Source organism: Nelumbo lutea, chromosome 4 (assembly GCF_056320005.1).
Source record: "Nelumbo lutea isolate HS-2025 chromosome 4, American lotus-T2T, whole genome shotgun sequence".
NCBI lineage: Eukaryota > Viridiplantae > Streptophyta > Magnoliopsida > Proteales > Nelumbonaceae > Nelumbo > Nelumbo lutea.
This window is the reverse complement of record NC_142687.1, coordinates 18295859-18440037: the sequence shown is the minus strand read 5'-3', so window position 1 is coordinate 18440037 and position 144179 is coordinate 18295859. Positions and strand designations below refer to the sequence as shown.

At 39.1% G+C, this 144179-nt stretch overlaps 3 protein-coding genes, 1 long non-coding RNA gene and 2 pseudogenes across 11 annotated transcripts; 2 read left to right on the top strand and 4 right to left on the bottom strand.

Moving 5' to 3' along the window:
• The first annotated feature begins 8007 nt into the window (after positions 1 to 8007).
• Positions 8008 to 17840, top strand: LOC148854314 (protein LIKE COV 3-like). 4 transcript variants are annotated; one of them, XM_088986632.1, is made up of 8 exons: positions 8008 to 8371; positions 9266 to 9318; positions 9592 to 9701; positions 13243 to 13410; positions 13702 to 13926; positions 14018 to 14701; positions 15199 to 15483; positions 17288 to 17840. In XM_088986632.1, exons 1-6 carry the CDS (start codon positions 8219 to 8221, stop codon positions 14131 to 14133), a joined length of 825 nt encoding a protein of 274 aa, XP_088842758.1. In that variant the 5' UTR covers positions 8008 to 8218; the 3' UTR covers positions 14134 to 14701; positions 15199 to 15483; positions 17288 to 17840. The 4 variants fall into 4 exon arrangements, with proteins under 4 accessions (XP_088842758.1, XP_088842759.1, XP_088842762.1 ...); XM_088986633.1 differs by lacking the exons at positions 15199 to 15483; positions 17288 to 17840 and having other exon boundaries at positions 14018 to 14246; positions 14550 to 14687; XM_088986636.1 differs by lacking the exon at positions 9592 to 9701 and having other exon boundaries at positions 8139 to 8371; positions 15199 to 15248.
• Positions 17841 to 20234: 2394 nt separating this feature from the next.
• LOC148854313 (actin-like) lies at positions 20235 to 23310 on the top strand. The gene is made up of 4 exons (XM_088986631.1): positions 20235 to 20506; positions 21699 to 21774; positions 21935 to 22942; positions 23094 to 23310. Exons 2-4 carry the CDS (start codon positions 21715 to 21717, stop codon positions 23157 to 23159), a joined length of 1134 nt encoding a protein of 377 aa, XP_088842757.1. The 5' UTR covers positions 20235 to 20506; positions 21699 to 21714; the 3' UTR covers positions 23160 to 23310.
• Positions 23311 to 30871: 7561 nt separating this feature from the next.
• On the bottom strand, positions 30872 to 32398 carry LOC148854312 (NAC domain-containing protein 2-like; annotated as a pseudogene). Its single transcript, XR_016112274.1, has 3 exons — positions 32096 to 32398; positions 31687 to 31970; positions 30872 to 31572 (listed from the first exon to the last, which is right to left on the bottom strand). The product of XR_016112274.1 is annotated as an NAC domain-containing protein 2-like (transcript).
• A 24292-nt stretch (positions 32399 to 56690) lies between these two features.
• Positions 56691 to 58933, bottom strand: LOC148854311 (uncharacterized). The gene is made up of 2 exons (XR_016094765.1): positions 58517 to 58933; positions 56691 to 57408 (listed from the first exon to the last, which is right to left on the bottom strand). It is a non-coding gene; the product is annotated as an uncharacterized LOC148854311 (long non-coding RNA).
• A 1838-nt stretch (positions 58934 to 60771) lies between these two features.
• Positions 60772 to 118479, bottom strand: APC2 (anaphase-promoting complex/cyclosome 2). Of its 4 annotated transcripts, none has more exons than XM_088986258.1 (17): positions 117672 to 118479; positions 117386 to 117475; positions 116694 to 116925; positions 88875 to 89167; positions 88599 to 88670; positions 69078 to 69322; positions 67458 to 67874; positions 67137 to 67338; positions 66910 to 67024; positions 66697 to 66776; positions 63302 to 63421; positions 63023 to 63111; positions 62868 to 62949; positions 62598 to 62786; positions 61802 to 61870; positions 61536 to 61713; positions 60772 to 61300 (listed from the first exon to the last, which is right to left on the bottom strand). In XM_088986258.1, exons 1-16 carry the CDS (start codon positions 117909 to 117911, stop codon positions 61591 to 61593), a joined length of 2658 nt encoding a protein of 885 aa, XP_088842384.1. In that variant the 5' UTR covers positions 117912 to 118479; the 3' UTR covers positions 60772 to 61300; positions 61536 to 61590. The 4 variants fall into 4 exon arrangements, with proteins under 4 accessions (XP_088842384.1, XP_088842385.1, XP_088842388.1 ...); XM_088986259.1 differs by having other exon boundaries at positions 60772 to 61309; positions 117672 to 118447; XM_088986262.1 differs by lacking the exons at positions 116694 to 116925; positions 117386 to 117475; positions 117672 to 118479 and adding an exon at positions 98627 to 98864.
• A 1400-nt stretch (positions 118480 to 119879) lies between these two features.
• Positions 119880 to 143884, bottom strand: LOC148854309 (putative complex I intermediate-associated protein 30; annotated as a pseudogene).
• Between the last annotated feature and the right edge of the window lie 295 nt (positions 143885 to 144179).

Sequence of the window (144179 nt, the reverse complement as noted above, 5' to 3'; positions counted from 1 at the left end):
GCATATTTATATTGGTAATAAGATATAAAAATACATCAATAAAAAAGAAATAAATTTGTATTCAACATTGGGCTTTTGATAAAAATATATGCTTTATTGAAATACGTATTTACATTCATTACAGCTAAAATTCATTTGATAAGAAGATAAATTTGTCAATGCAAAACTAATCCAACTTTTAGTAATAAGATATAAAAATACATCAATAAAAAAGAAATAAATTTGTATTCAACACTGGGCTTTTGATAAAATATATGCTTTATTGAAATACGTATTTACATCCATTACAGCTAAAATTCATTTGATAAGAAGATAAATTTGTCAATGCAAAACTAATCCAACTTTACAACTTATATGAACCATTTTACACTCTATATATTTGCATTCACACATATTTGCATCATTTCCAAGCACAGCCTTAGGGAAAAAAAATTAAAAACCACTGGACAGAATATTTTAAGAATAAAAGACACCCTTTTATATTCGCCAGAAGATTTTCATCTCATTTGGTTGTGATTATGTATAGAATGGCACGAAGGCCCTCTTCTTTGCTAACTTAAGAAAATAAATTATTCTATTTTTTATCAATGGGATGGTTTATGCTATTTTTTGCTTGCTTATATATATCCCTGTTTTGGTCACAGTGGTTCTCCATCTGATTAGATGTGAATGGTTTCGTTTCTAGACGAATTGTCATCGTAGCTTTTCTACTTTTGTGATTTTTTCTTGTTCATTGAATTCGTTAGAACAAAGAATAAAATCAGAAACGCATTATCGTCTAATTATAGACTTGAGATTTAGGTTTCTTCCATTTTTGACCTAACAGACATGACACTATTTATAAAAGTTATTCTTTTCTTTTGAATGAATAGTAATTAAATACATGCATTGTACATGATTTTTTTTTTCATATTAATTACTTGAATTTTAGATATATCATAGTCAAGATAGAAATTTATTTTCGTATTAAGGTGATGAAGTCACCTGAAAGACTCTTGGCTGTGAAATTTATATCAACTTGATAGAAATTTATAATTTGATTGTACAAGTGGTTGGTCCCTTTAGTTCTATTATATAGTTTGATTAATATTTTATAGTTTCATTTACATTATATAAATAATTTTTACTTATCACACTTAATTTTTTATTTGTTTATGATATCATTTGACCCAAATCAATAACCCACTACCCAAAAAGAAAAATAATTTGATTTTTAGATTGACATTAAATTTTGTATGACATTTTTTATGAGGGCGGATTTGGCCCTCCAATGACATCATGACACATGGCATCTTAGAACAGCTGGATGACACATAGACACCACCTAAGTGATGATTTGGAGTCCCAAATCATGGTTCGTCTGCGCTTCGACCTGGTGACTTTGACCACAACTTAGGTCGGCTAGGAACACCTCGTTCAGGGACAACATGTAGCACTTCGTCACTGGCCGAAGTGACCTCGATGTAAGAAGTGACCTTGCTTGAGGGCTTACCGGCCTAACTAAGGTCTAGGTGGCGACATGCGAGTTGTGCTCGTCGACAAATTCGGCATGCATATCCCGACACTCCCAAGTTTCTCAGAAGTTGGCCCACGTACTGAGCATTCCGGAGAATGGCCAACGTGTGTGGCGGTTATCTCCGAGGATTTATGACCAGTTAAGCACGACCTCCCAGAAATCTCAGATGCGGTGCATGAAGCCCACACCAAACAATGCCTATATAAAAGCACCAACCTCAGTGACACAGAGGTAGGTATGTGCAATTATTTGCTTACTAGCCTACTAGCATACATACTTTTAACTTGCTACATATCAAATACTGACTTAAGCACCGGAGAGACCTCGCCAGGTTAGCCACCCTGGGTTCTCTGATTTACTCTCTTTGTAGTTCGTTCGTCCAGTCAGTAATAGGCGTCCGAGCTGCCCTCCAACTAGCAGCATCCAGATCGCGCACCATCATTTGGCGCCATATGTGGGAAATGCTACAAGAAGCTAAGTTCTCACCTTCTAAAAGGCTAAGTCCTTATCTTCCAAAAAGCTAAGATCTCCCCTCTTAAAAAAATTTTCTCACTCTAATTTCCACTTTTTTATTAATTCAATGACATTTTTAAGCAGCACTAACAACAAAAAAAATGAAGAATCAATTACAAGGGGGCAAGAACACCTATGATGAACCTTGAGAACCCCCCATGACAATCAGATGCAAACATGGGAGAAGTTCGGTGCATTCGTGCCACCACAAAAAAATCAGCAATAGAATGACCTCAATAACCAACAGTCTGGTGACAAGCACCTCGAAGTAAGGCCGCCCCTGCAAGTCGAGCCATTCATAGTTCCCACAGGAGTTGATGGCCAACCAATTAAGCAGCTCTACCAACCTCATTTCAGCGTGGATGAGCCTCATTAGCCTTCTTCGCAAGGCCTACCCTACAGGTTGAACCCTTTGCGGCTCCCGTGGGAGTTAGCAGTTTATGGACTGTGCGAACGTCCTTGATGATCGAGCCTTTTAAGGCTCCCGCGCTAGTTGGTGACCTACATCTAGTCGGACTACCCCCACAAGTCGAGCTCCCTGTAGCTTCTCATAAGAGTTGACGACCAGTGTCTCCGAAGGCTGATGCATTGCAACCGTGGCATCAACTTATCATCTGCAAGTGGGAGTAGAACATGTAGCCATATGAGAAGTTACTACAAAATGACCACCCGCTTAGACAAAAAGAACAAGTCGCACGTCGGCTAAAGATTACTAAGGAGAGTGGACCGCGAGTCGCTCCCAAAACCTAAGGGCTAAGGTGCCAAGCTGATAAAAGACCTCGGCACCACATGAGACCCAGTCGCCTCTTCGGCATGGGCAAGATCAAGGATAAGGAGAGTGGACTGCGAATCGCTCCCAAAGCCTAAGGGCTAAGGTGCCGAACTGATAAAAGACCTTAGAACCACATGAGACCCAGTCACCTCTTCGTCATGGGCAAGATCAAGGATAAGGAGAGTGGACCACGAGTCACTCGCAGAGCCTAAGGGTTAAGGTGTTGAGCTGATAAAGCACCTCGAAACCACATAAGATCCAGTCGCCTCCTTGGCATGGTCAACATAGTCACTTCTGGAGTACGGGAGAAATAAAAAGTAGTTCTCATTCAGCACGAAAAATAGAACAAAGGAAAGACTAGTTCGCTTTCAACATCATGGTGGATGCAAACTTGGTTGATCTATTCACCTCGATTTTAGGCTCTACGTCGAACTTGCTGGCTACTCTTTGAGAACTAGTTTGAGTGACATAGAACCCCTTTCTAAGGACGACATGATGAGCTCTGCTCTTGAGGTAATAGGTCAGATTGCAGAACCCCCTGATGGTTGCATCCCTAATAAGGTAGATGTCCTTGGGGTACCTGTTTCACCTCTCTTTGAATGGATGAGTTCACTCACTTGCCCCGAAAATCAAGATAGTGAGGTCATGTGTAAAGTTGCAAACACTTGGATTCTTCTGACCTGAGGAGCAAATTGGATTGACGCCAATAACCACAAGCTTATCAAACAGTCATTCCGAGCCAAATGAGCAACCTACTCCCTTCGTTGAGCTGCCCTCAACTCAGGAGTGGGGGACAATTGATGAGGTCAGATTTGCCCCTCTAATGACATCATGACACATGGCATCTTAGAGTAGTTGGATGACACATAGATAACACCTAAGCAATGATTTGGAGTCCCAGATCGCGATTCGTCTGTGCTCTGACCTGGCGACTTCGACCACAACTTAGGTCGGCTAGGAGCACCCCGTTCAGGGCTGACCTGTAGCACCTCGTCACTAGTTGAAGTGGCCTTAACGCAAGGAGTGACTTCCCTCGAAGGCTTGCCGGCTTGACTGAGGTCTAGGTGGCAACATGCAAGTTGTGCTCGCCGACAAATTCGGCATGCATATCCCGACACTCCCAAGTTTCTCAGAAGTTGGCCCACGTACTGAGTGTTCCGGAGGATGGCCAACGTGTGTGGCGGTTATCTCCGAGGATTTAGGACCAGTTAGGCACGACCTCCCGGAAATCTCAGATGCGGTGCGTGAAGCCCACACCAAACAATGCTTATATAAAGGCACCAACCCTAGTGACACAGAGGTAGGTACACGTGATTATTTGCTTACTAGCCTACTAGCATACATACTTTCAGCTTGCTACATATTAGATACTGACTTAAGTATCAGAGCGACCTTGTTGGGTTAGCCACCCCGGGTTCTCTGATTTACTCTCTTTGTAGTTCATTCGTCTAGTCAACAACAGGCATCCGAGTTGCCCTCCAGCTAGGAGCATCTAGATCGTGCACCATCATTTTCCATCATTGATAAAATTATTTCTTATGTATAATACTTATTTTTGTTCAATACAATGTATGCATAATATTAAAGATGTACCCAATATTTTATTTTTTTATAAATGTATAACATTGGATATATGCTCAAAAATTTCTCTATCTTTTTTATTTTTGTGATTCTTTGTATTTTCTATTTTTAAAAATTTTATTATTTGATTATGACATCATTTCATTTCTAGGTAGGTTTTAAATTTGGCCTACCATTTCCATCATTAATAAAAATATTTTTTATTTATGATACTTATTATTGTTTAATATGGATGTTAAGTATGTTCCACTTTTTAATTTTTATTTATTTTCATTTTATTATTTAATCGTGGCAACATGGATTGACTCATTTGGTCCAAATGGTTTAATTTCTTACCACTTCCTAGGTGAAATCACTATTTTTTCTAGGTTGATTTTAAAAGCATAAGTTTTTATGTTATTGGAATTATTAATTTATTAAATATAGATTTAATTAATTAAACTTAATGATGAGAAAAACAAAAATGACTTAAATATATGATTCAATGAACATGAATGCAAGTTAACAACTTAAATGTTGGATTTAATGAGAGGATTGAATGCATCGAATATCCTAAAATTACTTCTTTTCAACTCATTTAATATCAATAATCGGTTATCCTATTTGACCTCATTTTTTTCAATAAATTTAAATATAGAAGAATAAATTTTGTCCTCAAAAAATTGTGGAAATATTCTTGAATTGAGAACATTCATGCTTTTTAAAGTAGTATAGATATAGATATCATTTAGCCCTTGTGTCAACTGTTAACCATCACTTTTCATCATCATCGCCAATTTGCACATTGAATTTGGATCCTTAGAGTATATATATTAGGGTAAAATACAAAAACCTCCCCTGATTTTTCTGACAATCATAAAAACCTCCCATATAGTTTTACTTTAGCAAAAACCTCCCCTTTATTTTTGAAATATTCAACAAATACCTCCCTTCTGTCAATAACCAAGACGGAAAACGATTAAAGAGATGATATTTTTTCCAAAATACTTATTTTACCTTTTTACAATTAATGTACATCTGTTTTTACTAAAATAGCCTTGTGTCAACAACTCCATAATCCCTTGAACAATGTTCATCTTCTTCTTCACGATGCATAATGACAGAGGAATCATAAGTCTATCCTTGGATGACCCCATCCCCAGATTGAACAGATTCACTTTGTGAGGCTTGCACTCCTATACTTCAACATTTGAATCATTCTCAACCCCTTCAACATCATACTCGTTGCTATTGCTAATGGCGAAAGATCCACTCCCCGCCGTTGATGACATAGGAGGGCAGCTATCAGGGTGGAGCTTCCTAGAAAATGCCTCTTCTTAGTTGATGATGGCAAGCTAAGTCGCAATCTCCTTCGCTGTCATCTTGTCTTGCAAGCCAAGGCATGAAGATTGTTGGAGGCTATGCTAACAGGCTTCCCCTTCTTCGGAAAGATTCCATAAACAAAGCCTTGACCTTTATAGAATCTATTATCTCTCACATATCGCAAGAAATCCAAAGCAGTTCATCAAATTGACCCATGAGCCTATCTCCCACCATGGTCTCCATCGACAACCGACCCACATCCATCTCCCCCCTCTTCGGTTCTAGGTTGGGGTTCCATCCTCATACCCATTCCACATCAGCCTCTTCAACCCACTTCCATCCAATCTCACCACATATAGATCACCACGTGGCTGAAATTCATTCGACATGGACGGCTCCACCGATACGTCACCCAACTAGTGAGAACTTGCAAGGCAATCTTCGTTGATACCGACAACTTTGAAGAATGAGAGAGAGAGAGAGAAAGAGAGAGAGAGAGAGAGAGAGAGAGAGAGAGAGATAAAGAGAGAGAGAGAGATCACATGATTCAGCATTCATATTGACGAGTAGAAAGAAAGAATTAATTTGCACTATAAATATACCTAATTGTCTTGTTCTGAGACAATGAGAAGGTACGAGAAAAAGGAAGTGGAATATTAGATGGCCGACTCTGTAATTTACTAAGATGGGCAATTTACTCATCCAAGAAGCAACTTTGTTGTTCGAAATGAAAGACCAAGTTGAGGGGCTTCAAATTGAACTGAGGAGGATGCAATGCTTCTTAAAAGATGCAAATACAAATCAAGAAGAAGACCAATGGGTCCATAACTGGATTTCAAAAATTCGAAAGGCTGCTCTCGAGGTGGAGACAACTGTCCTTGACTATATCCAAGCAGTAAAAGTAGCACAAAATAAGAGCTTTGTGAAAAGGTGTCTTTTCATCGTAAAGGAAGGTGTAGATCTCCACAACTTTGGTAAGAAAGTTGAAAAAATCCAACCGAAGATTGTTAATATCTCTAGTAGTCAAGAAAATTATGGAATTAGAAATATTGGTGAAAGAATATTAGAATGGGTAGGATGCTCTTCAGCTGATGCAACAACAGTTGAGATGGAGCTATTCACATGTTGTTGATGAAGATGTTATTGGATGAGATTGATCCTGATCTCCTTGTTTGCCTCTATTGATCCCTCCGCCCCTGCCACATAGACTCGTCGGAGTTCTGTTCCATTCGGACGGATAAGGTATATGCTGACGGCCTCCATGTTGCTGGGATTGTGTTGGTTGGACGAGAAGCCTATCAGTTTCCCGTTCGTCAACTAGTTGGACAGATCTCCCAGACCTGAACGCTACAAACTTGCCATCAGGTGAACACGACGGAAATGCATTGTTACAGGTTCGAGATGCAAATGATTGAGTCGTGGTTGAATGTGATCAGGTCACTATCGGGAGAACACGAAGAGATGATCCGTTAAGTCAGAGCATATGCAGAACGACTGAGTCCCCTGAGGCCGACTCACCTCGAAAACAACGGTATCCGAGAAAACCTGATTTCAGGGAGAAAAAAGGATTGTAGTGGTGAAATTTTGGGTTTACAGTCTCTGTTACCCTGCAAAACAACTCTAGCTCTAGATCAAAGATTTCGATGTGCCTAAAGTTATTCTCTCGCCACCGAGAAAACCTGATTTCAGGGAGAAAAAAGGATTGTAGCAGTGAAATTTTGGGTTTACAGTCTCTGTTACCCTGCAAAACAACTCTAGCTCTAGATCAAAGATTTCGATGTGCCTGAAGTTATTCTCTCGCCACCGAGTCGCAACATCGATTCGTTTGCCATCATGCATTGCTGCTGGAGTAAATGCGTGGAGTCCCAGTGGGGTAACCCAATGAGGAGCTTCACATACACCGGAAATCTAGAAATTTTTTGAAAGATGCTCCACCATCCGAAATTTGCAAAAGGGTATAGGAGAACAAACAAAATTTGTAAAAGGATAAAATAGGTATTTTGAAAAAAAATGATCGTCTCTTTAACATTTTCCATCTTGATTATTGACTCAAGGGATGTATTTGTTGAATTTTTCAAAAATAGAAGAAATTTTTTTATTAAAATGAAACTTTAAGGGAGGTTCTTATGATTGTACTATATATTCAAGAAACTTCAAGGGAAATTTTTATATTTTACCCTAAATATTAATATGTACTATATATTATAATATACTATATATTGTAATATATTATATATTATATTATATTATAATATACCCATAATCCATTAGCAGTGACAGCAGAATTTAAACCCAAGTCTCCGCTACAACCAGCAGTGAGAGAACTTAGCCAAGTGATCAGTAGGCATTTAGGGCTACATGCATGAATAATGAATAGTAGATCCATTGATTTCGGTTATAACTTACACGTCCCACGGTCCCAGTGTCCCCCACTGTACGAGTTTGTTACTTCCCGACTCCTCAGAGTCAGAGAGGAAGAAGAAAAAAATAAAGACAGAGAGAACATTTGAACATTACAAGGAATAATTAGGAGAATGGCAACGAGAGAAAGGGAGAGAGATCGAGAACTTCTGATTCCCGTGGCAGCAGGAAACGGTGCAGAAGATGGTGGTGGCTCCAACTTATCGTCACCTTCGCCCTCCCCTGCCACCTCTTCCTCCCACCACCACCACCTCCATACCAGAGAGGTTTTTCCATTTCTCCGGTCTTATTCTTAGTTTTCTTTTCTGCTTTGAGGAGATGTCCAATTACGTAATCCCCTGTTTCTCTGCCTTTTTCATAATGTTTTCGTCAATCGATCTGTGTTGTTGTTTTGAGAAATCTCTGGCTCCAGCAATGCCAGTGTTTTATATTTATCCAATTTCGATTGTGCCGAAAGATGGAAACAAACTGATAGTGGTGTTGTGTTTGTGGATTACTGGATTTTGTTTGCCTTTTCCTTGCGATGCTAATTGCATTATGAAGTCTTTTTTTCGGGTTCTACTAAGTCGGCCGATCTACTTTCAGATGTTGGAAACTTGTATTTCTTCTTGGTTGATTGAATAATTGAAATAAATGATATCAAGATTGTAATTCCGTCATGAAAATTGCTTAAAATAATACAACGTTTTCAATTTTTTTTTCCTTCTTGTTTCCTTGAAAACGACAATGACATGTTCATATTGAGAGTTGAGTGGCAAAATAAAGATGTGCCTTGAAAAGAGTAAATTTAAAAAGTTGCACTGAACCCCACTAAAATAACAAAGTGCATGAAACCCTCGAGCCTAATTGGAAATAATGGATTTCCAACACATGCTTCAATGTGGTGAAATGGTGTGAGCATGGTGGAGTTCTTGGACGTTCAAAGAACTCACATCTCCCTTGCTAAAGCATGACTGACCCCACCTCCAAAAGGAACTAATCTCATTGAAGATATATCAATATCAATTGCTGAAATTTATCCATATCTCTCCTTTGTCTGTGTGCATGTGTGATTTTGTTGTTACTGGATGTTCATGGAACCTAAATTATCAGAGAAGTTCTTGAACTCATAATTATTTCAACAAATCTGACTGAATAGCTATTTTCTTTTACCTCTTTAGGCATTTTCTAAAGTCATTCGTAGCTGGGCTTCCAAAAAGTTTATGTCTGGATGGTAAGTTTTCTGTACCCTGATCATTTATGTTTTTCCCTATTTCAGAGTAAACCATTTTTTGTCTTTATAAGTTTCATCTCAAAAGAAACTATCATTTGTTTTCTTCTTTCAACCAGAATGTTAAGTTCAATGTTCATGCATTGTTGTATATAGTTGGCATTCCTGATGCATATGCATGCATTTTTATAGCCTTTAGAATTCTATGATTAAGCATGTAATAAAATAGTATAAACATTTGTAACCTTCTATAACACATTTGCCATTGCTTTGTAGTGTCATACTTCTTCCTCTAGCCATCACATTCTACATCACTTGGTGGTTCATTCATTTTGTGGACGGATTTTTCTCCCCAATCTATGTCCATCTGGGGATTGATGTATTTGGTAACTATGTTCCACCCTTCTACTTTTAGTAGATCATTTTTTAACAAAATTGATTCTTAATCCGGCTTTCAGATGTACAGAATCTATTGATTCTTGCAAAAGAAATCTATTTTACATACAATCTGGTAAAAACTGTTACAGATTAAAAAAGTAATGGAAAAATCAAGGATACAAAAATGCAGTGTCTAAATGCGCACCATTTTAAAAAACCATATAACATTATCTTGGATTCTTGACCATTATATAATAATAAGAAAGCTGGAGAAAACAAAGATAAACCCAAACCTAGCAAAGTGTTGAATGACCAATCCGACTATTAGTGGTCTATGATTTTTTTTTTTTTTTTGATATTTTTGGTCTATCATGTGTTACACAAGGCATCACTACTAATTAACTGGATGTTCAAAAACGCTTCTGATTGCACCTAAGGTTGCAGGCTAAATGTTCAGATATAAGTAACAGAGAAATCCAGGATACTATCTTCTAAAAGAAGAGGTTGTCACTTGGAACCTTCTGCGCTTCAATAAAACACAGAGGGCTACTTCCTAAGATTCTTTATGAAGGGGTTTTACTTGTATGTTGCTGAATGTTTTACTTCTAAATTTTGTTATTAAGTTCTAGACACTTGAATCCCATAAGATTGCTTTTGTTTCTTAGCCTCCATAACCAAAGCTATAAAAGCATTTGATTTGAAGGAGGTTTGAGTAGAATGCTAATGGGATAATTTCTTTCATGGCAATAGTAAGTAAGATTGCCATCCGACTGTTAGTTATTGGATGTGGAAATAATAAAAAGGTTGTGTTTCCACCATAATAGGGTTATGACTTCATTTCATGAATCAGTATTGCATATTACTTGTTTCTTTATGGTAGAAATAATAATCTATTCCAATTCATGCATAACTAATTATAATTTTATCATGCATGTATGAATCAAAAAGAAGTCGCCTCATTAAATAGGAAAACGTAGAAGGTATTGAAGCTAATTGTTTTGATATGACTTGAATAAGCAGGCAAAGAAAAAAAAATATTACTTTTAGGTAAAGGTTTATTTGGGTTGTATTTGGATCAGATCCATCCGCAATTAAATCCCATCCAATTGTTGAAAATTTAAATCCGAATCTGGTCATCGAATCTAGGCAACAAGGCACCCTTGGAGGCTTCCCTTGCCTAATTTCCAATCAGTTTTGTACATTGTATTATAAAATAACTTATATTCGTAATTTTTTTATATTATAACTATAAAATAGACATTATTAAACTAAAATATTCATTTTGTGTGTTTATATACTATTTTTTTGTTGTTTTCTTATTTGTTAGGGTTTAATCAACACAGACATTGCTAAATGTTATATTGAACCCTCAATGACTTCAAACCTAAACCAATAAGTAAGGAAGAACTTAAAATTTTACCTAATCAAGACATTTTCTTCTTCTTCTTCCAACTTTTCTTTTCTTCTTTTCCCAAAACAAAAATAGGGGCTCAGCCCCTATATTTTTTGAGTGTTCTTCTTACTTCTTATTTCTTCTCATGAATATGTTGATTTTCTATACTTTAATATGAGGTCTATACTTCTCTTATGAAAATTATGGATAATTATTAAGGAAATATGGTTATGGAACCTAGGGAATTACCGTAGGATATATGTTTTTTACTTAAAAAATCCATTACCTAGGCGACACCTAGGCAGCTGGGTGACAAGGTGCTCCCCTGTTGCTTAGCCTCGCCTTAGCGGTTAATCCAATTCCACTTTCTTGTTTTTAGAAAAACTAAAAGAGATGAAAGAAGAAAAGTTAATTACTTTTTAACTTATATATTTATATATGAAATATGAATTTATTAACTCTAACTTTCTTGTAATTGTTATACATAATATTTAATTGGGCATGGATCTTAATTGGGTCGAATGGGATTTAGTCCATATCCAATCTAATTATTAAACTGATGAAGGTTCTAAAATCAGAATCAGATCCAATTACATAGGAAGATCTTCTGAATTCGAAATAATTGGATGTTAGATTGGGTTTAGACTTGTTCACGGGCCAGGCCGGGCTTTGTTTCTGTATCAACATAATACATTTAGGCCCAAGCCCGAGCTTGGCCAGAAATTTGAAAATAGATTTTTTTCTTTTTTTGTTCAATAAAAAAGTGTTTTATTTATATTAAAATCCCTCAAAACTAAAAAATAATAAAAGATCTCACTAATACTTAAAAAAGAGAAGAGGAGCAAAGAAAAAATATTGCACACACACACACATATATATATATATATATATTATTAAGTAAAATATGTTTTTAATTATATAATATATATTATCAAATCGGACTTGGGCCGGGCTTTTTTGAGAAAGCCCAAGCCTGGCCCGAAAAGAGGTTGGGCCCGGTGTTTTAAGTCCAAGCCTGAGCTCGTGGGCCTAAAATCATGTCCAAGCCCGACTTAGAACGGGTCATCAACAAGTCTAGTTGGGTTTCAGACTACCCGGCCCATGAATAGGTCTAGTTGGGTTTCAGACTTTCGAACCCCATTGACAGCTCTACCTTAGCTTTAGGTAGTTTTGTTTTTGCAGGTTTCTTATAAACCATTGTATTAGAGAGTCTAGATTATAATCATTTACAGAAAGAGGGTGGAAGGTATATACTACTACAGCTGTCCATGGGTTGGGTAAACCCAACAGAACATAACCAAACTGACCCAATTATATAGAGTCTGGCTCTATATTGTGTGTCCTATAAGTGAGCCGGTTTTGGGTTTTGATATTATGTGTCAATTATAATTGGATTGGGATTGGTTTTGGTTGTTGCAAACGTATTATTGTCCAAATGTGTCAATTTAACAAATGAGTAGTTTATTGTCAAATTACTAGTTAAAACTATAGCTGTGAATTATGATGATATTTCCAATCAATAATTGGGCTAGTTCTGGATCTGCTATCATAAATCCTATAGGGTCTAGTTGGGGACTTGTTCTGCACAGTTACATTGGTTCAGGACTGAGCCTACCTTGACCCAACCCACCTATTGACAGCACTATATATACAATGGTAACTTTTGAGAACCACTTTTGGCTTTTATATTTAGATTACCTTTGTGAGACAGGTCTAGATTTGGAGATTTTGATAAGGAATTTCTTAAGATTAGAAGGGCATCTATCTTATGGAGAAGGGGGTTTCTCTTTGACTCCTTTTCGATTTGTATCTCTTATTGTAACTTCCCCTTGGTCATTAGTGCATTTACTACTTCTTTTCACTTGTGAATATAGACAGTTCATCAAACCACTCAATTCTCATGTTTCTGTGTTTATTGGTTATGTTCTATTACTGCTCTCTATTTCTTATTGCTATCAAATCCATAATCACCTTTACACAGACACTAATATTATCTGATCATTGCCTCTGCATCTTCACAGTTCAAGCTGCACCTGGAACCTAAATGATGGATTTTCATCTAAAATATATTGATAAAAGAAGTTCGAGTAGAATCTGATTAATTCATCTATCACTTGGTATGATAGAGGCCTATATGAACTCATATTAACTTGCAGGTCTTGGTTTTGTCACCTCCATCACTTTCATCTTCTTAGTGGGTGTGTTCATGTCCTCATGGCTGGGAGCTTCTGTTCTTGGTTTGGGGGAATGGTTCATTAAGAAAATGCCACTTATAAGCTACATATATTCTGCCTCAAAACAAATAAGCGCAGCTATATCACCAGGTAATACCATTTATTTGAACTTTGTAATCTAGCTAAGGGGCAATTTGATTACAGCTGAAGTGGCTAAATGACTTATTGCTTTTAGTGAATAAGTTGTTAAGGAGGTCGTGAGTTCTTTAATGGCTGAAACTGAAACTAACTTGATTACTATACACTCAAATATTTTATTATTTAATTATTTATCCACTAAAACACAACTAATAAGTCATTCAGTTCAGCCATCTCAGCCATTAACAAACCGTCTATAAGCTTCTGTAATTTTGAAGTCTTAAGCATATAGCTTTTTAACAGATCAGAACTCTCACGCATTCAAGGAAGTGGCTATCATAAGGCATCCACGTATTGGGGAATATGCATTTGCATTCATCACATCGACAGTGATTCTACAGAGGAGTTCAGGCGAAGAAGAACTTTGCTGCGTTTTTGTACCCTCCAACCATCTCTATATTGGAGATATTTTCCTCATCAGTTCAAAGGATATTATGAGGCCAAATTTATCTGTTCGAGAAGGAATAGGTGAGTGTTCTGACAGATCAAAGCACATTGATCAAATCCATTTTCAGCATAAACATCATTTCGAATTTTTATTTTTTTTCATAAAATGCAGAAATTGTTATTTCTGGAGGCATGTCAATACCTCAAATATTGACTACAGTGGATGCACAAGCCATTCGGGCAGCAAGAATTGGCAGAAACCCAAAATTTGCAGTTCCACAATTCTAATGGATGTGAAGAAGTTGTTTAGTTTATTTGTTTCTATTCATTGAGAAAGCACAGGGGTATTGATCAATGAGATAGCAGGTGCTACTATTACTCTAATGAAGCAATTTCCAACGGTATGTACTGTATTAACAAGAGTTGCAGTTTTACTGTTAAAGGAAAACTCAACACCAAGGCCTTGGGTCGGGTGTTATTGGAGTAACTAGCAGCAAGTTCACTTAGACAAACCTCACCCCCGGATTCTCCTTTTCAACTACTAAAGTGTAAATTGTGACTATGCTGAAGTTGTTCGGTTGCATGACTTATTTGGATGGCTACGATTTGAAATTAATTTATGAAAATGAAAGAGCCCTACTAAGTTCCATCAAAAAGAGCTTTGGTTTTGGAGCATAAATATTAAAAGGTATTTTGTTGTACAGTTGTAGGGGAAGATGACCCCTGCTATGACTATGGCAACCACAATATTATGAATCTCACACATACAGAGACAGAAGTATATGATATCCATAATGACAGAGATTATTGTTGTGCAATGGCGAATTCCTTCACCATCACCATGACTGTTCAAGAGGTATGAATTTTCAATTATAAGTTTCTGCCGCATTAGGGACAGTTACAGAAGAGATGAGAAGAAGAAGAAGAAGAAGAAAAAGAAGAAGAAGACAAAGTTGGAGTCCATCCTGATCTAGTTATAACTAGAGAGATGACACATGGTGAAGAAAAGGGGAAGTGAAAATTAAAGTTTGCCAATTTTAAAAAATGAGTATGGTTAGACTCGGATGAAAATTTTGTCATCTATTGGGTCTTGGAATCATTTTCCCTACCAAAATGCATAAAAAACTTGAATAATCAGTCTACAACATTCAGATTATTAATATCAAAACACCAGTTTACATAGTCAACCATGTTTTGACTTGAGCCTCACTCATGTCCACTTTCACTCCATTTCTAAGGTTAACGTTTAGTTCTTTGTCAGACATAACTAAATAGAAAGAAAAATATCAGTGTTTTTCTAATGAAATTTTGGAATAACAAATTCTGATTCCTTACCTTCTTTAATTTATGAAGGATGTGTTCAACCTCTAAGTCTCGCACATGCTTCATCTCTACATATCGAGGTACACAATCAGCACCCAAGCAATCTGCAGCTTCTTGTACTTATAATCAAGTCTTCCAGTTGGAATAAATAAAGAACTCTGGGAGCAAAATTAAATACATCTTCACTGAGGAAATTGGAGATATATGACACAAGATCAATAGCATTAAAAAGCTTTACCTTGGAGATGGCAATTGCTGTTTCAATAGAGACAATCTGAGGACTGCATATTATTGAGCTCACTTTCAAATCTAGAAGTACTTCTGCAACTTTTTGGGACTGTAATACATGCATCATAGAAAATCAGACCATGAGAATAAAATTAATAAGATGCTCTTAAATGCAATTGGCAAATATGGCCTACTTGTATCTGTATGACTCCAAGCATGTTCATTGGCCTGTCTCCAGAAAGTGGAAAAGTATCCTGTAGAGAAAAACTATGAATGGTTGAGAGCATTTTATACAGCACTGTTAAAGTCTTGATTTCAAATTAAGTAGGAGGATCAATAATAGTGCTACTTCACAAAATACTTAAATAAGAACTTTTATTGAAGAAGAAGAAGAAAATTGTGGAAAGATGAATTATTATTGTTTACCATATTGCCCTGTTTTTATTTCCAGTTTTATATTCTTATTTGGGGTGTTAATGTTATACACCCAGGGGCATTCTGGTCATTTTATATCAATATAGATCTCCCTTATAAGTGAAATAAAGGCTGCCGCCTCATAATTTTTTGCCCTCTCAACATTCTTTTCTTCTTTGTTCTCTTCTGTCATCTCTTCCTCTTTTCTTCTATTTCTCTTTTAAATCTAAACTGAATATGTCAAATTTTATAACAAACAACTCTACATGAGAACTATGCATTGCATCCATTTGACTATACTTAAAGATCAGTATGATAAGAATGACTTTCTGTAGTCACACATCATGCTTCTTTATCAGCAATAGCAATTAAGGGAATTTTAATAATATAAGTAGGAATAACTTCCCCATCAGTCTTCACTGTATAGACGGAGATTTCAGGTAGTCTAGAGACAAAATAATAATGAAATATACCATATAAAAGAGTAAAAGGCCATAACTTAATAGCTAGAAATACTTATCCTTCCCTGGTTTCTTTTGCTTTTGTTAGTATTTAGCATGGAACCTAAGGCCCTGTTTGTTTGTTGTACAAATCTGAACCGAATATAAATTTTGCACATGGTCGGTTTTGCATTTGTTTGTTTGTAATTATGAATTGCACTCCTATCTGATACAAAGTTTGTACATTCTTGTCTCAATTATATTCATTGGCAGTGCAACTTTTGTTCTCAAAAATTGATGCAAATTAAATTTGCATCCATCTTCCCTACTACCTCAATTCCCTCTCATATAAAGTAGGGACCACATCATCTTGCTTCCTACCTCATCCCAAACAAATAACTCTCCTCCTACATTTATCATTTTATCCTCCTTCCTATAAGGTGGGGAGGGGACTACATTTATCTTTCTATTTTACCTCTCACAAAAAAATAAGTTACAAAACAAAGCCAAATCTGAAGCAAAAGTAAGCCACCCTGCCCATTTGCACTCCCATGCATTTATACTATTGCAAATGAAAATTGCAATGCAAACAAACTGAGCCTAAGATACAGAAAATGATGGCAAGAATTAGACGAAAGCTACATGGGAGGTTATTTCTTTTACCAACAAATCTTTTCTATCTCATTAAAGGATTTTGGCAGCTACCTAGTGTGCTGGTGCATGCCTTTTAAATCCATGTATTGTGATATTATGTTCAAAATGAGGGGTGATGGAACTTTATTCCCATCTACTTTGATTAACTGGACGCTACATATATAATTTAGGTAGTTCTCTTTCTTTAGGTTTCTAAGTTGATTCTTGGACCTTTTTGAATCCATGTGTGCTGCTATTGTGTTCAAACCAAAGGATGATATATCTTCATTCCAATTATTTTGATAAACTCTAAGCTGCCTAATTAGTGCACTGCTCTTTCTTCAGGTATTTTAAGTTAATTTTTGGGATCTAACTTGTCTTTCTTTTTCTGTTATTTATCATAGAATGCATCTGAGTTTGCACATCTTCATCCTGGTTGGTTAAATGGATTTGAAGATAGAATCATGTCAGAATTATGGGATCAGTCAGAAAAAGCTTGGAATTCACTTTTAGATGAATTGACCGAAGAAGAAGAGCAACAACAAAATGTGGTAGTTGTTGGACATCCTGCAGTTCAGATTGCATTGATAGGGCACTGTCTAAATCTGACAAAAGAATGGATGGGTTCGTTTCATCTTGAATTCTTGATGCTGCTAGCATTAGTGTCATTGACTTCCCTGATGGACCCACCGGAAGGGGCGTCATCCGATGCATAAATTACACTGCTCATTTGGATAGGTGGTCAATACCTGTAACAAGGCCAACAGTGGATGATGAAGAGTTTTAGCTGTAAATATGTACATGTTCAGAACACAACTTATCAACTTAAGGAGATTCTTCTGGTTCCCATAGTGAAATTTGAAAATGGGATTCAGCCAATAGATGCATTATAAACAATATTCATTGTAAGATTTGACATGTGATTCTTTTGGAAGGCAACATGGAAATTCTTGATAACTTTAGGCCCTGTTTGGTTTGCAGGAATAGGGTCTGGAATTGGAACGGAATGGGTTGTTTTGATTTCAGCTGTTTGGTTGGGCAGAATCGGAATCTCATTCCCATTCCTGGTGGAATGGCATTCAACCATTTGAGGGAATGGCCATTTCCTACCCCTCCCTTGGGAATGAAATCCCATTCCTACTGATTCCAATTTTCATTCCCATTTGTCTGAACTAAACAAACTATATAGTATTATACTAATGTACTATATAATATATTATAGTATACTATACTATATAGTATATTATAATACTATAATATACTATACTATATATAATAGTATATTAGTATAGTAATATACTATAATATATTATAGTATAATATATAATATTATAATACTATTATAATATATTATAATATTATACATATATTATATATTACAACATATAGTATATTATAAGTGTTTTCGTAAAAGTACTTTTATAAAAGTGCTTTCATAAAAGTACTTTCATATAAGTGTTTTATAAAAATACTTTTTTCATAAAAGTGTTTTTATAAAAGTAATTTAATAAGAATGCTTTCAAATGGTATATTTTGAAAACTTGAAAGAAAATGAATGACAAAATAGTTACAAATGCTTGTTTAAGTACTTATTAGAGAAAAAGACTACCAAATGCTCAATATAAAATAAGTGCTTATTTGAATAAGCACTTGTTTTTAAGCATTTATTCAGTAGACACATATTTTTAACTTAAGCACTCTCAAACATGGCCTTAGTCAACTCATTTATGATCCATGCAAATAAATATAGGCCAGTACTAAACCTTGGAGAAGACCTGATGTCTTTTTCACATGTGGTTTAACATTGGTTATTGCACCTTATATTATCTATAATGCATATTGGAGGTCCCTTTCTTTTTGAAGACTCCCTATATTATCTCTTCAAGTATTCTATCATATGTTTTAGATCAATGAACATTATATAGAGATGTTTCCTTTTCTTTCTAAACTTTCCTATTAATCATCTCTAAATAAAGATAACTTCCATCATATATTCTCCACAGCATAAATCCATATCCATTGTTACATTAGGAAACAAAAACATAAATATAAATGTTTAAATATGATCGTATATAATTAATTTGGATTTGTATTCAACCTAATAATAAAAGGATCAAATTTGGGTTGCTTTGATTGAGTCGTATTTGAATTCAAATTTGAACAAAATGATATGCCGTCTGCAATGCTATTCTTTTGTCCAAATTTCATATAGAATTCGATTCATTTAAAGGTGATCTGTGTTTAATCTATTTATAATTGGATGAAATATAATCCACATTATCCATGAAAAAAATATTTGTTCTGATATGATCAAATTCGATTATATTTAACTACGTGGTGCTTATATCTATACAAAATTTACATTGAATCTATCGATACAGTTGGACTAAATGTTATATGTTTATTAAAGTTATAGATTTAGTTAATGAATTTATTATTTTCAGTTCCTTTTATTCGTGATATATACTAAATAGTATCAAAGTTTTTTCATCTTATAATTTTTTTTATTAATTAATATTTACTATGATAAAGTGGATGTTTGTCTTGATTTTAATGCAGTTAGATTTAATATATATACAGCATTTACCATTTATTTGGTGCAATCACCGCACCGATTGATTGGTTACAAGTTTTGATATAATATTGGGCGGGTTCAAACCATCCATGGACTTAAATTAAGCCCAACGTAAATTTAGCTTGAGCTTGGATTTGGTCCATCAAAATTGCATCCTTAGTTATGAGGGAATTCGGATCGGCTCCCCACCCGGTGTTCTGGAGATCCTAACTCGCTTTTGTAATTTGGGTGCACACCAGAACACACATAGAAGATGCGGATTCAGAAACATCATCCCATTTGGAATCTTTCATGATGACGATTAATCGGAGTTGGGACTGCCAACAAAATATGTTGTGATTCGGAATCGATCAACCGAGCTACAATCAGACCAGACGGTGGAATGGATGCTTTGAAGCGAGATCTTAATGCATGAGATATTCCCACCGTATATTGAGAATATCTCCCAATGACATCTTAATGCACGCTGAGATATGCATGTTTCCTGGGTAAGTTTCTAAACTTAGGAACCTCTGTTTCCACTTTGGTTGAGGTAATTATTTACTTTTTATTATTATTATTTTTTTTGGTACGATAAAAAAGGGAGGTAAATAAATCTTAAAAAGGAGAAATCCAATTCAGCAGCTTGTTTCCAGCCGCGTGAAATCACATTTGATTTTACTTGACATGTTAGAGGAGGATAATTAGACACGTGTTTATGTCCCATCGATTCGTTGACCAAGGAATCGGTCAGACATTCTCCTCAACTCTCTCAACCTTTCACTCCATTAACATTCACTCTGAGAGTTTCCACTGCCAGTACAAAAGCCTGTCTCATCTCAGAATTCCGAACCAGCAACTTCCACCACCACCTTTGTGACGCGTTATCAGGGTCGTAGATCATTTTACCAAAACAAACGGCCGGGATCCGACAGTGAGAAATTTGAGGTTATTTCCTTTCTATAAATTTTAAGTAGTTTTTACCATAACAGAGAAAGAGAAGAAGAAGAAGAAGAGGGGAGTTTCAGTTTTAGAGTCTCCGACGAACAAAGAATCCGAGGCTTCAGAGGTAATTATTTATTCACTGTCGTCCATTTCAGAGGTAACAGAGAAAGAGAAGCCTGTTATGCATGTAAATATGCATAGATAGAGTATTATTTTTTTTTTCATATGTTTTTGTGATCTCGGTTCTGTTTTTGACTTTTTTTTTCTTTGGTTTTCAATGGCTAATACATTGTAGTTTTCAAAAAGGTTTCATATTGGTTCTCATTATGGATCTGCATTGGCTAGTAATAAAATTTGGTTCCTTCATTTCTTTTCCCGTTTGAATCTTGTTCGTGCATTTGCATATTCCAACCGGTTCATGTCGATCCATCTTTCTGGCTTGTTTTCTGAAATTGGAAGGCTTCATCGTCTGACATCCCTTCGATCATTGTTGAATGCTGATGTTAGAGTGTTTATGACTTTTATTTCCTGGATTTAATCAGAATTTGTCTTAGATAAACTGTCCATGGCTATCTGAGTATCTAGTGCTGAAAAATCATTTTGGTTTGAGATAAAATATATCTGGTCCTTTTTGCCCTATTCCTCAAACTCTCATGGCTCCCTTTCTCATCCAGCTTTGTTACGCTGAGTTCTTGTGTTGTTTTGAAATCATTGAACCTGTTTTTATTTTTATTAGATTTCCAGACAAGAAGTTGCATTAACAAGATAAAATATATGGATTCCCTTATCAATTGACCCTTCAATAAGCTGTTGGCTATAAATTATTGGAATTTGTATACTCTTGATGTATCTCATCCTCCACTGGCCTATACATACGGGTGTTTGCTGACCAATGCCCACAATTGTATAGGATGATCTTCATTGGTCACTGACATAAAAGAAATGCATCTTCCGGTTGATTAATGGAGCATTTGCAATATGTATGATTAAATTCCCTCTTTCAAAACAAAAGCAACTGCCTTGTTATGTTTTGAAAAACAAAATCATATATGTTGGTGAATACCTCTAAATGAATGACTATAAGTTTATTGATTGTTAAATGAAGAGGAATCAAGTAAAGTTGGTGGACAAAGAAGTGGAACCGATTACCGTGGGTTATAGGTTGGTCCTTGGTCTCCTTATGATTTTGAAAGGTTAATTGGGTCGATACTTGTTGGTAATTCAATCAAACTGGTGTAACAATGAGGAATGAGTGCCATTGTCTCCATGTTTCTTTAATTGTTTTAATCTAAATTTGGTGTCTTTTGGTGACTCAGAAGCAGGTAATAGAATATGGCAGATGGTGAAGATATTCAACCTCTCGTCTGTGACAATGGGACAGGAATGGTCAAGGTACCCAAACCGGGATTTATTGTATATCTAGATTAGATTCTATCTATATATGTTTGGCAATAGCTGCTTCTCAAGGAAGGTGTATTTAATGACAGTTGGTTTTTATGCTTACAAGTTTGGAACTCATGTGTTGATTCTTCTTGTAAAATTTTCAATTCAGGCTGGATTTGCTGGGGACGATGCTCCAAGGGCTGTTTTTCCCAGCATTGTAGGGCGGCCTCGTCACACTGGTGTGATGGTTGGTATGGGCCAGAAAGATGCCTATGTGGGGGATGAAGCTCAGTCTAAGCGTGGTATCTTAACTTTGAAATATCCAATTGAGCATGGAATTGTGAACAATTGGGATGACATGGAGAAGATTTGGCACCACACCTTCTATAATGAGCTCCGTGTGGCCCCAGAAGAGCACCCGGTTCTCCTCACTGAAGCACCTCTCAACCCAAAGGCTAACCGTGAGAAGATGACACAAATCATGTTTGAGACGTTCAACACTCCTGCGATGTATGTTGCTATTCAGGCTGTTCTTTCCCTTTATGCCAGTGGTCGTACGACTGGTATTGTCTTGGACTCTGGAGATGGTGTCAGTCACACAGTTCCCATCTACGAAGGTTATGCCCTCCCACATGCCATCCTGCGTCTTGACCTTGCAGGGCGTGACCTGACGGATGCACTGATGAAAATCTTGACTGAGCGTGGGTACTCCTTCACCACCACTGCTGAGCGTGAAATTGTGAGGGATATGAAGGAGAAGCTCGCCTACATTGCTCTTGACTATGAGCAAGAGCTAGAGACAGCCAAGACAAGCTCATCTGTAGAGAAAAGCTATGAACTGCCTGATGGGCAGGTGATCACCATTGGTGCTGAGCGTTTCCGATGTCCAGAGGTTCTCTTCCAGCCGTCCATGATTGGTATGGAAGCTGCTGGCATTCACGAGACGACATACAACTCTATCATGAAGTGTGACGTGGATATTAGGAAGGATCTATATGGCAACATAGTCCTCAGTGGTGGCTCCACCATGTTCCCAGGCATTGCTGATAGGATGAGCAAGGAAATAACAGCATTAGCACCCAGCAGCATGAAGATCAAGGTTGTGGCTCCACCTGAGAGGAAGTACAGCGTTTGGATTGGGGGATCCATCTTGGCATCTCTCAGCACTTTCCAGCAGGTATTTATTGTCTTCACTCTTCACTCTTCAGTAGTAGTACTAGGCTAATAACAAACATATTTATATATTAGCATTATACTTGGCCAGAAGGCAATTGTTTGTAGGTTGTCTGATTACATGATTTTATTTTATTTTTCTTCCCTTGCTCCAGATGTGGATTTCAAAGGGGGAGTACGATGAGTCTGGGCCATCTATAGTGCACAGGAAATGCTTCTGATCATGCCTGGGAAAGGCAAGAGGTTTTGAAGACAAATACCATACGTCCGATAAATATTGTTTTTGATTGTGCATGCTCGGAAATGTTTTGTTTCTTCTTTTTATTACTATCCCATTTTTCTCCCATTCCAAAATGGGACATTGACCTCAAAGGGGCTTTAAATCCCATCTTTTTCATTTTTTATTTCTTCCTACAAGCTATATGTATTAATAATTTAACACTTATTATATACTAATAGTATATAATAATATATTATTATATTATACTATATAATATAGTATATATATAATAATATATACTGTACTATATAGTATATTATAGTAATATACTATAATATGTATATAATACTATACTATATATATTATATTATATATAATATATAATATTACTATATTATAGTATAATATATATTATAATATATTATAGTAGTATTATAATATTACTATATAATATATTATAATATTATAGTATATATAATATACTATATACCATACTATATATTATAGTATACAATAATATACTATACTATACTATATGTTATACTATAACATAGTATAATATAGTATTACTAATATATTATAGTATAATATTATATATTATATTATATTATATATTAATATTTTATTAGTAATATATTAATATTATAATATTATAACAGTACTATGAATATTAATATTATAACGTTATTACATTTTATTAATATTAATAAGCTAATATTACACTAGTTATATGTATTAATATAATATTAATATTAATATTAATGTAGTACAATTAATATTAATATTAGTATTAATAACCATAGTAATGTAATTATTCTATTACATTAATAAACAGTGGTTATTAATACCTCTGAATTTATTAACCATTGTCAATAAATGGTTAATACACTGTTATTAATGGTTATTAGGAAATAACCACAGTGTATCAAAATATGGGGTTATGTTCAATAATAATGTGGACCACAATTAATTGTAGGCCCATTTATATTACACTCGTACTAAGTATTAGTAGTAACCTTAATAGCCATTTGATTATATCCTAATATACACTTGTACCATTGTGCATAATTGTGCTACAATTGATTTTGTAACATAAATTTATGTATACATTAGTTTATAGTGTGTGCTTATTGACAATGAGGATGGCTGAATGTACCCTTGAACATTTCCACTATAAAGAGAAAGCATTGGGTTCCACTTTTATAAATACATAATGTTTTAAAAACTAACACGGAGGCCGAATGGTTTTTGTGTCCAGGTCGCAGGTCATTGATTCGAGTCAAATGGGTCAGACCGTCTCACATGTATTTAATAACCCTCCTTAACCCGACAACTGCTACAGTGTTCACTTTAAGTAGCAATACAATAGCAATTAACAGTGGGTTTTTAAGCCCTAAGTCGGACTCTTTTCGCATATGTGCCATCATTTGGATGCTGGAAGTTGTCCCAAAAGCCAAATTCCAACATTAAACCACCAAAAAATAGCATAATAGATAAAAATGATCTCTGTTATATAAAAGAAGATTACGACAGATTGTGACTTGGTAGTGATTTACAACATTTTTGGTCCAATAGGACCCCATTGTTTAGTATGAAAACGATATTATGGAATCCGAAAATTATAATAAAAGAAGATTTTCAGCAATGTTTTTGTAAATACCTCGTTGGGATGAACCTGGGTGAGATGAAACCCCTGATTCAAATGAAAGAAACCCATAAAAAATGCTCACAATCCAAAAAATGATGTGAGATAAAAACACAGAAAAAACTTATATGGGTAAACGCTAAAGTTGACAACACTCCTACCTGTTCAGTGTATTAGACGCTTATGTTCTTTGATAGTGAGAAGACTCTGAAATTATGAAAACTCTGAAACGATGGAAAGAGTCCCCATAAATATTGCATGATTGGCAATGTTTCAATTTCCTAAGATGATACAATTTTCTAGATTGGAAGAAGGAAATGACTCCAATTCGTTTAGCCAAGTCCCCAGTTTTTTGGAAACTTCCCTCTTAAATCACGATTAGAGAAAATCGAAAATTACCATGCTAGGTGGCATCTCTATGGGCTTCTAGAGGGAATCTTGCACCCCCTCTAGAATTGCTTCCTAAAAGACAAGGAGGGGTGCTACATCCCGTGCATCACATAGGGCCTCGTTAGTTATAATTACTTTTGTGCTTTTGATAATTTTTTAAAGATATAACATAATTTTGTTATTTAATCTATTTTTTGTTTTTGAAATAATATATAAGATATGATTTATTTAATAATATTTTCATATTTAAAAATTTTAAAAATTAGTTATTTATAACATTATTTGATTATTAAAATAATTCCATTATTTAAAATTTTATAATATTAATTATTTATTAAATTTAATAATCCATGAAATTATAATTTATACCATTATTACATAATTTCACTATTAATTTTATAAAATATAAAATTATTATTAATTCAAAAGTTATGAAATCTATTATAGTTATCATTCTACTCTTAATAATTTTTTTAGATATTAAATAATGTATTATTATTCATTATTTAAATATTTAAATAATATATAAAATATTTAATCTTTTTTTTTGCAATTTAAATTTTGTTTCTTTAAAGTTATTATGTAATTTAAAATATTTTTTACATAATTATTTAGCTAATTTTAATATTTTTGTTATTTAAATAATTTTTATTTATGTTTTAAAATATTATTTAGTTATTAAATTAATTGAATAATCCATAAAATATATCTTTTATTGTTATTACATAATTTCATTATGAATTTCATAAAAATATAAAATTATTAATAATATGGATATTATTAATCCTATTATAAATATTTTGTGTTTTTATTAAATATTTTAAAGTTAATAACATAAATTCATTATAATATTTAAATAATTGTTAAATGTTTTAATTATAAATATTTAGGAGATAAATACGAATTAGGGAGAGATAGAGATAATTTAGGAGAAAGTAGGGGATGGTTAGTTTCCTAATAAAAATGAGAGGAAAAAAAAAGGTGGTAAGCCATGTTAGGTGGTAACTCCTAGTGCTTTTAGAGGGAATCTTGCACTCCCTCTAGAATTGTTCGATTTGGGTAATGGAGCAAGGAGATGATTGCTGACATGGCAAGCTCTATTTTAGTATATACTAGTGTTAGATAGTGTATGCCATTAGCTCCAATCAGATTGATGTACTTATTGTCATTTATTATCAATGAATAAAGTGCATAATTGATTCATTTTATTATGGTGTATTTCTGTGTAATACCCTTAAATTGGACACTTACGAGACTCGTGTTAGTTTAGAATCTTCATAGCCATTAGATAGATCTGAGAAGATTTATCTTGCTAAGGCTAACACTGATGTGCTGCCAAGTGGGTTGGGGTGGCTTGCCTCAACTACTAGGGTGAAACCTAAAGTACATGTAGTGTGGGTTTTCTTGAAACCCTGAACTGGACCAAATTTTAATATCACCCTGGACCTTGAAAAATAGATGGGCAAAACTAGAATGTTACACCTAACCCCTAGACTCGATTATGGTACTGCAGTAGGTGTCGGATTAGGTGTCTTTGATACGCCAATCAGTGAGATCCTTGACTGGGTCAAAACCTAGGTATGTTGAGATAGTTCGAGAATTCACCTGAGTGAGTGATCATAATGACAAGATCATCCCCTTTGTTGAACAAAGTGAATAATCGGGGAATGCACTCTCTCTGATTGAAACCTAAACTGCCAGCAGTTGATTTCAAACTTGTTGAAATATTTTTTACAAAATATATTTATATAGAGATATACTTATATATTATGGTTTCACAAAACATTTGCAAAATATTTTAATTCCCGGGATCCATGTGAGTAGAGAGTGCAACACTGTACATTCTACCTTGCAACCGATGGAGAGGTTCTCTCTTGTCGGACAGTGTATGATCACAAGATGGCTCGACCCAATGACCATTTAATGCAAATGTTGGGCCCATTAAGAACCCATGGTGATGGACTCAGGGATTTACTGTGACGTACAGTGAATTTAGCAAGGCCTTGTAACAAAAGCTGGGTTGAACCTATGTGGTTGATGTGTAGATCAATGCTAGGGTCCCACACCATACAAAGAGAACCAAACTAACTAGCATATAATGGGTTAAGTGAGCAATATGACTTAATGGGCCTAAGGCCCCTTTCGAACTGGGCTTAAGTGATTTAATTAAATTGGGTCATTTTGGGTTTGTAATTTGACTAGGATTAGCAATTGGATAAGATAGGTCTTATCAACTTAGGAGTCCAGATCTAAATACAAGATTTAGATTAGGAAATCTCATTCCTAATCAAATTAGGAAGCTGACCCTGAAAGGATTATAAATAAAGGGTGAATTCCATAGAAAGAACACATTCTTTTCTGTAGTCTTTTCTCTCCCTCAGCTCTTGGTGCCATCCCAGTACGATCTCCACCTCGTAGAGTGATCAAGAACCATTCTTGATATTATTTATTGGTGAAGAAACAATCTGAGTCGTGATCACACCACCCAACTCGATGCTTGGTGAAGAATCCCAAGTTCTTGTTGAAGAACCCTTCTTGCTGATCCTGCCTCTACATATGCTGTGTCATGTTCAATAGAGGCGGATTTGGTATCCTCTTTGGGCGTGAACACATATGTTGGGAGTTCCTTTTGATTTCGTATCAGGTATATCCATCTTCCTCTTTTGGTTTCAGATCTAGTTTGGTTTTGTTTCAAAAACGAACCTTGAAAATGTAGTTTTCTAAATCAAGGAATACGATTCCCAGATGAGAGAAAAAAAATTTGAAATTTTGTCTAACCTCCCTACAATGTTCGACCATCCATATGATGGATCTCCCATCCCTTCAACTAGTGGGGACAAGTGTGATGCACAAGCTTTGTTCAGTGAAAGTTAAACAATAGAAATACATAAAAGTATATAATTGTTTTATATTTTAACTTTTAATAACCAATCCGATCGAACTCGACCCAAGTTAGTCGGTTTTCTAGTATTTCCAATCGGCTTTGGTTTAGCAATTTTCCAACCCGACCAAGTTAGGTCAGTTTCAATTTGGCCATTTGTAAAATGATCAAAATTGAACCGGCTCGACCATATATTCTAAATTTAATTTTTAATACAAAAAAGTGGGATTCTCATATTTCTTAGTCTAAAATATTTTATATCATAAATTAATTTTTTAACTTATTTTTTAATAATACCACTATAATTTATTTAACTTAAATTTAATTTTTAGGTTCAAATCTTTTGAACAAAAAACCAAACGTCAAATAGACCCAAACGGATACAACTTGAGTTGGTGGATTTACACTAATAGCCAATCAATTTCGGATGATAAACTCTCGACCTAACCAAGTCAATTTGATTGGCGAAACAACCTCTTTCTTTAGGGTTGTTAGAAATAATTAAGCCTATGTGATTTGCTTATTTATTTAATGGGTAATTATGTGGAATTAAAAAATAAAAATTCAAAAAAAAAAAGAAATTAGAAAGGGGGTTTGGAGCAAAGAGAGGTATGATGACATGGACTGTATTAGTATATATATAGATATAGATAGCTAGAAAAGAAAAGGAATATAAACTATAAGCATGTAGGGATCATGTTTTTTCTTGAGGGAGGGGGTGATGGGTTTTCAGTTATTGCTGGAAGAAAATTTGAAATTGGTTTTTTGTGCGCCCACCATATTATATACTACCACATCCATCCACATCAATAAATAATATGGAGGGGGTCATGGGTTTTCAGTGTAAATTAGAAATCTGCCGGTATGGCTAAGATAAATTTTGATGGGGCCACTTCTTCGGTTCGTGCAGTTGTTGGTTGTATCATCAGGGACCATCATAGAAATATGATTTTTGCTCGAGTTGTTCCTCTCTGCTCGTGCTCTGACTTGGAAGCTGAGTCTTGTGCCCCTTAGTTTGCAATTTCTTGTGGCATTTCCAAGGCAATCTTTGAAGGTGATTGAGCTTCTCTAATTAATTTCTTGTTGGAGGATTCTGGTAAGCCTCCGTGGAGTGTGTTTACTCTTTTATAACTGTAAGAATATTCTGAATCACCACCCGGATTTTTCAGTAGTATATTCTCCTTGTACTTGGTCATTGTTAGTGTATTCTTGAAGAAAAATGTAAAAAAGGAGTCTACTAAGTTATCTAATGATTTCTAGGCTATTTGGCCTTTTCATAAAAAAAAAAAAAAAAATCAGAAATTTGCATTGGGCAAATCCATACTTCTCCCATTATATTTATATGAGGTCACACCGTACAAAAGCCTAAGGTTGGAATAAACTTTATTCAATTGGACTTCATTATTATTTAGGAAGAAATACGGATTTGCTGAATGCATATTTCTGATTTACACTACAGAAATACGGATTTGCTAAACATTCAAAAAGACCACAAAGGCAGAAATATTCCCTTCTAAAGAATCTTAAATCCATTTTACAGAAACAAACGCCAACCAAAGGAGAAAATGTGATAGACAAGGCTTATTTAGATGTTCTTCTTTATTGGATTTGAGATCCCTCTTCTTCCTTTGAACAGCAATAGAACCCTGATCTAGACTGTTATCCTCAAGTTTGGATCATCTGCCAATATAACCTGACATGGCACATCTCATACATGGCGAGTCCTACTTTTATAGTGGGTCTCAGTCTCTGAGATGTGCGATGTTAGATCAAGTTGATAGGGAAACCGGATTCAGTCAGTGCAGAATCTGTTCCAACAACCATTATAGCCTAGCATTGGGAATATCTCCCCATAAAATAAATCACAGAAGTAAAGAAATGTTCCCAATGCAAGGCTATTCCAATGGGCCTTGCATTGGCTAAAGCTGATCTTGATCGTTGATAGGGGATTGGGACCTGTTTTATTAGCAAGAGATCCCAACTCAGTCTAGTTCATCGTTATTAATCCTAATATTTAATAACTCATAGAGGGAGCCTCAATCTCTACTAGGAATGGCAATGGGGCGTTTCGGGCTAGGGATTATGTGTCCTCCATCCCTAACCCCTGATGGGGATGGATTCCCAGTGGGGATCCGAATCCCCAAAATATTTTTAGATAACAGTAGTTTTTTGAAAAATATATTTGCTTAAATAAATTATAAATGATGTTTTAAATATGGTGTGATATATAAAAATAATATAATAATATATATTTAATATAAATAACACATATATATATATATATATATATAATCGGAGTCGGGGTGGGGTAGGAACCTCAATCCCCATCCCCATCCCAATAATCTCCATCCCTGACCCCATCGGTCGAGGAAGTCGGGTTCCCATCGGGATGGAGAAAATTGCCATCCCTAATTAATCTCTACATTTTGATTTTCCGACCCAGTACTCAAACAGGTCGGAGTTTCCTCATTATTTTGTTTCGAAATAGCAGCGCGACTAGCATAAAAAACTCCATGAGATCTAGTTTTCCCTCTTCCGATTGTGGTTCAACTTATTTTATAAAGCTGTTAAAATTAAGTCAGCAACTAGAATCTTTTTTACCTCTTTGGTCATCACCGAATTTGGACATCTCATGTCATTATTTAAATATTATATAATATCAAATAGAGCAGTGACATCCACGATAAGGCTTTCAAATGAAAAAAAAATCCCATGATAAGGCTTCATATTTGCAAAACTTGATTAGTGGAATTAATTGTGAATCCCAACCATCCATTATATTCAAGAATAAAGACAATTACTGACAATGTCTGTTATCTTTTTCCTGGTAATCATGTAACTTCATTTGTTACATCCCGTAGTTTGATGAATGGTCACCTTCTATGATTCTGTGACACAAATTCATCTGCTCTTGCTAGTTATACAACATTTTACATTTCTTGTAACATGGTTTAATTTAATCTTGCACCTCCTAATTGGAAACGAGAAGCTAATAAGCGACAAAGAAGAGAAACAGATTTCTACAATTGTTGAGCTTGAACAGAGGAGGTCGTCATGATGCTATATAAGAAAATACATTTCCGCCCCATTTTAACCAAGCCCAGCTCACTGAAATTCAAATAACGGGTTGATGAATATCGGCGGGTTAAAGACAGTACTCTGGTTCACTTGAAACTTCGCCGTGCTCGGAAACTGGTGAGCCATGTCGCCAGAAAAAAGTTTGTCAACTTCGTGATTATTGTTTTCAGTTGTTTGGAACTGCATTGGCAAATCATCAAGCGGGTTGCCATCATTTAAAAGGTGCGACATGGACAGATACTCCACCTCCAGCATATGAGCAAGAGAACACGTCCTTGGAAATATCAAAGGTGGTTGTTGCTCACTGGTACCAGAAGAATTGATTTCTGTGTTCTCTCGAAAACATGGATCATCATTTTGCTCCACAGATCTTCCCAAATGCCTCTTCTTATAAATCCTACAGAGGGCCCAGTCATCCAACTGCAGTGGATGAAAATTGAAAACAAGTTTGGAATTAGTTGTTGGAAAAACCGAGATAGATTATCATTCATCAGGCCTAATCATGTTATTATATATCAACTGAACGAGACTTACTTTCATGGATCCATTGATCTTGGTCGGCTGTCTACAGTTTGAACCATCCAACCGATATTCGTGCATAATCCAATCCGTCTTAACACCCTTGGGCAGGCGGCCCTTATAAAACACAAGAGCTTTCTTCACCCCCACATACTTAGGCCCACTGCGGATTGCCTTGTCTGTGCCCGTGGCTTTCCAATAACCAGAGCCGGTTGCTCGATTTGGGCGCACCCCATTTGGGTACTTGCGTTCTCGTGGGCTGAAGAAATACCACTCTGTCTCACCAAATTCTGCCTTTTCTACAACCCACATACGAATAATTGGATGAACTTTAATTTACAGATCAACAACTAGCAGTAACCCATGAATATTTTTATATGAACCATCATCAAGAAATATGAGCTTAACAAAAATCAAGACTAACCAGGTAATTCCCATGGATCGAATTTATAGATATCAACTTCCGGGATTATAGATACGGGGCAGGGCATCGATCTCGCTTGTTTCGAAGATAATACATGATCAGTTCCTCATCAGTTGGATGAAACCTAAACCCCGGAGGAAGGTCAGAGCTCTTCTTTCTTCCATCCATTGATGTCTAGCTAGCTAGTACTGGTAGTGAGTGATCAACTGAAACAAGAAATTCAGAGCAACCAAATCTATGGGATTAGAAGGAAGATGGGTCAGGACTCAGGAGTGGAGAAAGTTTATTTTGCGAGCCTGAGCAGAAGAAGATGTGGCGTTTGAAATGTTTGAAAGGGTGGTGAAAGTAAGCCATTTATATTGGCTGGTTTTTTGTCGTTTGGCATAGGTGGGCTGTATTTTGACCCACCCGTGTAACTTTTAGTTAACCTCGGGTAGGCCCATCACAGGAATAAATTGGACTATCGACCTATTCACTATGACGACACGCGTCCTCTTCTTCTACAAAAGGATGATGATCAGTGATTGTGTGGTCACGCTGACCAATTGGTACGATACCTATCGTTTTGATCATTTATTGGCTTAAAAGAATCTTTCTATAGTTTAGTGCCTAAATTAATTTTCAGGCCAATCAAGGACTAACACGGTACGGTAGGGGTAGCCGGGTAGCCGGGTAGGGACTCTCACATGGTTTACTCAGCCTGACCACTCCCGCATGATCATGGATTGCCCCTTCTCCTTTGAAAAAGGAGGGGGAAAGATAAATAAAAGAAATCAACCAAACTCATGGATCTTATCTTGCCACCTCATCTACTTGGGCCCTGTTTGGTGCCCATGAGACCATTAATTTCTAACCTTTTAACAATATACGGTGGCCACGTGTTAGAGGGGTTGGAATTTTGGATGAGGATCAAGTTGTCATGTGTCATGGTTGCATTGAATTAGACTGAATCCATGATGTCAGGCTCTACCACAATTGTTAATCATCAGATAATAAAAAGAATATCCCAAGGATTGAATAAGGCATCTATTCTACATGTGGGCCCATGCGCCTACAATTTTGGGCTTCCCTTTCCATTTGGTCCATTGGTAAAGAGATGATTCAAGAATCTGAGTGCTGTAGACAGACAAACCCATTTACTATTTGAGGCTCCTGATCCATTGTTCAATGCGGCCCACTTGGGGTTGGGGATGGACAAGAACAACCCAGTTGGGGACCACTTCACATGTTGTGAGGCCCACTGGAGCTGTTGGCTCGAACCATTTGACTTATTTCTAGCAAAGAGGGTGTGACAGTTCTCCTATCATGTTCTGTGGCTTCTCTGCTTCGTAATCATGGGCTTCACTCTTGAGCTTGATCTTATAAAAAGTTTGGATGAATTATGGAAGGTAATGCGTCACAGATGTACCTCTCCAAACTCATCAAGTAGAATTATCCCGGCCGTTCTGTACTTTATCAATGTCGTGGATGTCACGTCCAGCCTACCGGCCGGAGCCCTACGGTTGGAAAGTGATGACATAGCTCCACAACCCCCCTTAGAAATGGCCTACTAGATTATTCTTTCTAAACAGTTCTGATGGACGGGGATCATTCTTTATCTCTTTTTTAAGAGTTTTTTCAAACATTCACTCTTCCTTTGCTGAGAGAAGGAGAAGAATGAATGAGAAGAAGACGAAGAAGAAATGGTTTTTAGTTTTTTTTTGACTGGTCCCAAAAGAATAGAGACCAAGGTTTCCAGCCCAGTTAAGACTTGGGCAGGCTTTGAGCATGACTAGTGTTTTGACTGCGAATGTTTAGACATAGATGACAAAATGAGGCATTTGAATACCAAAGAAAAATCTTTTGCCCATCTTCATTTTTTTTATTGTTGGGGAATATTTGTTGTTGTTATCCAATGGTAGGCATTCTCATGGAGTGTTATTTTCCATATATTCATTCATGCAAAATTGTTAGGTTTTGTTTCTACTATGAGCTAGATGCATGGAATAACAATTGTTGGACCTATTCAATAATTCAAATAAGAAGTTGAAATTTTGTAGGTTGAACAGCTAAACAGCAATTGCATTCAGCTAATCCTATCACACCTCTTCACTTACCATCTTTGATCGGTGCAGTCATTCTTTCCCTCTTTTACTTTTTTTTTTCCGCTTCTTGGATACAAAGTAGACTTTCACATCTTGGGTTAATGGAATATTTATAGATAAGAGAATAATAAGGTAAAGCAATGGAATTTTTTTCTTCAAGGACCAGTTTCTCTCTTTTTGAATGTCTAGCTTTAGATCACAAGTTCGACTATTCTGAAAACTTGAAAACCCCAAAACTTTGGGAAAAATCAACCAAAGGAAAGGTATCAGATGGTTAAACGGAATAAGTTTTAAAAAATGATCTGTGATTTCATTTAGAGAGATAGGTATTGATATTTAGGCTCAGCTTGAAAAGAGTAAAAATATGTAGAGTGCAAATATGTTTTGTTTCGTATGTATTTGAACCATAAATACATTTATATTTGTACTATTTCCAAATTGAGCCTTAAAATACATTTAACGCTGTTTTATTAGAAATTAAATTAATAAAAGGAAAAATGGTTGCATTATAACATAAGAATAGAAGATTTTTTATGCCAACATAAGAATCGGAGTGACCTTTAAGAAAAGCCACCTTTTGGGATAACAAGAGAAGAAAACTAAATCATCAAAAGAGGGGGGAGTTCTGTAGTTCTTCGAAAAAGAATACAACTAGATTAGAAAGATTACCTAATGAAGAATGATGGAGTACAATGAAAAATGAAAAGTTGCTTCTCATAATAGTGATGACTCCGCAACCATTAAATAATTCCTTATTACTAGAATGATGTTATGTGAACATTGATCAATATTATGATGCTTTTGAAAGACATGGAATGTTTGGACCAGGGCATAATCAATCTGAATTGTATGTCCAGTTTAGAGTTGGTCTTACTACTTGGGAGATGACTGTCGATACAAATTTTGTGTTAAATTTTAAACACAAAAAAAAATGTAGATAAATTCAAAGAAATTTAATTAATTTTCTTTTTTGCAGAAATGTTAGTGAGGTACAAACTCTTTTCTTTGTTTGGCAGAGAAAACCTTCTGATTCTAGTAATTTGATAAATCCCCCTCTTTCTTTTGTTGCAGCAGCACGAACACCAAAATATTTTAAATTGATTCTTGATCTTTCCTCCTGTACTAAAAAAACAAAACAAAACAAAAAGGTTTAAGAGCCAAAGAAGTGGGCCACTAGAGGGAGCCGAAGGAAGAACCGAAGAGGGGGGCCTTCCCCTTGTTTTCCCCTTAATTTATAGTGGCCTTTGTTAGGTGAATCCGTCCAAACATTTTAACTCAAATGAGAGGAACCATATTAGGTCTGTTATGGTTTCCTTCTTCACTTGACAGCAATTTTGATCCTATTATAGGTAATGAGTACCATTTAAATGGAGAGCCCCACAAGATTGATTCCAAAGACATCCAACTTAATGAGATTCTCTTAATTAAAATTTGTATTATTTTGAAATTTTGGCTGGTTTGAGATCTCCAATTAACAAATCAGTGATCTTTGTATAAGGTTGATTGGAAGGGCTTTGTAAAGTTGCCACTTGACAAGAAACTAGGGCCCATATAAAGGAAGGAAATCCATTAATTGGACTAAGCTAATCCTCCTTGAATCCGCCAATCATATTTTCTTTTTAAACAAATTATTAATTAGGCATCGCTGCAATCAATTGGGCCCCACTACATTGATCAGAGAAAACCTCTCTAATTGATTTGTGAGAAAAATGAATGGTGGGCATGTCTCCATATTCAATCCTTAACGTGACAAATGTAAATTTCCCCTACTCAGTTTGGCTTGTAGTAGGCCCTACCCAATACATTCTTGGGTTTGGATTTAATGGTACCTGCCCGCTCAATTCCTTTTGTGGGAATACACTAGGGGTCCATTTTCTAATTAGACTTCACATTTGATCCTATCCAATATGTTTATTGGGCCCAAATTCTGTTATTCCTTTATTAGTGGGTCAATAGCTCCTTTTCATTCAATCTTATATTGGGCCCTATTTACTTTGCTTCTTGGGCCAAAAATTTACATATCAAGACTGGCATATTGCTTGGGCTCAAAACTCTGCCTCATGCTCAAAATAAAATTTTGTACCTAAGGCTGTGTTTGGTTGCAGTGCAAATTTATTTGTACTAATACAAATGCATGGAAGTACAAATGTATAAAATGCAAATTCTTGTTTAATTTTGTTTTGGATTTTACTTTTTTCTGCTTCATTTCTTAATTTACTTCGTTCATATTGCAATCAAACAAACTAAAATTTGAAACAAAAATGGTCAGCATTTACACTCAAATCGTTTGCACTGTCATGATTTTACATTAGTGCAAATTTATTTGCATTGCAACCAAACACAGCTCAAGACTCGGCTTGGAAATATTACAAATACAAATATGTACAAAATACAGAGTTTTACACTCTACATGTTTATATTTATACTCCTTCCAAACTGAGCCTAAACCACATTTATATGCGTTTTCCTATTTATGTGTATTTTATAGTGACTGAGGAAACGGAAATTTTTGATTTGTGGCCTTTCTCTAGGTCTGGGCCGTCTGGCATGTCTTAAGTGTGTCCCAAAACGTAATGGTTCCCAGTAAAAACGTATTTTTTTCCTGATTTTTATGGATAGGAAATACCAGCCCAACCCAATTCGAGGCTTTTGGAATGACTTGGGTTGCGTTCGTGGGCCTTGGACTGAGATTGATTTAGAATTCGCCGCCCAATATTAGGTGCTACATGGAACCCTCACCAACCTTAGCCCACTCTAACTTGTCTAATTGCTAGTAAACCTGGTAACTTGTCAACTGGTTCATTACATACCAGTTTAGTGAGCAGGAGCTGAGCGATGAAAACTTCTTATATTGTTTAACCTTTTGGTATTTGATATTATATAACACATTTTAAAGGGAGGCTCATGGGGTGGGAACAGAGCAGGGTGCACGTGAGGTCTATTGAACTTACCACATAGAGACAGCAAGTACCACAGCCCACAGGGTTGATCCCACTCCTTAACCATCCGAACTTAATGGGTCATTGGCAAGAATTCAAATAAGGTCAAATGAAGCCAGACATGGTCATGGGCTAAGGTCGGGTTGCCAAATTTTGAATGGATCTAACCCGAAGCAGTGTAAGAATTCCATGAGCCCAGCCCGTGAATATGTCTAAATGGAACTCATTCGATTGGTAATCATGGTAAAAGTAGGGATCCCTTTGTAGTTTGGAAGGGTAGAGATCCCAAATGACAATTGATGGAGCGCAATCCGGCCGGTCTTAGTTGTCAACGAACTTGTCTCTGAGCTGGAGCGTCGGGGAGCCTGAAACGGGAAAGAAGAGAGCTACGAGGGGAACCCGGTGTACAAAATTTCTTAAGTACCCGCGACGGATGAGTCCTTCTATCTCGTCGCGGAGATTATTACATTGCTCGGTGCTATGACTGTGATTTTTATGAAAACTACAATATAAATTTTTGTTCCTCTCGTTGGGGTTTTTCTTCAGGCTAGGTGGCCACTTTACGTAAAGCGCGCCCTTGATCGTCATCAGAATCTCGGTCCACCTTGCGTTTAATGGCGTGTAATCCATCCAAACTGCTAAGGGAGCTCGAGACGGCTGGCTCGGTTTCACCTCTCGGTTATGGCCTCTTCTGTCGCCGAGGTTGGAGGGCTGCTCGCCCTCTCTTTTTCTTTTTTCCACCCCGCCTTTGATTCTCTGGTTGATCGCTTCCTCTGTTCTCATAAACTTGTCCGCGAGCTTGAGGAAGTCGGCCACGGTTGCTGGCTGGCTGGCCACCATGTGTCATTTGAACTCTTTGTGCGTCACCCCTCTTTTGGCCACGGCGAGCTGTACCGCGGGGTCTAACCGAGGGATCTGCAAACATGCTTCATCGAACCGTTTGATGTAGCTCCGGATGGGTTCTCCCTCTCTTGGGATTACCCGAAGATACTTTCCTCAGTTTTGGGACACCTTTTACTAGTGACAAAGTGCGCAGTGAAGATCAAAACGAACTGGGGCCAGCTTTTTATTGACCCGGAAGCTAGGTTCTGGTACCAGGTGCGGACCACCCCTCTGAAGGTGGTGGTGAAGGCCACGCACATGCACGACTCGCTTGCCCTAGCGATGTGCATTTGCGACTGAAACGCGTCGACGTGGTCGTTGGGGTCGAAGGACCCATCATACTTGTCTAGAGAAGGGAGTTTGAAATCTCTAGGCAAGGGGACTGCCAAAAGTTCTACTGAAAGGGGGGAAGGAACTGAGAGAATGGGGACGGTTTTTACCTCGCCCGAGCTCGTTTCTTCCTTGCCTCTGAGCTCGGGTAGCACGCGAGTAGCAGTTCGGCGACGTCACCGGCGCCTTCGCCGGCACCTTCTTTGAGTGGGCCTGGTGCTGGCGCTACTTGCCTCCGTGTTGCCGAGCTCGATGGGCCCGAGTTGCTGGCCTGCTGCTAAGGCGCTGAAGCGGTTCTCCATGAGTGGAAACTCAGGCTTGGAGCATCGAGGTGACTTTGTTGGCGAGGTTCTTGACCCACCCGCGGGCTGCGAGGCGGGGGTTATCTTTCTTTGCTTTCGGCACGGGGATGAGGCCTGACTGTTAGGGGGGTTTTGCGGTCGGGAAGCCTCTCCTTGGTGAGGTCGTCCACCTTGGGGGGAGGCCTTGACCGGCTTTGAAACAGGGTGTCAGGGGGGGAGCGGTTGGTTCAAGGGTAGCTAAGGGAATTGTTGTTGATAATGGTGTTGGGAGAGGTGGTGCAACACCTGATGTTGTTGGAGCTGGTGCTGCTGGAACTGCTGCATTTGGGCCTGCATTGCCCGCATGCATTGCATCATATCATCTATCTGGTTTTGGCGGGTTTCCAGTGGGACAACAGTTAGTTCCGTGAAGTTCGTTTTGATGGGTAGTGGGAGAGGTGCCACCGCGTGTGGCACATTCCAGCTTGGGATCCCATCCACTGAAAGGGGGATGGCGAACTGCCCAATGCACACTGCCAGAGCATGAAGTTGCTCTCTGGTAGTGGCTGTTTCGGTTCCACGTCCGGCACTGCTAGAGGAGGCCATTTCAGTGTTGGAGTTTTTGAAAGGAGGGTAGGTATAAGAGATTTAGAGGGAGGCTTTTAGAAGCTATTTCCCACAGACGACGCCAATTGATGGAGCGCAATCCGGCCGATCTTAGTTGTCAACGAACTCGCCTTTGAGCTGGAGCGCCGGGGAGCCTGAAACGGGAAAGAAGAGAGCTCCGGGGGGAACCCGGTGTGATAACTCTGAAGCTCAAGTCAGTAATCTCTCAAAGGCAGAGTGTAGACCAGATAGCGCAAAGTTCACATACCTTGTTTGTTGGGGGCAAGGGGTTCTTATAATCACTTCGCACACTCGCTCCGAGGCCCTTGTCAGGTCGGGTATGATTACTCTTGCATCCGTCAATTCGGCCGTCGTCCTTTCTGCTGGGGAAGAACCGCCACTGCCTAACCGTCTCTCTAACTAGAGATGGCGGTGTCAGGTGGCAGTGGCAGGTGGCCGTTTTTAGAGTGCGGCCGTCAAGCGTCAGATCCCAAGTCAGTCGGGTGCGGCGCCCTCAGGTATGGACTTCCTCAGTGTCAGGCATGGTACGACTTGTTTGGTTTTGGTGCCCAGAAGGTGATGCGGAGTGATGAACGAGGCGAAGTCTTGAGTTCGGAGGTATGTATAGGGCGGGCCAGTTCGGCGAGGTATATCCTGAACTGAAGGTAGGCCAGTTCGGCGTGTATCCCGAACTGTTTACAAGGTTGGCCAATTCGGCGAGGTGTATTCCGAACTGTTACAAGATCGGCCAATTCAGCGAGCTGTATTCCGAACTGTTACAAGATCGGCTAATTCGGCGAGGTGTATCCCGAACTGTTACAAGATAGGCCAGCTCAGATTACTTTCTGGTTTGGGGCCAAGGGTGAGTTCGGGCCCCCAGTAGGGAGTTCGGTCCACTGGTGTCCCCTTGATGTTCGCGCTTTTAGGCTTGCTTTTGTGCCGAGCTGTTGTCTTTGCCACGTGTCGCATAACTGTGAGGTCGGGCCAAATCTTCCTTCATCAATTGCCCCCCACTCCTTGTGCCAAGGGTCTTGCCCTGGTGCGGGGAGTTTTGCGAGGTGGTAGGTGGATTTGTCCCATCCTTTGAATCTTGACTGCACGAGTTGCTTCTGCGAGGGTTCTTCGGTTTCCGAGAAGGCGGGAAACTGATGGCGCGTTTTGAATTTCAAAAATTTGCATCGCTGGGACGTGACAGCGGGTCAGAAAAAGGCGCTCCACTGCTGGACGTTCACTGGCATTTGTCAGGGAGAAGTGCGGCGCGGTCAGTTTCAGAAAGACGTGCGTCAGCGCGACGTCGGTTTCAAAAAGACGTGCGCTGACATTTCGCTTTTTTTAGAAAGATGTGCGCCAATCACGTCTCGACCTCAGGGGACATGCAGTCAGCGCAAATGTGGGCCGTCGGATCATCTTTGATCTGCACGGTCGGTTCTTGGTTACTGTAGCTATAAATAGTGGGGGACCCCAGTCGATTTGTCACTTCTGCGGTTTGCCTATTGAGCTCGCGTCCAACATTTCAGCTCGCGTCTAGGCTGGTTACATAGCCTCCAAGGTTTTTTTGTTGGTTCCCGTCTCCGAAGCCTTCAAAACTTTCACCCGGTGAGTACTTTCCTGAATCCACCTCCTTTCCTCAATGTCTAGCTTTGATAGCTCAGATGACTCTTCAACTAGGACTGACGTAGGTTCTACAAACCGAGTCATATCCCCCGACTGCCTCAGTGATCCTAAGGTGAAACCCGAGGACTATGAACCAGTAGGCCGAGCCGCTTCGGGCAGTTTGGCGTCTACCTCTCGCCGAGGTCGGATGCTAGACAGGTTTGGTCCCTCGACCATGATGCCTGAGGGGCTTCAATCTATACTTGTGTCTTACAATCTGCCTGGGGGGTATACATATTTTATTCCTTCGGGTAGCTTTCCTTAGGAGCACGGTCCTGATGAGATCATGATTTTTCGAGAGCAGCTCACTACGGGGTTGCGACTTCCTTTCCACCCCCTTCTCGTCGAAGTCATAAACCACTTCGGTGTCACCATTGGCCAACTTCATCCGAACTCTATTCGGAATCTGGTGGGGATAGTCTCCCTTTTTTGCGAGCAGAATTTCCCTTTAGACTTAGAGATATTCTCCTCCATCTTGATGCTCAAGAGACAGGCGGGTTCTCTTCCTGGGGGAAGACGGGCGTATTACCTTTCTCCTCGCCCAGGCTTTAAGCTTCTGCACGATCTTCCTAATAAAGTCTCGGCGTGGAAGCGGGACTACTTCGGTGTGCGAAGTGCACAAGGATGGCCCTTTCAGACCGGATGGGGTGAGGCCACTCCTGATTCAGGTGTTACTCTCAACAAAGAGACAGTGAAGGGCCTTCGGCAATGGAAACGGCTAGGTTTGAAGTGCCATTACTACTTAACGGAGGCCAAGCTTATTGCGGCTGGCCTGAGTTCGGGTAGGTTTCTAGTTCTACGGTTTCTTGTTGCTTTGTTCCTTTATTTTTTTCTGATGTCGAACTCGTTTCTGCAAGTGTGATGGACGCGGAGAGAACTCGTGGGGGGCGTCTGTTCCAAGGTATGAAGAGGAGGGAGCGGGTCGCCAAGCGAACTCGTACTGAGCTACCCCCGGAAGAGGAGCCTCAAGTTCCAGACAACACGCCGGAGGATCTGCCCAGGGAGCCCGAGGTGACTCCACCGATGCGTGAAATTGCCGGGGTGCCTTACGTTGAGACCACTTATACGGGCGCTCCTCCAAACTCAAGTGCTCCTGCTCACTCTGGGTCCGCTCATACGCAAGCTGAGCCCTCGGGTTCGGCAGCTCAAGGGGAGTTCAGGAGCGTGTTAACGCCGAACTACGCTCTTCAGAAGAGTAGGGAGGCTACTTTCCCTGAGGAGATCGTGGCGTGGATCGATCTTCCTTTGAACCAGGTCGCCTGCCGCGCCGTAACTCATGCTATGGTGGTAAGTCAGATTTCGTCTGCCTTTTTCATTTTCTGTCGCTTTTGCTGTCATTGCTCACTTGTTTCTTTTGGTAGGTGAATTCTTCAATTCATGCCTTAGCAGACCAAGTGGAGAGGACCTCCCGACAGGCGCGAGCTGCTAAGGCTGCCGCTTATGCTACTGAAGAGGCTTTCCGTGCTGCAGAGGCGAATACCCGAGCTGCTGAGGCGGCTGCTTATGCTGCCGAAGAGGCTGCTCGCGTCGCAATGGCCAGGCAGGCGAGGTCTCAGCGTGATGCCGAGGCCATGGGGGTCGTTGTCAAGCACATGGCAAACTTGAAGTTGGATTTTCAGCATCAAGTCGAATATCTTCAGGAGGACATCAGGGAGAAAACGCAGATTTTTTCCCAAGGCATTGAAGACACCAAGAAGAAGGGCGTTGAAGACTACATTGCCTGTCCGCGTTTTGACGATCTGATGGTGGATTTTACAGGAGGGGGTTCAAACTAAGCCGGTGGATGATCCGAAACACATACCCCGACCTTGATGTTAGTGCCATATCCACTTCGTGTATAACTCAGGAGATGGCCAATGCTGCCGATGGCGAGCCGGAATCTGAAGGAGAGGCAAGGCCTTCGGGTGTTGTTGAAGTGCCTTCTGATGGCGAAGAAGTAGCTCCAGGCATGTAACAATTTTTTTTTTTTATAAGTGCCTTCTGATGGCCAATGTACTATTTCTTGCAACGGAATAGATAATCTTTTTGCCCACATGTTTCTTTTTCCCGAACTGTTTCTTTGTCGAGCTGATAATATGCCCTTTTCTTTGCTTGTTTACGGCGATGTTCCTCTTGGCTCTGCATCGTGGCCCATAGGACCTGATTTCGTCCACTTCGTTTGGCGGTTTATAGGTAGTATCACCTTAAGTTCACGATGTTCCACGCTCGAGGTACTTGTTTGCCTTCCAAGGTTTCGAGCTCGTATGCACCCCCGAGCGCTCTCTTTACTTTATAGGGCCCTTCCCAGTTTGGTCCAAGTTTGCCCACGCCGGGTTCGGGCACCATAATCTTACGAAGGACCAGGTCGCCAACTCGGAAGCTTCGTTGCTTTACTCTGGCATTGTAGTAGCGAGCTACCTGCTGCTGGTAGACCGCTATCCGGATATGCGCGAGGTCCCTTACCTCATCTAGTAGGTCAAGATTGGTACGTAACTCATCTCCGTTTGTCCGATCATCGTACGTTTCTAGTCGCAATGTTGGTACTTTGATTTCCGCCGGGATCATTGCTTCAGTGCCGTAGGTGAGGTTGAAGGGGGTTTCTCCCGTGGCAGTTTTTTCTATAGTTCGGTGAGCCCACAAGACACTTGGTAGCTCTTCGGCCCACAGTCCCTTAGCTCGATCCAGACGTGCTTTCAGTCCGCGCAGGATGGCTCTGTTCATTACTTCCGTCTGACCATTTGTCTGCGGGTGCACGATTGATGTGAAGTTTTGCCGAATCCCCATGTTCTGACACCACTCTCGGAACTTGATATCCTCGAGCTGTTTCCGTTGTCGGAAATTAATACCCGAGGTAATCCAAAACGACATACTATGTTCTTCCAAAAGAAGTTCTGTATGTTCCGGGCCGTAACAGTTGCCAGAGGTTCGGCTTCTATCCACTTCGTGAAGTAATCTACTGCAACAAGTAAGAATTTTCTTCCGCCTGTTGCTGGCGGGAATGGTCCCATGAGGTCGATGCCTCATTGTGCAAAGGGTCACGGGTTGGTGAGGTATTTTAGGTCGGAAGCAGGCTAATGGTGGATATTGGCATGTTTCTGACACTTGTCACATTTCTGACAAGCTCGACGGCTTCTGCCTTCATCGTTGGCCAGTAGTATCCTTGTCAAAGTGCTTTTTGGGCGAGTGCTCTACCCCCCAAGTGTCCGCCGCACAAGCCTTCGTGAGTGTCGCGGAGTACGAACTCGGCTTCGGCAGGTCGCAGGCAACGCAAGTAGGGGAGCGTATAGGATCGTCGGTATAACCGTTCGTCTATTATGACGTATTTGGCTGTCTGGCGCTACACCCTCTTGGCCGCATTGCGTTCTGCAGGGAGGGTTCCGTCTATCAGGAAGCTCGCGAGTGGGTCGATCCAGCTCGCCTCTGCTTTGATGACGGGAGCGACCTCCTCTGCCCCCCCGAGAATACTAGGCCGAGGTAAATCCTCTATGTACATGGTTCTCACGTTGTTGTGACTTGTGCTGGCTAACCGGGACAGAGCGTCGGCCTCAGTGTTCTCTGACCTCGGGATTTGCCTGATGAAGTGTGACTGGAAGTTGAGCAGGGCCTCTTTTACTTTCGCCAAATATGCGATCATGGAGAGCTCGCGTGCTTCATACTCTCCCGTAACTTGATTGACTACAAGCTGGGAATCGCTACAGATGACCAAGTGCTTTGCCTTTACCTTTCGCGCTAAGTTCAGCCCGGCTATCAGTGCTTCATACTCTGCCTCGTTGTTGGATGCCACGAACTCAAAGCATAGTGCGTATTCTAATTTTGTGTCGCCCAGATTGCATAAGACTATTCCAGCCCCGCTGCCTTGCTGGTTCGAGGAATCATCCACGTGAAGGATCCATGGCTCCTCATCCTAGTTCGCGTTTTGCCTGACCAGGAGAGATGCCACACTGGCTGCTACTTCACGGGGTTCAGACTCTATTGGCTCGAGAGCTCTGGGTTCTCCCGAACTGGGGACCTCGGGCTCGACCTGTAGGGCTTCGTTGCTGAAAGTGCACTCGGCGATAAAATCTGCCAGAGCTTGGGCCTTAATTGCGGTCCAAGGTTTGTACTGGAGATCGTACTCACTGAGTTCAATGGTCCATTTCGCCAGCTTACCGGAGACCTCGGGCTTCAGCAAAACTTGTCTTAGGGGTTTGTCGGTCAAGACAACGACAGTGTGAGCTTGGAAGTACAGGCGAAGTTTCCGAGCTGACATCACTAGTGCATAGGCAATTTTTTCTATCTGCGGTACCTTGTTTCTGCTCCCTACAGAATTTTACTAACATAATAGACGGGCCGCTAGACCCGATCTACTTGCTTTACTAATACCGAACTGATCACTTCGTCGCTCGCCGAGAGGTACAGTTCTAGGACTTCGCCCTCCTCGGATCTGGCTAAGGTTGGTACGGTGGCGAGTTAAGTCTTTAGCTCGTCGAACGCGAGCTAACAATCTCGGGTCCATTCGAACCCTTTGCCTTTGATTGCCTTGAAGGAAGGCAGGCAGTGGTTTGCCGACTTGGACATGAAGCGGCTCAGAGCAACTATGCGGCCGTTTAGCCTTTGAACTTCTTTTACTTTCCGAGGTGGTCTCATATCAAGGATGGCCCTTATTTTGTCCGGGTTGGCCTCAATGCCGCGCCAGTTGACGATGTACCCTAGGAACTTACCCGAGGTGACTCCGAATACACACTTGTTTGGGTTTAGTCTCGTGTTATACTGACGCAGAATTTGGAAGACAAAATCCAAGTCTCTTATTAATTCTCGCGAAAATTGTGTTTTGACGACCATGTCATCTACATAACACTCGATTTTCATGCCAATTAAAGGCTGAAATGTTTATTTACAAGTCTTTGAAAGATCGCACCAGCATTCTTTAGCCCGAAGGGCATGACCTTGTAACAGTACAGGCCGAACTCGGTAATGAAGCTGGTTTTTTCTTGGTCAGACTGGTCCATCTTAATCTGGTTGTAGCCTAAGTAGGCATCCAAGAAGCTTAGCAGCTCGTGTCCCGAGGTCGCGTCCACGAGGCGGTCAATTCGGGGTAGGGGGAGGCAGTCTTTTCGGCAAGCTCGGTTCAGATCGGTGTAGTCGACACACATGCGCCACTTGCCGTTGGCTTTTTTCACCAGCACTGGGTTGGATACCCAACTCGGGTAATGAACTTCCCTTATGAAGTCCGCTGCGAGGAGCTTTTCGACTTCGTCGTCGACCGCTCTCCAATGCTCTGGGGCTAAGTTGCATTTCTTCCGTCTAATGGGTCTGACTACAGGGTTAGTGTTAAGCTTGTGAGTTATGAGGCCAGGGTCAATACCGGGCATATCTACCGCGAACCATGCAAAAATATCTAAATTTTGGAGTAAGAACCTCACCAGTTCAATTCGCAAAGGCTCCTTGACGAAGGTGCCGATCTGTAGAGTTCGCGTCGAATCTGTAGCCGAGGTCGGGACTGCGACTGTTTCCTCAGTGGGTGAAGCTCGTTCCTCGCCCTGCTCCGCAGGTCGCTCTAGTTCGAGGTCGTCGGCTACCTTGTTTTTTCCCTTTAGGGCGGCAACATAGCATTTGCGGGACTCGAGTTGGTCGCCCCGCGCTACCCCCACACCGAAGTCCGTGGGGAACTTCATTGCCAGATAATAGGTGGAGACCACTGCACGCAAAATATGCGTAATTGGTCGCCCTATTATGGCGTTGTATGGGGAGGGATTCGCGACCACCAGGAAATCGTGGTTGAGTCTTACCGCGCACGGCCATGTGCCGACTTCCACAGGTACTGTTATTTTTCCCAAGGGCCTGACTTCCTCTCCGCTGAAGCCTACCAGAGGAGTGTGAGTGGGTTTCAAATCGCTTTTCTGCAACTGCAATTGGTCGAACGCCGATTTGAATAGTATGTCCGCCGAACTGCCTGAGTCGACCAGCACGCGTCGGACTTCAAAGTCGCTGATCCTTAGCTTTATGACGAGCGCGTCGTCGTGGGGGTAGTGAACACCTCGCGCGTCGTCTTCTGTAAAAAAGATCGGTTCTTCCTTCTTCGGCCTCTTGGGAGGGTTCTTCTCTTCTCGGGCTGCTTCGCGAACTGACATCCTTGCTGCCACCGAAGTGCATTCTACCACCACCGAACCGCCAACTATCACGTGGATGGTTCCCCGGACTGGCCTTTCTTCTGGGGGAGGTCGTTGCAAGACTTCGGCCGGTCTGTTGCTTGGCTCGGGGACATCCTTCCCATGTTCCCCTTGCCGACCTGCTTTATTACTATTGTCATAGTGTACAAAATTTCTTAAGTACCCGCGACGGATGAGTCCTTCTATCTCGTCACGGAGATTATTACATTGCTCGGTGCTATGACCGTGATCTTTATGAAAACTACAATATAAATTTTTGTTCCTCTCGTTGGGGTTTTTCTTCAGGCTAGGTGGCCACTTTACGTAAAGCGCGCCCTTGATCGTCATCAGAATCTCGGTCCACCTTGCGTTCAATGGCGTGTAATCCATCCAAACTGCTAAGGGAGCTCGAGACGGCTGGCTCGGTTTCGCCTCTCGGTTATGGCCTCTTCTGTCGCCGGGGTTGGAGGGCTGCTCGCCCTCTCTTTTTCTTTTTTCCACCCCGCCTTTGATTCTCTGGTTGATCGCTTCCTCTGTTCTCATAAACTTGTCCGCGAGCTTGAGGAAGTCGGCCACGGTTGCTGGCTGGCTGGCCACCATGTGCCATTTGAACTCTTTGTGCGTCACCCCTCTTTTGGCCACGGCGAGCTGTACCGCGGGGTCTAACCGAGGGATCTGCAAACATGCTTCATCGAACCGTTTGATGTAGCTCCGGATGGGTTCTCCTCTCTTGGGATTACCCCGAAGATACTTTCCTCAGTTTTGGGACACCTTTTACTGGTGACAAAGTGCGCAGTGAAGATCTACACGAACTGGGGCCAGCTTTTTATTGACCCGGAAGCTAGGTTCTGGTATCAGGTGCGGACCACCCCTCTGAAGGTGGTGGTGAAGGCCACGCACATGCACGACTCGCTTGCCCTAGCGATGTGCATTTGCGACTGAAACACGTCGACGTGGTCGTTGGGGTCGAAGGACCCATCATACTTGTCTAGAGAAGGGAGTTTGAAATCTCTAAGCAAGGGGACTGCCAAAAGTTCTGCTGAAAGGGGGGAAGGAACTGAGAGAATGGGGACGGTTTTTACCTCGCCCGAGCTCGTTTCTTCCTTGCCTCTGAGCTCGGGTAGCACGCGAGTAGCAGTTCGGCGACGTCACCGGCGCCTTCGCCGGCGCCTTCCTTGAGTGGGCCTGGTGCTGGCGCTACTTGCCTCCGTGTTGCCGAGCTCGATGGGCCCGAGTTGCTGGTCTGCTGCTAAGGCGCTGAAGCAGTTCTCCATGAGTGGAAACTCAGGCTTGGAGCATCGAGGTGACTTTGTTGGCGAGGTTCTTGACCCACCCGCGGGCTGCGAGGCGGGGGTTATCTTTCTTTGCTTTCGGCACGGGGATGAGGCCTGACTGTTAGGGGGGTTTTGCGATCGAGAAGCCTCTCCTTGGTGAGGTCGTCCACCTTGGGGGGAGGCCTTGACCGGCTTTGAAACAGGGTGTCAGGGGGGGAGCGGCTGGTTCAAGGGTAGCTAAGGGAATTGTTGTTGATAATGGTGTTGGGAGAGGTGGTGCAACACCTGGTGTTGTTGGAGCTGGTGCCGCTGGAACTGCTGCATTTGGGCCTGCATTGCCCGCATGCATTGCATCAGATCATCTATCTGGTTTTGGCGGGTTGCCAGTGGGACAACAGTTGGTTCCGTGAAGTTCGTTTTGATGGGTAGTGGGAGAGGTGCCACCTCGTGTGGCACATTCCAGCTTGGGATCCCATCCACTGAAAGGGGGATGGTGAACTGCCCAATGCACACTGCCAGAGCATGAAGTTGCTCTCTGGTAGTGGCTGTTTCGGTTCCACGTCCGGCACTGCTAGAGGAGGCCATTTCAGTGTTGGAGTTTTTGAAAGGAGGGTAGGTATAAGAGATTTAGAGGGAGGCTTTTAGAAGCTATTTCCCACAGACGACGCCAATTGATGGAGCGCAATCCGGCCGATCTTAGTTGTCAACGAACTCGCCTTTGAGCTGGAGCGCCAGGGAGCCTGAAACGGGAAAGAAAGCTCCGGGGGGAACCCGGTGTGATAACTCTGAAGCTCAAGTCAGTAATCTCTCAAAGGCAGAGTGTAGACCAGATAGCGCAAAGTTCACATACCTTGTTTGTTGGGGGCAAGGGGTTCTTATAATCACTTCGCGCACTCGCTCCGAGGCCCTTGTCAGGTCGGGTATGATTACTCTTGCATCCGTCAATTCGGTCGTCGTCCTTTCTGCTGGGGAAGAACCGCCACTGCCTAACCGTCTCTCTAACTAGAGATGGCGGTGTCAGGTGGCAGTGGCAGGTGGCCGTTTTTAGAGTGCGGCCGTCAAGCGTCAGATCCCAAGTCAGTCGGGTGCGGCGCCCTCAGGTATGGACTTCCTCAGTGTCAGGCATGGTACGACTTGTTTGGTTTTGGTGCCCAGAAGGTGATGCGGAGTGATGAACGAGGCGAAGTCTTGAGTTCGAAGGTATGTATAGGGCGGGCCAGTTCGGCGAAGTGTATCCCGAACTGCTACAAGGTTGGCCAGTTCGGTGAGGTATATCCCGAACTGAAGGTAGGCCAGTTCGGCGTGTATCCCGAACTGTTTACAAGGTTGGCCAGTTCGGTGAGGTGTATTCCGAACTGTTACAAGATCAGCCAGTTCGGCGAGGTGTATTCCGAACTGTTACAAGATCGGCCAGTTTGGCGAGGTGTATCTCGAACTGTTATAATGTAGGCCAGCTCGGATTACTTTCTGGTTTGGAGCCAAGGGTGAGTTCGGTCCGCTGGTGTCCCCTTGGTGTTCGCGCTTTTAGGCTTGCTTTTGTGCCGAGCTGTTGTGCCGATAAAATAGGAGGGATAAGTAACTCAACTAACATATATAAATATTTATCACTTAAATAGGTTGGTTTACTTGTTTATTCTAATAATTGTGCACTTACTTTGTATGTGACAATTTTTTTATAATATCGATGATAATAAATAATATGTTTTCAAATTTTTTTACAATTTTATTCTTATTGATCTCACATATTTTGTTTAATATGACAAATATACAATATTAAAGATATGTCCAAATGTATTCTACATTTTTTTGTATTTTTTTATACTTTTGTTTGTTTTCGTTCTTTTTAATTTTTATTATTATTTAATTATGACATCAAGGATTTACACATTTATTGTTGATTTTCTATTAAATAGGAAAGCAACTCCATTTTGGGTTGATTTTAATTTTTTTTCATTTTTATGGTCAATAAAACAATTATTCTTTGGCACACTTATTTTTTAATATGGTCAATTAATATAAGAGTTAATGAAAAATGGGAGTTAATTCCCTAAATATAAGACTTAATGATAGGGAATTAAATGAAGAGAAAAGTAGTAGCTCAAATTACATTTTATGCCCTCATAATTGGAGAGATTAAATTTAAAAATAAGGGTATTCTAGTCAAGAATAAGATTCAATGAATGTTATTGGGAGTTATTACGTACCTTAAATATAAGATTTAATGAGGATGACTTGAATGAGAAAAAAATGGTTACTCAAATTACATTTCTCCTTTACAATGAGAGGGACCGAATTAAAAAACTGGGATATTTTAATCAAACAAAAAGTGTGCACGCACAAGTTCCTTTTGTCTATTTGAAATGAAAGAGTAATGACAAAACCCATGTCCAAGAATCTTTGGCTGATGACTCAACAATAGCAAAAGCAATCGGGAATATACAGTTATTCCCATCCAATGCAACTACAAATAATACATAGTCACAATTTGGTTGCTTCAAACGACAGCCATCTAAACCAATAAATGGGCAACAACCCTCCATAAAACTGACCTTCATGGCATTTAAACACACAAAAAATATTTGAAACTGTCCCGAGGAATCTTCCTTGTAACTTATCTTTTTTTTTTTATCAATAATCCTTGTAACTTATCTTCACCACACTCACTAGATTTGAATTCAATAATACATGACAGTAATCAGGTAACTTTAGGTACTACTCACTCTGGATGCCAAGAATACCACTGACTTATTAATATCAACCCTAAACTCTTTGTAAGTATTTTCAGACTTAGGTTATCTATGAACTTGTTCTTGTACCTTTTTGCAAGCCATGTACTACTTGGCTTGCCATACTTCAAAGCCCATGCACATTCACACCTGTCTACAAAAGTTTTGATCTAGAGTGCCTCCCTATCCTGCATCCAAGAGGCATATATATGCCAACCACACATTTACTTACAGACAGCGGTAACCTTCTCATTGTTGTTCTTGACATAATCAAACTCTATGCCATTGACAATTACAAATGTCACCTGAGCCTCCCTAAATGTTGATGGATTTGGGAATGTCAGCCCCACTGACAACTATGGTGCATTCATCTCCCTCTTAGGTATAACTGACTCAAAATGTGGGGCTTGTTCATCACCCGAATCATGTGCACCATGCAACTCAAACGACTGCTCATAATCATCTAACATATCTGGTCCAATTACATCCGTTTCAGCTGGTGTACATCCAACTCCATTATAAGGTTCATAATGAGCATGTTGTGCATCATTAGGATGGACAGGGTTTGAGGTTTGCCCATCACAACAATCATGTGCTGCACTTTTTTCCTCATCTAATGATGTACATTGGTCGTCGTCTTCAAGATTATCACCACTCATTTAAATAATCAACATCGTCATTATCACCATCAAAACTCCCATAATCAACATTAGTGCCAACTTGGGGCTTATCCTCACCATCCACCCCATGTGGGATAGGGTCAGCATTGTCAACATCATGAACCACATACATGTTTATGTGAGGCTTGTCTTCATGTGTTGCACACATACTTAACACATCCCTATCATTTTTCATAGGTGCCAACCCATCTCTCAAGTCAAATCCTGGATTCCTATAAAACACCTTCTACTTATCAAAACACTCTAGCTCCTTCAACATTGTATTTATCTCAATAAACGACAACAAAGCACCATCCACTGTCACATCACCACCACAATAAATTAATGTTGGCAATTCAACAAATGTGCCACCATGGTGGATGAAAATGGTAAACATTGCAAGAAAATCTAGTAGTTTTGGAAAATATATAGTTATCAACAGTATAATCAATTCATTTACCAAGTGTACCATAAAAAAAAAAAAACATAAAATAATGTCCCCCCTTTTTTATACCCCACTAGAGTAACATAAAAAAAGGGCAGATGTTCCCCTCTCCTACCCCTAACACTGACAATGATAAGTCAAATACCCAAATCAATTCTCAGGCGGAGGACAAGATAGGGGACCATAATAAAGGATTATGGGTTAAACAAAAAACATTTGAAACTCATAAACTAACAAAACATGTGAAACTCAGGAAAAGTGGAGTTTTTCGAAAAACAATTAGGAAACATTATGGGTTAAACAAAAGATATTCGAAACTCGTAAACTGACAACATGTGAAATTAACAACAGGAAAAGTAGGGTTTTTCGAAAAACAATTAGGAACCATTTTGGGTTAAAGAAAAGATTCAATATGAGAAATTAACAAAAAAGGGAAAATGTTGACTCCTTTGTTTACCCTTCTTCTCCGGCGACGACAATATCTGTTCGTCCTCTCTAGCGATGACAATATTCTTTTGTCTTCTCCAACGATGATGGTGGTATGAAAACTTCTCTTCTCCGCTAAAGAGTGTGGACGGAATGAAAACACTCGTTTGCAAGGGTTTTGTTCGTTAGCGGCGACTAGGAACACTGACAAAGTCCTTTTTGGCAATGATTTTACGAGCGAATAAGCGGGCGGCGAATGCTACAACTTCGAACATTGACTGTGTTAAACAGTGTTTGGTTGAAGCGAATAAGGGTTTACACACACGGGCAGTTTTATCATTTTGAAAAAATGACACCCTCTATTCTTCACACCGCAAGGGGGTTTTTTGTCATTGCACATGTGCGTTAATGCCCATTGATGGTCATGGACCAACTTGACACTTCTTGAGTGTTTGGATATTAGGTGACACTATCCCCAAAGTTTATGATACTAAAGTGAAATTTACCCTATATTCAATGACAATAATTATTTTTTATTATTTTTTTTCCATTCATTCATTCATTCTTTAATTTTAAGTGAAAAGCACAAATTCAAAATCTGGGTTCAGGTACTTTATTATCCACAATGGATTCGACACAACAAACTCTAGGAAGAAAAGTAGCTATTTCAGATAATCAATGTGCAACTTTATTGGCACCTAAAAAAAACCAATAACCAAATGATAACAAAGCAATTCGTATTTATCCTAATTCATGCCAAATTTTCATTAGTTAAAGCTTTCTAGACACCATGCTTTGCATGCGTGTATTATATTAATTTGCCTTCGCATGTGTGTACATTAAAATACATATATTTATATATTTATATAGTATTTTCAACTTAATGATTTGGCCACAATATTGTGAAACCAAATGATTAAACCATAGGCCTTTTTTTTATAGAAAACCATTGACCTATTTCACCTGTTCATGAATAGAGTATTGGTTGTTGTATTAATTTTAATTCTATTTTTTATATATAATAATTAGTAAAAATACATGTTTGAGTATTAAGCATATATATTTGGATTTAACTTTTATGATCTGCATCAAAACCAAAACAAATATTTTCTTTATATAATATAGATAGATGACATTATGAACTTACCTATTGATATGAAAAACTCATTCAACCTTTGGATTGGGTTTTAAAACAGTAAAACACTATACTTATACATGCGGTGGATTTGATTGAATCAATGTCAATTTATTATATATAGTTCGATTTGATTAACAAGGTGTTTCCATGGTGCATTGCGTATGAGGTATGGTGTGTTTAGATACTTGAGCTTAAGAGTGTAATTGGATCGGCTTAGGATTGAACCTCATTCAGTCCAAAATCAATTTGGATGGATTGGATGGACCAATAAGACATATTGGATTGGACCAATTTGGTCTAAAATATTTATTAGATTGGATTGAACATGGTCCATCCGTAATAAATTTATATTGGATTGGGTTGGATTAAGACAATATCTCATCCATTGATATAAGATAAGAATATAGGTGTCAATGGACCAAGTTAGGGTTGAAACCAATCTAAATCAAAACAAATTTGAACAGATTGGATGGTCCAGACATTGAACTGGACTGGTCTAAAATGATCCAAAATATTCATTAGACTGGATTGGACCTAGTTCATTTATAATGTATTCACATTGGACTGGATCGGATTGGACCAAATCCAGTCCAATTGACACCTCTGCTTGAGCTCTATTCTTATATAATTGAAGAAACCACATGTTTAAACCACATTTGGGGATATATTATCAGCAAAGTTTAAAAGAAATTATTGTAGTCATTTATTACATCATATATAATAATTATTCAATTTACCGTGGTGTGGATTAAAGTAGAAGATTTTATGATAAAAATTATAATTATAAATGGTTTCAAAACACACACCCATCTCTAAAAGAGTACCTACTCTAATGGTGTTGTATTCCATGAGCAAGTGATCCATAGAAAGTAAATATTCCAATCTCCCTATTGGATTCGGATTCAAATACCATCAAACAATACATCTACGGGTGTGGTCTCCAGCGTTTTTGTTTTTTATATTTTGGGAAATTTTTTTAAACTATCTTTATAGTTTAGCTAATTGACTAATTCACCTTTACTGTTTACAAATTCTCTTAAACTACCCATATCAATTTTGGTAATTGTCTAAAACCTCCCCTACCATTAACTCTCCGTTATAAACCGTTCACATGTGACATCACATGACTGATATATTTTTTAAAAATCTCTAAAATACCCTTTTGTCATAGAAAACTCCAAGCGCTAAAACCATGAACAGGAACTCCATTACAGAGATTCAAAGCAAAGCACAACAGAACCAAAGACAACCTTTTTCTTTTCGAACCAAGGGACAAACAAGCGTTTGGGTGTTTTCTTTCTCCCTCTATTTTTTTCTTATTTATTCTTGTTTACGTCTCTAACAATGATGGCCTCTCATCTATACAATTTGCAATTACATATAGTGCCATTGCTTCTTTAAAACGGTGACTGCTATTATTAAGCAATTAACAAATTATAACTAAAATAAAAAAATAAAAAAAATCAATAGCTTATCTACTACCAAATTGTGGTAGAAAGAAACATGAAAAAAATAACTATCCTGTTTTGATATGATATTAAGAGGCATAGTCACCTTAATTATAACGCCATTGACTTCGAAATTAGAACTATTATTGGTGTTGGTATAGTAGAATGTCTCCCTGAGATAAATTGTTGTGCGGATACAAGTTGTGGAGACATAACCTTTAGAACTTAATTAGGTTGATCAAGAAGAAATGAGAGAGAGAGAGAAAGGATTGGGGGAGGACGAGGAGCCTAGGATTCCCATAGCATAAGTGGGATTCTGGAGCTCAAAGCGGAGATCAAGAGGGTCAAGATGGAGGGTATTGTTGATGTGGAATGAATAGGGGCGTAAACAAATTGAATTCGAATTAGATTAAGCAATATCTAAATTTAAATTTAATTAAATATTTGAATATTCGATTCAATTAGTTGATTATTTTAGGTAATTAATAAATATATAAAATAAATATTTTATTTATATAAAGTATATAAATATATAAATCATTCATATAATTTAATTATTATATATATAAATTATATTATACATTTAAATATTTTATACATTATATATAAGAATTAAATAATCGATCAAATTTGGATATTTATTGAATCAAATCAGATCGTATCAGAATTCTAATCCGATTACCTATCTGGTATGAATAAAATATCCGATTTCGACCGATTATATATTTGAATTATTCGAATCTGATTCGATTATATTGAATCTCGAATTTAAAATTGGATTTTCGAATATCGTTGACACCCCTAGGAATTATGGCTTGTAGAGGCGCATCACCCTGAAGGCTAGGGAGTGTGATCCTGATGTGGCGCTCATGGCTCTCTACTTCCACTTCTCCCACTCTCTCAATTTAGTTGCAAGAGGAAGTCACGGGAATAAGAATGAATGCTATTAAATTTGTTCTTTTTGTTATGTTTATAGCCTTCCATGAATTCCTACTCCGTTCCCTTCCAAATTGAATCCAAATTTGCTTTGGTTCTGACTAAAATGTAGGGTATGCCACCGGTTTCAGGTCAATGATTCGATTGTCCAGTTTGAACGAATGACCCATTTTAATAACAAAAATTACAAAATCATTTTGACCATCGGTTTTTGGGTCAACAGTTTGATGGTCCAAATCGAAGGGACGGGCCCGTTAAGCAATATCATACGTGTGCGATATCCATTAAGTAGTATCATATGTGTTATGTCATTCGAGCGTGTAACTCATACGACCCAAAAACGGAACCATTCTATCCATTGGTTTTTGGGTCGACAGTTCAATCGCCCGGTTCAAATGAACGACCTATTCTAACAACAAATTAAAAAAAAAGGCCAAAAACCATTGAACGGGTTGATGGTTCGACTGCTCAGATCAATGGGCCGTTGACCGATTCAATGGTTTTTGGCCAATGACCGGGATTGGGGTAAAATGGAATTGGTTGTCTGGACGGCTCCCAATTAAAAATAAATAAATAAATAGCAGTTCAGTCATCCAGTTCGATGGACGGCCAAAAATTGAGTGTATGAGGCGTCGCAATAACAGAAGTCCGTTCTTTCCACTTGGCAAAATATGTAAATCAAATATCAGGTAGAAGTAGTAATTTAATGAATGGATGAATATATCTAACTCTTTAACTCTTTAAGCAGAAGAGGCGTCGCAAGAACAAACACGGACAACGCTCATTGCATGATTGGTAAGTTCAAGTATCTTGACCCTGTGTTTAAGTTCGTCCAGTTCTCTTTCCAGGCACACCACCCTCTCCTTCATCATCAGGCTCTCTTCTTCCAGATGTGCAATTTGATCTCCTTGTAATTTTGGTAAAATGATCCTAGAGTTCTTCTGCGGCTGCCAATGCACCAGACCATCCATCATTCCCTCCTCTTCCTCTTCCTCTTCTTCCTCTTCCACTCTCTGACAGCTCGATGAGACTGACTCGCCTGTTTCTTCGCTCCATTGGCACAACCCCAGAAATCCTTTCATGGAGCCATAGCCGTCGAAAGAAGATAAATGGAACCCATCGGAATCGTTGTGAAGGGGAGAAGAAGAGGTCACAGGGTGGTGGTTTGTTTCCTTGGCTTTGATAATGTAGGACGTGGTGTTAAGTGGAGCGCTGGGGACATGGAGGAGGGCATACTGATACTGTGCTTTCTTCAACTTATTTGTCGTGGTGAAATGATGGGGAGCTCTCCTTGCCAGACATCTTCTTGGCCATCTCTTTGGCCTGGGCTTCTTAACAAACCCTCTTGTCGCTTTTCTCAGCTAGCTTTTATTTATTTCCTAAACATGATAATTAAAACTGAATTAGAGATCTGAATTCTGAACAGGGTATACAATAAAACTACGTAATAGCTAGTCCCCCCCCCCCCCCCCCCCACACCTTTTCTTTTCATGTTGGGCTCCAAATTCACTGTTTAAGATGAATAACAAAACGGCAATACCGAATTCTTAGTAATAAATGCAAGGGACAACTGTCAGTCATATGATCATGATGCAAATATTTCTTCATGGGATATAGTAAATACAAGTCAGATTTTTTGTCAACGCAATTGATCTCCTTTGTTTCCAGACTTTGAAGAATCCCACGTTAACAAAATACGTGAAGGGGCAAGAATACGTAACTGGGTATACCGAAAATACGTGGAAATCCAGGAACTGGGAACTCGGGGACCGGGGGAGTCGGGGGACTTTTTCTTTTCGTAAGAAACAAGTATTCGTTCTCTCATCTTGTAATGATTTGATTTTGAAATTTTGAATGAATAAATCATAAATGAGAGTACCTTCTTGATCAAAAGTTTCGCTGTTTCAGTTAATAAACGATTGAATTGGGCAAAGTTTTGAGATTTGTACTGTACCAACCGGAACTTCATTAAGACCTTCGATAATTATCATGATTAATAAGAAATAATAGGCAAGGACAAAAAAAATTGGGGGGTCCTCAATTCTCAAGGTCTCTTGTATGGACAATTGATCCTCCTCCCCCCATCATCCTCTGCTACATGCAAAATTAAAAGAAGCAAATACTATATGAAATTAATCTTAATCACGCTTTCTTCCTTTCTCTTATTGGGATGCAAAATTAATTTATTCCATCTTTTATGTGAAACAATGAAAACTGCTCAAGAAAACGCGCCCTTCACGGTTGCAATGGCACTGCGTCTTCCCAAATTCGGCCATTCTTGGGCCCCTGTTAATGCAGATCAATTTAACCCCCTCCAGGGCGGAAAAGTAAAGAGCAATAAAAAAAAAAGAAGAAAATTAAGAGTAAGAGATTCTTATTGGGTTTTAGTTCAAAGAGATAGAGTGGATGGAAGTGTATTGTATTGAGGCATTCTAATCACAAGGAGGAAGGAATGTTAAACTAAACAATGAAATTATTATCCCCCACCTGAAACCTAATCGCCTAAATGCTTCGTCTTTATTGAATCTTTGCTTCAGGCCGGCTCAGTGATGAGATTGATCGCATGAATGAATGGAACATAAAAATAAATATAGACTTATAGACCCCCGAAATTAGAAAAGATGAAAAAGAAAACCGATGAAACCCCGTTCAAAACCTCCGAGTAAAGAAATCAGCAGCGGCTTCAGCCAAGCAAAACACGACTCTCCACAGCAGTGATAGCAGCGTCACCAAAGACGTTAGGGATGGCATGGAATTATTTTTATACACTCTCTCTGTCTGTCTCTCTAGAAAGAATTGTAATAGGTCTTCTCTCTCTTATCTATTTATTGTTTTGTTTTGTTATTTCTGAATTTTGATGGCATATGGATTGTCTGTCAACTAGGAAGGGGATTTAGGGTAAAGATGAACGATAGACGATGAAGAGACTATTGGACATACGTGGATGTAATCCACAACGCTTTTAAGTTTATCGCGTCAATAGGACACTCTCTCTCCGCAACCGATGGCGTTGGCGTGACAACTCCCATTGCAAGATCACGACACCCTAAGCCCTGACCGCACTCCAAAAGAATCGAGTCGAAGCAGTTCTGTCCGCACATGCGCTCCAACACTGTGGACCATATTCTCCACATCCACTGATCCACGTCCACGTCCACGTCCACTCGTTAAACGTACCCGAGGGAATGAATTTTAACTCCGTATAGAATGACCTATAACTTGCCACCTGTCCCATATGCTTGAATCATCTGATCCACCATCAGTTGGGTCTTATCACGTAGATCTCGCGAAGAAAAATTTATGTTCGGAAGATTAGATCATAACCGCCTGATCTTACAGGATCAGGGTGTAATGGAACGGTGAACAACTTTAAACAAGTGAAGCCCTATTGATAAACTCCAGATGATACAACAGTCTACCGACAATGATCATTCCTGAGATAACCAATGTCTTGGCTCGGACCCATTCATTTGTGGGTGTCAATTCTTCAAACCTAGGCCAAGTCACAGGAAGGTCCAGCTAACCTATAACCATTAGGCCCATATCTGCAAATCAAATTCAATTGTTGTAGCGTATGTAGTCTTTCCTGCGAACCAAACACGTTCATGCTTAAAACAAATGAATGACAGTCCAAATAAAAATTGCACTGGTGCAAATTGAGACGGAATGTGCTCACAAAAATAAATGAATAAATAAATAAACCGTTCCAATACAGTGATACACTTCTAACATGATCTGTGTATACATCTCCCAATGAGACGGGGCTCACCATGTCTGCGGTGTGGACACAGATCATGTTGGAACAGTTTTTCTTGTGAGCAGATCCAAACTTGTGTAAATGCATGCAAGTGCAAATAAGTTGTGTAAATTCTAATTTATTTTTACTCCAGATTTGACTTTTGTCTTACTTGCTCGTGAGAAAAGATGTGCTCCTCATAAGAAAGAAAATGGGATAGGAGGGATTATTGGTTTGGGGACTGAGGTAAGAAGCAAGATCATGTGACCCCTCTTTATATGAGAGAATTGATGTAGGAGGGATGTACAAATTTTGCATACAATGTTTAGGATGCAAAAAAATGTGCATTGTTAGTGCAATGAGACAAAAAAAAAGTACAAATTTTGCATCAGATTGGAATGCAAAAATAATAGTTACAAACAAATGGATACAAAACTGAACCAGGTGTAAAAATTGTATATGGTTCAGGTTTGCACCCAAACGAACAGCCTAAGTGCAAAAACATAATATGAAAGCAAATACCAAATTTCAATACATAAAAGAATATGTATTTAGCTATTTCTAAGGTCTGAGGTTCTGGGCTCCATATGTAATGTAAGAAATATGGAACTTCTCGCCCACTTTCGGTGGTGCTTTGCTTGATCGCAGCAAAACTAATAAATAAAGGTTAGGTAGCGGTGCGGTATTGTTCACTAAAATTTCTGGACTCTGACGTTGGAACAGGTGAGGTAGAGGTTGAACATCACAAGGCTTTTGATCCAACACCAACTGCGAATTGAGACCCATCAAATGGTCAAGGGAGGGTTCTCAGGCTCGGTTACTAATTGTCTTGTATCTTCGTACAGACATAGCCATAGCCCAAGCCAAGAAGCTCAATCCAACTATCTACTGCATACACAGTGGACAACATGCGTGCAGCAATATTTTATATACCAAATTCTTGGACTTCCCCCTGCACCACCAGCGTTCCTGAAAATTTTGCACGCTTTCAAAAACACCATCAACGTTAGATACAATTTTAGTTGCTTTGAATTGATATTATCCTTCCGGGGACTTGGTTCACTCAAGGAATCATATTCCAACTTCCATCTAAAGCACATTACAGCACTGCAATATATGAACTCCTAATGTAAATATACAAGTACCAAGTACTACTGTACTGATGAATATTAATACAACAATGCCTTCAGTAAACAAGTCTCATAATCAAGATTACAATTACCAGAAGCATGATATATAGAAATTATCACAGGTTCCTCAAGTAAATGCACACATCTGCCAATCTGCCATTGGGTAGTGGCCTTTATCTGCCATTGAGTTGCTGAAGATAAAACTGACTTAAATCAATCCTTAACTGGTATACGACTTCTCAGCAGTCCTAATCAGCAGACTGGCCAACATGGTCCACAATCACATAATGAGAAGAGGGCAACCAACTTTTAGACTGGTGGTGAATGTAACATGATCTTCCAGCACAAACTACCCAACCTGAGTCCTCAATCTTTAATTCCTATTTCCCCCTCAAGGCAGCTCAACTGTTTTTTCTCCATGCATAAAAAGTTACCAATCCAAGCATCAAATAATCAATTATTAGCTTCATATAATCACAGAAAATAAAAATAAAAAAATTGTAGAAGCAATAGAGATACAACTAAACATAACAGAATTTTATGTTTTTGTTTCTGAATGTGTTACTGTAAGATTATACCACAAAGGAACAAATAGCATGTCTAAAAACAAATCTAATCTTAGAATGCAAGGGATACTTACCCAGATCATTTACTTAAATCTTTGAATTACATTAATGCAGTCCCTCGATCTTTTGCTACTTCTTCAGAAAGTACATACCATCTCTCAATTCAAGCTTCTCCTCTGACACAAGACCAGACAAGAAGCTTTGCAGCTGCTGCAGTGACTTGTCATAGGGAGGATCAGCTACACAGAACATCTGGATGAAATACCCTTATCAGACTCATTCATCTGGTTCTTGTTCACAAACACTGGATAACAATACTTTGATCAAGACCTTTAGTTACCTTGAGAGTATTATGAATTCGATCCAATGCCATGCTGCCAAAATTGGTAAGCATCCCCATGATAAATTTCTGCAAGAATAAATAAATTTATTAGATGAAACCATCTAATAAACACATATCTCTTTGGTTGGTCATTTCATAAACTTGTTTTCATTAATTAAAGTACAAGTTTCTTAAGAATTCAACACTAACAATGCAATGAGTTATCCTTTAATGGCTGATATTGAGCTATTAGATGGCAGCACAAAATATGACCATATTATCCAAAACGTTAATCTATAGACAACACAGAGAGGTTGTCCAAAAAATTATGGACAAAGAAGATAATAGGAAAGATTTTACATGTCTCTTCTATGAAGAAAGTCATGATTGTAATTTTTTTAAATGATCAATCTTCTAAAAGGCAACAATCATCATATCTCCTATTTTAAACAACACACCAATCAACTTGTTTAATAAAAAGAAACAAACAGATGAGCCTTCTCTGATTTCTTATATATAAAAACCAAAACAAATTTAAAATCATATAAGCTCTTAATACTAAGATAAAGCTAAAATTATGGCAAAAAGATGGTTTTCTCAATAAAACAAGATGACAATGTTTCTGTGAATCAACAGATACCCTAGAACTGTAGTGCCATTTGTTTTTCAATTGTCCAAAGAAAATGGGGAGGGAAAGAAAAACAGAAGAAAAATTTAAGACAAATGGAATTTAAGTTAGAATGGATATAAAAATTGAGCCCAAAACAATAGGCTGCACAAAAACTGTATATCATGAAAGGTGCAGATCATAAACCTCATATACAGTCATCTCTTTCAGTATTTGCTCCTCAACAGAGGCCACAGATCTGTCTCCCTCCTCATCACCTGCTAGAAGCTCCTCACAGGTCCCACTGTTAATGCCATTCTTGTTAGCATCAATCATGCCATCTACAAGGGTAAATGTATGGTCATCTGACCCTGCACCTGATTCTGCAATGATTCCCTGTGCAGCCCCCCAAATAAAGAACAGAAGAGAACAGTAAGCAACAATTATTTCTTGATTAAAAGGGACGACCAGACATACTTTGCTTATCCAGAAGTTTATCCTTCGATTTAGTATATCCACAGATACCCCAATAGTGTCTGCAAGGTTCTTAGACGTCCAGCTGAACACACATGATATAAATATTATTAGAACATAACTTGAAAAATCATGGAAAAGCATCAATTCCAATATACCATGTTTGATCTTGAAATTGCATGATGATTGCAGCATGCACTGGAGCCACTGTGAACTGCACCGCTCGATCTTCAAATTGCAACTCCAACTGAAACAGAAGAATTGACACAAGTAAGCAGAATATTCATGGAGGAAAGAGAATAGAAAATTTCATATTTTGTTTTCTGTAATACAAGATGATCTCCCCAAGCTTCTATTTTCCAAGTTTCATCTCATAAATAATATCAATCTTGGAAATGGACAATAAGTTCTCTCTTCAAGTTTTGCAAATGGCTAACCTTAATTGTACCAAGATTTTTCTTCCACAGTAGCTTCCGAGGAGTCTTGATTTCATTAAACCTTTTCGCATAATCAGAAAGCAATTGATCCACAGTCTCAGGTATGTTAAGTGTTTCTTCCTGTCATTTCTCTGATGTCATTTAGTGCAACAAGGCCATTGAACTAATGGTGACAAAATTATTCCAATATCAAAGATATTAAAAGGAAATTGATAATTAAGAAAGACATGAACATGTACGTGTCAAGATACTGTCATTTCTACATAATTCAAAGAAAATTCAGTAGAAATATTGTGAAGAGATTCCACAACCAAAACTTTCTGAAGCGATTCTGAAATTCAAATATATAACGAATTAAAAATAAATAAAAAGTGAATGTGCAACAAGGCCATTGAACTAATGGTGACAAAATTATTCCAATATCAAAGATATTAAAAGGAAATTGATAATTAAGAAAGACATGAACATGTACGTGTCAAGATACTGTCATTTCTACATAATTCAAAGAAAATTCAGTAGAAATATTGTGAAGAGATTCCACAACCAAAACTTTCTGAAGCGATTCTGAAATTCAAATATATAACGAATTAAAAATAAATAAAAAGTGAATATGCTGTGAAAGAAAAAAGGTAAAGGGTAAGTATATACATATGCACATTTGTACATTGACACATGTATGTATGTATGTATGTATGCATGCATGCATGTATAAATGCTTATTGTGTTCAAAAAGCACTGTACTGTATTGTTTCAAATAAAAATTTCTGCTGACAAAAATGCTTTGGAGCGCATGCGTTAGAATTGTCATGGATTTGGTAAGGTGGGCAATATGGTAGTATTTTTTTCATTATGAAATTGGATAGGAAACTGTACATAACTATTTAACAAAAGCTTTTAAACAGTCATGAACACAACCAAAGATGCACTTGATGTGTCTATTGAATGGAAGATGTGCAAATTAACTGCCACACAGAAAGTGCATCTACCCACAATCTGAGAGGTCCCTGTAGCTTGATTTCCATCATAATTTACTCTTCTACAACTTCCATGTGGTTGGCTAGTAAGTGGTATTAGTTCTCCTAAAGTTGAACAGCATTTGTCTTCGCAAGTTCTGATATCAATACAAAAGGCATTTCTAAAGTCCTCGCTGCTCGACTAAAGACTACCTTGCCCTTGTCCATCTCTCAGAACCAAGGAGCCTTTGTGGAAGGGAGACAAATAGTGGATCAAATCCTAGTGGCAAATGAATGTGTGGCAGCAAAGAAAAAATAGGGAGGCAAAGGTCTGATATGTAAATGGATCTAGAAAAAGCTTATGGCATGGTGGACTGGTCCTTCCTATTGAGTCTCTTGGAAAAGATTGGCTTGGATGAAAGATGGAGAATGTGGATCAAAGGTGGTGTTAGCTCGACACACTTCTCAATCCTTTTAAATGGGGTAGCAAAAGACTTCTTTCCGGCAAAAAGAGGACTAAGATAAGGTGATCCCCTTATCCCCCTTCTTATTCACCTTTGTTGCTGAGGTTTTTAGTAGGCAAATCATCAAGGCTGATCAAGAAAATCAGTTTAGGGGTTGGAGGATGGGTAGGTCGGAGGTAGTGGTGTCTCACTTGCAGTTTGCAGATGACATTATCATTTTTTGTGAGAATTGTGATGAACTTAGTTTGAGGAATCTAAAATCTTTAGTGGACAATTTCCAACAGATTTCAAAAGTAAAAGTTAATTGTGTAGATGGAATAAACTTGGAAGAGGGTGACATTCAGGCCTTGGCAAGTTTACTAGACTATGAGGTAAAAAACTGGAGTCTAGAGTATCTAGGTATGCCCTTGGGAGGAAACCCAAAATCAAAAAGCTTCCGGAAACTACTTCTAGAGAGATTTACTAAGAAGCTAGCTACATGGGAAGAGAAGTTGTATATCCTTGGGGGAAAGAATAACCTTGATAAATTCCACCCTAGCAAGCTTGCCCACTTATTTGCTTTTCTCTTTTAGGATCCTGGTGAAAATAGCTAGATAGTTAGAAAAGATAATGAGAGATTTTTTGTGGAACTAGGAGAAGAAAAGAGAGACCATTTAGTGAAATGTGAACAAGTCTGCAAACCCAAGGAACAAGGTGGCCAAGGTATAGGAAACCTATTGAAGAAAAATATGGCCCACTTAGGAAAATGGTTATGGACTATCTAGGAAGAAAGAAATCAAAGAATCTTCTCAGAAAAAAGCAAATCAAAGGAAGAAGTGATTGAAGCTATAAAAATCAGATCTACACATTGGGTAAAAACTATGGAACTTTTCAGGAATGTCTCTATAAATGACATTCTAAGGAATTGGACTGAAGTGGTACAAACAGATTCACTCAGAGAAAATGTGAAAATGGATTAGAAACCACCTGCACCAAATAAACTAAATCTGAACTTTGATGGGAGTTTCTTCGGTAACTTGGGAAGAGCAGGTATAGGGGAAGTACTCAGAAATCACCAAGGAGCAGTTGTGGTACTATTCTCAGGACCAATAGGCATTGGTGACTCAATAATTCAGACTGGAACTCAAGCTCTCCTGCAAGGCTTGAAAATGGCTGAGCAGATTGGAGCAACCAAATTGGAAATTGAAGGAGATTCACTCCTGGTCATATCTTGGGAAAAGCAAATTAGTTGAGCACCTTGGAAGCTCAAGTTTATCTTCAGAGAAATTGACTTACTTGCAAGGAGGTTTAACTCTCAGTTTGGATGGGTAAAAAGGACAGGAAATGGTTTGGTGGATGCCTTAGCCAAACAAGGAGCAGATAGACTGACTTTATTCTGGGCTAAACTGTAATCGGTTGTAATCTGGGTCACTACATTGCTGAAACTCTAGAACTCTTGTACTTTAATCAGTAACTAATGAATTAGTAAAAGTTTCATTTGCTGATAAAAAGGCATTTACTAGTAAAAGGCTGAAATCTCTTTGGTATTGGCTTTAAATATCTATACTGGATTTACCAGTCAAGTGAAACAACCAGCTAATCTTTTCGGAAAACATATTCCTGACAATTGAGCATGTTTCAATTGAATCAGTGTGGTGCTGTGAAATTGATCTTTAGTACTGACATACAAGTAATATTTTACTTCCCATTTCCTTCTAGTATCATAATTCTAAGGGCTACAAGCACGAACTTCCATTCATTCTTATCTTCATCCATGGATATTCCAAATCTAATTTTATCTAGGAAAATAGCTCATCAATGTGCATTGATTATAAAGTCTAAGAGGGTGAGCATTGACATTTCAACAAGGACAAGCTTTTTGTTAATGAGGTTGGACATCTTTATTCTGAGACAAAATCTTTCTTTTCTTTTCTCTTTTATCAGTCCCAAAACCTGGAACTAGTTAGAATCAATTATATTAACTATGGTTCTATAATACCTGGATTGGGGGCCAAAAGTTTGAAGATATGATTGTAGCATCAAGAAGATCCAGAGACAAAGCCTCTCCTTGCTCAGCACCTGAGGACAGACAAACAAATCATATTTGCACATTTCCAGTGGGTAAATATGATTACTTGGTAAAAAGTGTCAACTGTACTAAACTACTCAATGATAAGTTCAGAGAGTGAATGCATATTTAGAAAATAAGTACTTCTTTGTAATGGCTGTTTTATGGTTGCTTTTATATTGGTGTTAGTCCTCTTAGAGTCAATCAAATCATTCAGCATAATTTCACACTTCTGCATGCTGCTCTCACCAAAGTGTATCTGAAAAATGATAACAGGAAATGAACATCTTAATACACAAGTCAAACAGATAAAAAAAGAAGAGCAAACTTCTAGTTACAAGTAATGAGTTCAATATCAACAGGAACTTCACCTTAAGAAGTTCTAGAGTACGGATCTCTGAATCAATATCATAATCAGATTTATTCAGAAGTTTTTCAGCAAGCATAACACGATATTCACTAACTAGTTGATCCTTTGAACCTATGATGCCAACAATCATTCCAAGTATATCAATCTTCCTTCTGTTTCTGCTACCCTTTAGTGGGTCAGCCTCTACTGGATCAGGCTCCCAGCTGAAAACAAGAATAGAACTCCCATTACAAATATGTACTTTCTAACAATATAGGAACTCTCCAAAAGATATCCGTAGAATAAATTAACATAATCCATAACCTACAATTAAGTAACATACCGCTCAGCATTGATCCAGGCTTGCTTGTCATCAGGGTTGAAATCGTCTTCACAACCAGCATTCTCCTGATTTTCTTCATCTCTATTTAACTCTTCAAGAAGGCTATCTCCAGTACTTCCAGGTCCATTTGGATTTCCTCCGGTCCCATCAGTAAGCATGGTAACAATGCATTTAATGGTATCTTTTCTTCCCCTTAAATATTCTCTTATTGGTTCACCAACTGCTTCAAGGAAAACACCAGTAGGATCTATTGTACGCAGTGCTTTGATGGTTGAAACATATTGGTGTAATATGTCATTTGTTGAGGCACCAGCAGTAAGTAAGCGATATTGCAATGAAGAAATAAATGAATCAACGAGCTTTGAATGTTGTCCAGTATATTCGAGACACTGCTTCAAGTCTTCAATTGCAGGAGAGCTGCAATGCCCATAGCAATCATATAGGTAAATAGGGAAAATTCCTCAAGATATGCCCAAGAGGTAACTTGAATGAAAGGTAATTCACTATTTTGGTTGGATCCACTAAAACAAGTTTTTGATGTCAGAGGTCATTTTAACATACTAGATTTCAGAAAATACATCATACATACTAATGAACAAGGCCCATTGAGTTTTATCCAGTAATTATTTCTCTCAAACCTCAGATCAAAAAAGTGGGTTTCTGTTTGGGATTTCAAATAGAAAAGGTCATTACCCAATGCTGGTCCCAGCTATCTGGGGTGGGAGGAGTAGCCCGGCTATGGACCTAATCTTTATTTATTTATTTATTTATTTATTTATTTTGCACAACGCAGCCACTCTAAAGACTCAAACCTGCATTCTCATGCTTTTCAGCACAAGATTTTACTATAGCACCAAGCAACAGTCCCTCTGGGATTTCAAATCCCATCTATATAATTAAAGGATACTTCTGTATGTTTTGAATTTTTTATAGGGATGCGCACCATTCATTAACTTCTTTTTCTTTCTCTCAATCTTGTTTCCCATTCATTAATTTCATAACAGGCAACCCCTTCTAATCATCCTTGTTTACTATTCATCAACTTCTAACCCTTACCCACCATGCAACCCCTTCTTTCGATCTTGTTTCCTCTTCAATAACCTCTAACTCTCACCCTCACACAACCCCTTCTCTTAATCTTGCTTCCTGTTTATTAACTTCTAACTCTTACCCTTTCTCCCCTTTTAAGCCCTAATCTAGACCATTAGTAATCTCTGATAACCTAATGCACATCCTTCCACAAGTTACTAGTTATACAAAAGGAGCTCTCGAGTGGAAATACTGACTTACTGACCTCCAAGCTTCCAGGAAGTTCATGCTCCACCAGGAATGTCATCAGCATACTTATAAGAGGAACTGGCCCTAGATGACCCTAGCCTTCTTGTCTTTTTTTTTTTTTTTTTGGTTTACACAAAGCTCAATAATAATAAGCACCAGCATGGTAGGATGCTTGAATTAACACCAAAATTTCCAGTAGAATTATTTGCAGTATTAATATACCATGTCAACATGCAAATATAAACCATGAACAATGTATCCAATTTTACAACTCATTATAGATCTATCAAAATCTGCTGCTATGATGAGAGTTTAAGGCAATGAAAATGTAAAAGAAGTTACCTTTCAGGATAATCAACAATTATCTCAAAAAGCTTGGCTATTCTTAAATCTTGCAAAGTTTCATAGGCAAAATACTCAAGGCGTAACTGCCATCTGACAAGTCCTTCAGAGGGAGTATTAATCCCATAGTAGGATGATGAGGGGTGTGAAGCCAAAGGTGATTTCATACCAGATGAAGGGCTATCATAACTAACTGAGTCACCAAGATAAGCAAGAAGTGCATATAAGAACTGGAGTGGGACAGACTGCAAGAAAAAACAACAGTATGTTAAAAGCAGCTAAAAGTAAGATGAAGAGGGAAAATAACTGATAGAAAATATGCAGCCCATGGCATAAAGCATCTGCATGTTCCCAGCCCTAAATTCCTAAAAGCATGCTCTAAGTGCAGGCTTCTTCGTGGTAACCAAGGGGAATGATCAATTATTGTTGAACTTTTGGTATATTTCCTTGACATCAAAATATAGCTCAAATAAATCAAACAAAAAATTATTATATAGGGAATCTTGAAGGTACACAATGAAAGAAAAAACATTAACAATTTCCTGGAAGACATCTGAACAGACCAACTGAATACGGAAACATGCATGCAAGTAGAACATCACATTCTATGAAACAAAAGGAATGCCAGATACCAAAAGAAGCAATAAATGGTTGCTTACATCCATGATGAATAATAAACTATTTTGCTAATCCTGTGTATCAACCTTACAATGCATGGTAAGCCTAACTAGTATCCTCTTGTTAACAGTTCAAGAGGATTTGGCAGGAAGTTTGTTAGGTTTCTGCCTAACACAGGTGTTATTCGAGGAAACACAACCTCCTACAAGAAGAAAAGGGAAGAAGTTGGGTAAAATATCTCTGTCCTCATTAGCAATGCTGATATTTATATGAAAATGCTCATGATTACAAATAATAACAGCTTCTGATTCTCGACCACGCTCAATGGCTTTGGCTGATGTGGAGGGATTTGCGCCTGGCATAAACACAATCATATGAGCGCCATGCAGGTTTCATCTTCTTATACTCGGCTATAGTGGCTTTGTCTCCTGGTAGCAGAACACCATCCAGTTGGGCCTGGGCTTTTTCTTCTGTTTTCAGGGTCCTAACATCTCCCCTTCCTCAAGCAAGGCCTTGTCCTCAAGGCTGAGGTGTGGGTACAGTTCCAGCAATGGCTTGTGTGAACAGAATTCAGATCTAGAAGAAACCAGATCTAGGGGTGTCAAGAATAGTCAACCCTCACCCCAAAGAGCCTCTTTACATTAAAGAGATAAAAAGTATGTACAGTTACAAGAATGCCCTTACAGGGCTGAAAGATAAAAAGAACAAATAAAATAATAAATACGATACTGTACAACAAGGACTACTCTAATAATGTACATCAAGATATATCTTCACACTCCCCCTCAAATTGATGCATAGACATCAGCATCAGTTTGCCCACAAGAATAAGATGTCGACTCTTAGCCATGGCCTTGGTGAAGATGTCGGCAATCTGCATGTGAGAGGCAATATGAGGAAGAGATATAGAGCCTACAACAAGGAGGTTTCTAATAAAGTGACAATCCACCTCGATATGTTTAATCCTCTCATGAAAGACTGAATTAGATGTGATCTTGATAGCGTTGGTGTTGTCGGCATATAGAGGGATAGGAGTAGAAGAGAAATCCCAAGATCAATGAAAAGTGACTTCAGCCAAACAATCTCGCTACATGCAGAAGACATAGCTCTATACTCAGCTTTAGTGGAAGACTTAGAGACAGCTTGTTGTTTCTTGCACTTCTAGGAGATGAGAGAGTCACCCATGAAGATGCACCACCCAGTAGTGGATCGGTGAGTGTCAGAGCAACCAGCCCAATCAGCATCAGCATAAACCCTCAACTATATGGATGATGAGGAAGAGAAAAGCAATCCCTGAGAGGTTGTGTCTCAAACATAGGATGATGCGGCGAACTGCAGTCATATGAGGTTGTCTTGGGGCAGAGACAAATTGACTGACGACCTGAATAGCATGTGAAATATCAGGCCTAAACATAGTAAGATAGATCAAAGATCCAACAAGCTGAAAGTACACGGTGGCATCAGGAAGGATGAGGCCTTCAGATTTGGATAGCTTGACATTTAGCTTAAGGGGGGTATCAACATGTTTCTCATCAGTGATTCCAGCTAGTTTGATGAGATCAGAGGTGTATTTTTGTTGACAAATAAAATACCCTCAACTGCTACGATGAACCTCCAAACCCAAGAAGTAAGTGAGAAGACCCAAGTCCTTCATATGAAATGAGTTATGAAGTAAGGATTTCAGCTCTCAGATGTCGTCATGGTCATCCCCCGTTAGAGCATGTCATCAACATAATAGAAGAATAGTAAGAGGAACTCTGATTATACCCGGTTGCAACAACATCCCGAAAGCGCTCAAACCAAGCCTTGGGTGCTTGCTTCAGGCGACAGACACGTGAAGGATCACTGCGATATCCAGGCGGAGGTTTCATGTAGACTATCTCCTTTAATTCGCCATGAAGGAATGCATTCTTCACATCTAATTGATAAATAGTCCAAGAATAAACAATAGAAATGGCCATAAGAGTCCGAACTGTGGTGATCTTAGCAACCAGGGCAAATGTTTCTTCATAATCAATCCCATATTCCTGATTGTATCCTTGGGCAACTAACCGGGCCTTATATCGATCAAGAGAGCCATTTGATTTCAGTTTGATTGTATAGACCCAACGAATTCTAACAATAGAACCATCTGGAGGAGTTGGCACAAGATCCCAAGTGTCATTCTCATGGAGGGCTTGAATTTCGGCATCCATAGCTTCTTTCCACTGAAATCTTCTAATGGCTTGCTAATAAGATCTAGGGATATCTGTGGAAAAAAGTACAGCAGAAAATGAACTATGGTTTGAAGGAAAACCATAGCAGTCAGGAGGTCTAGAGATATGGGTAGAATAACGAAGTGGAATAACTAAACTACTATCTGAAATAGGAGGATCTTGGGTCAAGGTATCACTTAAAGAGGATATCTGAGATAAATGCTCTGGACCGAGCGGAAGGGGGATTGTAGACATAGGAGTCGGGACACATAGCCACTTGCGGGTGAAGACAAGAAGATCTCATAGCAGACTGACCAGTTAATTTAGATCGTTCACGAACAGGAAGATGAACAAAACGAAGACATCCAAAAACATGAAGGCTAGAGAAATCTGGGGGATAACCAAAAAGCTTTTAGAAGGGAGAGGTGTTGCCTAGAACAGAGGATGGAAGAAAATTGATCAAATACATGGTTGTACTAGCTACTTCTACCCAAAACGAAGTTGGAGTATGAGACTCCTATAGTAATGTCCACACAACACTGAGAATGTGTTCGTTCTTCCGTTCAGCTACACCATTCTGTTGTGGAGTTTTTGGGCAACTATGCTGAGACTGAATTCCATGACTCCTCAAATATGCCAAGAAGTCTTCATCTCTATATTCTCCCCTTGAATCTGAGCGAAGGATAGTCACATTGCACTGGAATCGATTTTGCACCATAGTATGAAACAATTTAAATGCACCAAAGACTTCTGATTTGTGTCGTAGAAAATAAATCCAAGTATATCTAGTACAATCATCTATAAATAATACGAAATATATGTACCCCAATCGTAAAGTAATAGAAGTAGACCAAACATCACTATGCATTATCTCAAAAGGTTTAGTGGCATGTTCATATTTATGAAGAAATGGTAAAACATGACTTTTACTCAAACAACACATAGTGCAAGAAACATCAAAAGTATCAACAGGGGGAATTTTATTCTTAATCAAACCAGAGTCAAACAAAAATTTTAACTTTTGGGAATATGTATGACCCAATCGTTTATGCCATAAATCCCAAACATTATTTCTATAACTCAACATAGAACCAGACAAAGAAGAACTAAGTAAAGCTAAGGATGCCCCTGGTTGAGACTTTTCGAACTCCAACACAAACAGATGGCCCAGCCTATGCCCCTTCTCTTTCACCTTCCTAGTGTACCAGTCCTGTATCAAGCAACCATCATGAGAAAAGGTGAGAACATTTCCTTCATCAACAAGTTGACCAACAGAAATCAGATTAGTAGTAAGGTTGGGTACTAAGAGGGTTTTGGAGAGAGGAAAGGATCTGGTTGGTGATAGTTGAAGTAATAATATGTTTATGGTGAGTTTTAGTGGAAGGGATTGGATGGTTGAGGTAGGCTCCTGTCATATGGTTGGTGGCACTTGAATCTATAATCCGAGCATGTGAAGGAGAAGAACAATATACAGAGAACTTACCATACAAGCCAATAGTAGAGAAAGCAGAGGAAATAGCAAAAGATACCAGTTTCCTGAAGACTCACCCTTGGTAGATACAGTGTCTGTCACTAGTCCATCTATTGCCTAGTAAGCCCGGGGCTAAGTCTTTTTCTGAGAGCCCTTAGCTGGTCGGACTGGACAATCTAGAATGATGTGACCATGTTGCTTGCAATAGGTACACACATTCTTCTTCTTACAGTGAGATGCAATATGTCCAAAACCCTTACACTCATAGCACTGGGTTTTGGAGAGGCCTTGGAGGTTGGCTTCTTACCCCCATGAGCAACAAAGGCTGTTTCAGCCCCAACTTCAGCCATCTTCCCATTGAACCCGACTAAAGTGAGAAATCTAGTTTCTTCTCTCAAAAATTCCCCTAAAATAGAATTCATATCTGAAAGTGTTCCCCTACTCAGAATGTTGGACCTAATTATCTCATATTCAGGTCTAAGTCTTATCAAGAACCGAGTCACATTTCTCTTCTCAAAGTGCTTCTGAAGATATTTCACACACTCCACTAGATCTGAAGGTTCAATGTGAACAATCTCATATTCAGCCCATAAATCAAGAAAACCAGAATAATACTCCTGTATCCTCCTATCTCCTTGCTTGTAAGAGAATATTTCTGATTCTATCTGATATTGCTTAGATACATTGGACTGTTGATAAACTTTTTCCAGATACATGTACCAAAGCTGGTTTGGTGACTGTTCCATTCAGATATCCTTCTCAACCCTTTCCCTTAACATAAAAGTCGAAGTGGAACTTCCACATCCCATAGTTATGTCCATTCATCTTTACAGGGATGATATCACCTCTGTCTGAAGCCATTACAGCAAGACAATAGCACAAATAGGGTTCGGCTGAAACTTGAAGAAACTAATCTGAAGTAAAACTTGGTCCAAAGACAAAGTGAAATAGGCTGTAATCAATCCAAGAGAGTCAAAAAACTGAGATAGAAACCCCTTACTTTCACCAGAGATTGTTCAAGATCCAAAACAAGGAAAAGCTGAACACGCAATCTAGAAAAGGAAAGTCTGGGCACAGCAGCCAAGAAGAAGAGTCCAGATCTCTCTTAAAACTTCATGGATTTCCGTAAAAAAATTTCAGAATATGTTGAGAAGGGCTAGGCGACAATTCCTTTCAATTCTTGCTGCAAACGGAGAAGAGATCCAATAAAATCTCTCTCTCTGGGTGCACAGAAAACAGAAGAGGAGTTCCCGGATAGATCGAAAACAGTCCAGGACCACTCAACAGAGCTGTAGGCTTTCGGTAGATCACGAAGGCAAGATGGATCAGAGAGAAGGAAGATCAAAGAGCAACCCGCTCTGATACCATGTGAACAGAATTCAGGTCTAGAAGAAACCAGATCTAGGGGTGTCAAGAATAGTTGACCCCCACCCCAAAGAGTCTCTTTTATATTAAGGAGATAAAAAGTATGTACAGTTACAAGAATGCCCTTACAGGGCTGAAAGATAAAAAGAACAAATAAAATAATAAGAACTATGATACTGTACAACAAGGACTACTCTAATAATGTACATCAAGATATATCTTCACAGCTTGTAATCTTGTATAGCTCCCAAGTGGCTTCCTCAGATGGTAAACCAGTCCAAGAGACAAGAGCTTCCTGAACCACCTTCTTTCCTAATTTTACCCATTGGTATTCAAGGATGCATTGCGGCTTAGTGATGATATGGCCTTCTGAAAATTCTGTTAACTTTCTAGTAACATTGGGCTTGGAGAATAGACTCTTTTTAAGCAGGGAGACGTGGAAGATTGGGTGTAGTTTGGAACTGGTAGGTAGTTCCAGCTTGTACGCCACTGCACCTATTCTTTCCATGATCTTGAATGGCCCATAGAATCTAGGTGAAAGTTTATGCCATGATCTTTTTGCAAGGGATGCCTGTCTATAGGGTTGAAGTTTAAGATAGACAAATTCTCCCACTTGATACTCCACCTTCCTATGCTTCTTGTCATACGAGGGCTTCATACGATGTTGGGCCTGTTTCAAATGGAATTTCAATGTCTTGAGTAACTGATCTATGGCTATGAGAGTTTCCTCAATTTGAGGCAACTGAAGTGGACCCTACTTCGTATGGTAAGATGGGTGGTGGATCTCTCCTGTAGAGGGCCTTGAAGGGAGTGACACCCGTGGATGCATGAAAGGAAGTATTATACCAGAACTCAGCCCATGGCAACCATCGGGCCCACTGTCAAGGCTTCTCTCTTGTGAAACATTGAAGATATGTTTCCAAACTTCGATTGAGAACCTCAGTTTGACCATTAGACTGAAGATGATAGCCAGTAGAGTGGTGAAGCCCGGTACCTTGCAACCTGAAATGTTCAGTCCAAAATCAGCTAGGAAAAATAGGACCCCAGTTAGAGATAATGGCCTTAGAAGTACCATGCAGTTTCGCAACTTCTTTAACATAAGCCTTGGCTACTTGAACTGCATTGTAGGGGTGTGACAGGGCAATGAAATGCCCATATTTAGTTCACCTGTCCACTACTACCATAATAACAGACTTACCTAGTGATGAGGAAAGCCCCGAAATGAAATCCATGAATACTTCATCCCACACTTGGGCTGGAATGGGAATGGACTGGTGGAGGCCAGCGGGAGCTTGAGCTTCATATTTTTGCTATTGGCAAAACCTGCAAGAAGCCATGTATTCTCGGATTTTTTTTTTCGTTGAAGGCCAATAGAAGTGAGCTGCCAGCCGGCAATAAGTCCACAATATGCCAAAATGCCCTCCTAGGGGACTGTCACGAAATAGCTTCAACAATTCTGGAATGATCTCGGAGGCCAAAGGTATCACCATCTGCCCCTTGTAGAGCAGTGTGTTCTTAGTTAGAGAGTACCCTGGATGGGATAAGGAATCTTGGAGTAGGCTGACCCAGATCTGTGATAGAACTGAATCTTCTTGGGCTTCCTATTGGATCTGATCCATAAGGGGAAAAGTGGGCCTGGAAATGCCCAAATGGACCAGCTCTTGCATGCGTGAGAGAGCATCAACCACCTTGTTACTTGGGCCTGGTTTGTACTCCATGACATAATCATAGTCCATTAATTTAGCTAACCACTTCTGTTGTTCAGTAGTGTGGATATGCGGTTCCAGCAAGTGCTTGAGGCTTCGTTGGTCGGTTTGTATGATGAACCGTTTGACCAATAAATAAGCTCTCCATCTGTGAAGTGCAGAGACAATAGCTAGTAGCTCCTTTTCATAGACTGAATTAGCCCGAGCTCGGGGAGACAAGGCCTTGCTAAAGAAGGCCAAGGGCTGACCCTCTTGCATGGGGACAGCACCCAATCCACGCCCGGAAGCATCACACTCAATTATAAACACCTTTGAGAAATCTGGTAAGACCAATGCTGGAGGAGAAGTGACTCAGTGACTGCTTGCTTCAAGTTATCAAAAGCTTATTGGGCCTGTGAAGTCCACTGAAAGGAGTCCTTGTGAAGTAATTTGGTAAGTGGGGCTGCTAATAGCCCGTATCCCTTTATGAATCTGCAATAGTAGCCAGAAAGGCCCAAAAATCCCTGCAGACCTTTTTGTGTCTTGGGTGGGGGCCAATTTGTCATGCAAGCTATCTTGGAGGGGTCTGCCATTACTTCCCATCAGTAACGATCATAGTTGTCAAGGCGACGCCTAGGGTTTAATCAACACAAACATTACTTCAAAACCTGAACCAATAAGTAAGAACAAAAAATGGTGTCCAATCAACACATCTTCCACCTTTTCCTATAACAGAAAGAGGGGTTCAACCCCTACATTTTTTTAATTTTCTTTTCTTTCTTCTTTTTCTTCTCAGGAATATGTTGGAATACGTTGGTTTTCTATACTTTAACATGAAATTTATACTTTTATTATAAAAATTATAGATATTTATCAAGGAAATATGATTATGGAACCTAGGTACCTACCCTAATACATGTTTTTACTTAAAAAAAATCCATTGCCTAGGCACCTAGGCAACTAGGCGCCCCCTATCACCTAGGCTCACCTTGGCGCCTTGAAAACTATGGTAATGATGTGACCCAAATAACCAATCCGGTTCTGTCCAAAGCTACACTTGGATGCCTTAACAAAGAAGTTCTGTTGCCTCAGAAGGTCCAAGGTGGTGGATAAATGTTGAAGGTGAGTGGGCCAGTCTGAACTATATATAGTATATCATCAAAGAAGACCAGAATAAACTTCCAAAGGTGGGGCCTAAACACTTCATTCATCACAGCCTGAAATGTCAGTGGAGCATTTGTCAGCCCAAAGGGCATGACAAGGAACTCATAATGCCCATCATGGGTCCGAAAAACCATTTTGGGAACATCATCAGGGTGGACCCTTATTTGGTGACACACTGACCTTGGATCTAGCTTGGAGAACACCCTCGCCCCCCTTAACTCATTTAGAAGTTTGTCAATTATTGGGATGGGAAAGCAATCCTTGATTGTAATGTTGTTTAATGCCTTATAGTCTACACAAAATCTCCATGCTCATCTTTCTTTTGGACCAAGAGGACAAAGGAGGAATAAGGGTTGTTGTTGGGCTAGATGTGTTGCTTGTCTAGGGGTATTTGTAAGGGTGTACATTAACTAGATGGGATCCGAGGATAATTGAAATTCGGTGGTCCTAAGGCCGGATTGGGGGAGGCTTTTAGGCTCCTGGAACACGTCAGAATATTGGGAGAGGATCTGTTGTAGTTGCTAGAAATATTTTGGATCAGTGGGGTTGATTGAGGTTGGGCCTAAATTCATCAATGTGGGGGTTGAGACCTCAGCTCGGCCTTGAATAAGGACCGCAAGCTCTCAACCCAAGGAGGTTCTGGTGTAATGCCTTGCAAGTGGTGGTGTTCCCCTTGGATCGTAAAGTCCATTGTCATGGCTTCCCAATCACATATCACGGGTCCCAGTTGGCACAACCACTAGACCCCCAAAGCTACATCTGCACCTATGAATTGAAGGGGGTAGAGATCTACCTTAAATGGGTGACCCTGTATCTTTAAGTTCGAGTTCAAGGACACCCCCTCACAGTAGATTCGTTGTTTGTTGGCCACACGAACAGCGAAGGGGGAGGTCTGGTGAATGACTAATCCTAACTTCCGAGCCAATAGTTGTGTAACAAAATTTAGAGCGTTGCCACTATCAATGATCACCGATTTGGGTCGGCCTAGGAGCAGTCCATTTACCTACATAGTCTGAGGGGTCTTTTGACCAATTAGGGCCTATAGTGATATTTTAGGGGTCCCCATAATCATCAAGTCAATGGCGTCTTCCTTTTCTAATGGGTCTTGGGCCCATTTTGGATTCTCTTCATTGTTTGAATCATCAATTTGCCAGAGAAAGGCTTGTTTGGCCTTACACTTATGGCCTGGGCCGAATTTGTCGTTGCAATTATAGCATAAGTCCTTTTCTCTGCAGGCCTACATCTTGACCCAAGTTAGTCGCTTGAAGAGAAGAGTTGTTGGGCATGAGCCCTAATTCTTGGTGTTGGAAGAACCAAGGTTTCCTGGTTTTGGGCTAAGGTTCTTAAAAATGGATCTAGCTGATCGACTTAGCCGCCTGGCTTGGCACAGCTTTTCCTCCTATAGCCTTGCAAGGCCGGTTGTTGCTAGGATGGTAGTGGGTTTCCAAGCCTTGACTTCTAATTTTATCTCCTCCTTCAAGCATCCCATGAAGCTCCCAACCAGAGCCTTCTCAATCGAGTCGATAACTCTGTTTGCTATTTTCTCAAAATCAATTTGGTATTCTCTTATCGAGCTAGTTTATTTGAGTATTTCAAGGGTCTCATCCAAGTCTTCATATGCAATAGGGCCAAATCGGGCACACAATGCCTCGATAAAATCCACCCACGAGCAATGAGGGTGTGAGGAGTTATACCATTAGAACCAAGAGATGGCTTCCCCTTCTAGGTAGATTGAAGCCACAAAAACCCGTTGATAGCCAGGGGTTGAATGCAGGTCGAAGTATTTTTATGCTCTAAATACCTAGGATAAAGGATCCTCACCTAAGAAACAGGGGAAATCCAACTTAGCCGTTTTGATAGGAATTCTAGCCAATCGCCTAGAGGCTTCACAACTCGACGCTTCTTTCTCGTTCCCGACGTTCTTAGATGTGTTGAATTTCTCATACTGAGATACCACCAGCGCCAAAGACTCTTTGATCTCCTTGAGATCTCCTTCAAGTCGATGAAATCTCATCTCCAATTAACCGAGACTGTCCTCCATCGAGGACAACCCAGTGATCAGCATACCGAGCTCTAATACCAATTGTTAGGTTTTTGCCTAACATAGGTGTTCTTCATGGGAACACAACCTCCTACAAGAAGAAAAGGGAAGAAGTTGGGTAAAATTTCTCTGTCCTTCTCATTAGCAATGCCGATATTTATATGCAAATGCTCATGATTATAATCGTAACAACTTCTGATTCTCTAAATAGGCTCAATGGCTTTGGTTGATGTGGAGGGATTTGCGCCTGGCATAGACACAATCATATGAGGGCCATGCATGTGGTTTTGTCTTTTGATACTCGACTCTAGTGCCTTTGTCTCCTTTTGGTAGCAGAACACCATCCGGTTGGGCTTGGGATTTTTCTTCCATGTTTGGGGTCCTAACTGTTAGACAGTTTTGTATGCCCTTAGCTTCAATCAAGATAATGTACTTTATGAGTTTATTGTAAATGAATAAAAATGCATATTTGATTCATGTTCCCTTGGTATGTTTCTGTGTAATACCCTTAAACTGGACACTTAATGAGACTCGTGTTAGTTTAGAATATTCACAGCCAGTGGGTCGGTTTGGGGAGAACTATCCTGACAAGGCTGACACTGTGGTGCCACCAAGTCGGTTGGGGTGGCCTGTCTCAACTGCTAGAGTGAGACCCTAGGCACATACAGTGTACGATTAATTGAATCTACGAACTGGACCAGATTTCCAGTATTGCCCTCGACCTTGGAGATTGATGGGCAAAACTGGAAAGTCACACCCGACCCCTAGACTCGATTATGATACTGCACTAGGTGTCGGATTGGGTTGTCTTAGATATACCAATCAGTGAGATCCTTAGCGGGGGTCAAAACCTGGGTATGTTGGGACAGTCTGAGAATTCATCTGAGTGGGTGATCATAGTGACAAGATCAGCCCCTTTGTCGGACAAAGGTAATGATCGGGGATGCACTCTCATTGATGGAAACCAAGACTGCCGGTAGCCGATTTCAATCGTTGAGATTTGTTTTGCAAATTATATTTTATATGAAAGTATATATATTATGTGTTATAGTTCAGGTCTGCCTTAGAGTTCGGCCTGACTGAGTTTAGTTATGTAGAAGAAGAAAGAGTGATAGAGAAAGAGAGAGAGAGAAGAGAGAATTTTGGTTCGAACTGGAAGAGTCAACCTAACTTCTCCCAGTCGGCCAGTAAGTATTTATATTATTATTAAAATATAACTGAAAAGACCTATGTGCCCTTACTTAAGTTAAGAGCACATGTTTCAACACAACATTACAGATCAGCAACATCAATCAAGGTATAAAGACAGAAATACCCCTACGCTAACACTCCCCCTCAAGCTGGTGAGTATATATCATATACTCCCAACTTGTTACATATGTAGTCCACTCTTCCCCGACTCAAGCCTTTTGTAAATAAATCAGCCCACTGATTTCCTATATTAACATGTGTAGTGTCTAGCTCCATTCAGCACCTTCTCCCTCACAAAGTGACAGTCAACCTCAATGTGCTTGGTTCTTTCATTAAAAACTGGATTAGAGGAGATATGAACTGCAGCCTGATTATCACAATAGAGCTTCATTGGAGTGTTAATGTTGTACCCTACTTCCTGTAGAAGGCTCCTTAGCCACACTAATTCACAAGCGGTATGCACCATAGCCCTATATTCTGCCTCTGCATTGCTTCTTGCCACAACCGTCTGCTTCTTACTTTTCCATGTCACCAGGTTACCTCCTAGAAACGTGCAATAGCCTGTAGTAGAGTACCTATCAAACATAGAACCGGCCCAATCAGCATCAGAATACCCTTCTATTTCAAGTTTTCCCCCACTCTTGTATATCAGACCGCGACCCGGGGCCCCTTTTAGATACTTCACAATTCTCAGAACCACATTCCAATGAGGAGTCAGAGGTGTTTGCATGAACTGGCTTACCACACTAACTGCAAATGAGATGTCTGGTCTAGTAATGGTTAGGTAGTTCAATTTGCCCACAAGTCGTCGGTATCTGCCAGGGTCTTCAAACACTTCACCCATATCACTGCTTAGCTTGGTATTTGTGTCCATGGGTGTTTCAGCTAGTTTGGCACGCAACAAGCCTGTTTCTTCCAGCAAATCAAGCACATACTTCCTCTGGCACAGGTTAATCCCATACTTGGATCTGGCTACCTCTATCCCCAAGAAGTATTTCAGTTTACCCAGATCCTTTGTCTGAAAGTTATCATGCAGATAAGTCTTCAGCCTATCAATACCAATGTTATCATTCCCAGTAATAACAATATCATTTACGTACACCACCAATAGTATTTTTCCTCCCGGAGAGTCATGACTAAATACAGAATGGTCAACCTTGCACTGTTTCATGCCAAACTTCTTTACCACCTCACTTAACCTACCAAACCATGCTCGAGGAGACTATTTAAGCCCATATATAGCCTTCCTTAGTCTGCACACCTTACCATCCTCCCCCTGAGCAACAAACCCTGGAGGTTGCTCCATGTAGACCTCCTCCAGTAAGTCACCATGCAAAAAGGCATTCTTGATATCAAGCTGATATAGTGGCCACTCATACATGGCTGCAAGAGAGATCACAACACGAACTGACCCTATCTTAGCAACCGGTGAGAAGGTCTCTGTGTAGTCAATGCCATAGGTTTGGGAGTACCCTTTTGCAACTAATTGCGCTTTCAGGTGTTCAACACTACCATCAGGCAGATACTTCACCGTATAAACCCACTTACAACCAATAGCTTGCTTCCCAAGAGGAAGAGCAGCGAGGTCCCAAGTATGATTATGATGAAGGGCTGAGAGTTCTTCTTCCATGGCACGGCACCACCCTGGAGAGGCAAGGGCTTCCTGGACATCTTTAGGAACAATAACTGATGATAACAAGGTAACAAACTGGCGATGGGAAGGTGAAAGGTGAGTAAGAGAAATATAATTAGAAATGGGATGAAGGGTGCAAATACGTTTACCTTTCCGCAAAGCAATGGGTAGATCAATCTCAGATGCCAAGTGAGGTTCTGGTGCCGGATCCGTCGACGGAGATGTAGCTGGAGGAGTAGTAGCCGGTGCACATGGGTGATGTGTATACACATGACGGATAGGTGGGCGTTCAACAGGTGGTGGCACCGGAGGCAAGGATTTAGTCACAACTGGAACAAACTGAGGATCGACAACGGGAAGTGGAAGGGGAGGAGGTGATGAGGAGGAAGAAGCATCACCAGACCCAAAAAAAAACGGAATAGACTCAAAGAAACTGACATCAGCACACACAAAGGACCGTCGAGAACCAGGATAGTAACACCTATACCCTTTCTGGGTCCGAGAATAGCCAAGGAAGATGCACTTGAGAGAACAGGCATCAAACTTGTCGTTCCCAGGACCCAGATTATGGACAAAACAAACACACCTAAAAACTATCGGCGTAAGAGGGAACGGAGACAAAGAGGGAAACAAGACCTGAAACGGAGACTGACCATCAATGATAAACGTGGGCATCCGATTAATCAGAAAACAAGAGGTAAGCACTGCATCACTCCAAAAAGGTTTGGGAACATGCATGTGATGCATTAGGGATCTTGTTGTTTCAAGGAGATGGCGATTCTTTCTCTCAGCCACCCCGTTTTGTTGTGGGGTGTAGGTACACGAGGTCTGATGTATAATGCCGTATTGGTCCAAGTATTCCTGAAATGATGAGGATAAATATTCGCGGCCATTATCAGAACAAAAAACTTTAATGTGGATACCAAATTGGTTACGAATTTCAGCATAAAATTTTTGGAAAATGGTAAACAATTCACTTCTTTCTTTCATTAAATAGAGCCACGTCATCCTTGAAAAATCATCCACAAAAATGACAAAATATCTGTATCCATTATATGACATTACTTTATAAGGACCCCAAACATCTGAATGAACTAAAGAAAAAGGACTCGACACACGGTTATCAACCCTAAAACTAAAGGGAACACGATGGTGTTTCCCAAACTGACACGACTCACAATCCAAAACAGAAAGCTGACTCAAGGACGGAACCAAGGACTTCAAGACTTTGAGCGACAGATGACCAAATCGGCAGCGCCACTGGAGAGGAGAAAGAGATGACTGGAGAACTGTTGAAGTTCTACCACCACCACCATCAAGATAATACAGTTCACCTGCTTCATGCCCTCCACCAATCTTCATCCCCGTCTTGAGATCCTGAAAGACACATATAGAAGGAGAAAAGGTAATGGAGCAGTTAAGTGATTTGGTCGGCTTACTAACAGACATAAGGTTAAAAGGCAATTTAGGAACATACAAAACTGATGAGAGGGATACAGGATCTAGGTCAACATTACCAACACCACAAATTGAGGATGTGGAACCATTAGCAAGGGTGACAGATTGTGATGTTGAGCAATGAGATAAGGAGGAAAACACACCTGGAGTTCCAGTCATGTGATCGGAGGCTCCAGAGTCAATGATCCAGGGATTGGGTGTAGATGCCAGACAAGCCATATATGAGTGAGCAAAAGTCGTGTTCTGCTGTGCTTGGATAAACCTCTCATATTCATCACGGAGAACACTCACCATCTCCTTCATGGGATCATCTGTGGGTGTAGGAGGCAACTCGTCAGATGAATGATTCTCCTGTTTAAAGCTGGAACTTGAGTCACCGGTCGCAGCATGATTGGCCCAGGTTGAGGAAGGACCATGTAAATCATAACAATAGTTGATGGTATGTCCATCCATACCACAATGAGTGCACTTCCTCGAGCCTGAGCTACGTCCTCTACCACGGGCTCCCCCTGAATCTCTGCTCCCAGTACGACCACCACCACGATTATAAGTAGACCCACCATTGCCACTTCGACCATATGCAGAACCACTACCAACACCATGGCCAAACTGAGCTCCCCGAACTCCACCTCTACCACCACGGCCTCTCGATGCAGCAAAGGCAGATCTATCTGAGATATTAGAGTTCTCAGTAGATCCGATAGAAATCCTCCGAAGTCGAGCAAATACCTCTTCTAGGGACGGAAGAGCTGATCCCCCAAATATTTGAGCCCGTACTGGTTCATTTTCAGACTTTAGTCCCACCAAAAATCTAGTCACATCAAGTTGTTCTCTCTGTTGTTGCTGAATCTTGACATTAGAAGTGAGAGGATGATAGACATTCAACTCATTACGTATGTTCCTCATTTTGGCATAGTACTCCTCTAGACTCTGATTGCATGGTCCCACACATCTTTGGCAGTATCAAGAAACATGAAGTTCACACTAATCCTGGGTTCCATACTGTTCCACAACCATGTGATGATCTGAACGTCCTCTTGCTCCCAATCTTCATATTCGTGAGAGTCAGAGGAGGGTTTCTCCTCTCTAATATGTTTTACCTTCTTCTTTGCCTTTGGAAAGACTTCAACGGATTTAGCCCAAGGCACATAATTCTCTCCATTTAACTTAATGGAGGTCATCTAAACATTCAGGTAGTCTGTAGGCACCATCACACTAGGTTTATAATCATTATTGTCTCCCATTATGTTATCACCAATTCTGCACACTTGCTGAATTCTATTATCATTGAGATCTGCACACTACACACCACTAGGTCACACCTGTCACACTGATTGCAGCACTAATTGTTGTCAGAATGTGTGCTCTTTACACCACAAACCCTGCTCCTACAACTACCTGAAATCTCACCACTATATGATCATATCTCTTCCTTCAACATGTACAAAGAAACCAGCATAAACCCTAGCTCTTACTGGCCGAAACACTAGCAAATGATCTGAAACACACCTCCTATTTAATCCATAACTGATATCAAGAACTGAAATCTCTTACCTTATCGCTGAAGTAACACCCATGCTAGCAGGAGAGCAGTCCACACACAACAGTCGCTTCACACACAACAGCCACACACAGTTCGGCCCTCTATTCTTCCTCTACTAGGAGAGGGCGATCTCAGAAATCACAGCAACTGACCACATACGACCTGATTGGAGGCATAGAGACCCCCAAGGGAAGAGGGCGATCACTCCTTTTCAGCCCTTTCCCTTATCTCCAATCGAACACAGAAAAAAGAGGAAAACCCTAGATAGGGTGCGCAGAGAATGAACCCTAGACAAGCAGAAATCTAGGCAGATTTAACCTGCTCTGATACCATGTTATAATTCAGGTCTACCTTAGAGTTCGGCCTGACTGAGTTCAGTTATGTAGAAGAAGAAAAAGTGATAGAGAAAGAGAGAAAGAGAGAAGAGAGAATTCTGGTTCAAACTGGAAGAGTCAATCTAACTTCTCCCAGTCAGCCAGTAAGTATTTATATTATTATTAAAACATAACTGAAAAGACCTATGTGCCCTTACTTAAGTTAAGAGCACATGTTTCAACACAACATTACAGATCAGCAACATCAATCAAGGTATAAAGACAGAAATACCCCTACGCTAACATTATGGTTTCGAAATGATTTGCAAAAGGTTTTAATTCACAGGATCCATATAAGCAGAGAGTGCAACACTGTTCCTTGCAGCCGAGGGAGAGGTCCTCTCTTGTCGGGCAGTGTGTGATCATTATGGGCTGAGAGGTTAAGTGTAAGACCATTGAGGATAATACCTGATGGGCTAATCTTGCATATGCCCACAGTCCCTGGGTATTACAAGGTGGTTTGGCCCAGGGACCACTTAGGGTAAGTGTTGGGCCCATAGAGCCCATTTGATGGGTTTCAAGGGGTGCATTGTTCATAACAGTGCATTCGGCCAGGCCTTGTAATAAAGGTTGGACCGAACCCATGTGGCTGATGTGTAGATCAATGTTTGGGTCCCAAGCCATACAAGGAAGCCCAACTGGGCAGTAGTTTGGAAAGCTAAGTGAATACATAACTTAAATGGGCCTTAAGCCCATTTCAAACTGGGCTGATTTGATCAGTCAATTAAAAACGGGTGAATTCTGAGATGGATCAGCTGATAGGATTGGGCCTAGACCCTATCCACTTAGAGAGTCCAAGATCTAAATAAGATTTAGATCTGGAAGCCTCCTAATTAGATTAGGAGATGGTTGATCTGATCTTCAGATAAGATAAGGGTTATCCCTTATCACTTAAAGGGACTTCTAATCCAAATATGATTTGGATCAGCAACTTCTAATGGGATTAGGAATTGATCCCTTTAAGATTATAAAAAGAGGAGGGGGCGGCAGCCTTTAGATATGCAACCCAAAACTCTTGTCTTCAGAGCTGAAATCACAAGAAGAGAGAATTCTGCACCTTGCGAATACTCTCTTGCCGCCTCCTTCCTGCAGCCACCACCTCCAGTAGTTCGATCTCCTACTCTCTACAGGAGTAATCAAGATTTGATCTTGATACCAGTCTTTTAGGGAAAAGATTGGTTGGAGCTATATTCATAAGCCATCCTGTTGATTCTTGCGAAGGGTCAAGTTCTTTTGGAAGAACATTGTTGATTCTGCTCCATCCTACACTGCGCCATCTTCAGTGGGAGCAAATTTTGGATCCTTCCTTGGGTGTGAACACCTCCATTGGGAGATACTGTTTCTTTGTATCAAGTACATCCTCCCTCTTACTCCTTTTGGTTCAGATCTGGTTTGGTTAATGGTTCAAGATTGATCCTTGAAAAATATGTTTTTCTAAAATAGAGAATTCGATTCCCTGCAAAGATGGGAGAAATTTTTGAAATTCGCCCAGTCCATTCCACAAGATTTGGGCATCCATGTGATGGATATCCTATCCCTTCACTAACAAGGTTGTTGACTGACTAGAGCCAAACATGTGGTTGTACTCAACCCAACTAAGCCTTGTCTAACTATATGGGATTGACTACATGAATCCTGTTCCACCATTCCTTTCTGTTTAGTGCCATGTTCATTATTAAGTTAACCTTAAACCATTTCTCAGTTTTCACTATTCAACTTATACCCCTTTTGGTCTGCCCTGAGCTCTTCTAGATTGCATGTGGTTGTCACTCAGCTGAAATAAATCAACAATGAACATTCCTAGATTTCCGCAAGCTCAAGTTGGTATATCTAAAATCCAACTGACAAATGAGTCAGGTCCAGATTTTGCATTGCCACATCAAGGTGAGCTTCAACCTGATCCAACTCATTCCTGCACCTAACTCTTCAATGAATCAAATGCTATGGTTAAACATCTAGTTTCTTAGGATTGCTTGTAGGAGACTTAAAAATAATTATCAGCTGGTTAAAGAGAGAAAATGGATGGACTTTGGGATCTGAAATACCAGATTAGGGAAGCAAGACACCTCTTCAACAGTGTACAAGCAGAACTCCTAGATCCCTCAATCAGCCAACTATCTGGCAGATTTTCTGGTGCTGGGAGAATATCCATTAGGCTAAAACCAGATCTATGTATGATTGGAGGGCTCTCATGGAGTAAGGGATAGCACAGTACAATATGTATTAAATTCTCTGTCAATTATTGATAAAAAAACTATAGTCCGCATTGTTCATTGTGGAAATAAAATTGTGAATACTTTAATACTCTAAACTCGTTAAGCGGTTCTATGTTTTGTATATGGTGCTCTACACAATGAATACAATAGTACTTTTACCTTTTGCTCAAAAAAAAGCAAGAAAATAAACAGTTACCTGATCGTCTTTCCATATTGGGAATCTAATTCCTAATCCATATTACTTTAACTTTCAATTTAGTTTCTTTACAGAGAAAAAGAAAACCAAAATTTTTAACTTCCTAAAAAAGCAAGAAATAAACAGATGTAAATCTTGATTAACTAATGAACATATTCAGGTTATAGTAGATACAAAAGCTCAGATGTTCATGAAATGGATGAGGACCAGGACCGGCATAATGTCCACACATAGAAAGTTAATACATATGTTAATAAGTACACCATTTTTCTTTCTTTCTTTCTTTCTTTCTTTCTTTCTTTCTTTTTTGATCAATAAATATACACTTTTATGAACCAAATATCGAATAGTAGCAGAAACCAAAGGATTACCCGAATCCACTCTTTGATGGACTCCAGAACAGAGCTCCTGTAATCATCACCAGCCAGACTATGAACTTTAGTCTGCCACAAAAACATGGATGCTATTAATTGCAGATGATAAATTTAGACAAAAAGATGGAGTACTTTTAAAATAAGTGATTCAGAATTATCAGAACACAAAATTATAAAATGTACGTTTGGCTCACTATTGAGAAGGAAAGAGGAAAATATCTAAAATCAACTAAAATGACCAAATGCCTAGTGCATAGAGGCATGGGTACTCACCTTCAATAGCAGAAATATAGCAGAAGCATAGGCATCTTCAGTCATTGAAGTAAATCCAAGACTTCTCAAATCACGAACAACCTTACCAATGTTTCTCACCAGTTTATTCTCTGAAAATTTTGTCCTGTGACAAATTTCATCAATATCCATTTCACCAGCTCTAGATGAGGATTTGCTTCTTTCATCCAAATCCATTTCATCCTTAACTTCAGTTTCAATATCATCTTCATATTCACCAGACATCATTATACTCAATTCTTCCAACCTTCCCTTGAAATATATGCGGAGTATTTCTAGAACAAAATAGCAAAGAAAACAGTAAGGGGTACTTAGGCTTTTAAACATGCAAAAGTTTCATGCTCTATCACCCCCAACAAATCACAATAGCCCAGGCTGCAGATAAGACAATTTTATTGGGGAATGTGTAAGACAAATAAATCAAGGGGCCTAGGTGGCTTGGGCCAGCCTAAGATTTTCGTAAGGAGTGTTTGGCAGTACTGGACTTGTAAACAATTCTTTTTGCAAAATTATTAAAACTTGATTGTTATGGATCTAAATCTATGAAAACCACAGGCCTATGACAGAATTGGTAACTTGTAGCATCTTAACGGATGAAAGTCTTTGAATTTTTAGCTCAGAAAAAGGCCATTAACTTGTCTTTCCAAAAAAGAAGAGAATAATTTTTTCATTTTATTGGTAACAGAATTGATAAGATTAACCCATGAGAAATATACATGTAGGGAAAGAGTATCCCACACAAACATCAAAACTAACAATAATCCACCCAGGGAATTAGGTCTCAAAAACATTTCAAAGATTTTGTTGTCAAAAGGGTAACTCCACCAGTGTGAGCCAATGTTTTAAATGCGGAGGCATGACATGAGGCATAGTTAAGAGGCGTAAGCCAGGGGGTTTGGGGGCAAAGCCCCCTAGCTTTCCTTTTCTTTTTTCTTTATTTTTTTCTCTTTCTTTCTTTTTCATTTTTTTAAGATAAATAGAAAAGAAAATTTATAAAGGAAACAGAATAAAAAGGATACATCAGGGTGACAAGAAATTACCCAATAAAGGAAAAACTAAGACTTTCAACTTAACCCCTAAGACAATTAACCCTGAAAACACCACTGACATCCTGAAAACCCCCACCCTAATTACAGCTACAAGAAACCCAAATCAAATATCACAAGAACCTCCATCCACAGAACACATAGAAGCAAACATAAATAAGCAATCCCACCCAACCCTCCCAGCCCCTACCTTAACACAATGGAAACATCCTTTTTTTCTTTTTTGATTAAAATACTTTAGGATACAACAATAAGTTACAAAAGAAATCAGCATAGTAAGCTGACCCAGTACAGAATTACAAAAGTGCCCAAAACATATCTGTTCTTTGAACCCCTTGCTTTGCTAAGCTATTCGCCAAACTGTTGCCGGATCTCCTTACCCATCCCACCTGAATTCACATGTTCCTTGACATCCATTTAAATCTTCTGAATTCATTCTTCAACTTCCATGTCACCCCTTCCCCTTTCTGCAACCATTTTATCACAGTTTTTGAATCTCCCTCGATGATCAGTCTATTGATCCCCAACTCGTTAGCCTTCTCAACCCCATAAACTGCAGCTAGAAACACTGCCCTTGTCACATCACCTACCTCCACAGGACCGGAGTACAGGACAATGATGGAACCATTTTCGTCTCTAATGCCCCCCCCCCAAATACCTGAAGGGCCTGGGTTACCCACACAACTCCCATCAAAGTTTAGCTTCTTCCAACCCTCTGTTGGAGGGGACCAAGTCTCAACAAACTGTCGTCTCATAGACTTGGAGGGGACCAAGTCTCAACCAAGTTCAACCCTCTGTTGGAGGGGACCAAATCTTCAACCTTGAAAGTTGAAAACAGCTTCAAACTTTTTACCCGATGAGCCACCCTCAATGTTATTGTTTCAACTAAAGCTTCCTTGCATTTTTCTTTACTTTCAAATATCCTATCATTTGTTTCCTCCCAGATGATCCAAAGTATTGCTGCTCTAGTGCACCTCCAAAGAATCCTTCCCCTCCTTGTCATACCACTGATACCATTAGGGTTGAATAAGCCTTCCACCCTGTCAGGAGAGGACGACCTACACCCAAAAAGGGAAGTAAATCAATTCCAAATAAAACTGACAAAAGGGCAAGATATAAGAAGGTGGAAAACAGTCTTGCCATTCAATTTACACAGGACACACCAGTTAGGGGACAAGCACCAATTTGGTCTTTTCCTTTGAAGTACATCAAAGGTGTTAATACAACCATGAGAGCTTCCCAACAAAAAGCACCAACTTTAGGGGGGATAGGAGGGCACCAAATTTCTTTGACTGGAAAGTGAGAAGACGATTGTGTGGCAACCATCGAATGTAGAAAGGATTTACAGGAAAAGGAACCTTCGGCACTAGGACCCCAAATTCTAGAATCTTACCCACCTTCCCCCAAACAAACTGAACTCAACAATCCTAACAGCTCGAATTAAATCCAAAGTTCCAATTCAACCCTGGAATGTGAGATGATTGGCTTAGGAGAAATAGGCTTACTTTTGAACCTGGACAGGTCATAAAGATAAGGAAATTTCTCACCCAAAGGAATATCCCTGACCCACACATCTTCCCAAAATCTGATTTTGCTACCAGATGACAATTCATGCCTGATAAAATTTAAGAATGTAGGGAGAACATCATGGATGGCCTTCCAGGGAGCAGCCAAGTTAGCCCTATGGAGACATCTAGCATCCCATCCATTGCTCAACATGCCATGAATGCTTGCAACCACTCTGTGCCATAATTTCTCATTTTCTTTTGGAAACCTCCAAAGCCATTTGCTAAGCAAAGCCTGATCTTGAGTCTAACATTCCCTATTCCCAAACCCCCTTCCTCTTTCAATTTCCTCACCTTTTCCCATCTAACCAAATGATCCTTCTTTTTTTTTACTCAAGCTCCCAGAGAAAATCCCTCATGATTTTTTCAATTTTCCTCACTATCCCTTGTGGCATCCTAAACACTGACATGTAGTACATTGGGAGATTTGCTAAAATAGATTTAATTAGGGTTATTCTCCCCCCCCCAATGAGATATAGCTCCTTTTCCATGCCACCAAATGTTTCTCAATCCTTTCCACTACCAGAGACCAAAAGCTAGCAAATCTAGGGTTATCTCCAAGGGGTAAACCCAAACATCCTAACCCAAAAACCCAAGTCCATCATGAAGACATCAAGCTTTACCCATTTCCTCAACACATCTGATGCCTAAAACAGAACTCCCACTTCTTATCTGAAAGGCTTTCTTTATCTTCTTCCCTTTCTTCGTTGGCCCCGCCCAAAATACTCCCAACTTTAATCTAGCAAATACTTTTGAAACTTACACTGTTCGATTAGTTTTTCGTCTTGTGAATCTTCTTACTACATTAGGAATTTTCTCCATCATCGAAGAAGCATCCTTGTTAGCATTGATCCTTTCTAATTCAAATATCGCATTCCATAGTTGTCAAGGCGATGCCTAGGCGACAAGGCACCCTTGGAGGCTCGTCTCGCCCAATTGCCAAGTAGTTTTTGTATATTGTCTTATAAAGTACTTCTATATTATTTTTTTTTCGAGATTACAATTATAAAATAGACATTATTAAACAAAAAAAATCATTTTTTTGTGTTTATAAACTAATTTGTTTTTATTATTTTCTTATTTGTTAGGGTTTAATCAACACAAACATTCTAATTGCTGTATTGAACCCTCAAAAACTTCAAAATCTGAACCAATAAGTAAGGGAAGAACTTAAAATTTTGTCTGATCAACACAAACTTCTTTTCCTATAACAAAAATAAGGGTTCAGCCCCAATATTTTGAATGTTCTTTTCTTTCTTCTTTTTCTTTTCATAAATATGTTGATTTTCTACACTTAAACATGAAGTTTATAATTTTCTAAGAAAATTATGGATAGTTATCAAGGAAAGATGATTATGAAATCTAGGGAACTACCCTAGAATATGTGGTTTTTACCTAAAAAAATTCATCGCCTAGGCGACTAGGCGACAAGGCGCCCCCCTGTTGCCTAGCCTCACCTTGGCGCCTTGAAAACTATGTCGCATTCTTTTCAAAAAAGTGAGTTGCACCCAAATCTTCTCTCTTAGAATTCCCCTCCCCCAAGTCTTCGTCGTCAACCTTCAACCTCACATTCACCTCAACTTTCTGAGAACCAGAACCAACCACCTTAGTGCTTGAGATGAATATCTCCTTCTCCCTCTCCTTCAACAGTTCTCTAGAATTTTCTTCCATGGTTCCACCTCCCTGAAAGCTTCATTTGCAAAAACCTCCCTCCTAGGAAAAATAAGCCCAAGGTTTTACTAACCTCCACCTCTTTGTTTGACACCATTTCCATAGCCACTACCCTTTCAATTTCGTGAGCCTCATCAATAATTACATCTTCCTCCTCTAAAGCTGAGGCTGCAACATACTCATCGCCATAATCCTTACCATCTTTCAAAGGTCTAGTTCTATATTTTTGTTTCCTTTTGTAAACTCTTGATAAAGACTTTCCTCCCTTTTCACCCTTCTCAACATTCTTCTCTACTCTTTCATTAACATTCTTGAGTTTAGTGTTCTCCAACTCCAAACCTACTTGAGTGTTGTTCTCCCCCCCACTTCTTCTAGGTATCTCCTTCACTGGATTGCTCTTCTTGTTCGGCTTTCCTTCCCCTTCTTCTTCTACTACCTTTTCCATCTTTTTAAGATCATCTTCTCTTGCCCCATCGTCTTCTGTATATCGTATGCTAACTCTAAACTCTACCCTCTCGTATTTCCTCCTAACTGCAATCTACTGCATTCCCTTGTTGATGTTTTTTCTTACACAACTAAAACAAGTGACTGTTCCTACATCCCCTTCCTTTACTTTTGATCTCTCCTCCTTTTTTGCATTAATGAATCTTGTAATACACAACACAAACCCATCTTTATCCAGTTGAGAAAACTCAACAACTTTGGAAAAAGTCCTCCCTTCTCTGAATTCTCCCGCTGAAGCTCATCTTTTTCCAAGATCAACCACATCTGAGGAAGACAAAGGATGAGTGGCTAATGAGTTCGCTAAGGCCCAATAACTAAAGTTAAAAAGTTGGGAGCCAATAGTCTCTCGATGAAATCCTTTAAGAGAAGGCACATCAGGATTATCTGGTGAGTTGCTAAAGACCCTTTGAATCCTACCTAGTTTGGATTATCTGCCCTTGTTCATCGACCTGCATTCTTTACTTGTTTTATTGCATAGCCTAATCGGGTCTAACATGGTACCCAATTTTAATAACTTAGCAGCCATTCATTTCTTGAGATTACTCCTCCCATGTTCAAAACCGTTTAAAAATTCTTTCCTTTCAAAGGAATAATCATTATTCCCCTTTCCCTCCATCCGTTTTTTTCTACAATTGGCCCATTTGTCGATTTCTCTTCACACACCATTCTTCCTTCCATTTCTTTGCTACCACGTGGCCTCCGACCTGCCACATCATCTTCATCATCAACCTCTCGACCTTCCCTTAGAATGATGCTTCACGTTCCATTGCAATCCAAACCTTCGTCCAAACTTGACTTGAGAAGACATCAAGAGATCGAGGAACCTCCTATGGCTTCACTTCAACGATTTCAACCATTGCAAATCTAAGGCTCAAGAAATCACAAGAGATGAAGACACCTCCAATCACCATCGCTACCTTCTCTAGAGATGACTTTTGCCAAAATGGGAGTCTAAACAATCTAATAGCAAAGGCCCCGTTATGGAACTCCTTACTGTTATAGGAGATTGTCCAGCTTTGTACAAGTACAACACCCAACTCAGTTTCAAAGCTGTTGAAGTCCACTACTTTTTCTTCGACAACCAAGAGGGCGTGCCTTTCGTCAAAGGGGAGACCGTAACCCCTAATACCACTTGAAGTTTCTTCTTCGATGCATTCAAAATGATTCCCCAATCGGTTTCCTTCCAAAATCAGCTTTTGTACTCTATTAGCACTACCTAAGATCACCCCATGTTCTTTCTCTTCTTATGGTTCTTCCTTTGCAAGTTTCTGGTTTAAAGGATTTAACGGTTGGCATTGTTTGATTAAATCTAGGATCTTTATAGTCCGATCCGCATAGGTTGGATGCATCCATTTCCTTTTTTACCAAGAACGAATGCAACATCACCCCCATCAGTTTCCATCTGCTACCCTTCTTTCCCTTTTGGAAAACACACCAAGTGTTTCTTGTTATACCCAAAAAACTCTAAGACTGCCACAGACCATCCCTTCTGAATTTTTCTTAACTCAGCCTCATATTTCCTTCTTTGTAATTCCAATGAACTTTTCCAGCCCACCTTCTTTAACAAAAACAAAGCTCCATCAATGAAACCATTCAACCATTATGTTGCTTCACCAATTAAAAATATGTAGATTTTCCTTCTTTTCCAGCTTTCAAGTAGATTTTCCCTCTGCTTCTTCCTTTTTTTTTCTTTTATGATCAATAACTCTGAAAAAATTTCATTAATAGGTTACAACAAGAAGTTGCAAAAAAAATCAGCATAGAAGCTGACCCAGGACAGAATTACAAATGTGCCCAAAACATATATGTTCTTTGAACCCCTTGCTTTGCTAAGCTATCACCCAAACTGTTGGCCAATCTCCTAACCCAACCCACCTAAATTAACACATTCCTTGATATCCATTTAAATCTTCTTAAATCATTCTTCAACTGCCATGTCACTCCTTCCCCTTTCTGCAACCATTTTATCACAGTTTTTGAGTCTCCCTCAATGATCAGTCTATTAATCCCCAACTCTTTGGCCTTCTCAACCCCATATACTGCAGCTAGAAACTCTGCCCTTGCCACATCACCCTCCTCCATAGGACTGGAAAACAGAACAATAATGGAACCATTTTTATCTCTAATGCCCCCCCCAATACCTGAAGGGCCTGGGTTACCCATACAACCCCCATCAAAATTCAACTTTTTCTAACCATCTGTTGGAGGGGACCAGGTCTCACAAAACTGTCGTCTCATAAATGATGAAGCAGCAATAGGTCTCCAAACCCTGAAAAAGTCTTCAACTTTAAAATCTGAAAACAGCTTTAAGATTTTTACCCAATGTGCCATCTTCAATGTTGTTTCCCTCTGCTTCTTCCTTCTTCCAACAGCAATCTTTTTTTTTGCTCCAATAGCTAATTCTTCTTTCCATTTTGTTGCAAAGAATAAGAAGCCTTCACCTCTTCACACTCCTATTGTCTCGTCTCCCATGATGACTACTACTTCTCTCCCATAATGTTGCACCCGATTCTTTCTCTCTTTCTTTTTCTTTCCTTTCCCTTCCCTTCCTTTCTTTCTTTATTTTTGTCCCTTTTGTATTAAGTGTGCATGAGGTGTATGCCTTAGGGCATTTTGAAGGCACCTAATTGGAGGAATTCCACCAGGCATACACCTCTTATGCCTTCTAATTTTCTAAAACATTGGTGCGAAACTATCTAACACTATCATTCCTAAGCTCAAATAAAGGAGTAGGGTTATGTTAGTTTGGCAGCTGGCACTAAAACGTTTGCAAGACTCTCATGGTCATAGGTTCTGATTTGAACATGATCAAAAAATGAGTGTGGTAGAAATTCGCTTAGATGGATGAGTGGTAAAATTGGAAAGCACAAATTGACGGGGGTAGAAATGAAGTCATATTAAGGAACCTAAGAGTAGCTCCAATAAGTGATAAAATGAGAGAAAAATGAAAAGGACTTGGCTGGAAGTAATAAGAAATGATTTAAGCACCCATAATTTAACAATGGCTATGGAACTGAACAGAATGAAATGGCAAAACAATATTCATGTAGCTAACCCCATATAGCCTTTTTTTTGAGAAAAGGTAAATCAAAACCAGAACCCATTTACAACAAGAGACTGTACATTGGGAATATACAAAAAGCCGCCATATATCCACATTTGATACAAAAGAGAACTTTTATCACAAAGCTATCAAAAGATCTTCCTCTATAACAAGGATTTGAAGCCAACCAAGAAATCAGCAAGTCTTTAACTTTTTCCACCATCATATAGTTGGGGCAAGGCTATGATGATGCTGATGATCAACAACAAAAGGGAAAACAGGGTGGAGCTGCACTTGGGGATAGGGTAGGCATAGGGGTTATCAATTACCATGGGGTGACCGTTTCTTTGATAATAAAAGTAAATTTATTAAAAGCAAAAGGAGATAATGTATACAAGCAATATATTAGCTTTACAACTGAAGCACCCCACAAGATATGCCTCCAACATTCCAATTTTTTTTATCAGTAAACATGTATTTTATTAAAATTCAGATTGTAAACAGTTTATACAACTTGGAGATGGGACTGTTGATCCCCTTTTAATCACTCTATTTTATCCCTCATTACAGTGCAGCCCAAAACAATTGCTATCTCAATGCCCCCTGTTTTGCTAAACCATCAGCTAGCCCATTTGCACTTCTTCAGACCCATTTAAAATTTTTTTTATGAATTTCAGACCCATTTAAATTCAGCATCAACCTCCTTTGCAATCTTTTCCACTTCCCTAACCATATGTTCAAACATCCATGGGGTATGGCTGCTGTTTGCTGCCCATGAAATTACCACTTTTGAGTCCCCTTCCACTTCAACATGTCTGTATCCTAGTTGTTTGGCTAGCTTTAACCCTTGTAGTAATGCTAACAGTTCAGCCTTCAGTGAGTTTCCGGTGCCGATCGGTCTTGAGAACATACCCAATATCCTCCTTTCAGAATTTCTGAATACTCCTATTCCTGAGATGCCCGGATTTCCAAAGGAGCTCCGATCAAAATTCAGTTTTACTGTATTGCCTTCTGGTGGTTTCTGTCCAACCTTACTTTATCTCTTACTCTCGAAGACTGTGCTATTTCGGACCATGTTCTTAGAATGTCTGTGACTGAGAAGACTTAAAAGCTATCCAAGGGTTTTACCAAATGAGCTACTTTCACCTTGATACTATCAATCACTTCCTCTATTGTTCTACTTTTTTCCAAAAAATTTTGTTGTTCCTCTCTTCCCATATTACCCAACAAATTGCTGCCTTTGTTGCTTTCCACATTACCATCCCTCTTTTCTTTCTCTGTCTCAAGAATTCATGGTTGAAGAGTCCTGCCACATCTTGAGGGGGAACACACCTACAGCCAAAGAGAGTACAAAAAAATTCCCAAATTCGAAGCACAAAAGAACAAGATATCATTAAATGAGAAGGGGTCTCAACATTTCCTTACACAAAAAGCATACACGAGGAGAAAGGCAAATGCAAGGCCTTTTTTGCAACATATCGCAAGTGTTTACCTTACCAAGGAATATTTCCTAGCAGAAGGCTTGGATCTTTGGGGGAATAGGCTTGCACCAAATTTCTTTCACAAGGAAATCCCCACCTAGGAGGTTGGGGGAAGCAAGTACTTTGAAGAAAGAGGAGCAAGAAAAGAGACTGTCTGAAGAGCCTACCCAAATTCTAGAGTCTTCCAGTGAAGGGTCCAAGTGGATTTGCCCTAGAAGGTCCAACAATCGGATTAAAGACTCACACTCATTTTCCCTTAATCCCCTTCTGAAGCCCAAATTCCAGTTCACACCATTTGGACAAGGTGTTCTCAACATGGATATAGCTTCCCCCTTGAGGTTAGATAGAGCAAAGAGATTAGGAAATTGATCTTTAAGTGGGGTTTCCCCTACCCATAGATCTTCCCAAAACAGAATTTTATTACCTTCCCACATCGAACCGGATGGAATTGAGGAAAGTAGAGTAGATTTCATGAATTGCTTTCCAAGGAGAAGATGAAGAACTATGAGGGGAAACTTTTGCATCCCAGCCACTTCCATCCACCCCATGAATGCTCTCAATCACTTTGTGTCATAGTCTGTTGCTCTCAAAGGGATACCTCCAAAGCCACTTACCTAGTAGAGTTGTGTTCCTTAAAAGGATGTTCCCAATTCCTAAACTCCCTTGTTCCTTAAGTTTGCTAACCTGCTCCCACTTGATCAGGTAGTCTTTCCTTTCCTCTCCCGAGTCCCAAAGGAAGTCCCTCATATACTTCTCTAAGCACCTTGCTACCCTATAAAGGATTATAAAGGTTGAAAGGAAATAGGTGGGGAGGTTTGCCAAAGTGGCTCTAATCAAGGTTAATCTTCCACACAAAGAAATAACTTCCTATCAAGCCTTCCACACAAAGAAATAACTTCCTCCTAAAGGTAGACCAAGGTAACTGATACGCCAACTTCTGATCTCGCACCCCAAGATCTCAGCAAATCTTACTAGTTCTCCTTCCACCAAATTGACCCCTACACTTCCACTTTTGGTCTAATTTATCCTCCTCATCCTTGTCACTCCCACAAAATTATTCAACAGCATCCTCAAATTTTCCACAGCTTCCCTTATTGTTTCCTTCACAAAAAAAAGATGGTGATGTCAGCAAATTGGAGATGGGTAACAATCACCTAATTTCTACCTACCCTCCAACCTCTAATAAGGCCTTGACCATCAACTTATGCCACCATTTTGCTTAGCACTTCTGCCACTAGGGTAAACAAGAATGGGGATAGGGGGTCACCTTGCCTAATTCCTCTCTTGGCCAGGAAGAAGTCCTTTGATGTACCATTGATTAGGATTGAGTAATGAGCTGAAGTTAAGCATCCTTTAATCCAAGACCTCCATCTAACTCCAAATCCCAGTCTTTCTAGTATTTTTAGGACTTCCCAATTAACCAGGTCATAGGCTTTTTCTAGATCTACTTTACAAACCAGCCCCTTTTATCTACCCTTTCTGCTTTCTACGACGCATTCATTGGCCACTAAGATTTGATCCACAATCTGCCTTCCTTCTGCAAAAGCACCTTGGAAAGGAGAGATGACCGAGGGTAACACCTTTTTTAGTCTTTCTGATAAGACCTTTGACAGAATTTTGTAAACACCCCCAAATGAGGCTTATTGGACTAAAGTCTTTAGGAGTTTTGGCCTCCCTCTTCTTTGGAATAAAAGTGATAAATGTGGCATTTACTCCTGGTGAAACCTCCCCTTTGGAGAAGAATTCGTTAAAGACTTCCAAGATGTCTGATTTCACCATATCCCAACACTCTTGATAGAAGGCCATGGAGAAACCATCCGACCCAGGGGCTTTAGATCTGTCCATTGAAAAAATAGCTTCCTTGATTTCTTGTAAAGAAAATCTCCTTTCTAGAGCAAGAGATTGCTCTTCTGACAGAACATCCCCTTCTAACTCTGGCAATTTTGGAAACACTCCAAATGGGCTTGAGAAAATTTCCTTAAATTATTTACAAAAAACCTTGTAATCCCTTGACTTTCTCTTACCACTTATCCCTCACTTCCTCCTCCTCCACACTAAGGATTAAGTTCTTCTTTCTCCTTCAAATTGCAAGAGATTGAACTTAGTATTTCCATCCCCCTCTAAAAGCCATTGACACCTTCATTTTTGTCTCCAACGAATTTGCTCCTTTCGTAATATATTTTCCAAGTTTGGCTTTTGATTCCACCATTCCCCTCTTTCCTATCTAGCTCCTCAATCCTCCCCACCAAGTTATCTTTTATTTCTTCTAACCTTCCAAAATGGGCTTTATTCCAATCTTTTATTTTTTTTTTCTTTTAGCCTCTTTAGTTTCTTGGCAAAGCCTATCATTTTCAACCTCCCCAAAGGTCTAAATGCCTCCCACCACTTCTTTAGCTTAATCTTAAATATAGGGTCTTCAAACCACATTTTTTTATCAATAACAAGAAACTTTATTAAAGATATGAAACTATGTGAAGCTTAGGTACAAAGGGGAGGTAAAAAGACTTAACTCCCCACCAAAGAATACAAGGAAAGTTCAAAAATTAGCCCGTCGAGACCCTATCCACCCCTTGCTTTGCTAACCCATCAGCAAAAGAATTAGCAGTCCTCTTCACCCAGTTGTAATGAACCACAATATCCCTACTCAACCAGCTAAATTTATTCTTCTCATTATTATAACTCCATAATCTGTTGCCTTCCCCCTTTAGCCACCTAATCACCACCTCCGAGTCACCTTCAAGAACCAAACATCCGATGTTCAACTCCCTTGCTCTTTGGATACCTTCCAGGGCTGCAAGGATCTCAGCCCTAAGAGAGTCTCCTTCCCCAATTGGGCCTGAGAACATAGCAATAATAGCCCCCACCTCATTCCTAAATACTCCCCCAATCCCAGCAGGCCCTGGGTTCCTTATACAACTAGCATCAAAATTCAATTTTATGAACCCAGAAGGAGGAGGGGACCACGAAAGACTACAGGTCCTCTTACAGAGGGCAGAGGAGGCTATCTCCTTCCAATTTCTCACCACATCAGCCATTGAATAATCTGAGAACAATTCGATAGTTTTCAACCAATGTGCCACCCTTAACAGGATTAGATCTAATAAGTTTCCAATGGTTCTTTCCTTATCTGAAAATATTTGTGAGTTTCTTTCTTCCCATGGAGACCAACACACTGTATCCCTAATGCTTCTCCACAGTCTTCCCTCTCTTCTTTGGCCATCTGAAAAAAGAGGGAAAGAACAAGCTTTGGACACTTCCAGGGGGAATCCAAACACACCCAAAAAGGGAAAAGACCCACTCCCAAACTGATTTACAGAGAGTACATCTATTAGGAAGTAAACAAGAGTTGGGTCTTTTTTTCTGAAGTAGGTCATTTGTGTTAATTCTTTCCAAGAAAATTTCCCAACAAAAACTAGCAACCCGAGGAATGGGCCAACTCCAAATTTCTTTAAAAGGGAAAAACAACCCAATGGGATTAGAAGGCTGAGTTAAAGTCTCGAAAAATGAGGCACAAGAGAAAACACCTGAAGAGGAGGGAACCCAAAATCTGGTGTCCTTAATGGGATCCAAGAAGACATTTTCAAGGATGGCTAACAAAGACAAAATGTGGTCCAAGTCTATGTCCCTAATTGCCCTTCTCAGCCCTAGGTTCCACCCAAACCCTGAAAGAGAGTTTGAGGGGGTTAAGAAGGAAGAAATGGGTTCAATTTTCAAACCAAAAAGAGCATACAAAGAGGGGAATTGGTCCATTGGAGGTGAGTCCCCGACCCAAAGTTGTTCCCAAAATTTTATTTTATTACCAAAGTTAAGACCATACCTAATACAAGGGGAGAATACTAGCCACAATCTTTGTCCACAACTTGTCTCTTTCCAACGGAAACATCCATAACCATTTCCCGAACAATGCCATGTTCCTCTTTTTAAGATTCCAATCCCAAGACCTCCTAGCTTTTTACCTCTAGTTACCACCTCCCAACTCACCCTATGGTCCCGCTTCTCCTCTCCAGGCTCCCACAAGAAATCCCTCATAAGCGCTTCCAAAGTGTTAGAGACCTTTGTGGGGATCTTAAACATTGATAGGAAGTTCACAGGAAGATTAGCTAGGGTTGATCTAATCAAAGTGATTCTCCCCCCCCCCAAGGAAAGATAATTTTTCCTCCAAGAGGCAAGCCTTTTCCCAAATCTCTCCACCACTGGGTTCCAAAAGCTTACCTTCTTAGGGTTATCCCCCAGGGGGAGGCCTAGGTAAGCCATCAACCATTCTGAGGTTGCACACCCTAAGGCATCTGCATACTCTCTAAGCTCTCTCTCCTCTAGATTCACACCCGCCAAACTACTTTTATCCAAATTCACCTTGAGATTGGATACCCACTCAAAGAGTTGTATTGCCAACTTTAGGTTCCGAATCCACTCAATGTCCCCACCTTCACAAAAAAGGATAGTGTCATCCGCAAACTGTGGATGAGTAAGAGGTATCTCCCCCCTTCCTATTCTTCATCCTTTTATTAAATTCCTTGAATTTGCTCTTTGAATCAATCTCCCAAGTACATCAGCAACTAGAGTGAATAGGAAAGGGGATAGTGGATCACCTTGTCTTATTCCTCTCGAGGCAAGGAAGAAATCCACCACAGTTCCATTCACCAAGATAGAGTAGTGGCAACTTCTAATACAACCCCAAATCCAATTACACCAACTATCTCCAAAGCCGAAACTTTTCAACACCTCAAACAAGAAGGACCAATCAACCAAGTCATAAGCCTTCTCCAAGTCCAGTTTACACACCACTTCTTTCTTCTTGGATTTCCTAAAACTCTCCAGACTGTCATTTGCAATCAAGATTTGATCGGTAATTTGTCTTCCCATCACAAAAGAACCTTGGTTAGGTGCAAGTATAGAAGAACCTTCTTTAACCTTAGAGACAACACTTTTGCGATTATTTTGTACAAACTGTTCACCAAACTAATAGGTCTGAAGTCCCTTGGTTGTGAAGCCTCTTTCTTCTTAGGAACCAGAACAATGAAAGTGGAGTTTAAGCCCGGGTTGATTATTCCCCTTCTGTGGAACTCCTCAAACATTGACCCAATATCTTCCTCCACAATACCCCAACCATCTTGATAGAAAGCTATTGTGAACCCGTCCGAACCTGGAGCTTTTGTCCTATCCATTGAAAAGATAGCTTCCTTTATCCCCTCCAAATCAAATATCCTTTCTAACAACTCTTTGTTTTCTGGACTTAGAGCCGGCCAGTCTAAACCCTCCAACCAGATCCTTTCATTTAAAGGCCTTCTTAAAATAGATTTGAAATGGCCAACAAAGGTTTCTGTTATTTCTACCGGGTGGGAAATAATTGTTCCTTCGACTTCCAACTTTGAAATGAAATTCTTCCTTCTTCTACTGTTTGCCACTGAGTGAAAGAACCTAGTGCTTCTATCCCCCTCCTTCAACCACTTGCACCTAGATTTCTGCCTCCAACTTATTTCCTCATTAATCAAAAGATCCTCCAATTGCTTCCTTAAACTCCATCTCCTCTATCTGCCTTCTTCTCCAAAAAGGCCCCTTCCTTCATATCCAGCTCTTCTATATGCTCTACCAACACCTGTTTCCTTTCCTCAACTCTCCCAAACTCCAACCTGTTACACTCCTTTGTTTGGGATTTTAAGAACTGAAGCTTTTTATGGAACCTCATTCCTTCCCATTGTACTGGCGGATTATAGTGCTGCAACCATTCCTTGATTTTCTCAATGAAACCCAGGTGGGTCAACCACATGTTTTCAAACCTAAACAGGGCAGGACCATCACCTCTTAAATCCTCCTTACACATTACTATTGGCCAGTGGTCTGAGGTAAGCCTCAGTAGCACCCTAGATGTTAAGTTACCCCAATGTGCCTCCCAATCTGTAGAAAAGAGAAACTTGTCCAGCTTAGAGCAAATTGGGTTTGATTGGAGGTTGGACCAGGTGAAGGTATTGTTAAGCATTGGGAGTTCTTTAAGCTCAAACGAATCCACAAACCGATTGAAGCTCCTTATACTTGTTGTCACTCTCTATCTAGGGTTATCGGTTTCCTCTGAGGCTCACTACATTAAAATCCCCTCCCAGACACCACGGTCCTTCCCAAAGGCCCCTAATATCACTCAACTCTTTCCACAGTTTCTTTCTCTGCCTATAGTCATTGGGCCCATAAACATTTGTTAGAACCCATTCGAAACCATCTTCCACCTGCCTAAACTTCAAAGAAACAGAATGATCCCCTATCAACTCCTCTAGTCCTATAAGCACATCTTCTTTCCACAAAGTCACAATACCACCTTAGGACCCCCACGATGAGACAGCCACCCACTTAATCCCCTTAGCTCTCCAGACACTTCTCGCCCATCTACAGTCAAAATCCATTCTTTTGGATTACTGAAGTAATACCACATCTGGATTAACTTCTTAAACACCTCTTTGATTGCTGCTCTCTTTCTAGCACTACCTAGCCCCCTCACATTCCAACTTATGATTTTAATTACAATTTTGCAAGAAACTACCTTATCACCACCAAAATCTACTTGGGCCCTTTCCTTCTATCCCCTCTGGCCCCAAACTTCTTATCCCCCTCAATATCTCTTTTTAATCTCTCAACCTCACTCAATTTTCTTTTCTTGAACTTTCTTTCCTCCTTTTTTCGTAGAAATGCTTTTAAATCATTTGGGTTCTTCAATTTACACCCCAACTTTCCCACAAATTTTGCCACTGAATCCTCCCTACAATTCTCCTTTTTATCTAGCTTTCCAAGCTCTCCACATCTACCCCTCTCCTCATTCCTTTTCTCTCTCTCTCTCCACTAGGCACTCTTTCTGTCCCATTTGTACCCTCCCTTTGCAATTTATTCCTCTCCACTTCACCCATTACCCTCTCAATGATGCGCCATATCCTTTTATCCCTACCCTGTAATCCCACTATTGTCTCCCCCTCCTCCCCTTGTAATCTCATTGTGGCTTCCTATACATGGGCCTTTGACTCTTGGTTGGAAAAGGAATCTGGAACAATGGACACAGAACACTCATCAGTAGCACAAACTGAATTGACAAAGTTGTTAGAGTTACCTGGTTCCAACTGAGGGTTGTAGAAAAGGGGCAGAGGAAGGTGGTTGGTTTTCAAACCCTATAAAGAACAATTGGAGCTTTCTGTCTCCTCGGGTTGGAGGGAACTATTCCCAGTCAACTAGTTTACACAAATACCTTTTTCTTTATCCGGTTGTCCACCTCCCTGTGATGTACTCTTGTTCAAATCTGGGTAAGCATGACCTACCACCTTAACAGTTACTTGCAAGGAGCCAAACCTTGGTAAAGGCTTGTCCAAAATTGAGCTTTGGTCTACCCTGTTCAAGTTTATTGGAGTCTCCAAATCTGTCTTCTGTACACCCATCGGATTTTCAAGAAAGAGTTGCTCTAAGTTTAACTCATCTCTGACCTGTCCTGCCTAGGAATCTTCCTGTGTAGAGTCATCCAAACTTGCACAGTCATCTGAAATCCCCTCTTCATCACTCTTTGTGCTGCAACTTATCCAGCCGTTGTCTTCATCCTCTCTCTCTCTCTCTCTCTTCTATTTTACCCCTACTATAGTGTGGGTTTGGGCGATCTTCTACACTGGAAGCCTGCTCACCACAATCCGGATGAAGGTTCCAGCTTAGGGGGCACCTTCCTCCGCCTGTTCGCGATTTCTGATAGCCTTGAGAAGCAAACAGATCGGTCTCCTCTTTTCTAGAAGAAGATATATGGATGTTTCCATCTACAGTCGAATAGAGCTTGTCCCACCCCACGTGATGACTTAAGTCATCATGTGGCCCGTTAAAAGTGGTGAGTGGACCAAAAAATGGTTCGGCCATTCTTACACTCGGCTCAGAAGTGGTGGCCCTGTTAAGATGTGTTGCGTTACAATCTCTTCTGGCCACGTTAGCATAGGAATGGCCACCTAAAACTCTTGAATTTAATTCAAAAAAAATTGAATTAATTGCTTTTAAAGGAATTAGGAATTAGGGCAGTCTTCAAACCACATATTCTCAAATCTAAACGGAGAAGGGCCTCCCCTGGGATTTCTTTCTCGATACAAATAGGGCAGTTGTCTGAAGTAACTCTAGGTAACCCTCTTACTATTAAGGATCCCCACATTTCTTCCTAATCAGGAGATATGGGAAATCTGTCCAGTTTGGAGCATATTGGGGGGATTGAAAATTTAACCAAGTATAGTCCACCTGAAGCAAGGGGGGTTTCTTAAATCCAAAGAATCAATTAGCCTATTGAACTTCCTCATGCTAGTAGTAAATCCCTGGTTCGGGTTGTTTGAGTCCCCCAAGTATCTAATGACATTAAAATCACCCCCCACACACCATGGACCCTTCCACAAGCCCCTGGTAGCACATAATTCCTCCCAAAAAGCTTCTCGTCTCTGTAAGAATTAGGACCATACACATTTGTTAAGGCCCATTCTCTTTCGTCCAACTTTCTTTTAATTTTTAGAGAGATTGAATACTGACCAGTCAATTCTTCCACACAATCCATTTCCTCATTCCTCCATATGGTCAGAATTCCCCTTGAAGCTCCCCACAAGGGTGCATATGACCAGCTCAAACCCCTGGCTCCCCAAATGCTCCTTATCCACCTTCTAATTAAGCTCTGATAATTTCGTTTCTTGAATCATGATCAAGTCTAGTTTTGCTTTCTTGAATACATTTCTGATTAGCCTTCTCTTCTTGGCACTTCCTAATCCTCTTACATTCCAACTTATTATCTTCATAGTAATGACTTGTCACACCCCTAGGCTGGTATTACTCAACACTCCCCTCTTCTTTTTGTCATACTCATGTTCTCCTCCTTCTCATAATTTATTCAACTCTTAAGCTTCTTAACCTCACTCATTTTCCTTTTCCTTTGCTTACTCTTCTTTCTCAGGTAAACTTTCTTTCCTTCTGCCTTTATACTGACCATCCTAGCTCCTTCTAACCCCTCCTGCCTTCCTTCCTTTGTTCCCTCTAGGGTCTAATTCTAGGTTGGCTTTGTCTGGGTAATGGGTTGGTTTAGGCTAGCATTAGCACATTCCAAACCTAAGGTTGGGTCAGCTAGAACTTCCAAGATTAAAGATACAACTCTAGCCCTCGCTTCCTCTACCCTATCAACCACCAAGTTCTTTGGCTCCAAGACTGTGGCACTTCAGATTGAGAGTTCCATAGCAGGTGGGGTTTTGGCAAGACCTGCACAAGTAGCTGAACACAAATTAGAAACCCCTTTAGAAGGAAGCAAATGATTAAAAGACATAACAGGATATAAAAGTATAGGGGTTCCCTGATTCGACAAGTCCAAATCTGTAGAAACCACTAATGTGGTCCCCACCTCTTTCTATTGTACTTGTATACAACCACTAGTTATTTAAGTGTCAATCCACAATTAGTTGTTAGTCTTTTATTAGGACTTTAGTCTTTTATTAGGACTTTAATTGTTGTCTTTTATTAGGATTTTAATTTTGCCATGTAAGCAGTCTTATCCTTACTTCAAAATTAATATAAATAGAAAGAGGGGGGCAGCAGATTAAGCATCCTCTTCTATTCTGAACTCCTTCCTTCGAAATCTTCTTCTCTTCTTTTCTCTTTCTCCTCTCATTCTCTCTCTCATCCTCTTAATTTCCTGTTGATTATACACCACAGCTTGGGCTGCCAGTAGTCTCATACGACTACATGGTATCAAAGCCAACCTAGGAAATCTTATGATAGTCTGACATGGCCGGCTGCATAAGAATTTCCTAGGGTTGGAAAATTTCTACTAAAAAGGATCATAGGCCGAGTCTTGGAGATTGTTGGTGAAGCATCAGAGGATGACCAACAATCAGGAAGAGTCAGAAGGAAAAACCCTCAAGATTAGGGTTCAGAGTTATCTTTGAAGGTTGCGACCTAAGTTTTGCTGAAGTAAGTCAATCTTTTCTATTAAAAGGATTACCTTTCCTAGTTATTTCAAAGGTTCGACTGAAAGTTTTTCCTCCTGAACTGTTCTTGATACATTAAAAGAATAGTTTTTTGGTTACTTTAAGAGGTGCAACTGAACTGGTTGTGTTCTTGGCTTGTTTCTTGACCTTTGACTGGTTCTAAGTTCAAGATTCTAGTTTCTTGACTGTTGCCAATTCTAGGGCTGCAGTTAGTTTCAGCCTTGCACTCTCAGCCCTGCACTCTACGTTGTACTTGGAAGGTTATCTTTTTTGGGTGGGTTGCCGACCTAGAAGGATAAAGTAGCTTCGACTAATAGCAAATTCTAGGTGCAATTACCCAGTCTCAGGGATACAAAAGGCATTTGTTAATCTTTTCTTGACAAAGAATGGAGTTTAAGAGCCAAGGGGAAAACTATTTAGGGGTTGGTGGTGTTGGTAGCATACCTGAGAACAGTTTTCAAATTACCACTATAAAATTTGATGGGTCAAACTACCTAGAGTGGGCCCAATCAGCCATGATGGCTATTGGGGGTAGAGGAAAGCTAAGTTATTTACTGGGAGATGTCAAGAAACCAGCCAAGGAGGACCAAATATATACCAAATGGGTTCAGGAGAACTATTTGGTTATGACATGGCTGTGTAACTCCATGCAACCACATATCAGCCGAAATTATTTATGGGCAAAAACAGCTAAAGAAATTTGGGATATCATGAAAGAAACCTACTCCCAACCCCTCAATGTTGCTAGGGCCTATGAGCTAAAATGTAAGGTGAATAACCTTAAGCAAGGAGAGAAGCCAGTCTTGATTTATTTTTCCACCTTGAAATCCTTATGGCATGAGATTGATCACTTAGAAACAATTGAATGGGAAAGCCAGAATGATGCACAGACCTACAGGAAGCAGGTTGAAACCAATAGGGTATTTGAGTTTCTAGCTGGTCTGAACTCTGAGTATGACATTCTGAGACAACAGCTTCTAACAAGAGACAGTGTGACTCTATCACAAGCTTACTCTCTAGTGCACAGTGAAGAAAGTAGAAGGAAAGTTATGTTACAGCATTCACCACTTGAATCAGCCTTGGCAGCAACTAAACCCAAGTTTGGAGGGATAAGGAGAGAGATATGAAGAAGAAAGACAAGAATGACCTAATATGTGAACATTGCAAGAAACCTAAGCATACCAAAGAAACCTATTGGAAGCTGCATCCTCATCTAGTTCCCACAAAACTCAGGAACAAAAAGGGGATTGCTAATACAGTTGTTACTACTGATTGTGCAACCTCATCAGGCACAAGAGCAGCACCACTAGACACTCTAGCTGTTGTTCGAGCTGCCTTGACTCAGTTGGAAAAAGAGGTTGGTAATTCAACATCATCATCATCTCAGCCAGTCACAACATCAGCTCCTCCCACCTCAACATTTGCTCATTCAAGTACACAGGCCTCAGCTTATCATGCTTCAACTCCAGGTAACACTGAACATTGTTGGGTAATAGACTCAGGTGCATCTGATCATATGACTGGTTTGCCTTCACTATTTACTACCTATCACTTATCCTCTGGTAAAGACAAGGTGACTATTGCTGATGGATCACTTGTTCCCATTTCCGGCAAGGGAGACATCGAGTTGTCTAGTGCTATTTCCCTGTCTTCTATTCTGCATGTTCCTAAACTTGGCATCAATTTACTTTTAGTTAGCAGCATTACTAAAAACCAGAATTGCTCAGTAACCTTTTTTCCCGATCGATGTGTTTTTCAAAACTTGGAGACAAGGAAGGTGATTGGGGTTGGTCGTGAGACAAATGGAATCTATCTGCTTGGAGGAAGTTCACAGTGGGACGGTAGTGAAGTTAGAGGGTCTTTTGTTTCTCAGTCTATTGGTCAAGTCAGGCTTTGGCATAACCAATTAGGTCATTTATCCTTTAGGTCTTTGAAAAGCTTGTTTCCTAGTTTATTTGAATCTATCCAGATGCCCAGTTTAAAGTGTGAAAGTTGTGAGCTTGCAAAGCATTGTAGAACAACCTATTCATTACGTAATAAGAGAAGTAGTGTTCCTTTTGACATTGTGCATACCAATGTTTGGGGACCATATCACATCACTGCTAGGGGGGGGGTACAGATACTTCTTGTTGTTTGTTGATGACTACACCCAGTTTTCTTGGGTCTACTTGATGCATTCTCAAGATGAGGTCCCTACCCTAACCCAGACCTTTCATCAGATGATTTTAGCCCAATTTGGGGTAAAAATCAAAATTTTCAGATCCGGTAATACGAGAGAATACTTTAAAACATCACTAGCCTCTTATTTTCTTGACCATGGGATTATCCATCAGAGTACCTGCCCTTATACCCCTTAGCAAAATGGGGTGGCTGAGAGAAAGAATAGGCACATAATGGAAGTAGCTAGAAGTACCACATTCAACTCCAATGTGCCTATACATTTCTGGAGAGATGCCATTCTCACAATTGTGTATCTCACCAACCGAATTCCTTCACGGGTTCTTGACATGAAACTCCCATTCACTCTTTTAGATCCTAATAAAGAGTTGTTTCTTGTCCCTCTTAAAACCTTTGGTTGTACCTGCTTCATACAAACTCTTGGCCCTCACTGTTCCAAATTTGGCCCTCAAGCCTCAAAATGTATTTTCCTTGGTTATGCACAAACTCAAAAGGGATACTACTGCTACAAACCTGCTTTAGGAAAGATATTTGTATCCATGAATGTTACTTTCTTTGAGTATGTACCTTATTACTCTAGGGTTTCTTCTCAGGGGGAGAGTAGTACGGTTGGGGTTAACACATTAGAAGTCCCTTTACCTGTTCCATTGAGTGAAGAGAGGTGTAATGGGGAGGGTTGTCAAAAATGTCGGGATTTGAGAGTTTATCACAGACGATGGAGGTAGGTTGATTTCGGTCATCAGCAGTCCAGACCAGCCCCAATTCCTTCTGAAGATCCAGATCCAGGTACTATATCTCTTCCAGCTCCCATTACAGATGAGCCTTCTACTGTTGAGCCTTCTCCATCTTCTGAGCCCTCACTTCCATTGAATGACCTTGACCTTCCCATTGCAGTCCGTAAAGGCAAACACCATTGCACCTCATCCACAGTCCACCGTATCTCACAATTCTTGTCCTATGATCACCTGTCTCCCTCTTACAAATCCTTTCTTACATCAATTGTTGATATTCCCATTCCCAAAACAGTACAGGAAGCCCTGACCATTCCTGAGTGGAAAGATGCAATGAAGGTAGAAATGGATGCCCTTCTAAAACAATACCTAGGAGCTAGTTGATCAACCCAAAGGGAAGAAACCAGTTGGATGTAGATGGGTGTTTACTGTGAAACATAATGTTGATGGTTCCATTGAAAGGTATAAGGCCCGGTTAGTTGCAAAGGGATTTACTTAGATTTATAGTATAGATTACTTGGAGACTTTTGCCCCAATAGCAAAAATGACCACTATCAGAGTGTTATTATCTCTTGTAGCCAGTTACTCTTGGCCCTTGTTCCAAATGGATATTAAAAATGCCTTACTCAATGGAGACTTGCAAGAAGTGTACATGCAGCTACCTCCTGGTTTTTATAGTACAGAGACAGGTAAGAAGGTTTGTCGGTTGAATAAAGCTTTGTATGGACTAAAACAATCCCCCAGAGCTTGGTTTGATAGATTCAGACAAGCCCTTGAAAAGTTTGGCTATGTGCAGGCTCAATCAGATCACACTTTGATTATTAAGTAAGTTGATACTTCCTTAACTCTACTTGTTGTATATATGGATGACATTGTAGTAACAGGGAGTGATAACAGTTTAATTGAGTCTCTTAAGAAACTTCTCCATCAAGAATTTGAGGTAAAGGACCTGGGAGAGTTATGATATTTCTTGGGTGTTGAGGTAGCTCGATCCAAGCATGGAATCTTTGTTTCTCAAAGGAAGTATGTCCTTGATTTGTTGGAAGAAACAGGAAAAGTTGGGTGTTAAGCCAACTGATACACCTATTGAACAAAATCACAAGATTAGTGCAGAAGGTGGAGAGCCTCTTGAAGATAAAGCTATGTTCCAAAGATTAGTTGGTAAACTACTATATCTTTATCTTACATGACCAGACATCAGCTATGCAGTCAGTGTTGTTAGTCAGTATATGCACTCTCCCAGAACTACCCACCTACTTGTTGTTGAGAGGATCGCATATTTAAAGAGGTGTCCAGGCAGAGGTGTACTATTTAAGGATAATAATCACATGAAGATTGAAGCTTACACAGATGCAAATTGGGTCGGTTGTGTTGATGATAGAAGGTCTACCTCTGGATACTGTGCCTTTGTAGAAGGTAACCTTGTTTCCTGGACGAGTAAGAACAAAATGTTGTTTCTTGTTACAATGCCGAAGCTGAATATCGATCCATGGAGAATGTTGTGGCTGAAATACTATGGTTGAAAACACTGTTTGATGAATTGGGTATTACCTATAAGAAACCTCTAATGTTGTACTGTGATAATCAGGCCGTTATTAACATAGATCATAACCCGGTACAACATGACAGAACCAAGCACATTGAAGTCGATCGACATTTTATTAGGGAAAGGGTTGCATCTTAAGAAGCCTGTCTTCCATATATCAGCTCCAACATGCAGCTTGCTGATCTTCTCACCAAGGCAGTTTCAAAGAAGTTAGAAGCAGATCTATGCAAGTTGGGAATGACAAACATCTATTCCCAACTTGAGGGGGAGTGTAGAAACCACTAATGTGGTCCCCACCTATTTCTATTGTACTCGTATGCAACTAGTTATTTAAATGTCAGTCCACAATTAGTTGTTAGTCTTTTATTAGGACTTAAATTGTTGTCTTTTATTAGGACTTAAATTGTTGTCTTTTATTAGGATTCTCTTTCTCCTCTCATCCTCTTAATTTCATATTGATTATACACCACAGCTTGGGCTGTCAGTAGTCTCATACGGCTACAAAATCCTTCAATCAAAACCCACTAAGTGAGAGTCCTTGGCAGGTAAAACTGGGATAGCGTCTAGATTTTGTTCCTCTTGTGTATCTTTGCTTCGGATAGAGTTGATATTCGGTTCTCTGTCCTGAATACTGAACTTGTGTCTCCCTTGGTATTTCTTCTAGACCAATGTCGGCTACATCTAGGTCCACCTTAGAATTGAGGCAAGTCTCACCACTGTTTCTTCTTCTAGGGCCGACAAGGAGGCACTAGAGGGTTCTTTAAACAAGATCTGCGTTCCTATAGCTCATCGTTCCACAGATTGTAAGTTTTAGTGGATGAGGCTCTTTCAATGCTACTTTTGTCGTTCCAAACATCATCATGCGTTGGGTCTTCCCAATCATCTTCTTCCTTAGAGTCTTCACGCTCAAGCCTGTTAAATTTCGGGTTCGGCTTGTCTAGGGTTGTGGAGTTTATTTTCACAACCAACTTCCATTTCCCATTGCTCTTCGACCGAGCGCTTCCTAAACCAACGTCGCTAAACGCTTTCAAAGGAGTCTTGAGAGGATTTTTTGCAACCGCTGCAATAGAGGAGGTTGCAGGGGTCGATTTGGACGATGATAGACCCCAACAATCATCCCCATACCTTTGGGTCGGCCTGCTGACATGCACTTTTAAATGGTCACATGATTTGTTTAAAATATAAGTTGGTGTTGGTTTGTCTGGTTCAACTGGTTTAACCCTTGGGTCAAGTTTTGGCGCACTTTCAATTTTTTTTCCTTTATTGCCGCCCCTTCCAGCTGCCACTTCAGCATAGGACCTTTTAGTAGCCCCTTGATCTAAGATGGATGGCCCAGATTCTAGTCCCTCTTTAGAGTTCTGACCATCCTCTTTTGATTCTACAGTCTAAGCATTTGCCTTCTCTTTGTAGTAACAGTCAGATTTCTCCTTCACGCTTTCCCCCTACTCGACCTTTGCCACGTCATCGTCTTCTACCTCCTGCAGGCTTCTACAGAGTCTCTCCTCCACCGACGACGACAACCAAACTACCTCATGCGTTTCACTTTCACCTAGTTCCAATCTCACTGTTCTCGGTATTGGCTCTATTTTAACTCCTCCCAATTTCACTGAAGCTGCACTGAGATTGGACAAGTCCAATTCTTCCAGGACTCCTCCGCACAGAGCTGCGATTTTCTTGAAGTTTGCAAGAGACCAAAGATGAAATGGGAGCCCTAGCACTTTGAGGCGGAAAATTTCTGTCTAATCTACACAATTTGCATTCGGACACCACTGACTGATCACAATTACTCCTTTAGAAGTTTGAATAGGAAATGCATGTATTTCTTCCACCAGATTGTCTACTTCAAGAAGAGCCTTATCTTCTTGAAATGATCGAAGATTGAAGTGTCCTCCCACTTTCAGCTTTCATTTAATCTCCTCTGCAACACAGCCTCAACCACCTACTCTTTTGTTTGGAAGTATCACATATTTTTTACGCCAGTTCTGGTAGGTTTGATTTTCACTCCCTGGAACATCCTTTTCACCATCTGGATGTGGTTGATTTTCCGGTGCTTGGTTGGGTTGGATATCTCTTGGTCTATCTTCATTTCAACATAAAAAGCTCTGCAACTCCGTTACAAACAGCATCCACCCCTTACTCTGTTTTCCCATGGGAATAAAAATCATATGTCTTCTACCTATGTAGAACCATTCTGAGACTGTTGCAAACCAGCCCTTCCTGTTGAAGCGAAGTTCAGCTACAAATATCTTTCCGTTGATTTTGATTGAGTTCTTCCAGGCCTGTGATTCCCTCGAAACTAAAGCTACATCCAGGAAGCCTTTAAGCCAAGCTGCTACTCCTTTTGGAGATACACTGTGGCTCTCTTTTTTCTTCTCTTATCTTCAGGAACACCAGAGACCTTGTTTTCACTTCTTCTAGTTTGTATAGCTTAGCTTCAAACCATACTTCCTTTCTCCACCTTCCCACTACTTCGAACTTGCCCTCCATCCTTGTCTGATACACATTGGCATCGATGGCTGATATGTAGCTCTCCAACATTCCAAAAATTCAACCAATTGCAAAGGCAAAAAGTCAAAACCTTTGAACAAATCTCTAAAACATAAAATACCTATGATAGCAGAGAGACTATAACAAAGACCTTCCAAAAGAAAAACATAAAAACAAATAGACAGATGTCGCAGAAAAACCCCAAAAGACCAGGGCAACAGCTACCTATCCACGAACAGATGACTGAGCCTAAAAAAAAAAAACAGTACTGATCTAACAACATATTGCAGTAACAACAAAAGCACCCGGGGAATCCACAATTCAGCCTCTCTATTTATCCAGCTCGCCATTAAGAACATATTCAGAACAATGGAAAATATAGCCTCCCAAGAAAACTGAATTTTCAGTGCTCTCTCTAATTTCTAATTCCAAAAAAGCTCTTCACCCAGAAAAAAATGTACCCAAACTCTTAGCAACTTGAATATCCCTCTCAACAAACCTACTTAATTCCAGCTTATCCTTCATCTGAGGATTTCCTTCATTGGAAACAAAGCTACGAGTAGTTCGTGTCTCTTTCTTTTTCTTTCTCTCAAAGTTGTTCTCTAAGCTATGCACCTCCACCAACTTACTGACTCCTAAACTCTCAATGCCGCAGACCTCCATCAACCTTCCCATCTGAAATCAGACTTGAAGAACATTCTGCCTGAGTCAAGGCCAACTTTTCTGATAAAGAACTCAACACTCCATCCACACTCTCTTGAGCTTCTTCTCTTATAAACCTTTTCTAAAGCTCTTGCAAAGACTAGTTCCTCGTGTGCATTTTCATGTTCTAAGATGTAACCTTTGGACTTCTCTTTTTTTTTATGAATAAATGCCACATGATTAATTACTTTGGACTTCTCATTTTCTGATAAGATAAACTTTGTAGGGCCAATGAAGTGATTAAATGAGCTAATAAAGATAAAGAAAATTTAATCGAGTGTTGGTTCATATCAAAGCTTCAACTCTTTCTGATGAATTGGTTGACAGGCATTTATAACAGACAACTTCTAGATCTTGCCCACCAATGACTTATGAACAAATAACTGTTTAAAAGATAACGAGCAGAAAAGGCTCCAATTTAGTAAGTTGATCCCATTTCAACCTCTGGGATGCCTCTTTCTTGTAGATTTATGTTTCTAATTAAATGAAACTGTTTCTCGTTATTCATAAAAAAATAGTAGGTTGAACCAAACGGTGGTGGTGAAAACAACAGAAACAATACTAGATATGTTTTCATGGAGAAATGATGGATTTTCAGTTCCCACAACCCTATCTTTTCATTATCGATTCAGCAATGGAGAGGGGAAAAACTTCTAAATAATAATTAAACAATTAGAAGGGAAAAAGAAGATAATTATAAAAAAAAAAAATAGAAAGAGGGGCTTCATATATTAGACCAAAAATAAAATAGAAATAAACATAAACAGATGTGTCAAAGTTGAGTCTGAACTATCTATCAGGAAGTTACGCAGCATAGTTCTAAAAATGTTTAAGCAGAAATAATTACCACATAAGGACTGAGGGCTCCATGAACTGGTACCTAGAACTTACCAGGAAAACGGCGAGGAAGGGATGTCATAAGGACTGAGGAGACCATCAGCTGATATCTAGAAACAAGATGGTGTCTTTTCTTTTCCGGATTTGGTTTTCCTCCAGACACATTTTCTTTGTATGACTGTAAAGCATGAACTAATATTAACAGGCACTTTTCCTGATACTGTTTTTCTAAACATATCTCTTCCAGTGACTTAGATAACACTTTCTGGGCCTCATCCGCATTAATCTGTATTAACATTTTTTATCAGTTCTGTAATGACAAATTTTAATCAATTCGGAAATCGGTACAGCACCAAAAGAGTCCAAACAAACCAACAATATGTATCAATTGCAGTATAGAGATAACAGGGATAACTGAAGACACATTGAGGAGAATCTCAGTTAATTATTGTCTCCAAAAATATAAGTCATTGCAGATTCATGTATGTGAAAAGAAGTTTTAGTGATCTGAAAGTAAATGGCTTAGTGCAGTAACCATTGGGATGCTATTTGTGTCTGCTAACTGTTGATTCTCTAATAAACGAAAGAGCATGCGAGAGGCACACATGACGAAGAATTCAAACACAGACAAGACATACAAATAGAACATCACCATTTTCCTGTATCCAATCAGAAAAGCGATTATGAACATCAACAAATAAAAACTGGCATCAACGGAGATATGTTAAGATGTCGTGGTTTCATACATGGAGTTTATTAAGCTCCGGTGTTGCCACGTCACTATAACTAGCAAAATGTTGCCAAAACTTTGACGCACCATTCTTCTCAAATGTTTCCTGCAATCAAAGGAGATGTCAATTTCGCACATGACGAAACCAAATGCGATTTTTTTTTTGTATTTATTGCTTACTTTTCCTCTCTCTTTAAGGTCGAGATCTTTAAAGAACTCCAGTGCCATTACAGAAGAAAGGGGGAAAAGGCAGCGCCATTTGAATTGATTAAAAAAAAAAAAAGAAAAATCGTTTGACAAACCTCTAGCTCTCGAAGAAAGTAATCCTGGACAAGAGAGTCGAGGCCGTACTTGCAAAGACTGTGCACTTGAGAAACAAACTCCGACCCAATCGAAAGGTCCCCATTATCCTTCAGAAGGACCTCTGTGCTGGCACAGAAACCGTTCCAGCTCTGCAAAATCTTGTCAATTGATTCATCGCCAATTGAATCCAAAATCCCCAGGTTATGAACCCAATATGCCCCACCCTTCTCTATTTGCATGGTTACTTAGTTCAGAGGCTCTTTGGTAAGCAACGACGTCAATTATAGCAATTACACTGGAGAAACCCTAGATTACCAAATAAGGCACTCGAAGAAAGCATGAACGCACGGAGCAACAGACAGAACGAACAGTCGTCCTGTGACTGCCACTTGCATTGGCATGGGGAACTCGTGAAATGAGCCCTCCGTTGTTACTTGTTTTAGAAATAGATGTGATAGACGAACGAGCGGGAGATTTTGTTGTACAATTTGCCGCCAGATCGTTAATACGAAGAAATAGATGAAAAGAAAAATGGCGCCGGGACTCGATGCAGTAGGCCAAGCTCCTAATCTAAGCCCATTTGTCATCCATGGACCAACTCATTTGAGTGGATATTCGATCAGGCCCATGGACCAGAACGTCAATTGTGAAAATGGGATCATAAATTACTTTCTCTATTTGACATACTGATTGTTTATTGAAAATGGGATTTGCTACTCACATAGCGCTTTCAAATATGCATGCCAATGAAACCAGAAAATCCGAGGTCCGATCCAATTTTCTTAAGTTTGGATGATGTATTTATATAATTGAATCAGATTCGAATGTTATACTTTATATATGATTAATAATTGGATTATATTTAAATTTGACTCCATCTCTTCCGATTAAAATCTGAATTCAATTATATTATAATATTTATTAATTTTTATATATTAAATTAAAAATATCTTTCTACGAATAACATACAAATACGGAAAATATTCTCAATGCAAGGTGAACAAATCCCGTTTCCATTTATCGACACAAGCTCATCATCTGGTCCTCTATTTTAAAAATGAAATATGTGTGCCAGTGCCACTCATCTATACTGAAACCAAAATCTGATAGAGCGCACCTCACAAAACTTCACAGTATATCACAATCGTGCATTGGGAGTATATTCTCATGAATGACAACATACTAGTATGACAGCATACGAGTGCACAGCTGAAAGCGCTGTGAAGCTGGTGTGAGAAACAAATCCAGATTCACCTGAAATTCAGATCATCAGGCCTTTCAAAAATATATCCAGATTATCTGACAAAAGTCTGAGTTTATACAAGGTTTTAAATTTCGCTGAAATTCCACCAAATTTTAAACAATAATGGTTTTCCTTTCAGAATCAAAATCCTTCGATTTTGGTTTGGATTTTTTTTTATGGAACTTTGATATTTTGTTGAAATTTTGGTATGTTTCAGTCATAATAAATAAATAATTAAAAAAAAAAACTAAAGATTAACCGTAATATTTATGCATTGTTTTTTCAATGTTTGGTTGAGACAATAAACCTTCAACATCTCTTGCTTTCCTTTCTCCAGATATCTTAAATACCCCTTATAAAATGATAAATTTAGACAAATAAAACATGTATAAAAACGTTGGAGCTATCTTTGCTGTGTGCTACTCTTTCTCCCTAGTGTCGGGAGGACAAAGCATAAACAAGGATTTTTGTGCAACACGGGGCTAACAGGTGTTATGGCCACTAACACCTACCTTGTGAATCTTTGATATTCCGTTGTCAAAAGACAACTCCATGACCTGTCTTGAGGCAAGTTTTTCTGATAATCTGAAATTAGCAGAAATACCATCCCCCTGCATGTGGTTGAGAAGGGAAACAATGTCCACTTTGCAGAAAGTGAGTAAGCTCAAGCTATATATAGCACCAGCCATGAGGCACAGCTCAGGCCTGAGCAGCAAAGTTAAGACTGCAAATGAGTATTGGGCCTGACTTTTAAGCAAGCATGATGTTAGCCTCTGCCTAAGCAATGGACAGGGTATAAAGTTTCGAAGGAATTTGTTATGAATTGCCTTGTTCCATGTGGATATATCTAAAGAGATTCTCAACAACTGGCAAACTCCCATTGACACAATATCAGATATTTAAAATTCCCAACGCAGAAAATGTTGGAATACCTAAGACATTGCTATCTTGCTTGGTCAAAAGCAGACAAGTTGTTAGCTGTAATGTATACAATCAGCATCTTTGCTTTATATGTTCAAGGAGAAAATTTCACATGGAAATTTAGAGATTTTGCTTCAATAAAACAGTCCCATATGTAGCTTATTGTGTTCTAAGGGCTTTGATCCAGTCAAGTTCCACTTTGAAATTGCCTGGTCCAGATTTAGCACCAGGAACACCGCCTTCTGCATTGACGGAGAGAGACATACTAACAACACGTGAAGGATTCATTTCCAGCTTTGCATCTACGACATTCCCTCTCCATGTTGGTAAGTATCGATCAAGTGGAATCTGGAAATCTCATGAGTTAATTTCAAACACCATCCTAAAGAAAGAAAATTGGTGCATAGAAGAACATGAGCAACAGTGCAAAGCATAAAGCATAAAAATGTAGCTAAACTTTAAGAATCTCACAATGTTTTACATGATTTTCAAACAATTTAGGAAATCTTGGATACATAGAAATCAAATTACTAAAAGCATGCTTAAGTGTTACACATAATGAAATCATTACTTTTTTCAGCTTTTAATAGGAATTAAAACCACACAACACCATGGAGTCATTGTAGTTGCCAAAAAAAGATTTGATGATTTCCCAAAATATATAGTCATTTCTATTATTATTATTATTATTAGAAGCGGGAAACAACTCCATTATGGTGAGCCTGTGCTCTTAACTGCAAAGGAAAATAACAGTGGGATCATTTCGTTCCAGGTGGCATCCAAACATGCTGTTTAGTTTCTCTGTTCTTTGTTAGATAATCATCAAGAACAGTCGGAAAATAGTTGATAGGTCATGAAAACGTGTTCTCTTTGACATGTACAGGCCTTTAGCCCAATAGAACAGTTTGTCCTACATTCCTGTGGACTGCCATGCACATCAATTAGCCAATGGTTGACAGTATAGCTTGAGATAGGAATGAGTATCATATCATCAAAAAAAAATGATGAAAGCCACAGCTGAAAGAATGGTAACACTTCTGTTTGTCATTTCTTTTAAGAGAAGCTATTAGCTCTAAGTATTTTATGATCTCAAAGAATGAAATAACCTATTATTTTCCCTCTAAGACTATGGTAAACAATGGGATATTAACACAAGGTTATTCCCCCTAATTAAAAAAAAAAATGAAGAGAAAAAAAGACCATATCCATCTTTGATATCCAATCTTGCCAACTAGCATCAAGTTTATCAAGGGGAAGAAATGTAAATATTCTTTTTGGCCATCCAACAATTTCAGCACATGAGAATCATGCAAGGGGCAAGCAACTTGCCTTCACAATATACCAATTGTCTTTGGGCACATAAAACAAAAGCTTGCCATGAATTGTCTTCTTCTTGCCCAGGTGAATTTACCCAATTTTCTGTGTATATCTGCACTCAAAGAAAAAGGGTTGTCAGAGGTTCTTTGACAGCTCATACATCCAACAGCTAGGGAAGATTGTTAGACAAGCTGCATCAGATGGTATGTGTTAAAAAATAAATAAACAAATTGTTCTTGCAGGGAAAGAGAAACTCACTGTAGATATGTAGCATCTTCCATCTCCTTTAAGCCTTTGCTATGGTATCATATGCATCCAAATCAATAAAGCCATCAAACTGCAAGTATACATTAATATGTAGGGAATACTGCATGGCTATACTATCACTGTAGCAATGATATAGGAAAGGAATGGAGAAATTAATTGAGTTCTGCGCTCTACAGCCAAGTTGAGTTTGCTGTAAGAAACAAAAGCACTACTACAACTATCATAACCAAAAGGTGCCTTTAGTCAAATGGTCCAACAAAGATAGAAAGCTTGGTGCATTTCCCCTCATGTGTGTGTCACCTGTTGATCCAATGGAGAGTACGTCAACTGCCTATTTCTTTCGTATCCTTAACATAGTGGTGTTATGGAATTGCTTCCACTTTTGGGGAGATTTTGGACTTTACCCATAAAAATTACACACTTGTTCTCATCTGCGATTATCTCCCTCAATAATACTAAAATAGAAAAATTCTTTTTTTTATAGGAAACAGTAACTTTCATTAATGAATTGAAAAGATTACAGATTTACCATCCACAAATTGGATGGAATATCAAAACAAAATCTTACAAACAAGCCCAAAACAAAGCCTCCCTAGTAGCTCCTTGCTTAGCTAAAGTGTTAGCCATTCCATTTGCTGACCTTCTTACCCATTTAAAATGCACCCCAATCTCCCTTGCTAAGATAATAATCTATCTTAGAGGCTATCTAAGAGACCAAACTCCCAAGTTTCCAGATTGCATCCACCTTATTACCAGCTTGGAGTCTCCTTCCACTTCTAATTGCTGCATTCTCCATTGTTTCGCCAGTTTCAATCCTTGAAGTAAGGCCATCACTTCTGCCCTTAATGAATCTCCCATCCCAATTGGGCCTGAGTAAAGGGCCAAGACTTTTCCTTCCTCAGTTCTGAACACACCCCCAACTCCCAACTAGCCTGTATTAACCAAAGAGCTTCCACCAAAGTTTAGCTTCACCTTGAACTGAGGTGGTGGTACACAACTTTCTTGTACCACAGGGGAGGAAGGAGAGGATACATCTATAGCACTCCAACTTCTAATTAAGTCAGCTGAGGAGAAGTCCTTGAAGAGATTATGTACTTTCAGCCAATGCATAACATTGAAGGTGATAACCTCAGCAAGTTCTTTGGATTTTTCTTGCCCAAAGAAGATCCTATTGTTTCTCTCATCCAAAATTGAACAAAGGATGACTGCTCTTGTTATTCTCTACATTACCCTGCCTCTTTTCCATGGTTGTCAGAAGGGTGATTATAATTTTGGATTGTATGGACTGAGACAAATGCAAGAATTTCCAAACAAAAACACAAGCAAATATTTTCCAAACAAAATGCAATAATATCAAAAGCTTATTGAAATGCTGTGTTGAGAAAATAGAACCAGAATATTTATGTCTGTGTTATGGAGAAATCAGACAACCTAAGACAAGTACAAACATTAAATTCAGTGTATATTATCCCAAAGAACAAAATCTCAAATATCATGAGATGTAAAACTTTTCATGGTCAACCTTGATTCTTGATTAATGTATCCATGAGAATAGTGGAAATACAACTGACCTTCTTGGACCGCATTCCACAAAAACCAATGTGATTCATTCTCCACTTGGAACCCTCAGTTACATCCAAAGAAAGGTTGCCAGACAAGATACCTTTCAAAAAAGTTATAATAGTGTGGAGTAAGTTAATAAGAGAATGACCTTCTAGCAATTTCAAGTATAACTACACATATTGGTAGAGATTGACAACTAGTCCATATATATTATTAGCTTTAGCATAGTATCATGGTAGGATGAATGTGGACATAAATGAATTGTTTCACAATCACAGAAATCAACAACAACAACAACGCATCAGTACTTACTATACTAATATACACTTCTATTTTGTTGTTAACAGAAAAAAAAAATGATCATAAAACAGGTTTTGATGTGGTTTTCTTGATATTGAAAACAGAACTAAAGTAAGCAACTTTGGCATTCAGCCATATATATCCCTAACAATAACTAATATATACCTATGGAAGAGGAAAAACTCACCATTATACCAATTATATAACAGCTTAATAAAACCTTAATTTCGATGAGCATTTTACATTTTTACATGTGTATCATGTACTGATCTTCCTTAATTCCATTTGAATGTGCTGATGTAAAGACTGATATTTAATGATTTAAATACACACAAAACTTCACATTTTTACATGCGTATCATGTTTTCCATTTATTTGATAAGATTATAAAAATTATACTATTGAAAGAAAAGTAATTTCTAATAGGGGGATATATCATAAATTGTGAAAAAACACATTATAACAAGCATGTTAAAAGCAAGAAGCACAACTAAAGCGCAATCGGTTCTAAGAGAATGAGAAGCAATACGAAAAGTGAGATGTATGCCAGAATCAACATAAAAACAAGTTAAAAGAAAAATTAATAAATAACAATATGCAAATCAAAATTCCGAAAAAAATAAAATCCTGTTAGCTCAATTGCTTAGAGCTTGTGGTATTAACAAGAAAGTTGTAGTTCTGTGGGTTCAAGTCCAACGTAGGCCAACCTCTTTAAAATTCATAATGGCAACCTACAATATAGTAAATTATCTATTCAAACCTCAAATTCAAAGTTAATTGATCATAACATAGCATGGGCAAAGTGAGGTGCACCTAGGTTCAGGTGAAGTGCATCCCACAAAATAAACCTTGCTTGTGAGCCTAGGCATACCTTTCACATTGCATTTGCATGTAATCAATGATATGCTTGTACCATGTGGCATTTTAAGGTATCTAGTGACGCATATGACAACACATGGGGCACATGCATATGCCACATGGCATGCACACATTACAACATCTTGTTGTATTCAAACAACATTATTTATTTTTACTTTGAAAATCATTTTTTTGAAAAAATTTCATTCAAACAATTTTGAAGTAAAAATACAAGAGTAGAAGTATTACAGGTACATTGTAATTTGGTTCTATTGAAGATATAAAGTATGAAGTACCACCAAACAGGGCCTAAATTAGTTTATGTATTGGACAGATAGGGGTAAACAAAAGTCAATTGTACTGAGAAGTAACCCCCCAGGGAGAGAAGATGTAAATTGTAAAAAAAAGTTTGGAATCAAGTGGTTATGTCACCGGCCCTTGTCTAGTTTTAAAAAGGTGATTGGAACAACTTATGGGTCGATGCTTTATAAAATGGTAACATGTTAGGCTGACAAGTGTAAGCATGTTGGTTCAAGTCATAGAGATGCGACTTTGTGAAAAAAAAAAAAAAAAAAGAAAAAAGCCAAAGGTCAGGTCCACATCCAGTCCACCCCTCTCAACACCCTAGATAGTTGGGACCAATATTGAGTTGTGACCTATGTCATTAATAATATTTCAGTTACAAATCCAAAAAAATGTTGATATTAAACAAGAATGTTTTCTTTCATTCATGAAATTAAGTTCCACAATAATGTCTACAGTGTATTCGTATAGCAACAACATTGCATTTTGGATTCCCTGGAAACTTGCAAGTACTGTAAAACTGCGACTCCTATGATCTTCATTGATTACAGAAAGAAAACCATGGCCACTTTATTTTCTTTGGCTCTTTATACTTGGTGTATTTGATGTTTTCTGCTCACGGTGTAGTAACATGATATGATAGTGGCAAGCATGACCATGCTGTAGTTAAAAGATATGCAATTCCACATAAAATAGGTAATAGTGACTTCCTTCTTGCTGCTGCTAATCCACCATCTCCCAAGTCAAGCAGTCATTATTTACAATGAACCAGATGCCTAAGTTGCATAATATATTCCTTTGTGATTTATGAAATCTGTATAATAATAGCATGATAATGGAGTTGGGTAGTCAACTTTACCACTTAATCCGCTGCCAGCATCTTTTATCTCCAATGATGCAGAGGGCAAAGCTGAGAAAGAAACAAGGTAATGGCGAAATTATCAAAAATTCTTTACCCAAAGAACTCTAGAAACACAGAACACACATGAGAAGAAAGAATACATTAAACTCAAGATGGTAACATGAGGTGATTGTAAGCATTCATGGATGCTCAGAGAATAGATGGGATGCTAGTGTATCAAGGCGGACAACCTTGGCAACCCCAATGCAATGCACAGTATTCTTCCTCAAATCCTCAGTTATATCAGGTATGATGTGTGTGATGGCAACTCCGTCATCTTTTAGGAGGACATTTGGGTTGGAGATGTCCCTTTGAAAACCCTTTCCCCTCCTTGTTGTCTATTTCTCAGTACAAAAAAAAGAAGTTCCCAAATTTTGCTACTCATTGGAAACCCCTTGGACTCCTACTTGGGTTTTTGGGTTCCGTAGAGGCTTAAGGGATGAGGAAATTGAGTACTTAGTCAGTTTACTCTGCCTTCTTAAGAAAGTTTGTTTGAACCCCTTTGAACCTGACAAAAGAATTTGGACACCTCGATCAAAAGGATTCTTCTCTTGTGCTTCTTTTTTCAAATCCCTTTGTTGTTCCAACCCTCAACAAGGCTTCCCTATTAAGGAAGTCTGGTGCAAACCCAATCCCCCTAAGATTTGGCAATTTTGCTGGGAAGTGTACTATGGGAAAGTAAATACCTTGGACAATCTACAAAAGAGAAGACATTTTCTCTATATTCCCCCCAACTGGTGCATCATTTGCAGATTTCAGAGTGAGGACTGTTATCATTTTCTAAGTTCTTGTTCCTTTATTGCATAATTATGGGATTGACTTCTCTCTTTGTTTGGGAGTAATTGGAACTTTCCAGTAGATTTAAGATTGCTTTTTGATCCCTCTACTTTTGTTTGGTAGTAGAAAAGGGGTAAAATCATGTGGAGGTGTGCAAGTGTTGCATTGATATGGACAATTTGGGAAGAAAGGAATGCTATAACGTTTTTGGAGAAAGAAGGGAACCTTCAAGAGATTAAGGATTGTGTCTTGGTTAAGGTGATCCATTGGCTGAAATCTTTGGACTTGTTCCACCAATTTTCCTTTAATGACATTTGGAGGAAATTGGGCGGCAATGGCAAGTTGTTCCTCTTCCAAGACTAAAGTCAGAACAAGCTCCTACAGGCTTCTTGAAGTTGAATTTTGATAGAAATAGTCTAGGAAACCCAAGCCCTTCTGGGTTAGGTGGGGTATTGAGGAATGTAGTCGGGAATGTGATACTTATCTTCTCAGGCCCTTCAGGAGTGGGAGACTCTACTAAAGCAAAATTGTTTGCTGCCCTGCAAGGTGTATAGTTTGCAGCTCAATTAAGGGTGGAACAGCTAATAATTGAAGGTGACTCAAAAGTTGTAATAAGTTGGTTGCAAGACCCAAAGTCAATAGTTCAGTGCTTCGGGAATGAAATTAAAAAGTTTAAGGTGCTAACAAGAAACATGGACCTAAGAATACAATGGGTGGGGAGATTAGCAAATGTTGTTGCGAACTGTCTAGCCAAGCAAGGGGCAGTTAGGGAAGTTTTGTATTGGGCACAACTGTAACTTATTGCTTTTGGTTTCTTCTTTAGTGGAGAGATCGCAGCTTGCACCTATTCAAGGGCTGCTTGTATGTGCTAATATGCACTTGTACATGCTTAGAGGGCTTCTCACCCAAGGTTCAAAGTATCGCATATCGGCTGATACGTATCGTGCTGATGGCTTACTGATACGCCCCTCCAAAGGTTGTATCGGATCAGCCACCGGTTTAGAGGGTAGTTGGGCCTTAAACTAATCCCTCTAAATCGATTTTGAAAATAAATAAATAAAACGTAAAAAAAATGTACCGACATAGATAGATACATCGGTAGGGCGTATTGACCTGTCAAGATATTTGAACCTTGTTATCACCCTCCTTTTCTTACTTATTGATATACCTTCTTATCATTTATCAAAAAAAAAAAAAAAAACCTTTGGCATATGGAAAACAAATAATTGACTAGTATGCCTTTAGAAAAAGTTTTTCTGGATGTGTATAAATAGGATTGTTGAATTTATATAACCAACTCCTTAGAGTCTTTCACATGTTCATATTTCTTTCAAGCTCTTGCTTCCATCCCAATCCTATAATAGCCTTTTTCTGGTTAAAGAAATTTGAAGCAAACAGATGCCTCCTAAAAATCAGGGCATTTTGTTGAGAGATGCTCCATGAGAAAATTAACTCCATACAAAAAAGACCAAATTTGTCTTTATCTCCACACGTGTTTTCTTTATAATGCAAGTTGCAACTAATATCTTGTTTGTAAGTATGTGGAAATGGTTTTTCTCTCTATTTGGTTGCAGATGAACTCCACTAATAGATATAGTAAGTTTGTTCACTTTGGAATTTTTCACCTTGCCTAGAAGGAGAGATAAGATCCTATGGTAGTAAACAAGAGCAGCAATTGTTTGGACAATTTGGGAGGAAAGAAAAAGTAGAATTTTCAATGAGAAGGCACATAGCAAGGAAGCTACCATTGAAAGTAATGCAATGAAAGTTATGAATTGAGTAAAGTGTTTGGATATATTTCATCATCATCATCATCTATGCCTTATCCCAACCATATGGGGTCAGCTACAAGACTTCTATTTCGCCAATCCATTCTATTTAATGCCATATCCACTATTAAAACATTAATGCTTAAATAATTTCTTACAAGTGCTACCCGTGTCCTTTTTGGTCTACCCCAAGCTCTTCTATCCCCTTCAATGTGTAGCAAATCACTTGTTCTAACTGGTGCAGTTGGTGGTGTCCAAACCATCTTAGTTTACTCTCTCTCATTTTATCACCTATTGGATCTACTCCTAGGTTTCTATGGATAGCTTCACTCCTAGTCCTATCCTTTATAGTTTTTCTATTCATCCATCTTAGCATTTGCAAAGACTTTGGACATATTTGCTGATAAAAAAAAATTCCCTATATTGATGATATCTTTAGAAAGTGACACTGAGTTGTTTCTTTATCAATTTCACGAATGATTTCACACAGCTATACTGAAATTACAATGTAAAAAAAGTAGTTTGGAGTCTAGGTTTCCATATTGCATTAGGGGGAATGTCAGATCTGAAATGTTGAACCATTTCTCATAATTGAGAAGATCGGATTTCCCGTTTTGTAACATACCAAGAAGAGCATGTTTGACTATAATGGGTTCAATCATATGGTGCTACATGTTGCACCATGTGCTGTATAACTGATGAGCCCCCCATTGTTTGAAAGTATACATGTATGTGAGGTGCAGTTGATGAATTATATCAATGAAGGGTTACAGTGGTTGAAGTGCAGCTTTGAGTAGAGTAATCGCCCTCTTCCCCTAGCTATTGTGGATAATAGTGTAAAATGAAATGCAATTTCCATGGGGACAATTATCCAAACCCAGCAAATATTACAAATGGGTTATTAATAATGAAACACAATGAAAACAATAACTCTTAAACCAGAACTTTTTTTTGGTAGATATTCTTAAACCAGAACTTTTTTTTGGTAGATATTCTTAAACCAGAACCTGAGCTTGTAATTAGTTATCTTGTGGTGATCCACTAGTTTCTTCAAGCAATATTTCACAGATGGATTTGGGTTCTTGTACTGAGTAGAGAACTACAACTAGCTTTTGTATCACATGCATGGTATGCCAATGCATTAGCCTCCTTGTTTCCCTTCTTGCCACTGTAGGATGCTTCTCTTAAAAGTTTGTCAGAGTGCTCGAAACCTTGACATCCTTCGACGCTTTAGGTCATGTTTGATTCATTGCTCTGGGCTTCATTTTCTTAACTCTTGCTCATTCTAGGCAATAATGAATAACATTATAGTGTTTGGTTACAAGATTCTTGCCCAAAGCCACATTCTTTTTAGAATGAAAAATCAACCACATAACACAAAAATTGACTAGCCTGCAGCATGAAAAATAAACATGCCCCATCTTGCTCATTTCATTCTTTGAGGAAACTCTACCTATAAAACTGTTGCCATAGATATTTACTTTTGCGAAAGCACTTTTATAAAAGTTCTTTTACATGAAAGCACTTTTATGAAAGTACTTTTACGAAAACACTTTTATAAAAGCACTTTTATAAAAATACATTACTAAAGCACTTTTATAAAAATACATTACTAAAGCACTTTTACAAAATCAATTTTATAAAAGCACTTTTACGAAAGTACTTTTATAAAAGCACTTTTATGGAAGTACTTTTATGAAAGCACTTCAAAGTAATTTTTACGAAAGTACTTTTACGAAGATACTTTTATGGAAGTACTTTTACAAAAACACTTTTATAAAATCACTTTTACGAAAGTACTTTTATGGAAGTATTTTTATGAAAGCACTTCTATGAAAAGCACTTTTGCAAAAGTACAAAAGCACTTTTAGGAAAGTAGTTTTATAGAAGCACTTTTATTAAAGTACTTTTATAAAAGCTCTTTTACCAAAATACTTTTATAACATTTTTACAAAAATACTTTTATAAATGCACTTTTACAAAACATCTATGTCAACTGGTAAACATTGACTATTGGAGACTTAGGCTGGCGGTTTGTGAATATCGGCACAATTTTTTTATTTTATTTTATTTTTTAAGAATGAAAATGAACAACATATGACACTTGCCAATTTGAAAAGAAATCATTTTTAGGAAAAAAATGAAAAAGAATGAGAATTAAACAAATATGACCTTAATGTTCCAATTCCTCTCAAAATATTAGAAGTCTGTAAATTACGGACAAGAATGAACTGACTGTATCTGTATTTGCACAATTGCACTTGAATCTTGTGCTGTCACGATTCCTTCGATCCAATGAACATAGATTTCAATCCAAATGTCAATGTGTGGGCTGGCGAGCTCAGGTTCTTGCTGTCGCGTGAATTCTGATTCTTAGGCCCAATAAAAGGTCGTGATGGACCGCGAAGCAAGGACCAAGGGTGATTCCGATCCTCATATGTAGTACTTGTAAGTTGTCTTCCAGTTGCTATGGAGCAGGCAGTAACTATTCCGTTTGTGTGTAGCAAGGGAAGGGTTACATTGCCCAAATTGATAATCTTGGATAATCATTCTCTGATGTCTGATCATGTACTTGCCTTGGTCATGCTATCTGATGGTGTAAACTAAAGGCACAAGAAGCGGTGTAACCAGGCTGGGCTGGGCTGGGCTACTTATTCTAAGCTCTGAGGTCACCTAAGCCCAGCTAGATTGGGGGACTTTTGACTTTGGGCTGGGTAGAACGGTGATTTATTGGCTTTTTATTTTCTATTCCACTTTTAACCCCTCTCTCTCCTTGTTCCTAGAAAAATAATTTCTTTATCAGCATGATGGTGTTTGGTATCACTTCTGTTTATTGGACGAATGGTGTCAGTTCATCGTCATATAGGTATTTGTCCCAAAATGATATTTAGTAAGATTGTTTATTTAATAAACGTTTGTTTCGGTTTACGTGTGAATTAACTGTTGGGGAACGCTTCATATTAATATTTCTCCCAACAACAAAGTATTTATTTACTGTTCGGTATATATGGCTCCTAACTATCAAATACTAGTAAGAAAACAATTATCAATCACTTTTTCTCAGTTTTAAATATAAATCAAATACAAACATTTACAAATAAACTGAAGTCATACCAAACATTCCCCGTATGTTTAGCTTAAGCTCCACAACATTGACGAAAGGTACTAAAGGAAAACAACTAGTTATTCAAAAACCTTCTCAGAGTAGAGCATTTGTCGTACATGTCCAGGTGTTTAGACTCAATCTAGGACCCAATCCCGACCAGTACTGAAAAGCTTATTACTTTGTATTTTAGTGAGCATTGGCCGCACGACATTCTTTTCTAATAATCAGAAATTTTCAGAATTGATGCCAAACGGGGCCTGAAGCTAAAGGTGAAAGTGTATAGATTTCTATGCCCTTAATATTTTAGTATTTAATCATTTTATACACTATAAGATAAAGTAATAAATTGTTCAGTTCAATAGAACAGCTTCAGCCGTAACCAAAACGAACCCTAAGCTGAATTTCTTGGATGGGAACTTTTCAATAGGAATGCAAATGGATTAGACCGGGTTTGAATCAAGATATATTTGAATCCGATCCGATAATGGATATCTGAGTTCGGATCCGATCCTATAAGATAAAGTAATAAATTGTTCAGTTCAATAGAACAGCTTCAGCTGTAACCAAAACGAACCCTAAGCTGAATTTCTTGGATGGGAACTTTTCAATAGGAATGCAAATGGATTAGACCGGGTTTGAATCAAGATATATTTGAATCGGATCTGATAATGGATATCTGAGTTCGGATCCGATCCTCACAAATAGTGATTTGAATATGAATCCATTAAGGATGTTAGATATTTCAATTTGATCTAATCTGATTTCGAATTATAGAAATTTTAATAAAGTATTAAAAGAAAAACATAAAAGTTTATATAAAGAAATATAAAAATATAAGTATTTTTTCCAATTATTTTCATCATATATATTAATACACGTCTTTTATAAAAAATTACAAAAAAATTCAACATTTGCATATTTATATCTATACTACTTATAAAAGAGTGAATGTTCCTTTTTTTTTTAATTTTTGTTGGACATTTTGTACCCCTTATCTAAGTAGTATACAATAGGTATAAAGAGGGCATATATGCCATTTACTCTCACTCCAAAAACTGCCTACTTATAACAGTTAAGAAACTGTCAACTTATAATTGTTCAAAAACTGCCCATGAATTGTAAATAGTTTTGTCTTGGAGATATTGTCACATGCAAATGCACGTAGATGTTTACTAGTTTATAAATAAATATATTAATGTATGGATGTTTTATAAGTAAATATATTTATATATATAAATTAGATCAGATAAGGGTGACATGAATTATCCAATCCTATAAAAAAATCCAACAAAAAACCATCCGAATCCAACAAAGTAGCATGTTTTTTTTCAGTTAGGGGTGTTGGTGTGATGGACTTGAGATTGTAGGGTTATGCATTAAAGTTAAAACCAATAATTTTCAATCGGCTGGTCGAATTGTTCAAACTGTCACCTGGATAATTTCGGGTTCGGTTCAGTTAAGACCCATCAAAACGGTCAAAAACTATTCTACCCTGCTAGTTTGACTCGGTGACTGAGTCATGGGTTGCACACTCAATGCATGCAAACTTTAAAAGGCCGTAACATTGCACTCCGATGTCCAATTGAGATGTTTTTATCATGAAAAAAAATCGTTGCTCTATTATTTTTGCAAAAAAAAAACCCTCTTTGGCCTCAAATTAAAATTTTTAATTTTTTATATATTTATACATCATTTATTGCTAATATATATATATATATATATATATATATATATGTATAAATACTTAATACATATATGCATTGACGTGACACAGCCCACGACTCAAAGACAAAACGGTTCAACCTCCGAATCAGTTTTTAAAACATTGGTTAAAACCACTTCATTGACTCTACCATAAACCCGACCTGTACCGTACAGTCGGTCTCGTATACCTCATACACATCCATTGACTCTACAATAATCATTCTCAGTCTCTCACTCACTCATAAAAATGTTCCACTGCACTGTACCTGGACAGCTAGACTACTGTGGTAATGTCTATACGCACAACGGCACAAAGCTTATCTATCTGGACTAGTGTCTAGCTTATGTTTGGAGGAATGCAGCCTAAAGAAAGAGCTGACATCGGAAAGGCACTTTCCACTTCCATATGGTTTTCCAAGGAACAACCTGTGATGATGAACTAGCATAATCTTGAATGAAACATTTATAAGCAGATTTCACCGTGTATTGATGTGAATTAGGTGTCTGATTTTTATGAGTTCAACAAATTTAACTATTTAAGAAATTAAAAGTAACACAAAAAAAAAGATCCTTTTTGCCGACAAGCACTTTCAAGACCTGTTTGGTGTTTGCTACTTTGCCAAGCCTTTTCTTCAATAGGATTGCCGTATAGTTCAGAGATCATCTGTGCCTCTCTGGTGCCCTTGGATTCTGTCTGTAGCACCATTCATGGTGACCGAGTGACTACTGACTACATGGTTGACTGTTGCAGTAACATTATCACCATTGCCTTGCTGGCGGTCTACGAACAGTTGAATTGGGTAAAATGTGGTTCTGCCTTTTTTGTGGATAGGGTGTGCTAGCTCTTTAATTGCTGTATGGCAAGTGATGTTGATTATTTTACCTTAAATATTTGATTTACTATTTTATACACCACAAGACAAAAAGTATTTTAGTTTAATCAGTTCGGTAGCTATGAAAGTGGTCCATAGATTTACGAATATATTGCATCTTAAACAGAGTTCATAGTAGGTTTTATCTCTCTCTCTCTCGCCAAGCCAACCACTAGCACAAAGTTAAGCCCGTGAGAAAGCAGACGTCATGGGGATTATCTTGAAGATTCTCATGGCAATAGTTTTTCAATTATCTTGATTGGCATAAGTTTTAGAATTGAGGACTTGCAATTTTCTCTAATATATTTCTTCCTTGGAGGTTGGAGCGTTAACCAACGCGTGGTTTTAATTGCTTGGAAAAGGTTCCCAAGCCAGTCTTGGAGGGCCACAATGGTGATTACTAGATTGTTTCCCAAAGAAGTTGTAACTGAAAATTTAGCTAAGTTCAGACTCAGGACCATCCATATCTACTTACCTAGATCAGAGTTTAAGTTAATGTATTGACGTGGGTAATACCTTCTTCACCCAAATCTCTTTCTCTGTGTACTTTGTAATTGTTATGCCAAAATGATGTGGACAAATTATCCACCTAATCCATATTAAATAGAGTAGTCATTAAATGGTTTCAGACCACCATAACTTGGCCAGTCTGTGCAGCCATAAATGAAAATGTATAACGTTATACACCATGTGCGTAGGTAAAAGCTAGGCTTGTTGGTCGGAATTGATAATAAAGTTAATTTGAAGGAAGGGAGAGCCATTAACCAATGTTGGTCCAAACTTCCCCGGGTCGTGGGAGAGGTGAACCGGATGTCCATGTGATGCCACAACTGATATGAATTAATGAATAGTTTGTGTACAGATTATATTACCTGGTGAAGTATCATCTTTATATTGAAATTAAATGCAAGATGTGGTTCAAATGTAAAGCAGGAGGTTTCTTAAATCATGCTTCGTCCAAAAGAAAGGTGTACACAGAACAGAATAGCGATTTAATATTGTCTTTGTTAAAGAAAGCCTTCCACGTCCCAATTTGTGACCCCGTTGGGTGCCTGAACATGTGGCAAGTAAGGCTTTTCGTAACGTTCCAGCTTAGCATTACCCATTACCAAACGTTTCCTTTAATATCAAGAACATGTCTGTTAGCAGGTTCTGACCAAAAAGCGAATGAATATTAGGGGCCCGTTTGATTTATGGTAATAGGGGTTGAATGGGAATTAGAATGGTCTAGCCATTAGGTTGGGCGGAATCAGAATCCCATTTCTATTTCCATGAAGGAATGGCCTTTACCTCCCCTACCCTTGGGAATGACCGAATGAGATCTCATTTCAGTCAGCTGATTTCAATTCCTGTCTGAATCAAATAAACTATGAGAATGAATCATTCAGATTTTGATTCTGATTCCATAAATGAACCAATTTGACCCTTAGCAGTGAAGTCCTAAATTTTGCTTTTACGTTTTATTAAATTATTGTTTTTTACTCACATGTACTCATCATCCATGTGACACTATTTTTTTTTCATGACAGAGGCCCACAATGAGATTAGGCAGAAAATTCAGCCCATAAGATGAGTGGCTTAGGTTGGCTGCACAGACAGGACCAGGAACCAGCTTTTTAATATCAACATTAGCCCATTTCCAAACCCCCAGCTATTAATATCATCGTATAACTCTCTCGCTCTCTGTCTCTCGAGAGGTCCCATATCCAGCCCTCACCTCCATTTAGGTCAAGAAGAATTCAATATCTGTTGAATGAGCTGTCTGCCTAGTACAGCCTTTTTATCCGTTGCCATGTCTCCTCGAAATTGTTTGGAAGGATTTGAAGGCAAATGATCTTGCGGGGTAATCACGCTGAGTAAACCAATGTGATCGTACCGCTTAATCACACATTGACCGGAGAGCGGAGGCACTCTACTCTAAACTTGGATTAAGTTTTCAAACCCCTGGGGCCAATGGGCGATGAACGGGTAGGAATATCACCATTTACTTGAAGCGTGACCAACCGCAGCTGAATCATAACAATAGCATTCAATAAAGAAAGAGGCAAGTCATTAGAGAGTTTTGTAGGCACGGAGAAAGTTTTGCGTCATACAGAGTATAACAATCAAGTCTTTCGGTTGTTTCTTCACCCCCAAAGGATAGACACAGGAGGCAATTCAATATGGATTCAACCACCACAATAACGATCTGATATCATGACTACTCGTCTAAGAGACTAAGACATCATCGTCGACATGAATTTTTCTTTTCAATGGTTAAGAGCATTCATTGCACTAGTCCCTTTGGTTTTGGAGCCATCACTTGTTCATTCACTTGTATTGACAATTTGACATGACTGCATAACAACAACTGTAGCCTTCTTTTTTATGTGTAGTATTTCTTCAATCAACCGGTCAAGTTTGTCGGCTCTATGTTCTCTGTTATAATTGGAGTCGGATTTATGTTTGGGTTTAATGTTGGTAAGAAGTTTTTGAAAGGCTATAAATCGATTGAAGGAAGGTTCAAAATATGGATACGTCTGATTCATCGGTAGAGGCATATCAAACGTTTTAATACTTATTATTTTTTTTTAACTTGTTCAGAGGAGCTGATTTTGGACCCCTCCATCCCCTGACCCGATCAAACCTTCGATACAATCACTATAGAGACATATTGAAAGGATCCTGTAAAGATACGTATGAACCGATATCTAAAGATATTTTGAACCTTGAAGAAAGACTTTTGCCTAAAAAAGCAAATAAAACTTTAGGGCCTCAAGACATTTGGATTTTTGAGGCTAAAAATGTCCCTTCCTGATTTGCTTTGTATCATAATGAATTCCCATCTGCTACCCACCATCTATCTCACATTTTTCTACCCACAGTGCATTACAGCTGTGCATTGAAAATATATCTATCGTCATTCATGGGAGATGTTTCCGCTAGTATTCTGTGAATAGAGATGTGGGAACACTTGATCAGTAGCAGATCCTGAGAGACGTATCATAATTGTACTTGGTTATTGATATATATTGGTGATTCCATCCCAGAAATTATCAGTAAGCTTAGATGACTTATGGACACTCATGAGTAATAAGTTATTAACTATTGAGATATCTATCCAAAAAGTCAAAAAAAGCCGAGGTGGGGTGGGGAGGGGGAGAGAGAATCATTGAGAGGCGAGAAATTATCAAGTCAAAGGCGGTTCTATCCAACTCAACTGCTCCTTTTCTTTTTTTACTTTTGAGCCAAAAGCATTTCTATTCAATTCAACTGCTCAGAATTCAAACATAAAGCTAAGCAACAAAAGGGGCGACTGAACAAAAGAAGATAAAAGGAATCAATGAATAAAAACAGTAATCTGATCCGCCACCATGTTGTTGTATTCTGATCAGGATAAAAGTTTGGTATTTATGATCATTAAATATGTATATTTTAATTTGTTGTAACTCTTTTATGATTATTATATATAGTGATCGACTAAATATTTTGATAATTTTTTCATTATGAGACATTCGGTGTAGTTAAAATTCTTCAAATCAGGCAACTTGACCGGCTGCATTCGTTTATATAAAATTGAATGAAAAACATGGTTTTCATTGTATACTAGGCAGAAATGTAGCTAAGGCTCCATTTGGAAGAAGTATAAATACAAATATATAGAGCACAAAACTTTGTATTTTGTATTATTTTGTATATATTTATGTTATACATATTTGTATTTGTATTCCTTATTTCAAATCGAGTCTAAATTATTTTAAGTTTTAATAGTACAATTGTTTTAGACCTTTTTTATGTCCAAATAAAAAAGGGTTTCTAGTATATAAGGACAACTTTTGGGGTTTAATATCAATAAAAGTAATATATTTAAAAAAAAATTCAAAAATAGGTTAACCTTTTAAAAATAATATCAATAAAGGGCAAAAATACTGTTCTTCTTCTTCTTGCCATTTGTTCACCAGAGCTGCTATCCGCCGCCACCCGCCATCGCCGTTTGCTGCCGCCCACCGCCGCCTCTGCCCGCCATTGCCGCCACCTCTGTCTCCACCCATCTCCGGCAACATTGCCGGAAGCGGAGGCAGAGGTGGGCGAGGTGGAGGCATTGGACAAAGAAACCACCAGCACCGCCGCTGCCACCTCTACTTCCGGTCACCTCCAGCAACGTTGTCGGAGGCGGAGGTGGAGGTGGGCGGAAGTAGCGGACAATGGTGGCGGGCAGCGGCTCTAGTGAACAAATGGCAAGAAAAAGAAGATGAACAGTGTTTTGTCCTTTATTGAAATTATTTAAAAAAAATTAACCTATATTTGAAAATTTTTTAAATATATTTTTATTGATATTAAACCCCAAAAATTACTCTTATATGCTATTACCCCATGAAATTCAGTTAGGGAACAGTAAGCTTATGCGCATGCAATTTACAAGATTTTGCACCAATCATATTTGAATTTGCCCTCTTTCCAAACTGAGCCAAAACGACAAAGCGAAGCTAATTTTATTTCCATATTGTTTGTTTACTTGTACCCAATGTTTGAAAAATCCGACTGGGCATAGACTGGGAACTGGGAAGTGTTTGGTTTTGGTTTACTCATTTAACCGTGCGCCAGTTCAGCCTTCAAACCACCTGGACCGCCCAATTTCCTTGAACTGGACTGAGGTTTGACCTGGTTCAACCAATCGAACTGTTTTTTATTTTTTTGGTAAAATCCATGTTGCTTTTCATTGACTAAAAAAAGAAGAATCAACACAAGTTTGAGGGGACTCAATCCACTTAGCCAACCTCCTGGGCATGAGTCCCAGCGTCCTTTAGACCTTTACAAGTCAGCTTATGCGTTAGGCTATTTACAGTTTCTGTTGATATAAACATAATCACAAACTAGCCCCTCATAGATTTTAAGTAATAAGTCTTTACACAAAAAGTAATTTTCCTAATTCCTTGACTAAATTCAGGTCTTTTGATCTTAAAACCCGGATTAGATTTTGATTGTCGTTGCCGTTTAGCATCATTAAATCCTGATAACGGTACCGACCAAGATCTCCTGTATTCGTACTCCCCAGTCCCACACAAATCCTTCCAGTTCCAGTTCCACCCCGTCGCAGCTGCTCCTTAACGCCCCATGTTGCTTACCACCAAACGCCACTGGTGCCATCACTTAGACTGTCGATTGGATTGGATTTGGTCCATTCCGCTCCAATTCAATGTGAATCCATTATAAATGGATTAGGTCCAATCCAATCCAATAAATAATTTGGGCCATTTTAGATTAGTCCAATTCAATGTTAGGATCATTCAATTTGTTCAAATCATTTTAACTTAGATTGATTTTAATCCGAATTTGATTCATTAACATCTATATTCTTATCTTATATCAATGGATCGGATATTGACTTAATCCAACCAAATTTAATATAAATTTATTACGGATAGACTGGTCCAGTCCAATCTAATAAATATTTTGGATTGGATTGGTCCAATCCACTATGCCTTTTTAGTTTGTCTAATCCATCCAAATTGATTTCCAGTCCAAAACCAGCCCATTGACACCCTTAACTGCCATCACCACCATGGTCATTCAATCTCTCAATTGGTGTAGAGTCGTCATCATCAAGATGGCTGGAGATAGCTGCGTTGTTGTGTAATGGAGATATTGTAGATACTGTATATATTTAGAAAGATATTATTTAGGAAGTTGTTGATATTGTGGATAGAGTTTTAGGAAGTTGCTAATTTCTAGAGTTGCTAATATTGTGAATAAAGTTTTAGGAAGTTATGGTTTTAGGAAGTTGCTAATTTGATCATGATGTAATTGTATATATATGGGGCGATTGCCTCCATTGAAAGATGAGACAGAATAGCCATTCCTTTGAATTTCGATCCATACAATTCTTTATGGTATCAGAGGCGTGACAAAGACAAGTTTGGTTCTCGAAGTCGAAGGTGCATATTTGTTGGGTACCCTTTCGGTAAGAAAGGATGAAGGCTCTATGACTTAGATACAAATGAGTTCTTTGTATCTCGTGATGTTGTATTTTCTGAACATATATTTCCTTATAAAGCTGCTATTTTTGAATCCCTTAACCCCAGTGTGGCCGAGCAACCGTCTATCTGTAACAATGATGCACAATTCTTTGATGACCATGAGGCGAACAGTGTAGAAAATTCGAATGATGAATCAACTCTTGAAGAAGATGTGACTCCGAAAACAAGGGGGAGTGGTGAAGATCTTAATGAACAGAGAGAGGGCAACGTGAACTTGGAAAGCAACAGTGAAGGAGAAAACCTTGGCCGAGGATTAGGGAAAGGCGTCCTCTTGAGAAGCTGAAGGACTATATATGCCATACAACGCAGCACATTGACGACCCCCTCGCGGATCATGCCACATCATACCACTCTTCAGGTGCGTCCTATCCTATTACACGTTACGTGACTTGTACTAACTTTTCTTTGAGACATAGACAGTTTTTGGCAGTTATAACTGCAGGGAAAGATCCCACATATTTTTCATAAGCAATCCATGAGTCACATTGGAGACAAGCCATGAAGGAAGAAATTGAAGCTCTCGAGCGCAATGGGATCTGGACCCTTGAACCGTTGCCCCCCGGGAAGTGAGCCATCAGGTGCAAATGGGTATACAAGACCAAATATAATTTAGATGGAACGATCGAAAGACATAAGGCAAGATTGGTGATTTTAGGGAACAACCAGAAGGTCGGGATAAACTATAATGAGACTTTCGCACCAGTGACAAAGATGGTGACTGTTCGGTTGTTCTTGGGTGTAGCAGCGGCACGAAAGTGGGAGCTTCATCAGATGGACATGCATAATACCTTTTTGCATGGTGACCTGGCGGAAGAGGTGTATATGCGATTGTCGCCCGGTTTTTTATTTACACATTCAGGGAAAGTATGTTGTCTGTGCAAATCTCTGTACGGATTGCGACAGACACCTAGAAACTAATTTGCCAAATTAGGTACGACGTTAAAGACGTATAGTTTTACTCAATCACATTCAGACTATTCTTTATTCACTTACCATAAAAACGGAGCTACACTATATGTTTTGGTGTATGTGGATGATCTTGTCGTGGGAGGAAACAATGGGGAGATGATACATCAATTCAAACAATATCCGAGTCGGTGTTTTCACATGAAGGATCTTGGAACACTAAAGTATTTTCTTGGCATCGAAGTCGCCAGAGAAGATGAGGGCATCTATCTCTGCCAACGAAAATATTCATTAGATATTATTTCTGAAACAGGACTGCTAGGGGCTAAACTGGCCCATCTGCCCATGTAACAAAATCATCGACTCGCACTAGCCAACGGGAAGTTCCTGGATGACCTAGAAAAATATAGACATCTGGTAGGGAGATTAATTTATCTTACTATAACACGGCCTGAGATTTGTTATTCTGTGCATATATTGGCTCAATTTATGCAACAACCACGACAAGAACATTGGGATGCAGCTCTACGGGTGGTCCGACACTAAAAAGGAAATTCAGGACAGGGAATCATGTTAAGCGTTAATAGTGATATAAGATTATATGCTTATTGTGATTCAGGACTAGGCCAGTTGTCATTTGACACGACGCTCTTTGACTGCATATTTTGTAATGCTTGGACGGTCTTCTGTTTCCTGGAAAACCAAGAAGCAACATACAGTCTCACGATCATCTGCAGAAGCAGAGTATAGGTCTCTGGCTGCTGCGATGTGTGAATTGAAATGGTTGAAGAGTGTCCTTCGTGATGTTGGGGTGGAACATCCCAGACCTATGAAATTGCATTTTGATAGTCGTACCGCTATGTATATTGCGGTTAATCCGGTGTTTCATGAGCGCACCAAACATATAGAGGTTGATTGTCACTTTGTTCGTGATGCCTTGCATGCCCGGACTATTGAGACTGCTCATGTACGGACTTATAATCAGTTGGCAGATATTTTGACCAAGGCACTTGGGCGACGACAGTTCGATTTTCTTCTTCACAAGTTGGGTATATGTGACCTACATGCTCCAAATTGAGGGGGAGTAATAGAGATATTATAGATACTGTATATATTTAGAAATATATTATTTAGGAAGTTGCTAATATTATATTTAGGAAGTTGATAATATTGTAAGTTGCTAATATTGTGGATAGAGTTTTAGGAAGTTGCTAATATTGTGAATAGAGTTTTAGGAAGTTATGGTTTTAAGAAATTACTAATTTATAGAGTTGCTAATTTGATCATGATATAATTGTATATATATGGAGCGTTGCCTCTATTGAAAGATGAGACAAAATAGTTATTCCTTTGAATTTCGATCCATACAATTCTTTATTGTGCAAGCGCTAGCTCGAGATGGGTTATGCAGCAAAGACAGTTGAGACAACTGTTGGGAGGAATCTGAGGGCATTAATTCTAAAGATGCTCCATACTCATCGATAATCTTCTGGCGGTGGGGAGGTGGAGGAGAAGAAAGAGATTTTAATTTTGGAGGGTGGGAATGAGAATTGGATGCTCTGATTCTCCAAATACAGCGGTTAAGGTGGTTGTTGTTGTTGGAAATTGAAATAGATGGTGCTTCATTTTCTCTCGGCCGGCTGGAAAGGATTGCAATTTCTTGGTTAGAAAGCGTTGGACTTTTACCTCGATGATTTATCAAATGCAAAGAATGTCAAATGGGACTAACATTCGGTTTCCATTTTACTCTCATGAACCCATCGGTGTAATAATCCTCGATGTAAATTTAGATTTACACCACAAACAAACGTAGCCTATGCAACAGTTGGAAAATAGAGAAACAGAAAGACGAAAAAAAAAAAAAAAAAAGAGTTACTCAGTTTGAATAGCCGCACACAAACCCTAGTGCCCTGTACACTCAATACACCCTCTGAGTTTTCTCTCTTCTATATATAAAACCCTAAGAACAGGATATATATATGAAACTAGGGCAAATCCAAATTACCAGCCTTTTGTTATGGTTGTAATATATTTCTGAGATTTAGCAGACAATAAATGATATAAGCTAATAGTGCAATAAAAACATTAAAAAAACAAAGAAATAGAACCAAAAGTTCAGATAACTATCGCTGGCAATTGCATCCATATTGACGAAGAGGAATTGCATTTGCAGGTACCATTTAGGTTCAGTTTGGAAGTAATGCAAATATATATATGAATATGTAAAGTGCAAAACCTTGTATATATATTATTTTATATATATTTCTATTTTTACTCAGCCAGTGAACTGGGTTGAGCTGGAATTAGACTCAACAAAATTGAATTGACCTCACATCTGCTGTGACCGTCGTGGCACAAATTCATGCATAAGAATTTGTGTGATTGCCACAGCAGATGCGAGCTCAATACATATGACTCGATGAAAACCACCTGGGTTCAGGTCAATTTGATGTTGAATCATGGATTTTTTTTTTCTTTTTTAGTTTCACATTGATTATACGATCGTAAATGTGCATTAAGATATATAGTAACCTTATAATAGAATCAACAATTCCTCACATTGCCGAAACAATATTGTTTTCATGGATCTCACTTGCAAAGATGATTTACCTTGACTGGAATCATTGAAAAAGCAATCTGAAAAAAATAGCTGGATTTTTGTGGACAAAGTAACATACATACTTTATGGAAAATTTGTTTCATTTTCCTTCAGATATAAATGCAATGAGGCCCTGCACGCTGCACATGGGGAGTCGTACGTGCACTCTTTGATAAAGGAATTGAAGCAGTGCCCCAGATTTGACAAAAGAGGCAGCCCTCCCGCATGCAACACCTTGTAATAATAAATTGTGTGGAAGCCGCAACGAATAATGGATCCGATGATTCCATTTTAGTTTCATGAAAATTTTTCTAATGATTGATACGTATGTCACCAAGTATTACTAGTAATAACTGTGTACATTACAGCGTATGATTTCATTTTTTATAAGTAAAAAAAAAATTATTAAAATAGAAAAAAAAAAAAGAGAGAGAGAGAAGGGGATACCGGGATACAACTGAACTGAGAGCGTGGGCGCCTCCAAGACAAAACCAACAAAAACTTGAAAAGAGAAAAAATGCTGCGCGAAAAAGGATATCACGGCATTCCTTCGCCCAGACTCGACCCTCGAACCAACCAAATGAGCCTCTCTAACCAGAAATCCGCAACCAAAGTCCGCACAAAGTCAAACCTCTCGAATTGTGAAACCTTGACTCGGAAAGGGAACTAACTCAACACCCGGCCCCTATTCATTCGGGATTTTCTACTCACTTTTCCTATCTTACCATCCCTTCCTCCGCCTCTTGTCGCTTTCACCTTTCTCAAATCTGCCTTCACTGTATCGCCCATGTAACGTAAAATTCTACCAGCACAAATGAGTGAGGCAATGGTGTTACGTTGTAAATGTGCTCAGTTCTATGTATTGTCTGTTTTACTTCTCTCAGAAATAAAATGTCAGAACCCGTATCTTCGAATTGTGACAATATAACCCACAAAGTAGCTAGCTTACAAGCGAAAAACCGTCCTTGGGCAAATTTCTTTTGTAGCAATGACAAAGACATCAATACATTTGTTTTGTTTTTTGCTGGAATGAAAGACATTCTCGGTTTTTGGCAAGCACGTTTTATTATTTGCCTTTTCTTTT

Coding starts and splice junctions, on each gene's coding strand:
- LOC148854314 (XM_088986632.1), top strand. CDS start 8,219: ATGGCAACGAGAGAAAGGGAGAGAGATCGAGAACTTCTGATTCCCGTG. Junction 8,372..9,265: donor ACCACCTCCATACCAGAGAG/GTTTTTCCATTT, acceptor TTACCTCTTTAG/GCATTTTCTAAAGTCATTCG. Junction 13,927..14,017: donor ATCTGTTCGAGAAGGAATAG/GTGAGTGTTCTG, acceptor CATAAAATGCAG/AAATTGTTATTTCTGGAGGC.
- LOC148854313 (XM_088986631.1), top strand. CDS start 21,715: ATGGCAGATGGTGAAGATATTCAACCTCTCGTCTGTGACAATGGGACA. Junction 21,775..21,934: donor ATGGGACAGGAATGGTCAAG/GTACCCAAACCG, acceptor TTTTCAATTCAG/GCTGGATTTGCTGGGGACGA. Junction 22,943..23,093: donor CTCTCAGCACTTTCCAGCAG/GTATTTATTGTC, acceptor CCCTTGCTCCAG/ATGTGGATTTCAAAGGGGGA.
- APC2 (XM_088986258.1), bottom strand. CDS start 117,911: ATGCAAATAGAGAAGGGTGGGGCATATTGGGTTCATAACCTGGGGATT. Junction 63,422..66,696: donor ACTTTTGGCCCCCAATCCAG/GTATTATAGAAC, acceptor GAGAAATGACAG/GAAGAAACACTTAACATACC. Junction 63,112..63,301: donor AAAATCTTGGTACAATTAAG/GTTAGCCATTTG, acceptor CTTCTGTTTCAG/TTGGAGTTGCAATTTGAAGA.